The sequence below is a fragment of the Aotus nancymaae genome, unplaced genomic scaffold, assembly GCF_030222135.1.
Source record: "Aotus nancymaae isolate 86718 unplaced genomic scaffold, 86718_ANA_hifiasm-v0.15.2.pri h1tg000028l, whole genome shotgun sequence".
In the NCBI taxonomy this organism is placed as follows: Eukaryota; Metazoa; Chordata; class Mammalia; order Primates; family Aotidae; genus Aotus; species Aotus nancymaae.
In genome coordinates this window covers 30,150,254-30,271,912 of record NW_026988441.1, presented here as the reverse complement: position 1 = coordinate 30,271,912, position 121,659 = coordinate 30,150,254, and the positions used below count along the sequence as shown (strand labels likewise).

The window sequence follows — 121,659 nt, the reverse complement described above, 5'->3', positions numbered from 1 at the left end:
AACTGTTTCTCCATTTTGTAAGTTTGTTGATTTTGTTGATGAGTTATTCAAATTATACATTGTGGTTAAGATTGTTGTGAGATATGTAATGCACAAATTCTTGCTTTCTGTGTGTCTTTCTTTCTTTTTTTTTTTTTTTTTTTTTTTTTTTAAGATGGAGTCTTGCTCTGTCGACCAGGCTGGAGTGCAACAGCACAGTCTTGGCTCACTGCAACCTCTACCTGCCGGGTTCTCCTGCCGCAGCCTCCTGAGTAGCTGAGATTACAAGTGTGCATCACCACACTCTGCTAATTTTTGTATTTTTAGTAGAGATGGAGTTTCTTAATGTTGGTCAGGCTGGTCTTGAACTCCTGACCTCAGGTGATCCACCCACCTCAGCCTCCCAAAGTGCTGGGATTACACATGTGAGCCACCCTGTCACTCCCAGGAATTTTGTTTTTCTTTCCTTTTTTTTTTTTTTCCTTTGAGATAGAATCTTGCTCTGTCAGCCAGGCTGGAGTGCCGTGGTCATATATAGGCTCATGGCAATCTCTGCCTCCTGTGTTCAAGCAATTATTCTGCCTCAGCCTCCCAAGTAGCTGGGAATACAGATGCGTGCCACTATGCCCAGGTAATGTTTGTATTTTTAGTAGAGACGGGGGTTTGCCATGTTGGCCAAGCTGGTCTTGAACTCCTAACCTCAGGTGATTCTTCTACCTCGGCGTCCCAAAGTGTTGGGATTACAGGCATTAGCCACCAAGCCCAGCCTTTCTTTTTTGAGACAGGGTGTTGTGCTCTCGCCCCGGCTGGAGTGCAGTGGTGCCATCTCGGCTTACTGCAACCTCCACATTCTGGGCTCAGGCAGTTCTCCTGTCTCAGCCCCTCCAAAGTAGCTGGGACTACAGGTGCGTGCCACCATGCCTGGCTAATTTTTGTATTTCTAGTAGAGACGGGGTTCTGCTGTGTCGTTGTGGGTGGTCTTGAACTCCTGGACTGAACTCAAGTGATCCACCTGTCTCGGCCTCCCCATGTGCTGGGATTACAGGCATTAGCTAGTGTGCCTGGCCTATTTTTAGCTTTTTGAGGAAATACCAAACTATGTTAAAAGTAGGATGCACTGTTTTATATTCCACGTAAATTATTTAAAGGTTGTAATTTCTCTCCGACCTTGCCAACACTTGCCTTTTACATTTCTTGGATCATAGCCTTTCTAGTGTGTGTGAAGGAGTATGTCACTGTGGTTTCAGTTTAGATGGCCATAATGATAATGGTATTGATCATCTGTTTATGTGCTTTCCATTTGCATCTTATTGAAGGAGTGTGTGTTCAACTGTTTCTCCATTTTGTAATTTGGTGGTTTTTGTTGTTGAGTTATACAAATTTCACGTTGTGGTTAACAGACTGGTGTTAGATATGTAATGCACAAATACTTTCTTTCTGTGGATTGTTTCTTCACTTTGTTTTCTTTTTTTGAGATGGAGTCTTGCTCAGTTGCCCAGGCTGGAGTGCAGTTGCGCAATCTCGGCTCCCTGCAACCTCCACCTCCCAAGTTCAATCCTCCCACTCAGCCTCCTCAGTAGCTAGGATTACAGGCAGGTGCCACCACACCTGGCTCATTTTTTTTTTTTGTACTTTTAGTAAAAGGGGTTCACCATGTTGGCCAGGCTGATCTCGAACTTCTAACCTCAAGTGATCCACTCACCTCGGCCTCCTAAAGTGCTGAGATTACAGCCATGAGCCACCGCACCTGGCTGCACCTACTTTAGTATTTATTCTTCATAGCGCTTTCCACCTGATGTGCTGTCTGTGTTGCTGGTTTATGGATCGCCTGTCTCTCTCCCCCTCATTAGAATGACGGATCCATTCAGAGAGCAGAAACTTTGTTTTGTTCATTGCTGTTTCCCCAAAGCCTAGAATCCTGCTGGGGATATGATAACCAGGCAGTAGCTATTAGTGGAATGAACGAATGTAAGAACGAATGAATGGCCAGGTGCGGTGGCTCATGCCTGTAGTCCCAGCACTTTGCGAGGCTGAGGCGGGCAGACTGCTTGAAGTCAGGAGTTCCACAACAGCCTGGCCAACATGGTGAAACTCCATCTCTACTAAAAATACAAAAATTAGCCAGTCATGGTGGCGCACCTGTACTCCCAGCTACATGGGAGGCTGAGGCAGGAGAATCGATTGAACCCGGGAGGTGGAGGTTGGACTGAGTGGAGATCATGCCACTGCACTCCAGCATGGATGAAAGAGCGAGACTCTGTCTCAAAAATAAAGAATGCGTGAAAGACAAGAAGGCCTAGGTAGAAAGAATGAGTGTTAGTAATCAATAGTACACAAGGGAAATCATAGTGAATGAGAATTTATTTGTAAATTTCAGGATAGCTAGAAGAGAAGGATTGTCGTGTTCCCAATACAGAAAATAACTATTTGAGGTGATGACTATTTCAGTTACCCTGAAATGATCATTACATACTGTCTACATCAGGGGTCCCCACACCCCTTGGCCACGAATCATAACAGTCTGAGGCCTGTTAGGAACTGGACAGGCAGCACAGCAGGTGAGCAGCGGGCAGGCATATGAGGCTTCACCTGTTTACAGCCCCTCTTTATTGTTCGCATCACCACTTAAGCGCCACCTCTAGATCAGTGGCAGCATCAGATTCTCATAGGAGCACAAACTCTGCCATAAACAGCACATGCAGGGGAACTAGGCTGCATGCTGCTTTTTTTTTTTTTTTTTTTTTGTTTTTTGAGATGCAGTCTCGCTCTGTTGCCAGGCTGGAGTACAGTGGCGCGCTCTTGGCTCACCGCAACCTCCGCTTTTTGGATTCAAGCGATTCTCCTGCCTCAGCTTCCTGAGTAGCTGGGATTACAGGCACATATCACCATGCACAGCTAATTTTTGTATTTTTTTTTTAGCAGAGACGGAGTTTCACTATGTTGGCCAGGCTGGTCTCTAAACTCCTGACCTCATGATCCACCTGCTTTGGCCTCCCAAAGTGCTAGGATTGCAGGCATGACCCACCACGCCCTGCAGCTGCATGCTTTTTATGAAAGTCTAATACCTGATGATCTATCACAGTCTCCCATCACCCCCAGAGGGACCATCTAGTTTCAGCAAAACTAGCTCAGGCTCTCACTGATTCTGCATTATGGCGAGTTGTGTAAGCATTTCACTATATTTTACAATGTAATAATAATAGAAGCAGGCCAGGCACAATGGTTTATGCCTATCATCCCAGCACTTTGGGTGGGTGAGGTGGGAGGATAACCTGAGGTCAAGAGTTCGAGACCAGCCTGGCCAACATAAAACCCCAATCTCTACTAAAAATACAAAAAATCGGCCGGGCGCGGTGGCTCAAGCCTGTAATCCCAGCACTTTGGGAGGCCGAGGCGGGTGGATCACGAGGTCAAGAGATCGAGACCATCTTGGTCAACATGGTGAAACCCCGTCTCTACTAATACAAAAAAATTAGCTGGGCATGGTGGCGCGTGCCTGTAATCCCAGCTACTCAGGAGGCTGAGGCAGGAGAATTGCCTGAACCCAGGAGGCGGAGATTGCGGTGAGCCGAGATCGCGCCATTGCACTCCAGCCTGGGTATCAAGAGCGAAACTCCGTCTCAAAAAAAAAAAAAAACAAAAACAAAAAATCAGCCAGGTGTGGTGGCAGGCACCTGTAATCCCAGCTACTTGGGAGGCTGAGGCAGGAGAATTGCTTGAACCCCGCAGGCAGAGGTTGCAATGAGCCACGATCATGCCATTCCACTCCAGCCTGGGTGACAAGAGCAAAACTCCATCTAAATAAGTAATGATAGAAGTAAAGGGCACAATAAATGTAATGTGCTTGAATCATTCTGAAACCACCCCTGTGCCCCCAGGTCCATGGAAAAGTTGTCTTCTACAAAACCGATCCCTGGTGTCAAAAAGGTTGGGGACCACTGCTCTACAGGTCTCAAAATATCACCTGTGCCCCTCAAATGGGTACAACTATTACATTTCAATAAAAACTAAAATCAATTAAAATTCAAAATTTTAAAAAAGTAGGACTGAAAAGGTACCACTGGATCACAGAATAGGGAAACGAATGATGTCCTCGTTAAAGGTGGTCTCAGTGGAGAAAGGGAACAGAAGTTGGACTCAAATGGATACAGAGAGTGAGTAGGAGACAGAGTAGCTTGGGAAGCGCAGGTAACTCCAGGAAGTGTGCTGCGAAGGGGAGGATGGAGGGGATGCTGGCTTGGCAGTGACTGCCTTTGAAGTTGAGCATGTCCCCAGGGGACAGGCATGGGGAGCTACACCTCACCCTGATGGGCAGATGTGCCCCAACCTGCTCCTGCCTGGGCTCCCCAGTTTCACCCTGTAGATGCAGACATAGGACACTGTTTCTTTTGTGGCCACAGGGCATGAATCTCTCAGGGGCAAGAAGCAGTAGCAGAGCCTCACCCGGTCTATGTACAGAAAGGCAGCTGTGTACCTGCTGGATGACCCCTGGTGGCTCTAGATGCTCACGTCGGCCAGCACATCTTCAGCCAGGTCATCAGGCCTGGTGGACTACTCCAGGGAACAGTAAGTTTGGGAACATGTGTCAGAGGGCACAGGGCAAAGGCAGAGGATGCCCTTAGCATCCAGTCATAACCCAACTTTCTCTCATGGCCCCCTTCCACTTGAGTCCAGTTTTCCTCTTTGTATTGGTCAGTTTTTGCTGTGATGATGCTACATAACAAACAACCCCTCAGATTCCATCAGCTTACAACAGCAGCTGTTTCTTGCTTATGTGTCTGTGGTTTAACTACTACATCTCTGCCTTGGATGATTGGCCCGGGTGAGGTGGACTCCTTGTCCTCTTGAGACAGGCTGAAGCGGTCCCCTCTGTTTCTCTATTTGGAAATGCTATTTTCAAGAAAGATGGCAGGAGCACAAGAAGGGAAGCTCTCCCCACTCTCCAGGGACAATACGCCCACCCCAGCCCCCTGCTCCAGGAGGCTGGCCAAGCACATGTAACTTTTCTCATTTTCTTTCCCCTTCCCTTCCTTCCTCTTTCCCTTTCTCTCCCTCCCTCCCTTCCCGTCCCTCCCTCTTTGTCTCCCTTCTTTCCTTCTTTTGACGGAGTCTTGCTCTATCACCTAGGATGGAATGCAGTGGTGCGATTTCAGCTCAGTGCAACCTCTGCCTCCCAGGTTCAAGTGATTCTCGTGCGTCAGTTTCCCAAGTAGCTGTGACTACAGGTGTGTGCCATCATACCTAGCTCATTTTAGTATTTGTAGTAGAGACAGGGCTTAGCCATATTGACCTGGCTGGTCTTGAACTCCTGGCCTCAAGTGATCCACCTGCCTTGGCCTCCCAAAGTGCTCGGATTACAGGCGTGAGCCATGGAACGTGGCCATATGTGTGTTAACTGCTAACCCTTCCCTGCCCAGACACAGATTCTCATGACCCACACACTCCACATCCTGACCCAGGCTGACTGGACTGTGGTGCTGGCAGATGGGGCCATTGTAGAGATGGGTTCCTACCAGGAGCTTCTGCACAAGAAGCGGGCCGTCATGAGTCTTCTGGATCAAGCCAGACAGCCAGGAGATAGAGGAGAAGGAGGTACTAGGTGGGCTTTGCTGATTCTCCGTGCCTGGCTCTTGCTACCCTTGGGGAAAAAGGCCCAAAGGGTCCTACTGGCAAGAGTGGAGTGCTTTGGTCACATCCTCCCTGCAGGCCCATGCCCAGAAGCAGACGGCTCTCCAATAGGTCACCTGTCTCCAAGAAGAGCCAGTAATACCATCTATGAGCCAGGGGCTGTGCTAAGTGCTTCTGTAAAAACACTATTTCATTGGATTCTCAGAGTGCCCTCAGAGGCATGTGAAGTTACTGCTGTCGTTTTACAGATGAGCGGAGAGAGTTAAATCAGTTGCCCAAGGTCACCAGGTTAGAACCTGAGTGGGTCCAACTCCAGAGTCTATGCTTGCAGTTGCTATGGAGACAGCACAAGAAGGTTTTGGTGCCTAGAAAGCTACAACATGCCAGCTAGTTTCTAATAATCCAAAGAACACAAAGTCCGCTGGATACATGACAAGGTTCTGGAAGTAGAGCTGCCAAGCCAAGCTCACCCACAATGAAAAGTAGCAACTCGCAGCACATCACATGTATTAGCTCACTGAATCAACAGGATGCCCCTGTGAGGCTGGGACTAGAATCATTTCCATCTCATAGATGAGGAAATTGAGGCCCAAAAGTTAAGCAACTAGTCCCAGGTTACATGGCTTATAAGTGGCAGCACTGGGATTTGCACCCAAGCAACTTGATTCCAGAGAATGTGTTTTTTAATCACTAGGCTTTTTCTCATCCCTGCATGACAGAGCAAGGATTCACCCAGGTCTCCCTCAAGCTCAGACTTTGTCTCTTCTGAGAACATCTGCTTAGGATTGGCCAAGCCTGGCTAAAAACCGTAAGTGTTGATTCACAATGTCCCAGTCCTGAAGCTTGAACTTGCCTGTTTGTATTGGTCAGCTTTTGCTGCAATGATGCTGTGTAACAAATAGCCCCCCAGCCCTCAGTAGCCAATGCTAGCAGTTATTTCTTGCTTATAGGTCTATGGTTAAACTTCTACAGCTCTACCTTCAGTTACTGGCCACACCTGGGGGGATAGTGGTGGGGAGGTGTCCTTCCTGGGAGGGATGGTACCTGAGGGTAGGTGGGAGTTAGCCAGAAAAGAGCGTTCCCGACACAAGGAACTGCTTGAGCAAGGCTGTCAGGAGAAACAGAGATAACTTTATACAGTGTTCACTGCTGTTTTTCCAACCTCAAGTTCACAGCAGGTGCTCATGGAAAAACTGAATGAATGAGTGAATGCCTGAATGATGTTCCTGGAAGAACTCAGAGTGGGGCGTTGAGGTTGCTGGAGAGGTGGCAGGAGCCAGAACAGGGAAAATGGATGGTCAGCGCAGTTAAGGCCACATGGTCAGTGGGTGTCAAAGTGAGTATCTGGACCATGTTGTGTGACAGGACTCTCCTGACCTTGCAGAAACAGAACCTGGGACGAGCACCAAGGACCCTAGAACTCCTCTGCAGGCAGGAGGCCAAGCTTAGACCTGAGAGGTGAGTCCACCATGGTGCCACACTCAGAAAGGCACGGGCTGAAGCTGATGTAGCTGAAGGGACCACCTGTGTCTTGGGCACTTAGGGGGCAACCAGCACCATTATGGATGGAGCACCTGCTGAAGTCCCCCCATGGCGCCCTGCTGAGGGATAATTCACCAGAATCGGTCCAGTTGGCCAAGATGATTAGGTCCCCATAGGGCCAGTTCATGGGATGAACAGATGCCTTCCAGCGTGATGGATGTCTTCAAGGGGGCCAAGCCAGCTTGCTGGAGTTGTAGCAATGCTGCAGTAGGGCAGGGCTGGTGCCAAAGAAAGATCCTCCCCTTAGTTGTTAGCCACCATGTCAGGCCCAGTCATTTATGCTTTGACAGGTGGGTTATGTTCAGGGCTTGGGTCTATACACACAGCATCGCTTGCTGTTGGCCAGAACACATGGACAAGAGGCCAGGAGGAGGCCTGCGGTCCCCATTTCACTCAGCTCCCTCCAGCCGGGACACAGCTGAGCTCACTGAAGCAGAGGGACCTGCTGCCTCCTACTGTCCCCTCTTAGTGAGCGGGATCTTAGGAAGCAGAACCACAGGCCACTGGTACCAGGTGCTTCGAGCTTAAGTGCCTTCTATATAGGGGTGCAGGGTAGCAAGGATCCTGAGGGGCCTCAGTCCCTGGGGATCACTGGGGCTGACCCCCATCCCAGCTAGCCACCCTGAGGACACTTCTCACACACTGACCAATCCCACCGTGTTCACAGCGCACAAGAATCCGAAGTAAGATCAGATGGATAGGTAGTCATGTTTAGAGAAAACCTTTAGATACATTACGGCTGGGTGTGGTGGCTCACGCCTGTAATCCCAGCACTGGGAGACAGAGGCAGGTGGATCACCTGAGGTCAGGAGTTCGAGACAAGCCTGGCCAACATGGCCAAACACTGTCTCTACTAAAAATACAAAAATTATCCAGGCCTGGTGGTGCACACCTGTAGCCCTAGCCACTCGGGAGGCTGAGGCACAGGAATTGCTTGAACCCGCGAGGTGGAGGTTGCAGTGAGCAGAGATTGTGCCACTGCACTCTGGCCTGGGCGACAGAACAATACTTCATCTCAAAAATAGTAATAATAACGTCTGTCAAACTTAATGTGTCTAAAGTTTTGTTTCGTTGTGTTTTGTTTCTGAGACAGAATCTCTCTCTGTCCCTTAGGCGGGAGTGCAGTGGCACGATATCGGCTCACTGCAACCTCTGCCTTCTGGGTTCAAGAGATTCTCGTGCCTTAGCCTTCCAAGTAGCTGGGACTATAGGCGTGCACAACCAGGCCCAGCTAATTTTTGTATTTTTAGTAGAGACAGGGTTTTGCCACGTTGGCTGGGCTGGTCTTGAACTCCTGAACTCAGGGGATCTGCCTGCCTCGGCCTCCCAAAAGGCTGGGATTACAGGCATGAGTCAAGGCACCTGGCTGACAGAGGTTAATTGAGTAAAGAATGATCCGCACATCATGCAGCCGCTGAACCAGAATATGGACAAAAAAAGGAAGGTGAAGGACAGAAAACAGAAGTGAGGTCAGAAACAGCCAGATTGGTTACAGCTCGGCGTTTGCTTTATTTGAACATGGTTTAAACAGTTGGCTGCCTTTGACTGGCTGAAATTGACACATGAGTAGGTTGCAGTCTGTTTGTGTAGGAGTCCAGTTAATTTACAGTTCACTATGTACGGGAAAACCTTTAGGCCAAACCTAAAATATGTTAGGAGGCAGCTTTAGGCTAAACCTAATAGCAGGTAGGTAGACAAGTATATGTAGATACACAGATATGTAGAGGAATGGATAAATGGGTGGGTGGATAGATATTACCCCATCTTGACAGCTGAGGAAACAGAGGCACAGAGGTTAAGTCAGCTCACTCATCCACAGATAAGACTTTCAAAAAGTCTTCAACATCTGAACTGTGCATAATTTATATCCACTTCCCTGGGTCTCTAGTGAGACCCAATAGTTGCTTCCAATTCCATGTCATCTCTGCCCTGCAGAGGACATGCTTATCCCCAGGGCAGGGGACCAAAGCTCAGTGAGACAGACAGCCAAGATGCCTCCCTCCTGTGTGCTACAGGTGAAGGCTGCAGTGTACCTGGCCTACCTGTGGCCCATGGAAACCCATCCTCTGCCTCTATGCACTCTTCCTCTTACTCTACCAACAAGTGGCCTACTTCTGCCAGGGCTACTGGCTGAGTCTGTGAGCAGACAACCCTGCGGTGGGCGGGCAGCAGACATAGGCAATTTCTCAAAGCATGGCCCAGGATCAGCAGCAGTCTCACCTGGGGACTAGTTAGCAGTGTACACTCTCAGGCCCCAGCCCAGGCCTACTGACTCAGACACTATGTGGGTCAGCCCATGAATCTAGGTTTTAACCCTCCAGATAATTCTGATGCACACAAATATTTAGGAACCACTGGCTTACCTCTGTTTGGTCTCATTTTGCACATGCTCTTTTTCCAGGGCAGGTCTGATGGCCACTAGCCAACATATCATCTCACCTTAGGAATTCAACATGTAAAATGTTTCTCCAGCTCATTAGTCAAATATTAATCCCAGAGAAGGTTCTGATTGGCCCTTTGTGGATGCTATATGCATCTCTGAACTCATCACAGTAACTGAATGAATAGTAGACTCTGATAGGCTAGGCTGTGTCATGTGACCACCCCTCTGATCAGGTCCCATGATTGACAGTACCCCAGCCCCTTCCCACAGGAAACCAGAATAGAAGAAGAAAAGACGAGATAGATAGATAAAAACCCTGGCTAGGGCCCAGCATTGTGGCTCACACCTGTAATCTCAGCACTTTTGGAGGCCGAGGCAGGCAGACCATGAGGTCAGCAGTTTAAGACCAGCCTGACCAACATGGTGAAACCCTGTGTCTGGTAAAAGTACAAAAATCAGTTGGGCATGGTAGTGCGTGCCTCTACTCCCAGCTATTCAGGAGGCTGAGGCAGGAGAATTATTTGAATCCAGGAGGCGGAGGTTGCAGTGAGCCAAGACTGCACCACTGCACTCCAGCCTGGGTGATGGAGCAAGACTCCATCTCCAAAAACAAAAAAAATAAAACAAAAAAGAAATACCTGCTACCATCCATGATGAAGAGGATCCACCCACTGGGTCTGTCACTAGGAATAGGGACAGTGTTGAATGAATGACTTAGTGAGCCAGTGAGTAAGGCAAACTCCCAAAGGCCAGAGGCCATCGTGCCAGGGGCATCACCTTGTGTAGCCCATGAAGATGTTGAGCCGGTGGGCAATGGTGAGGACACTGCAGCCTTTGAACTGCATCCGGATAGTGGACTGAATGAGGTCGCCCATTTCCACGTCCACGGCCACTGTGGCCTCATCCAACACAAGAATCATCTTGCTCAGCAGGGCCCGAGCCAGGCACACAAGCTGGTGCTGCCTGACACTTGACCAGAAGAAAAAGACCAGGAGACAGTGTTGGGTCAAACCACCCCGACCCTGAACCTAGGCACAGGCTGGGAGAAGTGAGACGAGACACTCTGTGTTCCTTGATCAGGAGAGCCCGTCCACTCCCAACATCTGTGCCTGCAGCAGACATCACTGATCAATCTGAACACATCTCCTGTTCAGTAAGATGCAGGTTCATAATCATTCTCAAAACAGTGGCTCACACCTATAACCCAGCACTCTGGGAGGCCAAGATGGGTGGATCACTTGAGGCCAGGAGTTCAAGACCAGCCTGGCCAATGTGGTGATTCTCCATCTCTATTAAAAATGCAAAAATTAGCTGGGCATGGTGGTGGGCATGTGTCATCCTAGCTACTTACGAGGCAGAGGCAGGACAATTGCTTGAGCCTGGGGGTGGAGGTTACAGCTGAGATTGTGCCACTACACTCCAGCCCGGGTGACAGAGACCCTGCCTCAAAAACAAAAAAAGGCCTCATACCCATGCATCCCTATCCAACTGTGGGGCCATGACAGTTGCTTCTGCACTCAGACATGTACCTTGTTTTGGCCAATGGGACGTGAGCAAACATAAGGCCAGCCAGGAGACTACTGCGAGATGCACGTGACACTGTCTACACTCTTGTGCCCATCATCGCCATGACAACATGCCCAAGCTGGTCTGCTGGAGAATGAGGAATGCACATGTACCCTTCTTGCCCCACCTGAGGCCAAGTAGATCAGCCGACAGCCAGCTGATCCCGAGACATGCTGTGAGCCCAGCCAACTGCCTGACTGCCCTCACCAGGGAGCAGAGACCGCTGCTTTATGGTTGAGCATGACTGAGACTTTGTGGTTGGTTGTCGTGGAGGCGGATAACCAAACCAGAAGCAGGCACTGGCGAAGAACACCAGAGTAGGACCCCAGAGGTTCGCTGTGCCAGGCATTAATGCTCGAGTTACTGGGTCATGGACACATCCCCAGTATCCTGGGAGAAGGACCAAGACAGCTGGGGACTTGGGGGGCTCAGAGCAGTGCTAGTGACCAACTGGTACAGAAGCCTTTCTATAGCTTAACAACTGATGGCCACTGTCAACTGAATGGAGCTGGTGTGTATAAAAGGAAATGCATTGTCCATCCTGGTTATTATACCTCATGGTACAAAGGCCTGAATTAAGACCCATTTTATAGATACAGAAACTGAGGCTCCAAGAGCTGAAGGGACAAATGAGACATCTGCAGCACAACTGGGACTCAAATCCAGGTCTGACATACATCTGGACAGAATATTCAAACACCCCTACTGAGGTGGCATCTAGCAGACCTTATCTGGTGTTCCTCAGTCTACCCCCGCCTACCTGAGGTTCTCTCCGCCTTCTGCGCACTCGTGGTCCAGCCTGTCGGGAAGGGCAGACACCAAGTCCTTCAGGTGGGCCAGCTCCAGGGACATCCAGACTTCATCTGAGTACTGGCTGAATGGGTCCAGGTTCATGCAGAAGGAACCTGAAAACAAAACAGGGTCCTGTTCAGAGAGAAGAGAGTGGTGGCATGTGATGCCTACGTCACGCTGACATGGACGGAGAAGAGGTGAGACATAAGGACTTCTGGCCAGGACTGGTGAAGGTGGGGTTTTAGAGCTCCTTGGAATCACTATTTCTGGTGATGTTAATAATGGAGAAAAAGGCCAGGTGCAGTGGCTCATGCCTGTAATCCCAGCACTTTGGGAGGCCGAGGTGGGTACTTCACTTGAGGTCAGGAGTTCGAGACCAGCCTGGCCAACGTGGCGAAACCCGGTATCTACTAAAAATACAAAAATTAGCCGGGTGTGGTGGCATACACCTCTAGTCCCAGCTACTCAGGAGGCTGAGGCAGGAGAATCACTTGAACCCAGGAGGCGGAGGTTGCAGTGAGCCGAGATCAGGCCACTGCACTCCACTCTGGGTAACAGAGCAAGACTGTCCCCCACCCCCCAAAATAAATTCGTTAATAATGGAAAAAAAGTCTGGAAAATCTGAGTGTGGCAGAATAAGACAGATTTCCTTCCTTGAGCCTTCAATATGCACATGGGTTCAGAACCTTCCAGAAGTGAGAGGTAAATACTAATGGTAAAGTCCTGTGGATTTCTGTCCTGCACCTTCAAAAGAGAATCTTCTAAGAAACTTTAGAGAAGATTACACTAGAAGGCAACATATTAAGGAATCCACCTGCAGGGATTGATCTAGAAAATCCTTATTTTGGTCAGGCATCTTGGCTCACCCCTGTAATCCCAGCACTGTGTGTGGGAGGCTGAGGCAAGCAGATCACCTGAGGTCAGCAGTTTGAGAACCAGTCTGTGTAATATGGTGAAACCCCGTCTCTACTACAAATACAAAAGTAGCCAGGCATGGTGGCGTGTACCTGTAATCCCAGCTACTTGGGAGGCTGAGGCAGGAACATCACTTGAACCCAGGAGGTGGAGCTTGCAGTGAGCCGAGATCGCACCACTTCACTCCATCCTGGGAGACATAGTGAGACTTTGTCTCAATTTAAAAAAAAAAAATACTTTTTCTTACCAAATACTGCATGTTCTCACTTTTACGTGGTAGCTGAACTCTGGGTACTTGTGGATGTAAAGATGGGAACAACAGAACTGGAGCCTCCAAAAGTAAGAAGAGATGGAGGAGGGTAATGGCTGAGAAACTCTCTCTCGGGTACTCTGTTCAGTATTAGGGTGATGAGATCCATAGAAGCCCAAGGGTCAACAGTACACAATATACCCACGTAACAAGCCTGCATGTGTGCCCCGTGATCTAAAATTCAAAAGAAAACATTCTTATTTCTTGTCTAGTTCTTAGAAGGGTTAGAGATTCTCAGTCTGACTCTGACAACAGAGAGAGAAGACAGTGTCTTTCTCGATTTTTCTAGATGCTCAAAAAACTACCACTTGCGAGGACAGGAAGTCGGGAGTGATACTCAGTGCTTTTCCACATTGTTAATCATATGCTAAAAGGAAATTCAGGGAAGCAGCAGCACAGCCTCATCAATAAAAATAACGAAGGCCAGGTGCGGTGGCTCACGCTTGTAATCCCAGCACTTTGGGAGGCCAAGGTGGGCAGATCGTTTGAGCTCAGGAGTTTAAGAGCAGCCTGGACAACATGGTGAAACCCCATCTCCACAAAAAATACAAAAAATTAACTGGGTGTGGCGGCATGTGCCTGTAGTCCTGGCTACTCAGGAGGCTGGGGTGGGAGAATCGCTTGAGCCTGGGAGGCGGAGCTTGCAGTGAGCCGAGATCGCATGGAGACGGACTTCAGAAAAAAAAAAAGACCCTGTTTCAGGAAGAAAAAAAAAATGAAGCAGGGCCACATGTATGTTTGTCCCAAAACTAAATATACATCACTGTTAGTGCAATCATAGGGCATGCCACCCCTGGCTCACCCCCTGGGTGGCACCCAGACCCCACCTGGGGGATGAAGTGATCTTGAAGCAGAGGTTGTGCAGGCCGATCTTGGCGATTTGATGTCATCAATGATGATCACTCCTTTGGCAGACTTGTTGATCCAAAAGAAGCCCAGGTTCAGGAATGACTTCCCTGCTCCAGTCCGCCCCATGATGCCAACCTGCAGGATAGAAGGGACCAGGTGTGGTGGGAATGCTGGCATCTGGACTTAGCCCTGCCCCACAGTGCCCTTATCTCTGCTCTACCTCGGGCATCGGTTATCTCGTCAACGCAACTCCACACCCCCTCCCTCACCCACTGCCCAGAGGCACTCCTTTAAGGGTGTTGTGGCCAAGGGTCAAGAAGGACTCTCTTCCCTTTGCCAGGCTCCCAAAAGGAATTCCTCAGCTTTTTATAGGTTACTAGAGACCTCAAAAGAGACACACAAGAGGCAGAAGGAATTTCCAACAAAGCCCTATTTGTTTCGACTCAGTAACTATTTACTAGTAATTAGGTATTTCCTCATTTCTCCACAGTTTTTCACACCTCTGATGGTGAGTTTCCCCTCATGAGCTGTTGAAATACCTGAAAGATTCAAGCAGATCTTCTTGCCCTTTGCCATGACCTGGTCTCTACACGTCCTCCTTTGAAGGAACTAGTTTCTCCAGTTAATGGCCAATAATGACATTCTTCATCTCCAGTTCTCCCTGGGCTCTTGAGAGATGGGCTTCCTCTACCCTCCTACAGGGGTGTCACAGAGCAGCATGCGTGCAGAAATTCTCATGACATAACATGAGCCATGAAGACTTAGCAAGGGCCAGGCGCAGTGGCTCATGCCTATAATCCCAGCACTTTAAGAGGCCAAGGCGGGTGGATCGCCTGAATCAGGAGTTTGAAACCAGCCTGGCCAACATGGTGAAACTCTGTCTCTACTAAAAATACAAAAAGTAGCCAAGCGTGGTGGCATGTACCTGTAGTCGCAGATACTCAGGAGACTGAAGCAGGAGAATCACTTGAACCTGGGGGATAGAGGTTGCAGTGAGCCGAGATGATGCCACTGCACTCTGGCCTGGGCAACAGAGTAAGACTCTATCTCAGAAAACTACCCCCTCCCCCAAAAAAAACTTCCAGGGGCCAGGCATGGTGGCTGACTCCTGTAATCCCAGCACTTTGGGAGTCTGAGGTGGGCACATCACTTGAACTCAAGAGTTCCAGACCAGCCTGGGCAACATACTGAGACCCCATCTCTATGAAAAATACAAAAATGAGCTGGGCATAGTGGCACATGCCTGTAGTCCCAATCACTTGCAGTCCCCCGGCTTGGGAAGTTGTGGTTGTAGTGGGCTGAGATCACACCACTGCACTCTAGCCTGGGCGACAGAGTGAGACCCTGTCTCAAAAAAAAAAAAAAATATTCCAAAACGTATCTGTGGGGCTCATTTGGTCTCTGGGCTATCAGTTCACCTAAAGCTTTCACTTCTACAAGTTGGATGCGCTCTAACGACTTTTACTGCCACAATCCACTCCCAACCCCTGCAACAGCCATTCAAGTGGAAGTGTGGAGCTGTGAGTGACACAGCAGATGCCGCAGCTAGGTTCATCCACCTGGTGGCGCCCTGTGCCCGACTGGTAATGGTGGTGAGGTGTACCCACCTTTTCCTATTGATGTGCCTGAGAACAAAATCCAGGTCTTCTCGGTAGCACCGGCGGTAGTTCCAGAATTCCACTGGGCCCAGCTGGAGCCAGCTGCTGGGCGGAGCTGTTTCCTGGATTTGCCAGGGTGCCTTTGATCACAGCAGAGGGAGAGAGTAAGGAATTCCCAGTCCATCCCAGAAAGCTGTGACTCCCCCAACCTCCCCTCCCTCTGACTCACTCTGCTGCCCAAGGTGGCCTCCCAGGCCTTAGCACTGGGGGTTTGCTCTTCCCCATGTGACCCCCCTGCATCTTGTGGATCTCTGATCGACGTGGAGAGTGCTCAGGCCCACATCCCTCTGTCCCCTCCCATGCTGCCTTCTCCTTCAGAGCACTGCCCGCCTCCAGCCCTCTCAGGGCTCATATACTCGAGTGCATTCTGTCTCCCACGCTCACTGCACCATCCACTCAGTGAGGACAGGCTCTAATTGTTCACCGCTGTATCCCAGGGCTCAGAGCACATAGTAGGTGCTCAATAAATATTTATGGACATAACAAGAGTGACACAGTTGCTAATATAGAGGGTGAACCAGTGGTAGAAGGCACAGAAACTGAGGGAACATCATCATCTCTCAGTAGGTCTGCGAAACCCTTTGTAAAGCTGTCATCTCTCTGTAATAGATAATGGCTGACTAGACCATAGTTCACTTTTGTCGCCAGAATTAATCTGCTGTTCATGTTCACCTTTCTCTTAAAATAGCTGTACAACTGACTTGTATCGAAATGGTTTTTATTTTTGTGAAGTGGAGTCTCGCTCTGTTACCCAGGCTGGAGTGCAGTGGCGTGATCTCAGCTCACTGCAACCTCCGCCTCCCGGGTTCAGGTGATTCTCCTGCCTCAGCCTCCCAAGTAGCTGGGATTACAGGTGCCTGTAACCACGCCCAGCTAATTTTTGTATTTTTAGTAGAGACGGGGTTTCACCATGTTGGCCAGGCTGGTCTTGGACTCCTGACTAAATGATCCACCCCTTAGTCTCCCAAAGTGCGGGGATTGCAGGCGTGAGCCATGGCGCCCGGCCACAGATACTGTTCTTAATATGAACATAGTAGGTAATCTTTTTTAAATGTTTTCTAACAAAATATAAATGTTGCCCCAGATTTTTTTAACCTCAAGGAAATGAGTAACAGCTTGTCAGAGACTTCCTATAGAAGAAACAGTTTTTTAGATAACTATCATTAGGGTGGATAAGGCAATAATTTCAGAATAGCAACTAGCAGTACATCTTACCCATATCTTTAGGCTGATGCCAAGTTTTAAGGGTACAGACAACAGTGCGATGTTTTTATGCACAGACTGGCTCTAGGTATTTGAGGAACACAATACAGAGATTTAAAAATGTGATTCTGTAAAATCTACGCTGTGTTCTCTGTTTCTCTAAAGTGTGTGTGATTTGTTCCTCACACTGCAGTGAGTGAAAAAGAAACAAGAAAACAGTAACATAAATCTTGAAGTATGTTTCAATGTTGGGTGAATTTTTCTTTTTAGACACCAATAGAACTTACTTGTTTGATAAAAAGAAAAAATTTTAATAAATATTTATGGACGGAGTCAATGAAATGAGTGGTCTTCTCTGGAAAGGCACAAGAATAAAAGTGAGTTACCCTGGCTGCCCGCCCCGGCAGGAAGGCAAGGATAAAAGCAGGGACTGTATCACAGTGCCTCGTCATCCTCACAGCACTCCCATGTGGAGGGTCCTTCAGTTATCCCCAGTTTACACACAAGGGGACTGAGACACAGGGAGGGGAGGTAGCTTGCCAAGAGAAACGCAACTCTGCTTCTGAAAAGCAGTCCAGTTCAGCATTTCCTGAGACCCACAGCTGGATGTGGCGTGGGCCAGGTTCAGTGGTTTTAGCCTCAGAGAATGCACATCCCTCCAGGGCACACACAGGTGCGGAACCAGGCTGGTGAGCACATGGGCAAGCTCAGGAGCACGGCAGAGGGCATGTAACAAGAAAACATCGGGCACCTTTTAGGCAAGACATTCAGCCCTTTTGTGGATGTGCTATAAAATAACAGTGTAGCTGGGCATGGTGGCTTATGCCTGTAACCCCAGCAGTTTGGGAGGTGGAGGGGGAACGATCACTTGAGGTCAGGGGTTCAAGACCAGCCTGACCAACATGGTGAAACCCTGTCTCTACTAAAAACACAAAAATTAGCTGGGCATGGTGGTGGGAGCCTGTAATCCCAGCTATTTGGTAGGCTGAGGCAGGAGGATCACTAGAACCCAAGAGGCAGAAGTTGCAGTGAGCCAAGAACATGCCACTGCACTCCAGCCTGGATGACGGAGTCAGAGTCTGTCTCAACACACACACACACACACACACACACACACACACACACACACACAGTGTTATTTTTTATTTTGTAGGGACGAGGTCTCACCATGTTGCCCAGGATGGTCTCGAACTCCTGAGCTCAAGCGATCCACCTGCCTCGGTCTCCCAAAAGTGCTGGCATTACAGACATGAGTCACCGCACCCGTCCAAAAAAAAGTGCTATTACTGAGCACTTACAGTGCAACTAATGCAAGTTGCTCTGCTCAGCACTTGAGACCCATGATCTCATCTGAGTCTCACAGCAGCCCTTAGAGGCAGTGACTATCATTATACACGGAGGCAAAGGCGCCTCAGGGTTAAGGAAAAGGTGAGGCCTCACAGAATAACATGTAGACCCCACTTATGTTAAAAGAAAAAGAAACAAGGAAACAAATGTGTGGGGGTCTGTGGGAATCCCACAGAACAGGAAAGTTCTGGAGGAAATACACCTAAATGCTAATGGGGCCTCTAGGTGGGAAGAAGAGGAATGGGGTGAACAGGAACCAACTTTCATTCTCCCCCATAAAGTTCTTGTGCTAATTTTTTTTTTTTTTTTTTTGAGATGGAGTCTCGCTCTGTTGCCCAGGCTGGAGTACAGTGATGTGATCTCAGCTCACTGTAACTTCCGCCTTCCAGGTTCCATCGATCCGCCCACCTCAGCCTCGTGGGTAGCTGGGATTATTGGTGTACACACCACACCCGGCTAATTTTTGTATTTTAGTAGAGATGGGGTTCACCATGTTGGCCAGGCTGGTCTCGAACTCCTGGCCTCAAGTGACCTACTCACCTTGGCCTCTCAAAGTGATGGGATTACAGGCGTGGGCCACCGTGCCCAACTGTGTATTGATTTTGTTTAAAACAAGCATATCTCTATTTTGTAATTTATGTACATAATTGAAGGGGAGATGCTATGAGAGCACAGTGAGGGGAATGGAGAGAAGCAGGTGGAACTTTCTATCTACATATAAAAACACATGTATATACAGACAGAACAGTGGTAGTAAGGGCAATTACCTTCTCTTGTGATTGTCAAATACACTCCTTCTAAAAATACAAAAGTAAGTCAAAAGTAAAATGCTTTTAAAAGCTGAATTTGTGCCAGGCGTGGTGGCTCACGCCTGTGATTCCAGCACTGCGAGAGGCCAAGGTGGGCAGATCACAAGGTCAGGAGTTCAAGATGAGCCTGGCCAACACTGTGAAACCCCATCTCTACTAAAAATAGAAAAATGAGCTGGGTGAGGTGGCGCACACCTGTAGTCCCAACTATTCAGGAGGCTGAGAATTGCTTGAACCCAGGAGGTGGAGACTGCAGTGAGCTAAGATTGCGCCACTGCACTCCTGCCTGGTGACAGAGCAAGACTCGGTCTCAAAAAAAAGAAAACAATTCAATCAAACTGCACGGTTTAACTGGGTGAACTGCATGGCATGTGAAATTCAAACGTTAATAAGGCTATAATAAATTAGCTGCGCGGGCTGGTGAGTACCTGTAATTCCAGCCTTCAGCCTGGGTAAAAAAACAACAAAATTCCGTCTCAAAACAAAATCAAAAAACTAATGAAATACCTGTAAATGAATTCAATGTCAAGTTGGAAGCTGCCGGTGTAATGCACCCTTGCTTCCTCAGGGGGGCACTCATTCCATTCTTACAATGCTCACCAGTACCACGGGACCTGGTTCACCCAGAATGTTAAAGGAGTGGGCAGAGGTCACCTCTGTGAATTCCTGGGGAGGACAGAACTTACCGGAGGCCTTGGTCTCACTCCCAAGAGGCATTTCCTCAGGAGGCAGCGTAGGATGACTCCTATGACACTGGAGAGGGTCTCCGAGGAGGCGCAGGCTCAAAGCCTAGGTCTGCCATTTACCAGCCATGTGATCTTGGACAAGTAACTTCACTTTTCTGTCCGTTTCCTCACCTGTAAAATGGTGGTAATAACAGCATGGAAATTATCAGGCTGGGCCGAGCACAATGGCTCCTGCTTGTAATCCCAGCACTTTGGGAGGACAAGGCAGGAAGATCACTTGAGCTCAGGAGATTGAGACCAGCCTGGGCAACATGGCAAAACCCCATCTCTACTAAAAATACAAAAACCAGCTGGCTGTGGTGACGTGTGCCTGTGGTCCCAGACACTCAGGAGGCAGAGGTAGGAGAATCACTTGAACCTGGGAGGCTGTGAGTGAGATCACACTACACTCCAGCCTGGGCAAGACTGAGACCGTGTCTCAAAAATCAGTCATAGGGTGAGGTAAGAACTGACTGCATTATTCTGTGTTAAGCATTTAGGTCTGGGCCTGACATACTACAAGGCACAGTGTGTCCCTGTTATCATTACTTGTGTGGGGGGGGGGGGGCGGTGTCACCAGGCATCACTGTGACTGTTACCACTGTTGTTTCTACTCGTGCTGCTGTTCAGGGCCTGAGAAGGCAGTTATTAAGGACAGCGTGACATCAAAGTCTGGAGACACGGGTCTCAGATGTTCTACCACACCATGTGGGACCTTGAAGCCACCGTCCCTCCCCAGGCTCCCTTTTTCTCCATCTATAAAAAGAAGACTGGGGTTAAATGACTCCGGGGTTTCCCAGACTTGGTTCGGTTTCCGACTGCATCATTTGTGTAGCATGCAGGCACTGATTCTCTTGTTTTAATACACTTAACTCACTTATACCTCATTTCTCAGCTTACTTCAGAGGTAAACTTATTACAATCACAAATAGAAAAGTAGGAGTATTTTCCTCAACAGGAGTCTCCCATACAAATACATAACAGACAGGCCGGGCACGGTGGCTAACACCTGTAACCCCAGCACTTTGGGAGGCTGAGGTGGGTGGATCACCTGAGGTAAGGAGTTCAAAACCAGCCTGGCCAACCTGGTGAAACCCCATCTCTACCAAAAATACAAAACTTAGCCAGGCATGATAGCCGGTGCCTGTAATCCCAGCTAATCAGGAGGCTGAGGCAGGAGAATTACTTGAATCTGGGAAGTGGAGGTTGCAGTGAGCTAAGATCGTGCCACTGCACTCCAGCCTGGATGACAGTGACATACCATTTCTGTTTTTTTTTTTTTTTTTTTTTTTGACATGAACTCTTGCTCTGTCGCCCAAGCTAGATTGCAGTGGCATGATCTCGGCTCACTGCAACCTCTGCCTCCTGGGTCAAGTGATTCTCCTGCCTCAGCCTCCTGAGTAGCTGGGTTTAGAGCGCCCGCCAGCATGCCAGGCTAATTTTTGTATTTTTAGTAGAGAAGGGGCTTCACCATCTTAGTCAGGCTTGTCTTGAACTCCTGACCTCATGATCCACCCACCTTGGCCTCCCAAAGTGTTGGGATTACAGGCGTGAGCCACCGCGCCCAGCCAAGACTCCATCTTTAAAAAAAAAAAAAAAAAAAAAACCAAATACATAACAAGTAACAGAAGGTTATTTCTGATAGAAGATAGAGGCTGTCCTGTTGAAGGCTCCAAGCATGAAGGCTGCTATTTATCCATCTGTCAAAGGGAGAGCATCTCAATTGCTAAGGTGTTAAAGACCTGCTAGCACCAAATTCAGACTTTCTCTGTGATACAGTCAAAAGGTATGAAAGAGAATTAGAGCGGGAAACATCTTCACAATGTGAATACCTTCTGAATGCTCTGCCAGCATCCCACAGTCTCGTATGCGGATACCCCAGATCTTGGGGAAAGCTGGTCAACTATTTTCACCCTAGAACCAGGCTCTAAGTAAGTGCTGCCAAAAGACTGGACGAGCGTAAGATGCACTTCTACCTGACGGGGTATCCAGCTCACTCTCCTGCTCAGAGGCAGAGGGTACACAGGACAGGGCTCAGAGATGTCCTTGGGATAAAGCTACACCAAAGACCCACAGGCCAGGCCAGGGGCCCTCGCCTACCTCCTCCTCAGTTTCTGAATACTCCTTGAGTCTCTCCATGGCCACAATGTTGGTTTCCATCTCAGATGACATCCGAACCAGCCAGTTCAAGTGCACGGTGACCTGCAAGTGGAAGAACCACATGGCATTTCTAGAGTGAGCAGGCGTACTCTATTTTCCCATTTTTGTTTTCTTTTTTTAATAAGATAACAGGAAACAAATTATTTTCAACAAGAATGAATTATGGGAGGCCAAGGCAGGCGATCGCCTGAGGTCAGGAGTTTGAGACCAGCCTGGCCAACATGACAGAACCCATCTCTACTAAAAATACAAAAATTAGCTGGGCGTCGTGATGCACGCTTGTAATCTCAACTATTTGGGAGGCTGAGGCAAGAGAATCGCTTGAACCCAGGAGGTAGATGTTGCAGTGAGCTGAGATTGTGCTCCTGCACTCCAGCCTGGGTAACGGATTGACACTCTGTCTCCCTCCCCCCCAAAAAAAGTGATGAATTATGAAACATTCAGGTAAGAATGGTATAGAAACGAGCAACCCAGGTGTAGCCATCACCCAGGCCTGCCACACTGCCATCTCCAAGGCATATACCACATCTCCACGATAACCTATGGGCCACGTAAGTCATCAGAAAGGAAACTGGAAAATATTGTGAACCAGGTGATAATATAAAAACACAATGTATCACCATTTGTGAGATGCAGCTAAAGCAGTGCTTACAGGGAAATTCATAGTTTTAAAAGCATTCCCCTTGTACGGAAGTATCCTCTTGGGCCATCAAGGAATGTCTGATGGGGAAAATCCTGGCAACATGTCAAATTCCTCTCCGTTCTGGTTGGTCACCAGGCATTGTATCCACTCCTCAAACTCCATGCCTCTCCCTTTCCTCTCCCCCATTCCTGTTGCAGTTGGAATCCAAAGCAAAGCAGAACTGGCTCCCCCATTAACAGATGTTAATGATCCAGCCGCGAGCATCCCCTCTTCCCTGCAATGAGTAAGACGCTGAGAGGCCCAGCAAGCCAGCGCTGAGACTGTGCCTGGAGATCACTGCAAACAGGGCAGCAAACAGGACAATGCAGTTGCCCACACACTCCAGACGCACGGCCAGCCACCTGCACAAGACACGCCAGCAGACAGACAGGCGTGGGGTCAGCTTTTCAGAGACGTGACTTCCAGCGCTTGGGGACAACAGGGAACTCTTTGCTAACTCAAGTAACTCCACAATAGTTCCAGAGAGAGGCCATCTTGGCACTGCTTTTTCAAAACATGCACAATGGCACAGGAGGGCAGAAAGGGAATGATGCCAGTAAATCTTATTAATCTAGCAAACCCATGGATTAAACCAGAGTTCTCCAGAGGCAATCTTCCCTGGAATCTGAAGCTGGCCTTTTTGAGAACCAAGTTTTCCTCACTGAAGCCTTTAAAATATACACATATAGGCCAGGTGCAGTGGCTCACATCTGTAATCCCAGCACTTTGGGAGGCTGAGGCAGGTGCATCACCTGAGGTCAGGAGTTCGAGACCAGTCTGGCCAACATGGCAAAACCCCGTTCCTACTAAAAATACAAAACTTAGCTGGGCATGGTGGCATGTGCCTGTAATCTCAGCTACTTGGGAGGCTCAAGTGGGAGAACTGCTTGAATCTGGGAGGGTGAAGTTGCAGTGAGCCCAGACCATGGCACTGCACTCCAGACTGGGCGACAGAGTGAGACCCTGTCTCAAAATAAAACAAAACTATATATATATATATATCTGCACAATGTGCATTAACACACACACAAAAAAAGACGTCCTGGAAATTCCCAAATACTAAGACAAAAACATCAACTATAAGAGGCACCAGTGATTTAAAATAACCATCAATGTGTCTTAACTTTTGGCTAAGAACAAGTATAAAGTAACCGTCTCTCGTTACAGACAGATCTGAGCGGGGAACGGAAACACGATACTGTGATTAATCATCATTGTAACACTCCAAAGCCAGACTCTCCTTCATTTCACCCTTTAAAATAGAAACAGAAATCTTTTCTGTCGTTTCGTTTTTTGAGATGGGGTCTTGCTCTGTCATCCAGGCTGGAGTGTGGATGACATGATCACGGCTCACTGTGGCCTCAACCTTCCAGATTCAAGTGATCCTCCTGCCTCAGCCTCCTGAGTAGCTGGAACTACAGAGGCACATGCCACCATGCCTGGCTAATTTTTTTTTTTTTTTTTTTTACTTTTTTTTGTTTTAGACAAGAGTCTCCCTACAGTGCCCAGGCTGGTCTCGAACTCCTGGGCTCAAGTGATGCTCTTGCCCCGCAAAGTGCTGGGATTACAGGTGTGAGCCACCATGCCTGCCCATCTTATTTGTTTAAAGCGAGGCTTTGTATGATATAACACTAGAACTATTATTTTAATGTTCTAAAATATAAACCATTCTAGGAAGATGAGGTGTTGATCTTTTATCAATTGCAGCCCTCATGAACCATGTGACTGATACACTACTCTGGCAGACACAGCCAGATTGTCACAAACTCCTCCCTAAAAATTCTGCAAGGGAAGTCAAAGTCTCTCGTTATTCACAGTTGGCCCACCCACCTGACACTATGGGGTTAGAGTGTGTAAGATGGGCTAGTGGTTAGGGTCACCTCTGGGTGCTGGTATTTTTTCAGAAAAGTTTATCGGGATGCAAATGGGTGAGAGGGGTGCTGTTTTAGGGATAAGTCAGACACATCTCTAAATTCAGCAAATAATCAGCAAACTTCTGCCTCTTTTGGATTGATGCTATTATCTGTGTCCACAAGATGTCAATCTCCCACCCCATCTCCTTTTTCTTTTTTTTTCTTCCAGAGACAGGGTCTCACTCTGTCACCCAGGCTGGAGTGCAGTGGTGCAATCATAGCTCACTGCAGCTTCAAATTCCTGGGCTCAAATGATCCTCCAGCCTCAGCCTCTGGAGAAGCTAGGACTACAGACACACAGCACTATCACAGGCTACTTTTTTTTAAGAGGGAGATGGGGGTCTTGCTATGTTGCCCAGGCTGGCCTTGAATACCTGGCCTCAAGGGATGCTCCTGCCTCAGCCCCCTAAAGTACTGGATTACAGGCATGAGCCAGGATATGTGGCCCACAAGATGACAATCTCATATGATTCAGCTTAGTGATATTAGTAAATTGCTTCTGACACCCTTCACCCAGGGGTGCATGATCACCCCCAGACGGAAACAGCGTTGTGAAGATAGGTACTCAATAGCACAGTCTGCCACTGACAATCTTCAAGGCTCTCCATCCTTTCTGCAAAGGCCCGGTTTGCCTTTACACCCACCACAAGGTATGAAGAAGAGATCAAGGCAAAGGGACAAAGTGCTCATGCGCCTCCTCTGACCCCTCCTGCGGGCCCGCTATTCCCACCTGTTGGCCACAATGCTGGGGTAACAGGCCTTCTGGTTCTCATCCACCTTCAGGTCACTCTGGTGGATAAAGTGCTCCTGCTCCTCAAAGGCCCAAATGACACTGACCCCCAGCAAGGTCTCATTGAAATGGGAATAGACAAGGGAGCGGCTGACCGACTCGAGGTGCTTCAGCTGCCGGGAGGTGGCCACGTAGAACCTCTGGAGTTGAGAATGGACGTGGAAAGCTGAGGCAGGCTCTATCATCCCTCATCCTCCCAGGGCTGTGCTGGAGAAAGTCTAGACAGAACCGATACCTCCAGGAGGCACAATGTTAGAGCCGGGCTGCTCCCACAGGGGAGTCCACTCACCTGGTGAGCCACAGGCACAGCACCGCCAACCACGAGGACAGTGACAAGAGCTCACGCCTGTGCAAAGCCTAGTGCCCCAGGCATTGTTCTAAGCATTTTTATAAACGTCAGTGCATTCAATCCTCACAACAAACCTATGAGGTGCTCATTCCTACATATGATGGGTAAACTAAGGCTCAAAGCAGCTAATCTCCTCCCCAAGGTCATTTGGCTAGCAAGGGGCAGAGCTGGGGTTTGAAACCAGGCCATCTGGCCTGCAAAGTGCTCATCTCTACCCTGCACGGCCTCTCTGAAGTCTTTAATCTCTAGTGTTTTCTGGATCCAGCAGGGTGGTTTTAGGCACAGGCTTTGAGGTCAATCAGACCTCAGTTCGAATCCTGACTCGACTAGAAATTGGCAATATAAACATGGGTAACTATTATTTCTCTAAGCCTCAGGTTCCTTATCTGTAAAATGGGAACAACAATGCTTGCTCGGCCAGGCGTGGTGGCTCACACTCGTAATACCCACACTTCGGGAGGGTGAGGCGGGAGATCACTTGAGGCTGGGAGTTTGAGACCAGCCCAGGCACATGGCAAGACATCATCTCTACAGGAATAGAAAATTATTTAAAAAAACAAAAAACAAGGCTTGCTTCACAGGGTAATCGTGAGGATGACAGGTAGCAATCAGACAGTCATACGTCTGATGTAAATTTGCACATACACATTATTTCACAAATGACACAGACATACACGATGTCACTAAGCATAGTGCCTGGTAATACCAGAAACGGCTGTTTCTGTAGATAAGAAATGAGTATTAGCAATTTCATATAGTTTGACCGAACAGAAAGCACTCAGTTCAATGGTGACTACTGTTATCATTAAGTGACAGAATTCTGCCTGTTGATCACATCCCCTCAGGAGGGACTGTTTATTCCACGGCCAGTTCCGGCACTCTCAGACCAGGTGAGATGCCCACGAGGACGAGGCAAACCTTGTCACCTGCCTCTCCTTCGATGGCTTCCCAGGGCTCTTAGAGGTGCCCACCATGCTTCCCCCGACTCACCTCGTCCTGTAACTCTCCCCTTCCTTTCCTGCATGCAGGCCACCTGCCTCCACCACTGTCCCTGTCCCATACGGGCCATTCCTCATCACCCAGCAGATGACAGCACAAATGTCACTTCCTGGTGGAGCCCCTCCCATCCTCCAACGTGGGCACCATCTCCGGGCTTCAGTGTCCCAGCTCCTGGGCTACAATGACACATTTCACAAGCAGCTCCACTCACCCTCGTGGACAGACACCTCATCTGCTCTGCCTGCCCCAACCCGGGCATTCAGCCAGTGCCAGGCACCGAGAGCCGCCGATAAGTCTTGTTAGATTCATAACAAAAGCCAACCACCTTCTGGAAGCTTTGAGGAGCTGTGGAACAGATGCTGGGCCGGCTGTTTGAGGACACTTGTGCTCTCCTGGTCTAGGTTTCCTCATCTATGCACAAGAAACTGGTGAGTCCGGGGTTCCTGATTCCAAAAAGTGCCTACAACTGCTTATCAACAGCAGAGCTGGGAAAACTAATGACAGGTTGCTAGAAACTCGGCCTCCCTGCGTCCAGCCCTGGGCCGGATGTACTGGGCCACTTTGGGGCAGAGTCCAGCAGAGAGCATCGACAGCAGCAGGTGGCTTTTACAAGGCCTCTGTGGTTGGCGGCTTCTTTCTGGGTGGCAGCACGGGCATTAGTTGGAACCCACAGATGGAGAGTCTTCTGGGGCCCAGAAACCCTGTAAGTGAACCCACGTACCGCACAACCACAGACCGTCTCAGAAGAGCTGTTCTGTCAGTTCCCATATTGTGGATCAGATATCATTTCTTATCCTGTTCCCACCGCCTCCCATGAAATCCCAAGCCCTCCGCACGACTGAAGGCCCAGGTGATCTGCCCCCATCTTACCCTGGACCACCCTCCTTACTCTCACCAGCTTTCTTTTTGAACAGTCCAGATGCCAATTGCTCTGAAGTGTGTAAGTGTGTTACCTGTTCAATTTCCTCCACTTGCTACTGCCTCTGAACCTTAAAGTCTGAGAAAATATTTGTTCAGGAATGATCTGTTTTGTTTTGTTTTGAGACAGAATCTTGCTCTGTCACTCAGGCTGGAGTGCAGTGGCACAATCTCGGCTCACTGCAACCTCTGCCTCCCAGATTCAAGCAATTCTCCTGCCTCAGCCTCTCTAGTAGCTGGGATTGCAGGCACCCGCCACCACACCCAGCTAATTTTTGTATTTTTATTAGACACGGGGTTTCACCATGTTGGCCAGGCTGGTCTCAAAACTCCTGACCTCAGATGATCCACCTGCCCTACCAATCTGATATTTTCTTTGAGACAGAATCTTGCTCTGTCACCCAGGCTGAAGAGCAGTGGCATAATAGCTCACTGCAGCCTCCACCTCCCCGGCCCAAGTGATCCTCCTGCCTCAGCCTCCCAAAGTGCTGGAATTACAAATGTGAGCCACTGCGCCCAGCGGAACTTCATATAAACGAAATCTCACAGTACATATTCTTTTGTGTCTGGCTTTTTCATCACTATAATATCTGTGAGATAAACCCAAATTGTCATGTGTATTAGCATTTCGTTCCTTTTCGGTACTCAGTCATAAACTGTATAATTATTTCACGATTTATTTCTCCACAGTCCTGTTATGGACATTCGAGTTGTTTCCAGTTTGGGACAATTATGAATCAAGATGCTGAGAACATCTTGAAAAGCTCTGCCTTTTCTATTTCTCTCTTTTTTTCATATACACTTAGGAATGAGACTGCCTGGTGAGAGGATAAATGTACATTTAGCCAAAAGCCATTAAAAACTTAATTATCCTACAGTCTCAACCCGTAAAAAGATGATGTTTTCATGCATCTGCCTCCCTCCCAGTCCTGCCCACACGCATCATGCATTTCCTCTCAGTGATAATGACGGTGCACACACAACTTGGCCCTTTGCTGAAAGCATTTCCTTTGTTGTTGAAAAATAAAATCTTTGATGTGGCCACAACAGCTTCTTCTAACGCTCCCTGCTCAAAGCCACATGGCTCCATGGCGTTCCCAGGGTCCTGCTGTTGGCAGATATTTAAGTTGCCTTCAACACTGCATTTGGCCTGTTTTGTTCTTTCTGAGTCTTTAAGGATATTTTCCAGCTGGCATATGAACACGGAATTACATTTTTGGTAAATGTAAAAAAAACCACTGGCACCAATTTCAAGGAGATATAATGAGACTCTGGGAACGGGACCTACCCCCTCTGATTCCATCACTGTTTGTTCTCATCAATCACCGGGCCACAGTGTGGTGGGCCACAGGGGCCGGACGACTGAACCAAGGCCTCCTGGACGCCACCTGAATGGCTGTGCACATGGTTTGAGATATGGCGAACCTCATGGTTTCTTACTTGTTATGCATTGCAGCTGGAATGCTCTCATCTAAACAACCCATCCCTACTGGCAAATGTGCTGCAGTGCATCCTTTAGGGGTAAGTAACAGCACAGTTTTGGAACTGGACAGACAGAGGTTGCACTCTCAGCTCTCCCACTTAGCAAGACACTCCACCTGTCAATTGAAAACATCTATCCTGCGGTACCCTAAGAAACCACGTGTTCAAAGAACATATAACAGTTTCTGCAGAAGAGATGTAGCAGAGACTGATTACCTACACAATTTCTCTTTCTTTTCCAACAGAAACGTCTTTATTTTATTTTTCAGATAGAGTCTCACTCTATCGCCCAGGCTGGAGTGCAGTGGCGTAATCTCGGCTCACTGCAACCTCCACCTCCCGGGTTTAAGCCATTCTCCTGTGTCAGCCTTCCAAGTAGCTGGGACTACAGGCACATGTCACCATACCCAGCTAATTTTTGTATTCTTAATAGAGATGGGGTTTCACCATATTAGTTAGGCTGGTCTCAAACTCCTGACCTCAGGTGATCCACCCACCTCGGCATCCCAAAGGGCTAGGATTATAGACATGAGCCACCATGCCTAGCCCCAACAGAAACTTCTTGTTGGGAAGTACAAGGTGCCCAGCTGAAACACGGCACTTCCCAGGGTCCCTTGTGAATAGAAGTGGTTCCATGCCTAAAGTCTGGGCAATTAGATGTACAGGTGTCCCTCTCACCCAAAGTCTCACTTTCCACAGTTATATGGTTTGGCTGTGTCCCCATCCAAATCTCATCTTACACTACAGTTCCCTTAATCCCCATGTTGTCATGGGAGGGACCAGGTGGAGATAACCGAATCACAGAGGCAGTTCCCCCAACCTTTTCTCATGACAGTCAGTTAGTTCTCACGAGATCTGATGCTTTCATAAGGGGCTCCCCGGCTTCCCTGGGCTCTCGTTCTTCCTCCTGCCACCATGTAAAGAAGGAGACGTTTGCTTCTCCTTCTGCCATGGCCTCCTCAGCCATGCGGAACTGTGAGTCAATTAAACCTCTTTCCTTAATAAATTACCCAGTATCAGGTATTTCTTCATAGTAGTATAGGATCAAACTAATACACACAGTTTCAGTTATCCATGGTCAACTCTGGTCCAAAAATAGTAAAAGAAAAATTTCAGAAATAAATAATGTGTAAGTTTTAAATGGTGCACCCTTCTGAGCATTAAGGGACCCAGGTTGTGCACTCATTATGAGAATATAACTAACGCCTGATGATCTAAGGTGGAACAGTTTCATCCCAAAACCATGCCCCACCCTTTCCATGAAAGAGGTCCCTAGTGCCATAAAGGCCGGGGATCGCTGCTTTAGAACAGTGCTAAGATAATTTTCTGCAATGATGGAAATGTCTTATGCCTTCTGAGTGGCAGGGATTACAGGAGTTGCCACCATGCTTAGTGAATGTTTGTATTTGTGTTTTGTTTTTTTCGAGACAGAGTCTCGCTGTATCACCAGGCTGGACTGCAATGGCATGATCCCGGCTCACTGCAATTTCCATGTTCCAGTTTCAAGTAATTCTCCTGCCTCAGCCTCCTGAGTAGCTAGGACTACAGGCATGCACCGCGATGCCCGGCTAATTTTTTTGTATTTCTTAGTGGAGATGGGGTTTCATCATCTTGGTCAGGGTGGTCTCGATCTCTTGACCCCATGATACCCCTGCCTCGGCCTCCCAAAGTGCTAGGATTACAGGCATGAACCACCACGCCCGGTGAATGTTTGTATTTTTGGCAGAGAAAGGGTTTTGCCATGTTGCCCCGGCTGGTCTCGAACCCCTGGACTAAGCAATCCACCTGCCTTGGCCTCCCAAAGTGCTAGGATTATAGGCGTGAGCTACTGCACCCAGCCTGTATTTAATTTTCATAGTTGAAACTGAAATAGCTACCTATGTCTCGTGACTACCACACCAGACAGCAGAGCTCTAGACAGACACTGTTGCTGTGTGAGTTCAGGTAATACCACACCCTCTCTGTTCTCTACCTTTCTTCAGTTATAGTTTGTATGCCACAGTCCTTTGCCCTAATGGCAAGAAAAGGGGAAGTTAGGGATTGAGAGACTCAAGGAATCCATGTCTGCTCTGCTACAGGAGATCCTGAGACATCGGTGCTTCTCTCAACCCACAGGAGGGCAGTGTGCGTTCCAGAGCAGCAACTTCCTAGGAACAGAGAGGCTTCCATCTCAGCCTCTTTAATCAGGAAGACACCCATGAAGCAGGGGCTCCAATGACAGGCTCTGGAGCCAATGCTGCCAAAACCCATCTCCGCCACTTACCAGCTCTGGGACCTCCTACAGGTCACCGAATCTCTCAGTTTTCTCATCTGTACAGTGTAAATGATGTTGACCTCAGAGCACTGTGGCATGTAAAGTTCCCACCTTGCAATGTGCCTGGCACACAAGAAGTACTGGAATGTGTCAAGCCTATCCATTTACTGCGTATATATCATATGGAATGTACATGTGTATTTACAAACTTGGCTCACACACTGCATAGCACAGTGGTTAGCAGCGTGAGCTCCTGAGTCAGACTGCCTTGTTCAATGCCAACGCCACCAGGTATTAGCTGTGTGACTTTGGGCAACTCACTCAGCCTCTCTGGGCCTCAATTTCTGTCTCTCTAAAATTGGAGAAATATTAAGTCCTACCTCACAGGACTGCTGCAAGGATATAGTAAGTTAAAGCAGTTGGAAGTGCTTAGAGCACAGCCAAGTACCAAGTAAATGCTCCACCAACACCAGCTGTTCTGATCGACCCTGCTGCATTTGAGGACTCCCACAGGACCACACAGAATGGTACAGAGCAGGGATTCTTTTTTTTGGTTTTTTTTTTTGGTTTTTTTTTGAGACAGGGTCTTGCTCTGTCACCCAGACTTGAACGCAGTGGTGCAATCATAGGTCAAACTATGGGCTCAAGCAATTCTCTGACCTCAGCCACCCAAGTAGCTGAGACCACAGGCGCATACCACCACGTGCACCTGAAGTCTATTTTATTTATCTATTTTTTTTAACTTGTCTATTTTTTCTAGAGACAGGGTCTCACTATGTCGTCTAGGCTGGTCTTGAACATCTGGCCTCAAGTGATCCTCTGACCTCAGCCTCCCAAAGTGTGGGATTACAGGTGTGAGCCACCATGCCTGGCCAACAGTAGGGTTTCTCAATCCTGTGACAACCAAAATCATCTCCAGATATTGTCAAACATTCCCTGGGGGACAACACTGCCCATAATTGGGAATTACTAGTCTGAATCAATTTCCACCCTCGCCCAGCAGACAAAAGTCCACAAATGAGACCTCACAAAAGCGCCGCCATCCTGACAGAGCAAACACAGTCGGGGGTTCTCCCAACTCTCAGTACTTCCAGTGGTCTCTGTTCCCAACTGTCCTCATCTGTAAAATGGGCACACTGGAGCACTCCTCCCATTTACCACCAAAAGCCTCATGAACAAAGCACTCAAACATTCACTCTACAAATATCTGAGTGTCTACTAGCTGACAGCTAGCTTTCCTCTTGGTTTGGGGACCCGCAAAACTCTGAGGACTCTAAGGATCCAATTCTGTAATTAGACAAAGCCACCACAGGGTTCCACATCGGGCAGGGTGGGAGACAGAGGCACCCACCTTGCAAAATGCCCAGGGATCCACAGACGCTCAGCAGGACTTTCGTGTGCTCCTGGGTCCCGTGACAATGGGGTCATCAGTCCAGAGGCTGAGCCAGTAGTTGGCAGCCAGCGCAGCCACATGGTTACATGTGAAAAGGAAGAAGCCGAGAAAGGAGAAGAAGAGGCCGATGGCCTTCATGTAGTCCCAGTACATGGAAAGCTTGACCTGGAGACCATGAGAAATAAGGTAGCTTAGCACATGCACACACCCAGCCCAGCTGCACAAGGTCAGGGCTTCACCAGCACTGCACCACCCAGCTGCCTGCCTTTGCTCCTACCTAGAACACCCTCGCCTTTAGCTATTCCACAAAGTCAGCAGTAACAAAGTCGAGGGCCAGCACCGTGGCTCACGCATGTAATCCCTTGGCACTCTGGGAGGCCGCGGCAGGTGGATCAACTGATGTCAGGAGTTTGAGACCAGCATGGCCAATATGGCAAAACCCCATCTCTACTAAAAATAGAAAAAATTAGCCAGGTTTGGTGGCGAGCGCCTGTAATCCCAGCTAATTGGGAGGCTGAGGCCCGAGAATCACTTGAACCCAGGAGGCAGACGTTGCAGCAGTGAGCCAAGACTGCCCCACTGCACTCCAGCCTGGGTGACAGAGTGAGACTCCATCTCAAAAACAAGAACAGCAAAAGCCAAACTCGAGGTCTCTGCCCTGATGCACGGAGCTTCCAGCCATGTGGTGAAACGGGCTCCCATCAAATCATCCCAGATAAATGCATCATCACAGAGAAGGGCTGTAAACGGCACACGATTCCATGTGAGTCAAAAATTGGGCATCCCGACCTAACAGCGTAGAGAGGTATCGGGGGAGGTTTTTGTTGAGGAAGTGACATTAAAGAGTTAAACCAAATCTGGGTGTGATGGCTCACACCTGTAATGCCAACACTTTGGGAGGTCGAGTCGGGTGGATCACCTGAGGACAGGAGTTTGATACCAGCCTGACCAATATGGTGAAACCCCATCTCTATTAAATTATAAAAATTAGCTGGGTGTGGTGGCAGGCGCCCGTAATCCCAGCTACTTGGGACACTGAGGCAGGAGAATTGCTTGAACCCGGAAGGCGGAGGTTGCAGTGAACTGAGACAGTGCCATTGCACTCCAGCCTGGACAACAAAGTAAGACTCAGTCTAAAAAAAAAAAAACATAAAAAAAAAAAAAGAATACTGGTTGGCCGTCGTGCCGCATGCCTATAATCCCAGCACTTTGGGAGGCAGAGCCAGATGGATCACCTGAAATCAGGAGTCCAAGACCAGCCTGGCCAACATGGTGAAACCTCATCTCTACAAACATACAAAAATTAGTCAGGTGTGGGGGCACGTGCCTGTAGTCCCAGCTACTCAGGAGAAGGCTAAGTCACAAGAGTCACTTGAACCCAGGAAGTGCAAGTTGCAGTGAGCCAAAATTGCACTCCTGCTCTCCAGCCTGGGTGACAGTGGGAGACTCTGCCTCCAGGGAAAAAAAAAAGAAGAAGAAGAAAAAAGAGTTAAGCCAGCTGAAAATGGAAAAAGGCTGGCAGAACCAGCACGTGCAGAAGCCTGGAGGCAGGAGGGAACACAGCACATCTGGGGAACTGAGCGAAGGCATGGGTGGCTGGAGCTAGGAGATCACAGGGCAGCGAGGAGCAAGGCTGGAGAAACCGATTGCAGCCAGACCACACATGACATGGGAGACTTGGGTCAGGATTCCAACTTTCATGCCAAGACTAGAAGAAAAAAGAAGCCACCAGTTAGCTTCAAGCAATGTGTGACATGTTGCCCAGCAACCAAGGTCAAGTGTCACCTCCAAGCCACAACTGGACCAGCCTCCCCAGCTCCTTTCACTGTGAGCACAGAATACCAACTCACCCATGTCCCCAGTGCCCAGCTCCCTCCAGGAGGCAAAGGTTGGAGTTTCTTTCCTTGGTGTATTCCCTGGGGAGCCCAGCATGGCGCTAAACAAATCAGTCAAGTCACCTGACATGCAAGACAGCAATCTGCTTTAGGCCAGCCCCTGCGTAAACCACCTGGCTTGCTTTCAAGAAACTCCAGGTGTCTTTACCCATGTCTACATTCATTGTCATTTCAAGCTTTTCATGCTGAATTTTGAGTCATCAAAATCATCTGGACTGGGCGCAGTGGCTCACCCCTATAATTCCAGCACTTTGGGAGGCCAAGGCAGGAGAATCACTTGAGCCCAGGAGTTTGAGACCAGCATGGAAAACACAGTAAGACCCTATATCTCTACAAAAAATTTTAAAATTAGCAAGGCATGGTGGTCCACACCTACAGTCCCAGCTACTCAGGAGGCTGAGCTAGGATCACTTGAACCCAGAAGCTTGAGGCTGCAGTGAGCTATGGTCACACCACTGCACTCCAGCCTGAGCAACACAGCAAGGCCCTGCCCCCTAACAAAAAAAAGCAAAAATCATCTGACCCTACAGTCTAGCTGAAAGGTAACAGGTCTGATGTGTAACTGATTGTTTCTTTTTGAGTTTTCAAGTCTCCATTCTGGGAAATGAAATAGGTGGGAGAGGAGACAGGTCATAATCGAGAATGTGTTTATTTCACCAGTTGGCTTCATCATGCAGCCAAGCTGCCTGCTGTCCCTGAAATTAGCCTGCAGGGTTTGGGAACCCCTTTCTCATGAGCAGTGGCGTGTGGTGGGCTCGGGGGTCAGAAGTGACAAGTATGTGGCCCAGCATGGTGGCTCATGCCTGTAATCCCAGTACTTTGGGAGGCCAAGGCAGGCAGATTACTCGAGCCCAGGAGTTCAAGAACAGCCTGGGCAAGAGTGAAACCCCATCTCTACAAAAAATTAAAAAACGATTAGTCAAGCACACTTGTACTTCCAGCTACTTGGAAGGCTGAGGTGGGAGAATCACTTGAATTTGGGAGGTGGAGGCTGCAGTGAGCCATGACTGTGCCACTACACTCCATCCTAAATGACAGAGTCAGATCCTGCCTCAGGTAAAGGAAAAAAAGAAAGAAAGAAAGAAAAGAAAAGAGAAAGAAACGATGAGCATGTTGTGCCTGGCTCCACTCTTGGTCCAACTTTGATAAGTTATAAGCCCTCTGGCTTTGCTGTTCCTTGAATGTAAAATTGAAGTTAAATGAGGATTAAATGGACCCGGCATCTCTGCCCCTTCCTTCCCGTGTCCTGTGATTTGGGGTAATTTCTCTGGCTTCCTGGAAGGTCAGTAAGGGTAAAGCGAGAGAGGACACCACAGTCACCTCTGCCCTGGCCACAGTCCTGACTGTGATGACAAGTTAAGGAAGAAACCAGGAACAGACACAGTCCTGGGAAGCTCTGGACACATCCGGGCAGATCTAAGAGAAAGCGTCCCAGCCTCACTCCCCCACTACCACTTTTCATGGGGTTTTCTGTTTATCTGTATGCTTATTTTTTACCTACGTTAAAAATTCCATTCCCTATTTTTTAAAAAAAGATCACATTTTTTAAAACAAACTTTGGAACACTACCATAAATTGAGAATTATTAACACTTACGCAAAACAGATGATCTACAGAGGAAGAATATGAAATAAATCTTGGACATGCTGAATTCAGAATACTTTTTAGACATCCAGGTAGAGATATCCAGTAGACAATTAGGTATTAGCAGATGGAGTTCTCAAGAGCAAAGACTGGGATAGAGAGGAAAATGTTGGATTTGCCCACGAGTGAGGCCATAGACATGGCTGTGACTGTTTAGGGAAAGAAGAATGACAGAAGGGTCTAGGGCTGATTGGTGGAACATCAACATTTAATGGCCAAATACAGGAGAATAAGCCAGAAAAAAGAAAAAAAAAATTGAAAGTGGTAGGAGGAAAATGAAGAACATGTCATGAACCATTAAGCAAGAGGAAAGAGCGTCTCAGGAGTAAGAAGTCACTCTCTGCAGGCTGATGCATAGTTGCCGGGGGGGGGGGTGACATGGATTATGTGTGATTCTCAGCAAGTCAGTTTTTACTCTACCTCTTTCTGACTGACTTGACACAAGCAACAACCCAACAGAAAACCAATTCTTCTGAGAATGGCTGCAAGTTTTTATGTGCTATCTTTTGAGGTGAGAAACCAAGCCTGAGCTCTTCTTTCTCCTGATTCTCAGGAAGGAGGAAGGCAGATGTGAGAACACTGTCTGGGTCTGTGTGTCACTGGGCAGCATCACTGTTAAAAGGTTAGCACACAGATGTGAGCTCACTTTTCTCCTTCTTCCATGTGACTGAAGTGGTTGAGAAGGTTGTCACTCCCCCACTGTCAGAGATAGCCAGGGCCAAACCTACTGCTTGGGCAGAAGAGGCCAGGGTAGGCGTCCAAGGCCAGATCAGCAGTCAGCCAGGGCAAATGGGCTTGCTCTGGTTCCATGACCCAGGGCAACTGACAGAAAGGAGTGAAACGCAGAGAAAATCTCGGTGTGTTTGGGAACTGAGGAGATGAAAAGGGTTCATCTCATGGCCTGCTTTAGTTTGAAACAATTTAAGCTTAACTAGATTCCAAAAAACCAGCATTTCCACATGAACCAGCTGGGCTCATTCCAGTCTTCTACCCTGCAGTTTGCTGCCCAAGTCCAAGTTAAGAATAAAATGCACAGTCCTTTTGTTTTCCATTCATCAGTGCAAATATTTAATACAAATCTTTCTCCCAGGGACCCTGTAGACTTGAAAACAGTGGCTATAGATTGGAGACAACTCTGATATTCCAGGGATCCCCGACCAGAATAATAGGAAATTACCGTAATTTCTCAATTTCTAGCACCACACACATAAACTGCATCACACACACACAGAGGTAAGCTTACCTAACTCTCAGAAAATCGCACAGATTCAACAAGAATAAATATTAATTAATGTGTTCCTTAATGGCTGGTGAATAATAATGTTAACTAAAAGAAAAACAAGTTTTATTTTTAAACCCACTATTGCCCCCCACCAAATATTTAAATCACCGAGTCTAAACTGACAGAACAGCAAATTAATATGGTCCTTTGGAAGGGAAATCTGGTGGTACATATTAGAAACCAACCCTGTTATTTGTCGCTTTTTTTTTTAAATGACAAAACATTAAGTTTGATAAATCATAGTACATTCTTATAATGAATACTATGTAAACACTTTAAAAATGACATGCTTGTGTGAGAGCTAGCTTTGAAGGAGACACAAAGTTTTTACAAATTATTCTACTGAATGATAGCTAGTATTTGTGGAACACCTATGTACCAGGGCTGTGCTGACTGACTGTACACTTGCTGTTTAATTTTATATAACCTCACAAGGCAGGTAGCATACTAACCTCATTTAACAAATAAAATGGAAGCAGAGGCTTAAGTTTATTATATAGTATCACTGAGGGAGGACATAGCAGAATCAGGATTTAAAACCACGAAACCTTGATTTCAGAACCTACACTTCCACTCACTGTGCCAGTGTGTCATAAAGTATACATACTTTTGAATAAATTATTTAATATGCATCAATGTTACATATTTCTTAATATACAGCAATGTACATAAAACATCAACGTTATGTATTTAATATACATCAATGTATGAGTTCACAGCTCTTCTCACTAAGGATTTTTGGGTTTCTTTAGTAAATTTTAAGAAAACTGTTACAAATAAACAGTACAGATGATACAAATAAATGGCAAAAGTAACAAGGAGGCACTTCAGTGACTGAAAGTTTGGAGAACAAAACTCTCACCTTCTCAAAAGGCACTTTCTTCTTTATAAGCTGCAATATTGTATGAAATTTTCACAACGATTACATATTACCTCAAAGAGTTTTTTCAAAAAAATAAAACCACCCCTCCTGAAACATTTTTCAAATAAAACAAAAGTAAAAGCACTACCTTAATGTGTACTCTCAGAAACTGGAAACATCCTTCATATCTAACATAAGAGTTAAATGCAGTTATCAACTTGATTAGTCCTTAATCATTACATTAATGACAGTAAGAAAAACAGATCATACTATACTGCCAATTGTTACAAGAGCCTGAGTATACATATACTATATATCATGATAAAGTCTCTTCAGACCCAAAATTAAAGGTGAAAAGAGAAATGAAAATAGGGAGAGATGATATAAGGCTTTTCCCTCAACTAATTTGCTCTAATCCTAACTTTGTAATACATGTGTTTAGAACAAAACAATGCTACAATGAGCATCTAGGTTAAAACTGGTATCAGAGAGGCAACTCCAGAATAGACATATACAATATGCTCCTTGATGGAAAGATCTGCTAGTGAGAACTGACTCCTTCCCATATTCATCGATAAATTTAGCACAATTCTAATCAAAATCTCAATGGGATTTGTCTTAAAACTCAAAAGATAATTCTAAAATTCACCGGAAACAGTAAATTCATGAGAATAGCTAAGAAAAATTTGAAAACGAGCATACTTTCCCTATCAGATATCAAACTTCTATAAAAAACCACAGGGGAGGGCAGGTAATGGAATAAACACAGACAGACCTGTCACTGGAACAGAACTGAGAATCCAGAAAGAGGCCTTATGTATGCAGGAAGACCTTGTGGCATTTGAAATATGAACAAGTCAGTGAACTGAGAGATGCAAAAGCCTATCCATTTGGGAAAAAGTTAGATTCCTACCCTCACACTAGACACAAAAGGAAATTCCATACAAACTACATGAGCTCAGTTAATATATGAAAATTTTTAAAAGTTAATCTTGGGATGGTAAAGATTTTGCTGAACAATAAAAAAGAACCCAAAAGCTTTAAAGAAGTGAACGATTTTCAAGTTGAATAATGAATTTTTTTAAGTGAAATATCTGACCACATAAGTTAAAACTTCTGTATAAAGACATCATAAACAAAATTAAAAGACAAGTAACAAATGAGAAAATACATGTACAACATATAACGAAAGATTAACCATTGTGATATCTAAAGAACTCCTATAAAGCAGTAAGAAGAAAAGATAAACAACCCAGAAGGGGAAAACTGGGCAAAGGTATGAACAGGCAATATCCAGAAGACTAACATAACACCTAGTAAACTACAATCTAGGGGATTAAAAAAAAGTCATGTTTTTTGAAACAAATTACACATATTTACATGATATCAGAATGGGAAAGACCCTTTAAACTTGAATCAACAGACAAAAATTACCAAGAAAAATTACTAAAATTTTCATAGACTTAAAAAGACCTCTGTACTAGCATATGTCTAAATCAATGTGAAAAATTCTAAGATTTATCTAGGCAGGAGAAGAAACACAGTTAATAAAAACTCAAAAACCTCATTATCAAACAACGTGATTATAAATTAAAAAATACTTTTTTTAAAAGTGAAAACCGGGGCCCGGGTCAGCGTGCCCTGCCAGCCGGCCGCGTGACTGCTGCTCCTCCTGCTGTGGGACCCCTGAGCGCGCAGCTGCTTCGCTCTCCCAGATCCAACAGAAAGATCTCAGAGTAAAGAACTTAAAGAAATTCAGATATGTGAAGTTGATTTCCATGGAAACCTCATCATCCTCTGATGAGTTGTGACAGCTTTGCTTCTGATAATTTTGCAAACACGAGGCTGCAGTCAGTTCGGGAATGCTGTAGGACTCGCAGCCAGTGCAGGTCCTCTGGACCTCTCAGGGTGGCGATGAAGTTTCCAGCTAGAAGTACCAGAGGAGCAACCAACAAAAAAGCAGAGCTCCCACAGTCCTCCGAGAATTCTGTGACTGATTCCGACTCCGATTCAGAAGATCAAAGTGGGATGAATTTTTTAGAGAAAAGGGCTTTAAATATAAATCAAAACAAAGCAATGCTTGCAAAACTCATGTCTGAATTAGAAAGCTTCCCTGGCGGCCGGGCACGGTGGCTCAAGCCTGTAATCCCAGCACTTTGGGAGGCCGAGGCGGGTGGATCACGAGGTCAAGAGATCAAGACCATCCTGGTCAACATGGTGAAACCCCGTCTCTACTAAAAATACAAAAATTAGCTGGGCACGGTGGCACGTGCCTGTAATCCCAGCTACTCAAGAGGTTGAGGCAGGAGAATTGCCTGAACCCAGGAGGCGGAGGTTGCGGTGAGCCGAGATCACGCCATTGCACTCCAGCCTGGGTAACAAGAGCGAAACTCCGTCTCAAAAAAAAAAAAAAAAGAAAGAAAGCTTCCCTGGCTCGTTCCCTGGAAGACATTCCCTCCCAGGCTCCAACTCACAATCGAGGAGACCTCGAAGGCGTACATTCCCAGGTGTTGCGTCCAGGAGAAACCCTGAACGGAGAGCTCGTCCTCTTACCAGGTCAAGGTCCCAGATCCTCGGGTCCGTTGACACCCTACCCATGGAGGAGGAAGAGGATACATACATGTTGGTGAAAAAGGAGAATACCATGGACAGCTACATGAACGAAGATGACATGCCCAGAAGTCGTCGCTCCAGGTCATCCCTGACCCTTCCACATATAATTCGCCCAGTGGAAGAAATTACAGAGGAAGATTTGGAGAACATCTGCAACAACTCTCGAGAGAAGATATATAACCATTCACTGGGCTCTTCTTGTCATCAATGCCGTCAGAAGACTATTGATACCAAAACAAACTGCAGAAACCCAGACTGCTGTGGCATTCAAGGACAGTTCTGTGGCCCCTGCCTTCGAAACCGTTATGGTGAAGAGGTCAGGGATGCTCTGCTGGATCTGAACTGGCATTGCCCACCTTGTCAAAGAATCTGCAACTACAGTTTCTGCCGGCAGTGAGATGGATGGTGTGCAACTGGGGTCCTTGTGTATTTAGCCAAATATCATGGCTTTGGGAATGTGCATACCTACTTGAAAAGTCTGAAACAGGAATTTGAAATGCAAGCATAATATCTGGAAAATTCACGGCCTGCCTTCTGCTTCTCAAATCTTTCTTGTTAAAGTTTCCAATTTTTTCACTGAAACCTGAGTCAAGGATCTTGATGATCAGCCTGTTTTATAAGAAACTTCAATTAAGGTAATCTCAGTAGATGTGTTTCTGGAGCATCACAGAAGGTAAATGCCTTCCTGCAGTTTCTTCTCTGCTCCCAAGCCCCACCTCATAGCATCCCCCTCTATTTCCAGTGGTCCTCTCTAGCTGCTTAGTTTTGTAATTTCTTTTAAAGTATAGTTTTATGAAAGCGTATTTTATTTACTTGGTGTTGAAATAGCCCTCATTAAAGCTAAGCACTTAGAAACACAGTAATAGTATTAACTAACTAGAGAATTTCAGAGAACAGCCTTCTAACTTGTTTACATAAAAACAAGTATGATTTAGCATTCATACTAGTTGAAATTTTTAATAGAATCAAGGCACAAAAGTCTTAAAACCATGTGGATAAATTAGGTGATTACTGCAGATTGGAGTTTTTACTTCAGATGCCTCTCAAACCCATGTATTGTGCTTATGTTACAAGTTGTTGTCACAGTTGAGACTTAATTTCTGCTAATTTCTTGTGCCCGAAGGGTAAGTGGTGCATCTAGCTTACACAATCATGATTCAAAGGTTGGTGGGCAAGTAATACTTAAAATTGTGATAGAAAAGCTATCTGGAAATTACGAGTAGGCCGATTTGAATTTTCAATATAAAACTTTAAGTATGATTGTAGTTTGCCAAGTTTATTTCAGTTCACTTGTAAGGTACTGCAAATAAATTCTTGGACAATTTTGCTTGGAAACTTGATATTAAAAACTAGTCTGTGGTTCTTTATAGTTTCTTGAAAATTTATAAACCCAGGCACAGGGTTCAAGTTTAGATTTTAAGCACTTTTCTAAGAATGAGAAGTGCCTTTTTGGAGATGTAACTTTCAGCAGTTTGTTAACCTGACATCTCTGCCAGTCTAGTTTCTGGGCAGGTTTCCTGTGTCGGTATTCCCCCGCCTCTTTGCATTAATCAAGTTATTTGGTAGAGGAGGAATCTAAGTGTTTGTGTGTCCGATTTACTTGCATGTGTAAACCATTGCTGACTCATTCAGTGTTTGATGCATGATTGGACCTTGAATCGATACATGTAAATACAGCTGTTGATCTGTAATGCTTTTATATAAAAGTGTCTATTTTGATAATAAAATGTTTGTCCTAACTTGTCTGCTTTTTAAAAAATAATCTTACTGTACTTAATTCTAATTTTTTTCTCATATTTAAATAAAAGGCTATTTCCAACTTTTCTAAAAAAAAAAAAAAGTGAAAACCATTAAAACTTGACGATGCCTGGGGAAAATGCAAATCAAAACAATGACATGACAGTTTTCATATATCATATTGGCAAATATCTAAAAAGTGAGAATGCCCAACATTGGCAAGGGTACAGGGCACCCAACATTCCCTTACATTACTGGTGGAATTTTTAACAACATGAGAAAACAGTTGTGATGTTTTCCTTTTTTTTCTTTCTTTTTTTTTTTTTTTTGAGACAGAGTCTCACTCTGTCACCTATGCTGGAGTACAATGGCACAATCTTGGCTCACTGCAACCTCCACCTCCCCATTTCAAGCAATTCTCCTGCCTCAGTCTCCCAAGGCGCTGGGATTAATTTTTGTATTTTTAGTAGAGACGGGGTTTCACTATGTTGGCCAGGGTGGTCTCAAACTCCTGACCTCAGGTGATTCACCTGCCTCAGCCTCCCAAAGTGCTGGGATTACAGTTGTGAGCCACCATGCCTGGACAACTTCTTATTTTAAAAGTACTATAATTACAAACCACAGGAATTTGCAAAAAAGTACACAGGGAAGTCCAAAGTACGCTCGCCCAAATTTCTCCAATGTTGTAACTTATGTGACTCTAGTACACTGTCACCATCAGGAAACTGACCTTGGTACAATCCCAAGTTTATTCAGGTTTCACCAGTTTTGTATGCAAAATGGGACTTGAGGATGCTAGGATTTGTATGCAGTATGCATTTGTGTGGTTGCATGAAATTTTATCACATTTGCAGCTTTGTATAAGCACACCTGAGATACAGAACTGTTCCATCCCTACACAGCTCCCTCATGCTACCACTTTAAACCGCACCACCCCTCACCTCCCACTCCTAACTCCAGACCACTAAATCTGTTCTCCATCTCTGCAGTTTGTTATTTCAATAATGTTACATAAATGCAATCATACAGTATGTAACCTTTAACTCTCTCTCTTTTTTTTTTTTTTCGAGACAAAGTCTTGCTCTGTCACCCAGGCTGGTATGCAGTGGTGCAATCTTGGCTCACTGCAATCTCCGCCTCCCAGGTTCAAGTGATTCTCCCGCCTCAGCCTCTCGAGTAGCTGGGATTACAGGCGTGCGTCACCACGCCTGGCTAATTTTTGTATTTGTTGTAGAGACATGGTTTCGCCATGTTGGTCAGGCTGGTCTTGAACTCCTGACCTCAGGTGATCCACCTGCCTTTGCCTCACAAAGTGCTGGGATTACAGGCAGGAGCCACCACGCCCAGCCTTCACTCAGTATAACTCTCTTGAGATAACCCAGCAGTACAAATCAGTTGTCCTAATATATTAAAATTTAGCATGATATGCACTTGAGTGTATATAAACATTTATAATAAAGTTTAAAACATTAAAATGTGAATCAAAGGTGTATGAAATCCCTGTTTCACTGACACAGAACAAGGATTCTGAGATACAAACTTTGAAAACTGGTAAACTAATACAAGTCGAGTACAATCCATTACAGGTTCAGTATTCCTTATCTGAATGCTTTGGAGCAGAACTACTTTGGATTTGAAATTTTTTCAGATTCAGGAATATGTGCATTATATACCGGTTGAGCATCCCAAATCTGAAAGTGCAAAATCCAAAATTCCAAAATCCCAAAACTGTGAGTGCCATTAGGACACTCAAAGGAAATGCTCACCGGGGCATTTCACAGTTTGGATTTTTGGATTAGGGATCCTCAGCCTGTACAAGCACTTTATAGAAGAAAGGCCCAGGGCTCAGTGCTATGACTTATCAGTGTTTACAAGAGTACGTGGTTTACAAGAACGCCTGGTTTTGCACTTTTTATGGCCAAGTTCTAGATTCTGGTTCTTTCCCAACCCAGTTGAATATGTTATATTCAAATATGACCACTTGCTCTTCTTCTCAAATGACCACAGGTTTGCTACCCTTTCAAGTTCTTCCTAATGATTGAGGAAACGAACTCCTCTTAAATTTCCAGATCTGTGTAGTGCTTTAGCTAGCACCACACCTCAGGTCCAATTCTCCCGTCTCTGTGTACAGCAGGTCCACATGACAAGACCTCCCTCAGAAAGGGCTACCCCAACCTAGGACAGATTCAAACAAACTCTTCTCCCTCTCCCTCCCTCCAGGTGCCTAGATCCCCTATCTCCTTCCTCCCTAGGCTAACTGGCTGTCTTCCAGAGAGCTCAACCCCACTGCCTATCTGTTAGCTAACTGGGTGTGACAAACCAAGTTCTCACACCTTCAGGTTTAGAAGGCAAACACTCCAGGAACTTACTTCTCGATACCAATACCTTCACAGTAATTTCCCTGCCTTTCCAAAGAGTACTCTAAACAGGTAAAAGCTATAATACAAACTCTATATATTTTTGTTATACAGATACCAAAAATGGCAGCATTTTTGTTTCAATTTTAAAAATCTGGTTGATATGGTTATCGCTCTAACAATATTAGATCTAAATGGAATTTGAAGTAGTGGTAAAAGGCTGGTTGTGGTGGCTCACATCTGTAATCCCAGCACTTTGGGAGGCCAAGGTGGGAGGATTGCTTGAGGCCAGGAGTTTGAGACCAGCCCAGGCAACAAAGTGAGATCCTGTCACTATGAAAAATAGAAAAAATGAGCCAGGCGTGGTGGGGTGTGCACCTGTAGACCCAGCTACTTGGGAAGCTGAGGTGGGGGGATTACTTGATGTGGGGAGGTTGAGGCTGCAGTGAGCCATGACTGTACCACTGCACTCAGCCTGGGGAGACAGAGTGAGACAATGTCTCAAAAAATAAAGAAAGGAAAGGAAGAAAAGGAATGGAAAGAAGGGAAGGAAGGGAAGGCAGGAAAAAGCAGAGGAGAGGAGGGGAGGGGAGGGAAGGAAATGAAAGGGAAGAAGAGGGAAGGACGGAGAGAGGGAGGGAAAGGAAGAAAAAAGAAAGAAGGGAAGACAGGAAGACAGAAAGAAAGAGCAGTGGTAAACAGCTTGGACTCTTGAGCCAGACTGCCTGAGTTAGAATCAGGCCTCTGCCACTGTACTACCCGGATCAAGTGTTAGTCAGTTTGTGTGGCTCAGTTTACTCATCTGTAAAATGGCAATAAAAGCTACCTGCCTCATGGGACTGTCGTGAGACTTCAGTAATACATGTAAAGCATTTAGGCCACTGCCTAGCACACAGTAAGTATTATCTGTAAGTATTAACATTTATCTCTACTACAGTCCAGATTCACTTCTTTGTGATATTTCTCTATTCCTCTTGGACTCTTTGCAGTTCAACCTGCTTCTAAAACTTCCTTACCAAGAAACAATGACAATGTCAAGAATTTTATTTCTTAAATTCATCTTGGTTAGTCAAAACTACTAGAACAAATTCTCTTTTACGTCTAGCAGTTATTAACATTTCACTAAATATAAATACAAGCATTTAAAGTACGGGAGTAACGGAACAAATGCCAAGCCAAAAGCAGGCTATCTATGAGAACATATACATGGCACTTCCATTTTTTTTTTAAAAAAGGGAGGAATAATATGGTCATATGGATGTTTGTCTATGCATCAAATGGCTCTGAAAAGTTTCACAGCGGCCTACTGACAGGGAGAACTGGCTGTTTGTGGGAAGGGATAAGAAGACTTTTCACTGTACATGCCTTGTTATCTTTCAAATCTGAAGCAGCAAACGCATTACCTAGACAAGATTTAATTTTTAAAATGGGGGTGCAGAGGTGACTCTAAATAAGTACTCTGGAAGCCAGGTGCCAAATCTCAATTTGCTATGACCTGTGTTATCTTGGGCAAGTCGCTTAACTTCTGAGTCTCAGACAAAGCAAGGAGCAATAAATACTTCTAGGGTCTTTTTTTTTTTTTTTGGAGACGGAGTTTTGCTCGTTGCCTAGGCTGGAGTGCAATGGCGTGAACTCGGCTCCCTGAAACCTCCACCTCCAGGGTACAAGCGATTCTCCTGCCTCAGCCTCAGGAGTAGCTGGGATTACAGGCACACAACACCACACCCAAGTAATTTTTTATATTTTTAGTAGAGACGGGGGTTTAAGCATGTTGGCCAGGCTGGTCTCAAACTCCTGGCCTCAGGTGATCTGCCCACCTCAGCCTCCCAAAGTGCTGGGATTACAGATATGAACCATCACACCTGGCCCTAGGTTCTATTCTAAAAGTTGTATTATCTCAATGGGGTAGTAAACAGATGGTACTTTCTTTTAAGATATGAGAGAGGTAATAATCCAACATTTTGTAAAACAAGGCAACTTTTTTTGTGGACTTGATTTGCAAATACAGTGGACCCTTGAACAACACGGGTTTGAGCTGCATGGGCCCATTTATATGTGGATCTTTTTCAACCAAAGGCAGACCTGCATATACGGAGGCCCAACTTTTCACACACCCAGGATCTGCAGGGCCCACAGTGGGGACTTGAGTATGCCAGGATTTTGGTAGAAATAGGGGTCCTGGAACCAACCTCCTATGGTATATGTCCTATGCATATACCATAGGACAACCGGACTACTTTCACAGTGTTAAGAAACATAAATCTGTCAAGCCTATTAACCTTTCCAGATCATTTGTACTATTCTTACATAGAAACCCTTCTTAGAGGGGGTCTAATATATAGGAAACACCTACATACAATATTCTGCATATTAGGGCCAGGCGCAGTGGCTGATGCCAGTAATCTCAGCATTTTGGGAGGCTGAGGCGGGCAGATCACCTGAGGTCAGGAGTTCAAGACCAGCCTGGCCAACAAGGCGAGACCCCGTCTCTACTAAAATTACAAAAATTAGCTGCGCATGGTGGTGGGTGCCTATAATCCCAGCTACTTGGGAGGCTGAAGCAGGAGAATCGCTTGAACCCGGGAGGCAGAGGTTCCAGTGAGCTGAGATTGCACCACTGCACTCCAGCCTGGGTGACAGAGCAAGACGCCATCTCAAAAAAAAAAAAAAGAATATTCTCCATATTAGTTTCTCTTGCACAACTTTAAAAGTGTTTTAAATGAACACATCTATATGCTATGCCATGAAGTCAGCAATAAAATACATTAAAACAATTAATGTTTAAACATATAAACAACTATATACAAGAACTTATTATATTTAAAGGCATTTATTATCAAACACTGAAAAAAAAAGTAACATCTCGAATCGGTAACAGCTATAACTGAGGACAGACTTTATTTCAGGAACATATATGTAATCACTTTTCATCCTAACATTCATCTGGCAAAGTAGGTTTGTTTGTTTATTTGTTTTTTTGAGACAGGATCTCTCTCTACCACCCAGGTTGGAGTACAGTGGCACCATCATGGCTCACTCCACAGTGACCTCAGCCTCCCGGGCTCCAGTGATCCTCACACTTCGGCCTCCCAAGAAGCTGGAACTAAAGGCATGTGCCACCATGCCCGGTTACTTTTTGTATTTTTTGTAGAGACAGGGTTTTGCCCTGTTGCCCAGGCTGGTCTGAAACTCCTGAGCTCAAGAGATCTGCCAGGTGTCAGTCTCCCAAAGTGCTGGGATTACAGGTGTAAGCCAGGCCCTAAGTAGGTGTAAAAATCCCTATTTAACATAAGAAATTGAGGCACCATGAAGATAAGGCCACAAGTCTAAGAGCTGGGAGAGCTGGAAGCGCCCCCACCCCCCCACCCCATCCCTTAGATTTGAGCTCAGTATACCAAACCAAGGGGGCAGGGAGGGCTAACTTAATGTTAGCTGGCAGGCTGGTATCAGCTTGCAGCAGAATTTTCATTGATTTATTGGAAAATGGGGAAAAGTAAGGACACAAAAGTAAACTTTTTTTTTTTTTTTTGAGATGGAGTTTCACTCCCATAGCCCAGCTGGAGTGCAATGGCGCCATCTCCGCTTACTTCAACCTTTGCCTCCCGGGTTCAAGTGATTATCCTGCCTCAGCCTTCGGAGTAGCTGGAATTATAGGTGCACGCCACCACACCCAGCTAATTTTATAATTTTAATAGAGACAGGGTTTCACCATGTTAGCCAGGCTGCTCTAAAAGTAAACTTTTGAATATAACTAAATGATTCCATTTAAAGATCTTTTATTCTGGCCGGGTGCAGTGGCTCATGCCTGTAATCCCAGCACTTTGGGAGGCCGAGGAGGGCAGATCATGAGGTCAAGAGATCAAGACCATCCTGGCCAACCCCGTCCCTACTACAAATACAAAAATTAGCTGGGCATGATGGTGCCTGCCTGTAGTCCCAGCTACTCAGGAGGCTGAGGCAGGACAATCACTTGAACCAAGGAGGCAGAGGTTGCAGTGAGCCAAGATCGTGCCACTGCACTCCAGCCTGGCGACAGAGCAAGACTCCGTCTCAAAAAAATAATAAGTAAAATTTATTGTGAGAGATTCTGTTCTTTCGAATTGTTTGAGTGAAAATATCCTTTTGTTAAAAGAAATGATGGTGACATGAGATAGTGGTGTGGTATTTGTTTGTAGTGGCTGTACCTGGTAGAAATAAAAAATCAGGCTACGCACGGTGGCTCACGAGGTCAGGAGACCAAAACCATCATGGCCAACATGGTGACACCCTGTCTGTACTAAAAATACAAAAATTAGCTGGGCATGGTGGCACGTACCTGTAATCCCAGCTATTCAGGAAGCTGACGCAGGAGAATCACTTGAACCCAGGAGGCAGAGCCTGCAGTGAGCTGAGATCACGCCATTGCACTCCATCCTGGTGACAGAGCGAGACTCCATCTTAAAAAAAAAAAAAAAAAATCAGCATTTCTATTGTAGCCTCCTAATTTTGGGAACATATTTCTTTAGAAATCTAAAGTCTGGCCCTGTACATCATTATGGCCCCAAAATAATATGGGACTTTACACACAGATAACACATGCCCCCTCAAGACTCTCTCTTTAACCTCTACCTTATTCTGTTTGGATTAGGACATTTGGGGATGTGAACTGAGAATAAAGTTGAGTATAAGCAATCCAAAACCATGTGCTGACACTGGACCCTGGAAGAGGACTCTCTTCAGAATCTTTTTCATCTGTTAACTTTTCTCTGGGCCCAAACTTTTTTTCTTTTTTTTTTTGAGACAGAGTTTCACTCTTGTTGCCCAGGCTGAAGTGCAATGGTGCAATCTCAGCTCACCACAACCTCTACCTCCCGGGTTCAAGTGATTCTTCTGCCTCAGCTTCCTGAGTAGCTCAGATTACAGGTATGCACCACCACAGCCAGCTAATTTTGTATTTTTAGTAGAGACAGGATTTCTCCATGTTAGTCAGGCTGGTCTCAAACTCCTGACCTCAGATGATCCACCCATCTCGGCCTCCTAAAGTGCTGGGATTACAGGCGTGAGCCAGGTAGCTTCAAACTTTCTTATTTATTTATTTGAGATGGAATTTCGCTCTTGTTGTCCAGACTAGAGTGCAATGGTGTGATCTCAGCTCACCGCAACCTCTGTCTCCCGGGTTCAAATAATTCTCCTGCCTCAGCCTCCCGAGTGGCTGGGATGACAGGTGTGCACCACCACACCCACCCACCTAATTTTGTATTTTTAGTAGGGACGGGGTTTCTCCATGTTGGGCAAGCTGGTCTCAAACTCCCGACCTCAGGTGATCCTCCTGCCTTGGCCTCCCAAAGTGCTGGTATTACAGGCGTGAACCACCACACCCGGCCTGGGCTCAAACTATCTTTTCCTAAGAGTCCCATCTTTGAGTAGTACTGCTACATGGCAATCACTACTCAAAAGAAGCTAACTTGAGGTGTCCAATAATCACCTTTCATTTAAAGTCTCTTTCAGCTTGACAAAATAAAAACTTTCAATCTTTTGTCAAACTTCCAAATGAAAATTAGTCTATATATGTATATATATGTGATTATATATGTATATATACATATGTGGTTTTATCAGCCTGTTTATAAACTATTTCCAAAATAAATTGACCTGTAAATTCATTTATTAAATGAGTAGTTTATAAACTACTTGATTTTTGCAAGTAGTTTATACACAGGCTGATCAAACTGAAGAAATTTCTTAAAATAATTACACTGTATAGGTAGCAAGTAAGTTATTTACTGTTCTCATTAGCATATCTTATTTTTACCTATCCTTTAAAAAGCATCTACATTAAACTGTTTTATGTCCACAGCTACACACTGAAACAACACTGTCAGTCACAACATATTAAATTCAAATTTAAACTATGAAGAGATCCAGTTACCTTTAGTCTTACATGTACTTATATATACTTTTAATATACTTCTTGATGTTTTATGATGCACAAACATGCAGCTCTTGCAGGATATATAGCTATGAGAATCTTTAGAGTGTATGCTTATTACATGGTTCAAAATTCTTTTTTTAAAAAAAGTCAATTTCAAGAACTTAAGCAAACAGTAAAGTACTCCTTCCATGCCCCAATGTTAAAAGGCCCATTTATTTTAGACTACCTGTTTCAAAAAAAATCTAAAATTGGGATACAAGATGGTTGATTAGGAGCAGCTCAGGATTGCTGTTCCCAGCGAAAACACAAAGGGTGAGTGAATGCCGCATTTCCAGACAGATTTTTATTGCCCACAGACCAGGAGATTCACAGGCAGAGGAGCCCCACGGGTCACCAGCATGGCTGTTTTGGCCAGCGCAGCTGTTTCGGCCAGCACGGCTGTTTTGCCAGGCGCCCCAGCGCAGCAGTTCTCCATACAAAATACACGGTCCGGGCATCGTTTTAGCTGGCAATTGGAGCTCAGGGAAGACAGAATCGTCCATTCAACTGATAGAAAAGGGGACTGAAACAGAGAGCCAGGCCAGGAGATTCCCGGGCAAAAAAAAGCCAAGAATCTCAGCGCGGCTGTTGCAGCCAGCGCAGTGGGTCACTGCATGGGAAATCACACAGATCCCGGCACCTTTTCAACAGGTGACTGGAACACCTGGAAGACAAAAAAAAAAAAAGGCTCTGAGGCAGGGAGGCAGGTGATCAGGCTCGGCTGGTCCCACCCCAACAAAAAAAAACAGCACTCTGAAATGCTCTGGACTGAGAGTTTCACAGCAAGCACAGCTGAACCCAGGACAGTCCAGCCCTGTGGGGGAAGGGCATCCGCCATTACCGAGGCACTGCACCACTATGGAGGCAGTCCACCATTGCTGAGGCAACCCGCCATTACAGAGAGAGTCTGCCATTATAGAGGTGAGCCGCTATTGCTGAGGCAGTTCTAACTACACTCATATAAACAGGACTGCAGGGAAGTTCACACAGCAGCTGGGCGGAGCCCACAGCAGCTCAGCAAAGCCTCTGCAGGCAGTGACTAGGCTGCCTCCTCGCTGGTCAGGGCAGCCCTGAAAAAAGTCAGCAGCACAACAGAAACTCATAAATAAAGCCCTAAATCCCCGGGACAGAGCACCTGGGGAAAAAAAGGGGGGTTTATGAGTTCAGCTGCAGCAGACTTAAATGTACCTGCCCAGCAACTCTGAATGAACAACAGAGCTCACAGCTCAGCACTTGAGCTCCTATAAAGGACAGACTGTCTCCTCAAGCAGCTCCCTGACTCCCGTATATCCAAACAGTCACCTCATAAAGGAGAGCTGAGACTGACATCAGGCGGATATCCTTCAGGGACAAAGACAGCAGAAGAAACTGGCAGCAACCCTTACTGTTCTGCAGCCGCTGCAGGTGATCCCCAGGCAAGCAGGGCCTGGAGTGGACTTCAGCAGTCCTAGAGCAGAGGGGCCTGACTGGCAGAAGGAAAACTAAGAAACAGGAAGAAATAACTTCATCATCAACAAACTGGACGTCCACTCAGAGACCCAATCTGAAAGTCAACAACTACAAACACAGGTGGATAAATACAAAAAGATGGGAAGAAACCAGTGCAAAAAGGATGCAAACACCCGAAATCAGAACACCTCTCCTCCTACAAGGGATCACAACTCCTCACCAGCAAGGGAACAAGGCTGGATGGAAAAAGAGTGTGATGAATTGATAGAATCAGGCTTCAGAAGGTGGGTAATAAGAAACTTCTGTAAGTTAAAAGAACATATTCTAACCCAATGCAAAGAAACTAAGAACCTTGAAAAAAGATTTGAACAAAATGCTAACGAGAATAAACAACTTAGAGAGGAATATAAGTGAATTGATGGAGCTGAAAAACACAATATGAGAACTTCGCAAAGCATACACAAGTTTCAACAGCCGAATTGACCAAGCAGAAGAAAGGATATCAGAGGTTGAAGATCAACTCAATGAAATAAAATGAGAAGGCAAGATTAGAGAAAAAAGGTAAAAAGGAATGAACAAAGTCTCCAAGAAATATGGGACTATGTGAAAACACCTAATTTACATTTGATAGGTGTACCTGAATGTGATGGAGAGAATGAATCCAAGCTGGAAAATACTCTTCAGGATATTATCCAGGAAAACTTCCCCAACCTAGCAAGGCAGGCCAATATTCAACTCCAGGAAATACAGAGAACACCACAAAGATATTCCTCAAGAAGAGCAACCCCAAGGCACATAATCGTCAGATTCACCAGGGTTGAAATGAAGGAGAAAATGCTAAGGGCAGCCTGAGAGAAAGGTCGGGTTACCCACAAAGGAAAGCCCATCAGACTCACAGCAGATCTCTCAGCAGAAACCCTAAAAGCCAGAAGAGAGTGGGGGCCAATATTCAACATCCTTAAAAAAAAGAACTTTCAACCCAGAATTTCATATCCAGCCAAACTAAGCTTCATAAATTAAGGAAAAATAAAATCCTTTGCAAACAAACAAGTACTCAGAGATTTCATCACCACCAGGCCTCCTTTACAAGAGCTCCTGAAAGAGGCACTAAACAGAGAAAGGAACAACCAGTACCAGCCACTCCAAAAACATACCAAATGGTAAACAGCATCAACACAATGAAGACACTACATCAATTAACAGACAAAACAGCTAGCATCAAAATGGCAGGATCAAATTCACACATAACAATATTAACCCCAAATGTAAATGGGCTAAATGCCCCAATCAAAAGACACAGACTGGAAAATTGGATAAAAAGCCAAAACCCTTCGGTGTGCTGTATCCAGGAAACCCGTCTAACATGCAAGGATACACAAAGGCTCAAAATAAAGGGATGGAGGAAGATTTACCAAGCAAATGGAGAGCAAAAAAAAAGCAGGAGTTGCAATTCTCATCTCAGATAAAATAGACTTTAAACCAACAAAGATCAAAAGAGACAAAGAAGGACATTACATAATGGTAAAAGGATCAATGCAACAAGAAGAGCTAACGATCCTAAATATATATGCACCCAATACAGGAGCACCCAGACACACAAAGCAAGTTCTTAATGACTTACAAAGAGACTTAGACTCCCACACAATAATAGTGGGAGACTTTAACACCCCATTGTCAATATTACACAGATCAACGAGACAGAAAATTAACAAGGATATCCAGGACTTGAACTCAGACCTGGACCAAGCAAACCGAATAGACATTTACAGAACTCTCCACCCCAAATCCACAGAATATATATTCTTCTCAGCACCACATCACACCTACTCTAAAACTGACCACATAATTGGAAGTAAATCACTCCTCAGCAAATGCAAAAGAACAGAAATCATAACAAACAGTCTCTCAGATCACAGTGCAAACAAGTTAGAACTCAGAATTCAGAAACTAACTCAGAACCGCACAGCTTCATGGAAACTGAACAACTGGCTCTTGAATGTTGACTGGATAAACAATTAAATGAAGGCAGAAATAAAGATGCTCTTCGAAACCAACCAGAACGACGACACAACATACCAGAATCTCTGGGACACATTTAAAGCAGTGTCTACAGGAAAATATATAGCAATAAATGCCCACATGATAAGCAAGGGAAGATCTAAAATTGACACCCTATCATCAAAATTAAAAGAGCTAGAGGAGCAAGACCAAAAAAACTCAAAACCTAGCAGAAGACAAGAAATAACTAAGATCAGAGCAGAACTGAAGGAGACAGAGACACAAAAAACGCTTCAAAAAATCAGTAAAACCAGGAGCTGGTTTTTTGAAAAGATCAACAAAATAAACAGACCACTAGTCAGATAACAAAAAAGAAAAGAGAGAATAATCAAATAGATGCAATAAAAAATGATAAAGGGGATATCACCACAGATTTCACAGAAATACAAACCATCATTAGAGATTATTACAAACATCTCTATGCACATAAACTAGTAAATGTGGAAGAAATGGATAAATTCCTGGACACTTGCATCCTCCCAAGCCTAAATCACGTAGAAGCTGAAACCAATAACAAGGTCTGAAGTTGAGGCAGCAATTAAGAGCCTACCACCCAAAAAAAGCCCAGATCCAGATGGGTTCACAGCCAAATTCTACCAGACATACCAAGAGGAGCTGGTACCATTCCTTCTGAAACTATTCCAAATAATCCAAAAAGAGGGAATCCTTCCCAAATCATTTTATGAGACCAACATCATCCTGATACCAAAACCCGGCAGAGACTCAGCAAGAAAAGAAAACTTCAGGCCAATATCCATCATGAACATAGATGCAAAAATCTTCAATAAAATACTGGCAAACCGACTGCAACAGCACATCAAAAAGCTTATCCACCATGATCAAGTAGGATTCATCCCAGGGATGCAAGGCTGGTTCAACATATGCAAGTCTATAAACGTGATTCACCACATAAACAGAACCAAAGACAAAAACCACATGATTATCTCAATTGATGCAGAGAAGGCCTTTGACAAAATTCAACAGCCCTTTATGTTAAAAACCCTCAATAAACTAGGTATTGACGGAACGTATCTCAAAATAATAAAAGCTATTTACGAAAAATCAGCAGCCAATATCATACTGAATGAGAAAAAAATGGAAGCATTCCCTTGGAAATCTGGCACTAGACAAGGATGCCCTCTCTCACCTCTCCTATTCAACATAGTATTGGAATTTCTAGCCAGAGCAATCAGGCAAGCAAAAGAAATAAAGGGTATTCAAATAGGAAAGGAGGAAGTCAAATTGTCTCTATTTGCAGATGACATGATTGTATATCTAGAAGACCCCATCGTCTCAGCCCAAAATCTCCTGAAACTGATAAGCAAATTCAGCAAAGTCTCAGGATAAAAAAATCAATGTGCAAAAATCACAAGCATTCCTATACACCAATAACAGACTTAAACAGAGCCAAATCAAGAATCAACTGCCATTCACAATTGCTACAAAGAGAATAAAATACCTGGGAATACAACTAACAAAGGATGTAAAGGACCTCTTCAAGGAGAACTACAAAACACTGCTCAACGAAATAAGAGAGGACACAAACAGATGGAGAAACATTCCATGTTCATGGCTAGGAAGAATCAATATCGTGAAAATGGCCATACTGCCCAAAGTAATTTACAGATTCAACACTATCCCCATCAAGCTACCAATGACCTTCTTCACAGAACTGGAAAAAACTACCATAAACTTCATACGGAACCAAATGAGAGCCCGCATAGCCAAGTCAATTCTAAGCAAAAAAAAACAAAGCGTGAGGCATCACACTACCAGACTTCAAACCATACTACAAGGCTACAGTAATCAAAACAGCATGGTACCGGTACCAAAACAGAGATATAGACCAATGGAACAGAACAGAGGCCTCGGAGGCAATACCACACATCTACAACCATCCAATCTTTGACAAACCTGACAAAAACAAGCAATGGGGAAAGGGCTCCCTGTTTAATAAATGGTGTTGGGAAAACTGGCTAGCCATGTGCAGAAAGCAGAAACTTCCTGACACCTTACACTAAAATTAACTCCAGATGGATTAAAGACTTAAACATAAGACCTAACACCATAAAAACCCTAGAAGAAAACCTAGGCAAAACCATTCAGGACATAGGCGTAGGCAAGGACTTCATGACCAAAACACCAAAACCATTGGCAACAAAAGCCAAAATAGACAAATGGGACCTAATCAAACTCCACAGCTTCTACATGGCAAAACAAACAGTGATTATAGTGAATCGGCAACCAACAGAATGGGAAAAAATTTTTGCAGTCTACCCATCTGACGAAGGGCTGATATCCAGAATCTACAAAGAACTAAAACAGATTTACAAGATAAAAACAAGCCCATTCAAAAGTGGGAGAAGGACACGAACAGACACTTTACAAAAGAACATACATGAGGCCAACAAACATGAAAAAATGCTCATCATCACTGGTCATTAGAGAAATGCAAATCAAAACTACATTGAGATACCATCTCATGCCATTTATAATGGCAATCATTAAAAAATCTGGAGACAACAGATGCTGGAGAAGATGTGGAGAAATAGGAACACTTTTACACTGTTGGTGGGAGTGTAAATTAGTCCAACCATTGTGGAAGACAGTGTGGCGATTCCTCAAGGACCTAGACAATCCCATTACTGGGTATATATCCAAAGGATTAGAAATCGTTCTACTACTATAAGGACACATGCACACGAATGTTCACTGCAACACAGTTTACAATAGCAAAGACCTGGAACCAACCCAAATGCCCATCGATGATAGCCTGAACAGGGAAAATGTGGCATATATACACCATGAAATACTATGCAGACATCAAAAACGATGAGTTCGTGCCCTTTGTAGGGACATGGATGAACCTGGAAACCATCATTCTCAGCAAACTGACACAAGAACAGAACATCAAACACTGCATGTTCTCACTCATAGGTGGGTGTTGAACAATGAGAACACATGGACACAGGGAGAGGAGCATCACACACTGGGGTCTGCAGGGGGTAAAGAGGGGAGGGACAGTGGGGGGTGGGGAGTTGGGGAGAGATAGCATGGGGAGAAATGCCAGATATAGGTGATGGGGAGGAAGGCAGCACATCACACTGCCATGTGTGTATCTATGCAACACTCTTGCATGTTCTTCACATGTACCCCCAAACCTAAAATGCAATAAAAAAAAATCTAAAATTTGGTAATAATAATTCTGCTTAAATTCCCTATTAACCTAGGATCAAAAGTTATTTTTAGTTCTTCTAGTTTCTTAAATACTTGAAATGTGCTGCTGCATGTTTTCCTTATTTATTCAATTTATTCCTAATTTATTCAATTAACTAACTTCAGGTGGAAGTTACTTAGGAGATTAAAGTCCTTTCCCAAAGTGAAAATAACATAAAAATTTTGCATAAAAGACACTCAATGTTTCTCAAAGGGTATCTGAGAGTCTAATCAGCCTATTACCTTGGTTCGGAATAACCACCACCAACAAATGTGAGCTTTTTGTCACATCTATGTATTTTCCTCTGTAAACTAATAACTACATTTTAAATGCATTTTCAGAATTTTCATTTGGCCACGTGATAATTATTCCCCCTGTAAAAAGCTACAGGATTTTGGTTTAAGAGCAAATGAGATAGAGTATCTCGTCCATGAGAAGGCTAAGTGGAAACATCCGCACCCTGCAGCTTGTAACCAATAACAAGACAAACTCCAATGCTAACTTGTTCATGTAATCAACAATATGTGAGTCGAAATAAACTAGTGAGCTATACATTTCTGTCCACATACCAATTTACCAGTCAACAGGAGGGGAAGAAATTGCTCAAATGTGACTACTGTTAACAAACATGTTAATAAACATCTAAATATTAGACATAGTCTCTATTAAAATCGTAATCTATCAATTCTGAATTCATTCCTTCAACTTGTTATGTTTTTAATCCCCCCAAAAAAGAAAAACAAAAACAAAAAACAGCAGCCACCTTTAAAATGTAAGTTCCTCCCTTTTTCAAAATAACTTGCTTAGGAAAATTTAATGCGTTAAAATAAAATGTAACGGACAAACCAATTACAACATAAAAAAAAAAAAAAACTAAAATGACCAGTAACACAAACCAATCGCTCAAGTTTAGCAAAGCGTGTGTTTTTAATCTGTTGTGGGTATCCTATTATACTAATAACAAGGTTTAAAAGTCATCCCAATGCCTAAACCACCACCATACACATAACATACTGGTCCTTTACTCCAATGAAGCTTAAACGCAGACCCAAACTCAGACCATTTCCCCCTTCTGGCACGCTGAAATATACGAGGAGAAATCCAAGAAATCAGATACGTTAAGTGCCGGTATCTTCTTCCAGAATAGAGTCAAACTCGTGTTTGCCCGCAAATGTCACCGTCCCATTAAGTCTGCAAATTCTCACTAGCGCTGGAGTACAAAGAGGCCTGACCACGGAAACACCTGTCCTAGCACCAGGAAGACACTGGGAAACGCAAGCCCCCTGAGTCCGCGCCGGCCCCAAAGCTTCGGCGGCAGCGATGAGGGGACAAGAGGTGGCCGCTGGCCTCGCGGGTGCGGCGGACAGGGTCCCACACCCCCGGCCCGCCTCCCGAGAACCGGGAAACCTGTCAGGCCGGCCGGGACCCGCCCTCCTCAGACCCTCCGCTCCAGCCCAGCGCAGCCCCCCGCCCGCCCCGGCCTCCCGGCTGCACTCTATCACCTCATCCCGCCCTGGCGGCCTCGCGGCCCCGCCACCTCCGCCGCGCGGCATGAATTCGGGCCGCCCCTGGGGCAGGAGCGCCAAGCCGCCGCCCCCCGCCTGGCCCCGGTCCCTACCCGTCCGTTCCCCCGCGGCCCGGTCCCCGAAGGCACAGGCCCGAGCTCCCGCCGCGCGCTCCCCAACCCCAGCCTCCGCCCTCGCCCCAACGGCTACCTGGAGGCAAGAGCGGCGAAGCACTTCACCCAGGGCCCCAGGTCGCAGAAAGTCCGGTGCTCGGGGTCCCGCTCCTTCTCCCGCTCCACGTGGTAGGCGCAGATGGAGAGCAGGATCCCGGAGGCGCACACGGGTCTCGGGCCACCGGCTCCCACCGCGGCACCTACACTCTTAGGAGAACAGGCGCCGCCATCCTGCCCCTCCGCCGCCACCGCCTCCTCCCACCTGCTTCCGCCTCCACCTTAGCAGCCACCGCGCCCCATTGGCTCGGTCGCTTGCGTGAAGGGCGGGGCCCGGGGCGAGGGGCGGGGACGGAGACGGGGTGAGGGGCGGGCCCGAGCGGGAGGGAGTTAGGGAAACCGTTGCCAGGAACACGTAGCATGGATCTCACTGTGGATGGCTGGGTGAGCCCTCGGCCCCTCCCTCTGGGATGGCAACCAGTTGCCATCCTTTTTCCCTTTTCCGTCATTATCACTTGATATTTCTGACACAATCCAAATCACCCCTGGCCAGTGCTTGGGGCACCTGAGCCATCCTCCTATGACCTGATCTTCCCACCACCACCTCCAGGTACTTTGTGTTCAACCTATGCAAAACTGTTCTTTTAATGTGCAAAACTATGTTTTAAATTTAAAAACTATATATTTTTTTTTTTTTTTTTTTTTTTTGAGACGGAGTTTCGCTCTTGTTACCCAGGCTGGAGTGCAATGGCGCGATCTCGGCTCACCGCAACCTCCGCCTCCTGGGTTCAGGCAATTCTCCTGCCTCAGCCTCCTGAGTAGCTGGGATTACAGGCACGCGCCACCATGCCCAGCTAATTTTTTGTATTAGTAGAGACGGGGTTTCACCATGTTGACCAGGATGGTCTCGATCTCTTGACCTCGTGATCCACCCGCCTCGGCCTCCCAAAGTGCTGGGATTACAGGCTTGAGCCACCGCGCCCGGCCTTAAAAAACTATTTTTAAAAAATGATTTATGGGCCGGGCGCAGTGGCTCGCGCCTGCAATCCCAACAGTTTGGGAGGCTGAGGAAGACAGATCACTTGCGGTCAGGAGTTTGAGACCAGGCTGGCCAACAGTCCGGTGAAACCCCGTCTCTACTGAAAATACAAAGATTAGCTGGGCATGGTGGTGGGCGCCTGTAATCCCAGCTACTCAGAAGGCTGAGGTGGGAGAATCACTTGAACCTGAGAGGTGGAGGTTGCAGTGAACCAAGATTGCACCACTGCACTACAGCCTTGGTGACGGAGTGAGACTCAAACTCAAACTCAAAAAGAAAAAAAAAAAAAAAGAAGGCAGGGTGCGGTGGCTCATGCCTGTAATTCCAGCACTTTGGGAGGCCAAGGCAGGTGGATCACGAGGTCAGGAAATTAAGACCATCCTGGCTAACACAGTGAAACTCCGTCTCTACTAAAAATTCAAAAAATTAGCTGGGTGTGGTGGTGAACACCTGTAGTCCCAGCTACTCGGGAGGCTGAGGCAGGAGAATCGCTTGAACCTGGGAGGGGGAGGTTGCAGTGAGCAGAGATTGCGCCACTGCACTCCTGCGTGGTCGACAGAGCGAGATTCCATCTCAAAAAAAAAAAAAAATTAATCAGGCGTGGTGGTGCATGCCTGTAATCCCAGCTATTCGGGTGGCTGAAGCACAAGAATCACTTGAACCCAGGAGACGGAGGCTGCAGTAAGCTGAGATTGTGCCACTGTACTCTAGCCTGGGTGGCAGAGTGAGACTGTCTCAAAAAAAAAAACATGTAAATGCTTGTAATTGAATATTTTTCCCTTGCGCATGTTGACAGCACAGAGTTTAGCTTCAAAATGCCTCACAAAGAGGTAAGAGTGGCCATTGTTAGTGAGGCAATGGAGTATGAGAGAGTGAAAATAAATCTAAATTCAAAGGCAAGATTAGGCACTTGCAAGCCGAGTGCCCCTGATAGCTCTCAGTCCCAGTCTGCTCACTGTAAATTGTAGCTAACACAATCTCCCAGTCGGAGTTATGGTGAGACCTATGCATTAAGAAACTGGCTCCTGGCCAGGCATGGTGGCTCACTCCTGTAATCCCAGCACTTTGGGAGGCTGAAGCGGGCGGATCATAAGGTCGGGAGTTCAAGACCAGCCTGGCCAACATGGTGAAACCCCATCTCTACTAAAAATACAAAAATTAGCCAGGCATGGTGGCGCATGCCTGTCATCCCAGCTACTCAAGAGGCTGAGGCAGGAGAATCGCTTGAACCTGGGAGGCAGAGGTTGCAATGAACAGAGATCATGCCACCGCACTTCGGCCTGGGTGCCAGAGTGAGACTCCATCTCAAAAAAAAAAAAAAAAAATGAAAGAACGAAAGAAAGAAGCTGGCTCCTCATCAGGATAACGCAGCATGTGGGACTGAGTATCTAGGTGCTGGGTTGATAGGTGAGGCAAACCACCACAGCACACATAACTATGTAACAAACCTGCACATCCTGTACATGTATCCCAGAACTTAAAATAAAATTATAAAAATTAAAAAAGATAAAAATCATGCTGAGCAGCCAATAGCTGGGGGAAAAAAGAAAGAAACTGTCTCCTAAGAAGGCTTAACCCATTACGGATATCTGTAATGGATATTACAGATGTACGGATAACCCATTGCTGAGGACAAAATAAAAACACCTGTGCCAGCTACGAGGACGGCTGAGGTGGGAGAAGCACCTGAGCCCAGGAGGTACAGGCTGCAGTGAGCCGTGATTGTGCCACTGCACTGCAGCCTGGGTGACAGAGTGAGACCCTGTATCAAAATTAATTAAATAGAATAAAATAGACTTTGTATTAGATGGTTTTGCCTAACTATAGGCTAATGTAAGTGTTCTGAGCACATTTACGGTGGGCTAGGCTAAGCTGTAATGTTTGGTAGGTATGTTCAACGCATTTTTGACTTATGATAATTTATATTTTTGAGACAGTGTTTCGCTCTTGTTGCCCAGGCTGCAGGGCAGTGGCACAATCTCGGCTCAGTGCAACCTCTGCCTCCCAGGTTCAAGTGATTCTCCTGCCTCAGCCTCATAAGTAGCTGGGATTACAGGCATTAGCCACAACACCTGGCAAATTTTGTATTTCAGTACAGACTGGGTTTCACCATGTTGGCCAGGCTGGTCTCAAACTCCTGACCTCAGGTGATCCACCCGCCTCAGCCTCCCGAAGCACTGAGATTACAGGTGTGAGCTACTGTGCCCAATCTAACTTACGATATTGTCAATGTACAACCTCGTTATCAGTTTCAGAACATCTGTGCCTATAATTTATTGGTGATGAGAACACATGACATTCACTCTCAGAGTTTCTCAAGTATACAACGCATTAACTATAGTCACTATGCTGAACAAGTAGATCTCTTGAATGTATGCCTCCAATCTAATTGAAATTTTGTATTATTTGCCCAATTTCTCCCTCACACCCACCTCCCTCCCCAACCCTCTGGTAACCACCATTCTACTCTCTGCTTCTATGAGATTGACCATTTTAAATTCCACATATAAGTGAGAACATGTGGTATCTGTCCTTCTGTACCTGGCTATTTCACGTTACATAATGTCTTCCAGCTTCATCTATATGGTCGCGAATGATAGAATTTCCTCTTTTCTCGATGGCTGAATAAATAGTACTCCATTGTGTATTCCTAACACATTTTCTTTATCCACTCATCTGTTTTTAACACAAAACTGATGTTTAAATTACATATTGTTGGTGAAAGGATGAAAGGGAAAGAGGGTGGCGGGAGGAAAGAAAAGAGGAAGCTGGCCGGGCATCGTGGCTCACACCAGTAATCCCAGCACTATGGGAGGCTAAGGTGAGTGTATCACTTGAGGTCAGGAGTTCAAGACCAGCCTGGCCAACATGGTGAAACCCCATCTCTATGAAAAATACAAAAATTAGCCAGGCGTGGTGGTGCGTGCCTATAATCTCTGCTACTCGGGAGGCTGAGGTACAAGAATCACTTCAACCCGGGAGGCAGAGGTTGCAGTGAGCTGAGATAGCACCACTGCACTCCAGCCTGGTGAGAGAGCAAGACTCTGTCTCAAAAACAGAAAAAGAAAAAAGAAGAGGGAAAGATAACAGGAAAGGAAGAGAAGGAAAAACAGAAGATGGTAAGGTTTCCTTTACTTTATAGGGTTTTGGTTGGGTTTGATTCTGCTTGATTTTCATTTGTTTGTTTGTTTGAGATGGAGTCTTGCTCTGTCACCCAGGCTAGAGTGCAGTGGTGTAATCTCAGCTCACTGCAACCTCTTCCTCCCAAGTTCAAGTGATTCACCTGCCTCAGCCTCCTGGGTAGCTGGGATTACTGGTGCCTGCCACCACATCCTGCTAATTTTTTTGTATTTTTCGTAGAGACGAGGTTCCACCATGTCAGCCAGGCTGGTCTCGAACTCCTGACCTCAGGTGATCTGCCCGCCTCGGCCTCCCCAAATGCTGGGATTACAGGCATGAGCCACTTGGTTTTGTTTTCTATGAAGCTTTGCTCCACTGAAGGAAGCAAAAGTGTTTATAGAGAACATCCAAGTTTGACTATGAGCAGCTCCGTTAGGTCCTTGAGACCCTGACTGCCTCAGGCATGAATGACTTGGCTTGACAGGCAACAGAAGCCCCCTGAAAATGGCTTGAGGATAACCAAACACAAAGGAACTTGATGGATATGATGGAATTTTCACAGAACAGTATAGGTTTCCGTGGGAAGCTGGGACCAGAATGGCATCTCTGACCCCTGGACCTATATGGCTTCTCTCCCTTTTTGTTCCCACGAGACACAGACCATACATGGAACCAGAAAACCAAACCAAAATCTCAGAATTCTTCCTCCAGGGACTCTCAGAAAAGCCAGAGCATCAGACCCTCCTCTTCACAATGTTCCTCTCCACATACCTGGTCACCATCATCGGAAATGTCCTCATTATCCTGGCCATCCTCACGGACTTTCGCCTCCACATGCCCATGTGCTTCTTCCTGTCCAACCTGTCACTCGTTAACATCCTATGATCCTCCACCACCTTCCCCAAGATGCTAGTGAACATCCATCGGGACTCAAGAGCAGAGCCATCCCCTTAGCGGACTGCCTCACCCAGATGTACGCCTTCCACCTGTTCAGGACCATGGACAGCTTTCTCCTGGCAGTAATGGCCATTAACTGCTTCATGGCATTGTCCACCCACTCTATTACTTGGTCCTCATGTGCCCCCGTGTCTGTGGGCTGCTGCTGGGGGCACCATGGGTGATCACCAACATCCAGTCTCTCATACACACCTGCCTCATGGCTCAACTGACCTTCTGTGCTGGCTCCGAAGTCTCCACTTCTTCTGTGACCTCATGCCCCTGCTGAAGCTCTCTTGCTCAGACACGCACACCAATGAGCTGGTGATCTTGGCTTCTGGCTTCGTCATGAGCATCGCCCACTCTCCTGCATCCTTCTCTCCTACATCCGCATTTTCTGCACAGTCTTTAAGATCCCTTCTGCTCGGGGCAACTGGAAAGCCTTATCCACCTGTGGCTCACACCTCACTGTGGTGTCCCTGTTCTATGGGACCATCTTTGCTGTGTACTTACAGCCTGCATCCCCCAGCTCCTCCCAGAAGGACAAGGCAGCCGCCCTCATGTGTGGGGTGATCATACCCATGCTGAACCCTTTATCTACAGCCTACAGAACAAGGACATGAAGACGCCCTGGGGAAGCTCATTGGCAAAGTGGCCGTCCCCCTGTCCTAGGGAAGAACGGTTATTGGATGCTTATCATGTTCCAGGATCACTGTTGGGTGCTAGGGACACAGAGAGCATCCCATCCCCTCACTGGGAATACAGACACGGAATAAATCCTTCCAGTATAATGTGGTAAATGTGTCTTAAAGAGATGAACAAAGTGGATGGGCCCCCAAAGGGAAGGCGTGCATTTTCCCCATGATTTATCTTCCCCATGAAGATCAGAATAGCAAAGATCAAAGTGGCCTGAAATCAGCCCCTCTGGGGGATCGGGCGTTTAGGGTTGCTAAGTGGATAAGAGTAGTTGGAAACAAGACATGTGGCTACACTCATTTTAGTATTGACAAAGGATGGGTACGTGGCTCAAGCCTGCAATTCCAGCATTTTGGGAGGCCAAGGTGGAACGATCGCTTGAGGCCAGGAGTTTGAGACCAGCCTGGGCAACATTCAGAGACCCTATCTCCACAAAGAAAATCATTTTAGCAAGACATGGTGGTGCACACCTGTAGTGTCAGCTATTCAGGAGGCTGAGGCAGGTAGATCATTTGGGCCCAGGAGTTCAAGATTGCAGTGAGCTATGATTGCACCACCACACTTCAGCAGCTTGGGAATCAGAGCAAGATTTGTCATTCATTCATAGATAGATAGAGCGATAGATTGATAGATAGGATGGATGGATAGACAGACAGACAGATAGATAAGATAGGTAGGTAGGTAGATCAGTTGATCAATCGATAGATAACAGAAGACAGATTGATAGATCAATAGACAGATGATAGAGAGAGAGAGCATGATAGATAGATGATAGAGCACCTGTCATCTTAGCTACTCAGGAGACTGAGGCAGGAGGCTTTCTTGAGTCAAGGAGATCGAGACTGCAGTGAACTATTATTGCACCACCGGATGCCAGCCTGGGCAACAGAGTGAGACCATGTCTGTAAAAGTAATAATAATAAAAAAATAAAAAAGGATGTGTTGAAGTCCTAACCCCAAGGACTTCAGAATGTGGCCATATTTGAAGATAGGGTGATTACAGATGTCATTAGATTACAGTAAGGTCATTAGGGTGGTCCCTAATCTGATATGACTGGCGTCCTTATGAAAGGGGAAGATTTGGACACAGGCACCCACACACAGGGAGAACGCCATGTGAAGAGGGAGGCAGAGGTTGGAGTGATGCTGCTATAAGCCAAGGAATGCCAGGAACTGACTGCAAACCACCAGAAGCCAGGAGAGAGCCATGGAACAGGTTCTCCTTCTCAGTCCTCAAAGGAACCAAGGAACCAATACCACTGACACCTGATCTTTTTCTTTTTTTTTTTGAGATGGAGTCTTGCTCTGTCACCCCTACTGGATGCAGTGGCACGATCTCGGCTCGCTGCAACCTCCACCTCCTGGGTTCAAGCAAATCTCCTGCCTCAGTCTCCCAAGTAGCTGGAATTACAGGCACCCGCCACCACACCCAGCTAATTTTGTGTATTTAGTAGAGATTTTATTTCTCCTTCACTTATGAAGCTTATTTTGGCTGGATATGAAATTCTGGGTTGAAAGTTCTTTTCTTTAAGGATGTTGACTATTGGCCCCCACTGTCTTCTGGCTTGTAGGGTTTCTGCCGAGAGATCTGCTATGAGTCTGATGGGCTACCCTTTGTGGGAAACCCGACCTTTCTCTCTGGCTGCCCTTAGCATTTTTTCCTTCATTTCAACCCTGGTGAATCTGACGATTATGTGCCTTGGGGTTGCTCTTCTTGAGGAATATCTCTGTGGTGTTTAGGGTTTCACCATATTGGCCAAACTGGTCTCAAATTCCGCCTTGGCCTCCCAAAGTGCTGGGATTACAGGCATGAGCCACCGCACCAGCCTGACACCTTCATGTTGGACTCCTAACCTCCAGAACTGTAAGACATTTCTATTGTGTAAGTCACCTAGTTTATGGACTTTTTAATTTTTTTTTTTTTTTTTTTTTTTTTTTGAGAGAGAGAGACAGGATCTCACTCTGCCACCCAGGCTGGAGTACAGTGGTGCAATCAGCTCAGGTGCAACCTCATCTCAAACTCCTGGGCTCAAGCAATCCTCCTGCCTCAGCCTCCTGAGTAGTTGGGACTACAGGCCCATGCCACTACAACCAGCGATATATATTTATAAAGACAGGGTCTCACTATGTTGCCCAGGCTGGTCTCAAATTCCTGGACTCAAGCGATCTGCCCTCCTCGGCCTCCCAAAGTGCTGGGATTGCAAGTGTGAGCCACCACACTCAGCCTGATTTCTGGTACTTTGTTACAACGTCCCTAGAAAACAAATACAGTTAGTTTAGCAAATGTCAGCAACCTACAAAGACTCTGTCCCACAGCCGGGTGCGGTGGCTCATGATTGTAATTCCAGGACTTTAGGAGGACCAGGCAGGTGGATCACAAGGTCAGGAGTTCGAGACCAGCCTGGCCAATATGGTGAAACTCCATCTCTACTAAAAATACAAAAAAAATCAGCCAGGTGTGGTGGTGGGTACCTGTAGTCCCAGCTACTCAGGAGGCTGAGGCAGGAGAATCGCTTGCACCCGGGAGGTGGAGGTTGAAGTGAGCCAAGATTGCACCACTGTCCCTCAGCCTGGGTGACCTGGGTGACAGAGTGAGACTCTATCTCAAAAAAAAAAAAAAAAAAAGACTGTGTCCCAATATCCCAATACATCCTCTAAGTCTATGACTGACCACGTGTTCTGGTCAAGGGACCATGGGCTGGAACTGGAGAAAAGGATGAAGGATCTAAGTTGCACGGATTTGCTTACTGGGTATCAGCGTGATGCCAGTAATGCTGACAACAACCGAGATTTATTATCTGAACAACGCTAACTCCCTTATATGCACAGTCTCAATAAAGTTTAAACAACAGCTCTAGGTGTGGAAGTAATTTCCAGTTTGCCATTGAAAGTAACGGCAAACAGCAATGACTTCTGCACCAACCTAATAGTTTAACACCTTTTTTTTCCACAGAGGAGAAAGTTAAAGCTTCAAAAGTAAAGCTGGCAAGATGTGGTAGCCACGGTTCAAACAGTGAACCCATCCCAGAGCGCCGGACCTTGACGAGAACAAGATGTAGTTTAGCATTCACAGTCTAGAGAAGAAACCTGCAGATTATAGCCCAAGGCCAAATCCTGCCTGTGATCTGTTCTTACACGGCCTGCAGAGCTTAACAATTTTAACATTTTTAAATGGTTGGAAAAAAAATAAAAGATGATATTGCCGGGCACAGTGGCTCACACCTGTAATTCCAGCACTTTGGGAGGCCAAGGTGGGCGGATCACCTGAGCTCAGGAGTTTGAGACCAGCCTGGCCAGCATGATGAAACCCGGTCTCTACTAAAAATACAAAATTTGCCAGGTGTGCTAGTAGGCACCAGTGATCCCAGCTACTTGGGAGGCTGAGGCAGGAGGTAGGAGAATCGCTTGAATCTGGGAGGCAGAGGCTATAGTGAGCCGAGATCGTGCCATTGCACTCCAGCCTGGGCGACAGAGTGAGACTCCATCTCAAAAAAAAAAAAAAGAAGACGAAGAAGATAAAGAAGATCTTCTGCCAGAATATGATAGATTCTGGATACTAGAAAAAGAAAAAAGAAGAAAATTAATTTTAAAAGAGAAAAAGAAGATTCTATGACCAATTAAAAGTATATAAAATTCTGGCTGGGTAGAGGCTCATGCCTATAATCCCAGCACTATGGAAGGCTGAAGGGGAGGATCACTTGAGGCCAGAAATTTGAGATCAGCCTGGGCAACATAGTGAAATCCCATCCCCACAAAAATTTAAAAATTAGCCAGGCATGGTGACATGCACCTGTGGTCCCAGCTACCCACGAGGTTGAGGCTAGAGGATCGCACACCCAGGAGTTTAAGGCTGCAGTGAGCTGTGATTGCACCACTGCACTTTATCCTGAGCAATAGAGCGAAATCCTGTCTCAAAAAAAAAAAATTAGTTTGTCCTTTTACCAAGCAAGTTTAATGACTTCTTTTCTTCAGAAAAACCAGAGCCTGCTACCCAAAGTGATACATGAATCAGAAGAATCATCATGCTTGTTAGAATGAAGGCTCCCACTCTATCCCACACCTGCTAATCATAATTCCCCGAGGCATTCATATGATCCTTAAAGTTTGAACATCATTGCAGGCCGCAGTGAGGCGCACCTGTAGCCCCAGCTATTCAAGAGGCGCACCTGTAGCCCCAGCTATTCAAGAGGCTGAGGCACGAGGATCACTTAGGCCTGGGAGTTCGAGTCCAGCCTGGGCAGAGTAATGAGACCCCTGTCTCTAAAAACAAACAAAAAAAGCCCAGCACTTTGGGAGGCTGAAGCAGGCGGATCACCTAAGGTCAGGAGTTTGAGACCAGTCTGACCAGCATGGGGAAATCCCGTCTCTACTAAAAATACAAAATCAGTGGTGCATGCCTGTAGTCCCTGGTACTCTAGAGGCTAAGGAAGGAGAATGGCTTCAACCCAGGAGGTGGAGGTTACAGTGAGCCGAGATCACACCACTGAACTCCAGCTTGGGCAACAAAAGCGAAACTGTCTCCAAAAAAAAAAAAAAAAAAGCTTATAATTTAAAAGTTTGAGCATCACTGGGCTAGATGGGGGTCCTGCAGATAAATGGGACCCAAACAGGCTTTAGGTTCAGAGATACAGAAGAACTGAGATGCTGCTCTAGCTCCTACCATGGACGAGTCCAGGAGGAAACCTTCCCAACCGCTCGAAAAGCTCTGAAAACTGCAGTTGCAGAAGTGGCCACTAGGCGGCAATCATGCCATTTCACCAATTGAATTTAAAACCTTTTTTTTTTCCAGCCCCCCAAGAAACTCGTATTCTAGCGGTACGCTGGCCCAGTTCCATGGGCCTTCGGTGTACTCTCCCCCTGGAAGGGAACAAGAAGTGCAAAGTTTCCATGATGACAGGGAGCCTCTGTTGTTCAAAGAAATCATGGAGACTGGTGTGGCCTGAGCCCAGAGTGACAGGGGGGCTGGTTTGCAGAGGGCCTGTGGAGGGCACTGGGAGTCACACGGCCTGTGGGCCACAGGGATTGTGACCATGACAAGGTTTAAGGAGGATGGGGAGGACTGTACTTCAAAACGAACCCACTGGTGAGCCACACCATAGATTTGGAGTCAGCACATTTTTTCTGTCAAAGTCCAGGTCGTCAATATTGTCAGCTTTAGGGACCTTACCGTCTCTGCTGCAATGACTGAACTCTGCTGCTGTCTGGTGAAAGCAGCCATAGATGAGACAAGGAATGGCTTGGCTGTGTCCCAATAAAACTATTTATAAACACAGAAGCTTCCATTTCCTATCATAGGACATGTCATACAATGTAGCCTTTGGGTTTGTTTTCAACCACTTTTAAAATGTTACAACTATTCTAGGCCAGGTGCATTACCTCATGCCTGTAATCCCAGCACTTTGAGAGGCTGAGGGAGGAGGATTGCTTGAAGCCAAGAGTTCGAGACCAGACTGGGCAACATGGTGAGACCCCATCTCAACAAACATTTTTAAATTAGCTGGGCATGGTGGTGCATGCCTGTAGTCTCAGCTACTCAGGAGGCTGAGGAAGGAGGGTCACTTAAGTCCAGGAGGTCAAGGTTGCAGGGAGCTATGATTGTACCACTGCACTCCAGCCTGGGGGACAGCGTAAGACCACTGTGTCTAAAAAACTAAAAAATAATAAGGCCAGGCGTGGTGGCTCATGTCTGTAATCCCAGCACTTTGGGAGACTGGGGCAGGTGAATCACAAGGTCCAGAGTTCAAGACCAGCCTGACCAATATGGTGAAACCTCGTCTCTACTAAAAATACAAAGAATTAGCCGGGTGTGGTGGCATGCGCCTGTAGTCCCAGCTACTCGGTAGGCTGAGGCAGAAGAATTGCTTCAACCCGGAAGGCAAAGGTTGCAGTCAGCCGAGATCAACCACTGCCCTCCGGCTTGGGCAACAGAGCAAAACTCCATCTCAAAAATAAATAAATAAATAAATAAATAAAATGCAAAACTGGTATTAGCTCGAGGGCTGAATTTAGCCTATGGGCCACAGGTTGCCAACCCTGGTATAGATGGATGGGAATGTCAAGAGTTAAGGGGACCAAGAAAGACCAAAAAATGAGGGGTGAAGTGGGCTGAAAACCATCAGAAGAAAAGGAGCTGGTGCCACAGGACCTTTGCAAATGCTCTTCCCTCCCGAGTAAATTCCTGCTTGGCACTGACATTACAGCACAAACTCCACTTCCTGAGGGAAGCCTCCCCAACCCCTATCCCTTGCCCAGCTACATCAGTTGCCCTAATGTTACACTCACTATCCCCTCATTCACCTCTTCATCACTGCAGTGGTTTTTTGGGGTATGTTTTGTTTTGAGGCAGTCTTGCTCTGTCTCCCAGGCTGGAGTGCAGTGGGGCGATCTCGGCTCGTTGCAACCCCCACCTCCTGGGTGCAAATGATTCTCCTGCCTCAGCCTCCCGAGTAGCTGGGATTACAGGCGTGTACCACCATGCTTGGCTAATTTTTTGCATTTTTAGTAGAAATGGGGTCCACCATGTTGGCCAGGCTGGTCTCAAACTCCTGGCCTCAAGTGATCTGCCTGCCTCAGCCTCCCAAAGTGCTGAGATCACAGGCATGAGTCACTGCACCCGGCCTCATCACTGCAGTGGTTTTATATTAGTTTGTGTCATTCTTGGATTAATGTCTGTTTCACTCATCTGACTCAGCTGGGAACTGGGGACTGAAATTGTGTTATCCAGTTTATCATGTGAAACTCTGTGCCCCTGTGATTAGTACGGTAGCCACTCAAAGTGTATTTTCTGGATGGGCGCGGTGCCTCACGCCTGTAATCCCAGCACTTTGGGAGGCCAAGGCAGGTGATCACCTGATGTCAAGGAGTTTAAGATCAGTCTGGCCAACCATGGCCAACATGATGAAACCATGTCTCTACTGAAAACACAAAAATTAGCCAGGCATGGTGGCGGGTGCCTGTAATCCCAGCTACTCGAGAGGCTGAGGCAGAAGAATTGCTTGAACCCAGGAGGCGGAGGTTGCAGTGAGCCGAGATGGTGCCGCTACATACACTGTAGCCTGGGCGACAGAGACTCTGTCATAGAAAAATATATATTTTTTATTTTTTTAATTTATTTTTTATTTTTATTTTTTTGAAACAAGAGTCTCACTCTGTCACCCAGGGTGGAGAGCAGTGGTGTGATCTCGGCTCACTGCAACCTCCACCTCCCAGGTTCAAGCGATTCTCCTGCCTCAGCCTCCCAAGTAGCTGGGACTATAGGTGTTTGCCACCACACCCAGCTAAATTGTTTGCATTTTTAGTAGAGATGGGATTTCACCATGTTGGTCAGGCTGGTCTCAAACTCCTGACTTCAGGTGATTTGCTCACCTCGGCCTCCCAAAGAGCTGGGATTACAGATGTAAGCCACTGCACCCGGCCACAATTCGTACGTTTTAAACTGTGTGCCAGCCGGGCGCAGTGGCTCATGCCTGTAATCCTAGCGCTTTGGGAGGCTGAGGTGGGTGGATCACCTGAGGTCAGGAGTTCAAGACCAGCCTGGCCATCATGGTGAAACCCCATCTTAAAAAAATAATAATAATAAAAAAATTTAAAAAATTTAAAAAAAACTGTGTGCCATTCTGAGTAGTGTGATGAAATCTCGCACCATGACCATCCATCCCCCCCGGGATGTCAATCATCCCTCTGTATGGCACTTCTACGCTGTAAACACCCAACCCGTTAGTCTCTTACTAGCCATCGCAGTTGTCAGATCAACAAAACATGGTATAGCTGGGGTTCAGTACCACCCACAGTTTCAGGAATCTACCAGGGGTCTTGGAACATGTTCCCTGCAGACAGCGGATGATTATTAGTGTCCTGGGGTTACCATAACAAAATACCACAGCCTGGTAGGCTTAAACAACAGAAATTAATTTTCTCACAGTTCTGGAGGCTGGAAGTTCAAGATCAAGTTCAAGATCATAGGCAGGGTTGTTCTGTGGCTTCTCTCCACCTTCCTCTGGAAGATGTCAGATAGAAGCAAGCCTCAGGGGACTCCATGTTTGGGTCCCCTTCCACGAATACTCCCTTCATGGAAGCTATCTTTCTCTCTCCTGGATTTCCCCTCTGGAGTCCCCTTCCACACTCTCTTGTGGAAGCCTGTCTTCCCCTCCTAAACTCCATCTCTCTCTCTATTCCCTTCCACTCAGTGTGGAAGCTGCTTTCCTCTCCTGAATTCCATCTTTCTGGATTCTCTCACTCATTGTGAGAGTTAGCTGTTTCTTTCTCTCTCCTTCTCCTGTTTCTCTCTCTTTAAATAAATCACTTTCTACAAAAAAAAAAAAAAAAAAGAAAGAAAGAAAAGAAGAAGAAGCAAGCCTCAGGTGTGGAAACAAATGGCAATGACCACAAAGGACAGAGGAAGCTTGGGGCCTGCTCCCCAAAACCTTCTCTATCTTCCATCCCCTAGGAACTGAGCACCCCAGGGAGCTGGTAGAATGGGGATGTGGAAACATGTCCCATGCCCATAGCCTGACACCTGAAGCTAGGTCAAAAGAGATGCAACTTCTTCCTTGTTCACTTTTAGAGGTCTGGGTGGCTGTCTAAGAAGTCTGACTACCCCAAGGCCACAATGCTGGAAGGAAGCCCAAGCCACACGGAGAGGCCTGTGCGGTTGCCCTAGTCCACAGCCCCAGCAACAGCTGATGTCAATTGCAAGACCTCTGAGTAAAGACACCTCCAAATGATTCAGGACCCCCCACCCCATTTTTTGAGTCACCCCTAGCCTTAGAGTCTTCCCAGCTGAGGTGTAGGGATAGGCACTGTCAACTCTGCCCTGTCCAAACTGAACCATAACATCTGTGAGCATCATGTAAACCAAAAGGTATCTGAGACAGGTCTCAATCAATTTAGAAAGTTTATTTTGCCAAGGTTAAGGAAGTGCCAGTGACACAGCCTCAGAAGGTCCTGAAAACATATGCCCAATGTAGTCAGGGCCACTACCTTGATTCACTCCTATAATCTTAGCTACTTAGGGGGCCACGGTGGGCAGATCACTTGAGCCCAGGAGTTTGAGACAAGTCTGGATAACATGATGGGACTCCAGCTCTACAAAAATAGAAAAAAATAGTCAGGCATGGTGACACATGCCCAAAGTTCCATTTGCTTGAGAGGCTGAGACAGGACCATCACTTGAGCCCAAGAGGTTGAGACTGCAGTGAGCTGTGGTGGCACCACTGCACTCCAGCTTGGTCCAGTTATATATATACATATGTGTGTGTGTGTGTGTGTGTGTGTGTGTATGTATATATGTGTGTGTATATATATGTGATATGTGTCTGTGTGTATATATATATATATATTTTTTTCTTTTTTTTTTTCTGAGACGGAGTCTCACTCTGTTGACCAGGCTGGAGTGCAGCTGCACGATCTCAGCTTACTGCAACCTCCATCTCCTGGGTTCAAGGGATTCTCCTGCCTCAGCCTCCTGAGTAGCTGGGACTACAGGCACGGACCACCATGCCCAGCTAATTTTTGTATTTTTACTAGAAACGGGTTCACCATGTTGGCCAGGATGGTCTCCATCTCTTGACCTTGTGATCTGCCTGCCTCAGCCTCCCAAAGTGCTGGGATTACAGGCGTTAACCACCATGCCCAGCCTGGTTTTATATATTTTAGGGAGACATGAGAGCAATCAATATATGTAAGATGTACATTGGTTTGGTCTGGGAAGGCGGGACAACTCAAAGTGGGGAGAGGGCTTCCAGGTTATAGGTAGACAAGAGACAAACAGCTGCATTCTTCTGAGTTTCTGACTAGCCTTTCTGAATATGCAATTTACAGAGATAGTCACTTATGCCTTAGTCTGGCTTAGTGAAACAAACAGGTGAGGAAGCGATCAGATATGTGTTGTCTCATGCAAGCAGAGGGACAGTTTTGAGTTCTGCCTGTCCTTTGCCCATAAGGAATTTCCTTGTGGGCAAACCGTGAGGGAGATATGTAGCTTTTTTTGTGTGTGTGTGAGATAGAGTCTCGCTTTGTTGACCAGGCTGGAGTGCAGTGGCACAATCTCAACTCACTGCAACCTCCACCTCCTGTGTTCAAGCAATTCTCCTGCCTCAGCTTCCCAAGTAGCTGGGATTACAGGCACCCCTGCCCCCCGCCCCCTGCCCATGTCAGGACTTTTTTTTTTTTTTTTTTTGTATTTTTAGTAGAGACAGAGTTTTCACCATGTTGGGCAGCCTGGTTTTGAACTCCTGACCTCAAGTGATCCACCGCCTTGGCCTCCCAAAGCACTAGGATTACAGGAGTGAGCCACTGTGCCCGGCTAGCTTTTTTATCCTTATAGCTATCTTACTCAGGAATAGAATGGGAGGCAAGTTTGCCCTACACAGTTCCCAGTTTGACTTTTTCCCTTTTGCTCAGTGATTTGGGGGTCTCAAGATTTATTTTCCTTTCACAATCACGACATGGTTGTTTTACATCACTACGTTTGGGGATGGTCTGTCAAACAGCAGTAGTAGTTGGAATTTGGAGGTGAGACTTGAGTGGGGAAAGAGTGGCATGGGGAGTGCCAGGAAGAGGCTTGGGGTGGGGTAGGTAGTGGGGACCGTCATTGAAATGAATGACACTACTGCTTGCACCAGGTTGAAGCAGTACTTGGGAGGGAGAGAGGGGATATGCTCAGGTTGTGATTTGGAGACAGACCCAAGAGAACTTCCCGGATGCCATCATCCAGGGAGACTCCATCCAGGGCGGGTAGGTGACAGGGAAGACCAGGGCTCCGGCCTGCGCCACGATCGTCACGTCCCATCGAAGATGGAGCGGATCCGGGCAACCCGGAGCCCCTATCCCATCCCCTCCCGGCCCCAGGCAACTACATCTCCCAGCATCGCCCGCTCGGGCCGCGGGAAAGGGAAAAAAAAAAAAAAAAGTTTGGGCAAAGCATTCCCGGAATGTGCTTCCTGCTGGCGCGGGGCGGGGGGCGGGCGGGGAGAGGCCCGGGCGGGGCGGGGAGGGCGCGGGGCGGCGCGGCCGGAGCCCGGGACGCGCACTCCGCTCGGCCCGGCCCGGGCCGCAGCATGGCCGAGCCGCTACTCAGGAAAACCTTCTCCCGCCTGCGGGGCCGGGAGAAACTTCCCCGGAAAAAGTCGGACGCCAAGGAGCGCGGTGAGCGGGGATCGGTGAGGGAAGAGGGGTCGCCGAGCCCCGCCCGGCCTAGGAGCGGGGTCCCAGGGCCCCGAGGACGGTCGGCGGGGAGATCAGGGGGAGTCCTCCCTCGCACCCCGCTGCAGACGGGGGTGCCTCGAGCCAGGGGAGGGGAGGGGTCCTGGAATGAAGGGGCTGGGAGGGAGGGGGCCGGACCGTTATGTGCAGCTGGCCAGGGATGCCAGCGCTGCGGGCTCCTTGGGAGGCCCGGGAGGGGGCCTCGCCCACGACAGGAAATGGGGCCGAGACTGAGTGCCTGGAGGGTGGAGGGGAGGAGGGGAGGAGGGGTGGGAGGCCGGGACACTGGGGCCCAGTCAAGCTGGGCAAGGGGCATCGGGAGCCCTGGAGGCGCAGGATGGGAGATGGGGGGCGTACTCCTGCAAAGGAGAGAGGGGGCGGCCCGTCAATCAGAGTAGCTGCCCTCCTCTGCCTCCCACCTACTAACCAGTGACTGCAGCTGCGCCTGTCTTAGCCCCAGGAAACTGTCCCCTTTATACAGATGGGGAAACTGAGATACGGAACAATTGGGTAATATGCACAGGTCCAGTGACTTTAACAGCTCTTTGGACTATGCTACCAACAGAGACTCTAGTGGGTGGACATCAGAGGTGACCAGAGGAGGAGTTCAGCAGGGTGGCAAGTAAAGAGCTTAGAGAAACAGCTGCTTGGGATAGGGGAACCCAGGAAGGAAGGAGTTAAAAGAGAAGGCCAGACCCTGCCTCTCCCCACCAGGCCTTCCCAAAGATTCCCAAGGTTCCCAGGGCAGGGAGAAGGGCCAGGGATGCCCAAACACAAACACACACAGGAAACAGCCCAGGACATGAGAGGAGGGGGGAAGGGGAAGTTCGAAGGCACTGACCGTGGGGGGTCTGCCCTGGGCTGAAGGACAAGGGCCCATCCCAGGGAATAGAGAACCCAGCTTCTGACTCCTGAGCAAGTAGTGTCTGCTGTAGGCTGTGAACTTTTCCAAAAGCCTCCTGGAAGCCTGCCTGGACATGGAAATCGCATTTCCCCATTTCACAGGACACTGAGCCTCAGAGAGGGAAGCGACTTGCCCAAGGCCACCCAGGTGCAGAGCTCCATGCCAGGGTTATTGAGAGGGGAAAGGAACTGGAGACAGGAATGCAGTACCTACGGGCCCCAGGAAACCTGACTTAGACTCCTGAGGCTGCAGGGACAGAGTCCCCTTTTGAGATGCCAGGGACTGAGTAGGGGGTGCTCTAAGCTGGCAACCGAAATCAATATCCTGTGGCTGCCTATTCCAAACAAAACAGCAGGACCCAAGGAGCAGTAACTTACCAGGGGCGGGTCAGGGCCGCACACAGCACCTCACCCACTGATCAATTGCATAGGGCTGCTCTGCAGGCAGTGAGGGGCTGGGTCTCACTCCCCTTGCTCTCTGCTAGGCCGCCCAGTCCAGCGCCCAGAGCCCAGCCCTCCAGAGCCAGAGCCCCAGGCTCCCGAAGGGTCCCAGGCCGGAGCAGAGGGGTCCCCCAGCCCCGAGGCATCAAGGAGCCCTGCACGGGGAGCCTACTTGCAAAGCCTGGAACCCAGCAGCCGCAGATGGGTGCTAGGTGGGGCCAAGCCAACTGAGGACACCTCTTTAGGGCCTGGGGCACCTGGCAGTGGGGAGCCCGCTGGTGAGATCTGGTACAACCCTATCCCTGAGGAAGACCCCAAACCTCCAGCATCTGAGCCCCCTGGGCCACAGCCAGATTCAGCTGAGCCAGAGGGCCCAGTCTCCCAAGGTAAGAATAAGCTTCACACCCCTCAGGGGAGCACCAGCCTCACACCCCTTCCCCCAGGAGAGCACCAGCCTCACACATCTCCCCCCAGGGGAGTACCAGCCTCACATCCCCTACCCACCACGGGAACACTAGCCTCACACCCCCTCTCCCCAGGGAAGCACCAGCCTCACATCCCTCCCTTCAGGGGAGCTCCAGCCTCACATCCCCTCCCCCGAAGGGAGCACCAGTCTTGCACTCCCTCCCCGCCAGGGAAGCATCAGCCTCACATCCCTTCCCTTCAGGGAAGCACCAGCCTCATAACCCCTCCCACCCAGGGAAGCACCAGCCTCACATCCCTCCCTTCAGGGGAGCACCAGCCTCACACTCCTTCCCTTCAGAGAAGCACCAGCCTCACACTCCCTCCCCTGAGCAGAGCACCAGCCTCACATCCCCTCCCTCCAGGGACCACAAGCTTCACACCCTCTTCCCCTAGGGAAGCACCAGCCTCACCCTCCTCCCCTAAGCCCAGGTTCCTGGACCCTGAGGTCTGGTCTCCGCACAGGTGCAGCCCCAGCCAGCCCCCCAACCAAAGCGTCTCGCACCAAGTCCCCGGGCCCCGCCAGGCGCCTCTCCATCAAGATGAAGAAACTGCCGGAGCTGCGGCGCCGCCTGAGCCTGCGAGGCCCCCGGGCTGGCAGGGAGCGTGAGAGGGCTGCCCCTGCGGGCTCTGTCATCAGCCGCTACCACCTGGACAGCAGCGTGGGGGGCCCTGGGCGGGCAGCAGGGTCCGGGGGCACCCAGAGCCCAAGGACCGGTTACCTCAGCGACGGGGACTCACCAGAGCGTCCAGCTGGGCTCCCGTCGCCCACCTCCTTCCAGCCTTACGAGGTGGGTCCCACAGCCCGGGCGCCCCCAGCCGCACTCTGGGGCCGCCTCAGCCTACACCTGTACGGTCTTGGGGGGCTGCGGCCAGCACCAGGGGCCACCCCCAGAGACCTCTGCTGCCTACTGCAAGTGGATGGGGAGGCCCGGGCCCGAACGGGGCCATTGCGAGGGGGGCCAGACTTCCTGAGGTTGGACCACACCTTCCACCTGGAGCTGGAGGCCGCTCAGCTCCTGCGGGCCCTGGTGCTTGCATGGGACCCTGGCGTGAGAAGGCACCGGCCCTGCGCCCAGGGTACCGTGCTGCTGCCCACGGTCTTCCGAGGTAGGTCATGTGGCTGCAGGGGAGGGGGGACACGGATCCCCAAATCCCATCGCCACCCCCGCAGAGTGCCTAGGGGGCTGGGCTGGCAGGGTTCCGGGTGAAAGGTGTGATCTGGAGTGGGGAGGCCAGGGTACAAGAACCTTCAGAGCACACCCAGCTCAGGCCTCCTTGTGTCCTCAGGGTGCCAGGCCCAACAGCTGGCCGTGCGCCTGGAGCCCCAGGGACTGCTGTATGCCAAGCTGACCCTGTCGGAGCAGCAGGAAGCCCCTGCCACAGCTGAGCCCCGTGTCTTCGGGTTGCCCCTGCCACTTCTGGTGGAGCGGGAGCGGCCACCTGGCCAGGTGCCCCTCATCATCCAGAAGTGTGTTGGACAAATCGAGCGCCGAGGGCTGCGGGTGAGCACCCACCCCACCCCACTCACCCCTGCCGGCCCCCGGACCTCAGCCCCACTCCAGGACACCCAGTGTACAGAGGCCAGACCCCTACCCCCAGACCTGAGCCGCTCCTAGCACCAATCCCAGCCTAGACAAAGGCAGAAGGGCCTCCCTTGACTGTAGTACCTTGGGCAGAACCCGTGGGTCATCCATCTATTTAACAACAGGACCCAAGCCCTCCTGGAGCTCAGGGTCTGATGGGGAAAAACTATGACGCTAGTAATTCCCAAATGTAAAACTGTAACTGGGACTAGAGTTGGGGGCGTGGGTACCTGGAGTCTGGGATTGTTTAAAACAAAACCTGGGGTAGTCATGGAAAGCTTCCTGGAGGAAATGTCAGAGTTTCCTAAGTCAGAGGAGGTGGGAACCAAGACAAGTAGTCCGAGCAGAAGGTATATAAGGCCAGATTGTCCAGGTAGTTCCAACCTCCCAGCCAATAGTGCCCATTGCTGCCTTGGCCCAGAATTCCAATGCTCACCCTGCTGCTCCCTGATTAGTCTGTGGCCCCAGCAAGAAGACATCCTCTCTCTCTTCCCACGCCCAGGTAGTGGGACTGTACCGTCTCTGCGGCTCAGCAGCAGTGAAGAAAGAGCTTCGGGATGCCTTTGAGCGGGACAGTGCAGCAGTCTGCCTATCTGAGGACCTGTACCCCGATATCAATGTCATCACTGGTCAGCATGCCCCCCTCGCCCCTGCCTGCTCACCCCATTCAATGTCTCACTTCAAGGCCTTGGGCTCCTCTGGGACCTCATTCCTCCTATCTGACCTTCCTTTCACCCACCTCTTCTTCCCCCTCATCTGTGCCCCTCCTTGGCCTCAGGAGCCAGCGGTGCCCTGACCAGAGGGGCCCTGTGTTCACAGGCATCCTCAAGGATTATCTTCGAGAGTTGCCCACCCCACTCATCACCCAGCCCCTGTATCAGGTGGTACTGGAAGCCATGGCCCATGACCCCCCAAACAGAGGTCCCCCCACCACTGACAGCACCCGAGGTCTCCTCAGCTGCCTGCCAGATGTGGAAAGGGTGAGTTGGGCCTGGTGGCAGTGGTGGAACTTGAGAGTGGGCTGATACCAATAGAATGTTTCAATGTCTGGGTCTGCGATGGGCATGAGCTTTCAGCAGCATCATATCCCCAGGAAATAGGTGCTATTAGCATCCCACTTCATAGATTTGGAAACTGAGGCCCAAAGTAGTTGAGTGCGTTGCCCAAGGTCACACAGCCAGGATGTGTCAAAAATGCATGCTGAACCAGGTGGGGTGGCTCACGCCTGTAATCCCAGCACTTTGGGAGGCTGAGGTGGGCAGATCACCTGAGGTCAGGAGTTCAAGACCAGCCTGACCAACATGGAGAGATGGAGAAACCCCATCTCTACTAAAAATACCAACTTACCCAGTCATGGTGGCGCATGCCTGTAATCACAGCTACTTGGGAGGCTGAGGCAGGAGAATCGCTTGCAGTGAGCCTAGATTGTGCCATTGCACTCCAGCCTGGGCAACAAGAGCAAAACTCCATCTCAAAAAATAAACAAAAATAAAAAATTAAAATGTAGGCTGAATACTGGTCTTTCCACCTACAAGGGAGGTTCCTGGCTGTGGAAACTAGACCATTCCCATCCCTCTCTGTGCTTCAATACTTTCCTCTGTAGAATGGGATTCATGGCAGCTCTGCCTAACACACAGGAGTGGGTTTGAGTCCCAGCCCTGCCTTTTCAATGTTTAGTTGCCTTTGGCTTCAGTATCCTCTCCAACAAAATAGGATTATAATACCAATACCTGATGATTAACAGTCTTAACCCAACCACATCCTAGCTATGAGACCGTGAACCTCAGTTTCCCTACTCTAGCCACCTTAGTCTCCTGCAGGTAGGTGCCACAGGGTGCTGACTCTGTCTGCTTTACATCTTCTCAACCCTCTCCCAGGCCACGCTGACGCTTCTCCTGGACCACCTGCGCCTCGTCTCTTCCTTCCACGCCTACAACCGCATGACCCCGCAGAACCTGGCCGTGTGCTTCGGGCCTGTGCTGCTGCCGGCACGCCAGGCGCCCACACGGTCTCGTGCCCGCAGCTCTGGCCCAGGCCTCACCAGTGCAGTGGATTTCAAGCGCCACATCGAGGTGCTGCACTACCTGCTGCAGTCTTGGCCAGGTGAGCTCATGTCCAGGGCCTGCACCACCAATCTGAGCCAGGCTGCTGCAGTGATGCCACTGTAGGGGACCAACCAGTGTCTTGGGCTTGAAGCAGCCTACGCCCCCTCATGGGGTAAACTGGTACCTGGTTGCCTCAGCAACCAGTTCAGATCCAACCAATCTGTTTTGTCTTTTTTTTTTTTTTTGGTAAAGACAGGGTTTCCCTATGTGGCCCAAGCTGGTCTCAAACTCATGATCTCAAGCCATCCTCCTGCCTCAGCCTCCCAAAGTACTGGGATTATAAACTAAATCACCTTGCCCCATGGAGCCGATCCATCTTTTTTTCTTTTCTTTTTTTGAAATGAAGTCTCGCTCTGTAGCCCAGGCTGGGGTGCAGTGGCGTGATCTAAGCTCACTGCAACCTCCACCTCCAGGTTCAAGGGATTCTCCTGCCTTAGCCTCCCAAGTAGCTGGGATTACAGGCACACACCACTAGTCCCATCTAATTTTTGTTTTTTTTTTTTTTTTTTGAGACGGAGTTTCGCTCTTGATACCCAGGCTGGAGTGCAATGGCGCGATCTCGGCTCACCGCAACCTCTGCCTCCTGGGTTCAGGCAATTCTCCTGCGTCAGCCTCCTGAGTAGCTGGGATTACAGGCACGCGCCACCGTGCCCAGCTAATTTTTTGTATTAGTAGAGACGGGGTTTCACCATGTTGACCAGGATGGTCTCGATCTCTTGACCTCGTGATCCACCCGCCTCGGCCTCCCAAAGTGCTGGGATTACAGGCTTGAGCCACCGCGCCCGGCCTAATTTTTGTATTTTTTAGTAGAGACGGGTTTTCACCATGTTGGCCACACTGGTCTTGAACTCCTGACCTCAGGTGATCCACCCACTTCAGCCCTCCCAAAGTGCTGGGATTATAGGCATGATCCAGGGCACCTGCCCCCATCCATCTTTGATGCAGTCAGAGACCCTGCCTCTTGGCATGCCAATCAGAGGCCTAGTTGCCGAAGCAACCAACCAGGTCGGTTATCGCCTCTGTGTATGATCCACCCTGTCTCTCTCCAGATCCCCACCTGCCCCCAGAAGCTCCAGATGTCGCACCGTACTTACGGCCCAAACGACAGCCAGCTCTGCACTTGCCGCTGGCAGACCCCGAAGTGGTGTCTCGGCCCCGGGGCCGAGGAGGCCCCGAGAGCCCCCCAAGCAACCGCTACGCCGGCGACTGGAGCGTTTGCGGGCGGGACTTCCTGCCATGTGGGCGGGACTTCCTGTCCGGGCCGGACTACGACCACGTGACGGGCAGTGACAGCGAGGATGAGGACGAGGAGGCCGGCGAGCCGAGGATCACTGCTGACTTCGAAGACGACTTCGATGCGCCCTTCAACCCGCACCTGAATCTCAAAGACTTCGACGCCCTCATCCTGGATCTGGAGAGGGAGCTCTCCAAGCAGATCAATGTGTGCCTCTGAGCCAGAGGACGGGGTTGGGCCCTGGTTACTAAGGACCAGGTGCCCAGTTGCTAAGGCGGTGCCCTGGTGACCGAGGAGAGCCAGACCTATTGCTCAGGCGGAGCTCCTGGTTGCCAGGGAAGTTACAGCGGGACCAGTCGCGTGCATGGCCGAGAGTCATTCCTGGTTTCCAGGGCCCAGTATTTGGACACTAGTTGAGAAGTCCAGGGACTGGGGATTTTAAGGACCAGCGGTTATGACCATCTTTCCTAAGCACCAAGGAAAACCTTTTTTGTTGCCAAAAAAGGCAGTTCTCGCGCTTGCTAGGCTGGCCTCTCTTGCCTCCCCTTGGCTGGGGAAACATCAGTTACAGTGAGCATCACCCTGGCATGGTGAGCCACCTTTAGTGGGTCCTCTTGCTGCTGCCAACCAAATCAGTATTAGCTTTGAGCACTGCACTCTGTTTCTCCCTCCCTTGGACGACCCAAGGACTAGCATGAGGCACTGTTTGTGGGGGGCAGCCCCTATCCTGGGTTCCAGCAGGGATACAGTGGCAGCCTGGGACTTAAGAGAAACAGCTGGTTTCCCCCACCCTTTTTCCAAAAAGACCCCACGATTGGCCTCTAGTCAGCAAATGGAGATAACAGAGTCTGGCCTTTCCCATCCCCATCCCCCTGTCCCCACCCCTGAAAAACATTGAGCACTTAAGCCCCTCCCATTTGGAGGGGGCCCCCCTGAAGCGTCAGGCTGGGGGCAGTCTGGTACGGAACATATTTATTGCCTCCGTGCATATGCGTGTGTGTCTGTGAGGACTGGTGTGCGTGGACACGTCTGGAATAGGCGTGTGGGGCTCTTTCAGGGACCACGGAGGAGGGAGCAGTTTGCAGTGCCCAGCCACCCTGAAATCCCCAGTAATGGTGCCTCAGTGGGCCCGAGTTCCACTGGGAGGGTATGGTTCCCTCCTGTCTCCCTCTTCTTTTCCGCACCTCCATCTTTGTGGATAATAAATCAATATGCACAGGTCCTGAGACTGAGTACTTCCTCCCACGTGGGCCAGAGTGGTTTATTCTGTCTCCGTAAGAGAGGACAAAGGGCACAGCTGGGTCTGCGGAGAGGAAGGCCCAAGAGCTCACCAGGGAGCCTCTCTGAGCTTTGACCCCTCCATCCACTCCTCAGGGAGGCTGAGGAGTCATCCAGCCTCATGGGATAGTCCCAGGGCTAACAATGACGAGACTCCAAACCAGCTGGACACAGTCCAGGGGCAGGAAGGCTGCCAAGCGTCCTGACCCACAAGGCCCTATACAGCAATGGAGCCATCACGGAAGTCCGTCCTCCCGATGAGGATGTTTACCACGACTGGGTGGCCATCTCGGCACTGCTGCTGGGCGTTGTGCAGCACCTCGACCACCTGATCCTCATTGTCCCGTGAGAGCAGCAAGCCCCGGGCCCCCAGACCCACGGCTGCCTTATGATAATCTAAAAGAGGAGATTAAGTCAGACGGTGGCAGGGACTCAGCCCACCACATGTGCAGCCAGCCCAGGAGAGGAACACAAGCCCAACCAGAACTCAAACAGCCTCCTGTCCTTCCCCCACTTGCTGAGGCCCCCTCACCAGTGTAGGCCAGACCACAGGCCACGTTGCTGCCTAGGCAGGGCACCTGCTCCCGGGAAATCTGCGTCCAGCCAGCATCATTCCCTACCAAGGCCATCACTGGGATCTACAGGAAGAAGATGGGACCAGACCACAGCCTTCAGCCCCATGGCTTGGCCAGCCAGAGGACAGAGACCTCTACCAGACAGGGCTTCTGCCAGACAGGAGGCTCCCTCCCCACCTCAGCCCACCCCTGGTGACATCTCCCAGAACCCCAGGTCCTAAGCGTCCCTCAGGGTGGCCCAGTCACCTTGTGTCTGACAAACGTGTCAAATTCGATGAGGCTGTAGCCAAAAGCTCCATCCCCAAATAGGCACCAGACCTGGTGGGGAGGGGACCCAGGATGGTTAGGATGGATCAGAACCCAGAGAGCAGCCAGTCTCCCAAATCCAGGGCCTCACCTCGGCATCTGGTCGGCACAGCTTGGCCCCAAGTGCAAATCCTGCGCCAACTCCCAGAGTCCCAAAGGCCCCTGAGAGGACCAAGAACAGGTGGGTGTGAAGGTGTCCGGATGATGGGTTACCCATTGCCCCAGGCAGGGGCCCTTCCTTACCAGGATCGAGCCAGCACAGGGGGCCACGGGGCTGTACCAGATGGGCGGCAGTGCCCACGAAGTCCCCGCCATCTACCACCAGAATCGAGTTGTCAGGTAGCGTTTCCTCCACCAGCTGCAGCACCCGCACTGGGTTGAGGTGCTGAGCCACAGGCCCTGCTGCCTTCTCCCTGCGACAGGACAGCGAAGGTCACCAGGGTTGGCAGCAGGGTCTTCCGGGAATGCCCGTCCTACCTCTACTCCACTCAGCCCCCACCGAAATGTCTGCTCCTTCTGCCGATCAGCTTCCTGCAGCTCCTCCACCCAGTCTGGGGCCCACGTCTGGCCCTGAAGGCCTTCCACCAGCTTCAGCACGAAGGAACCCACATCTCCTGGGGAAGGAAGAGAGCACAGCTGTGGGGAGCTGGCTTCCTCCCGTTCTTCCAGCACCAGAGGCCTCAAAACAGCAGGAAGCCAGCAGCAGCATCCGAGCAGACAGATGGGAAGCAGGCCAGGGGTGCTCCTAGGAAAAAACAGCTGAAACACCCCAGAACCTGCCAGAACCACGGAAGGGCAGCCCAGGTGAAAAGGGAGGAAAAGGTCCAAAAAACACAGCTTAGGAAGCACAAGGCAGGTGACAAGCCAAGCTGGCCTGGTCCCCTCCCTCTACCCCCCACCCCAGATCACTAAGTCACGTCACTTCTACCTGGGAAACACTCAGTGAAGAGCTACTTCCACCAAGCACATCCCTCAAATCGAGGCACGTGGAAGCGCATGACGAACATTACTGAAGTGAACTAACAAGCAGCCCTATGATGTACTTTTCACCACCCCATTTTTGTTTTTGTGTTTTGAGATGGAGTCTTGCTCTATTGCCAGGCTGGAGTGCAGTGGTATGATCTCGGCTCACCGCAACCTGGGTTCAAGTGATTCTCCTGCCTCAGCCTCCCGAGTAGCTGGGATTACAGGCACGCACCACCACGCCCAGCTAATTTTTGTATTTTTAGTAGAGATGGGGTTTCACCACGTTGGCCAGATGGTCTCGATCTTGTGATCCACCCACCTCAGCCTCCCAAAGTGCTGGCATTACAGGTGTGAGTAACCGTGCCCAGCCTACCATCCCATTTTTGAAATGATCACGGAGGCTCTGAGGTGAGGCGCTCTCGCTGTTCATCTCCACTCCAGGCCTCCTCGTTTCTGTCCTGGCCTATTTCTTTTGAGATGGAGTTTCACTCTTGTCACCCAGGCTGGAGTGCAATGGCACAATCTCAGCTCACTGCAGCCTCCGTCTTCCGGGTTCAAGCGATTCTTCTGCCTCAGCCTCCCAAGTAGCTGGGACTACAGGCGCCCACCACTATGCCCAGCTAATTTTTGTATTTTTAGTAGAGATGGGGTTTCATCATGTTGGCCAGGATGTTCTTGAACTCCTAACCTCAGGTAATCCTCCCGCCTCGGCCTCCCAAAGTTCTGGGATTACGGGCATGAGACATCGCACCCAGCCTGTCCTGGCCATTTTTAACAGCCCCCGGCCTCCACCCCGCCCCCTTCTGGCCTGCCGTCCACGGCTGCTGAGTGGACCTTCCCAACACAGATGCAATGGTGCCACTTCTCTGCTTAACACAAGAGTGTCCTGTGGCCTAAGCTGCAGGGGAGGCAACATCCTCAGAACGATGAACCAAGTTCAAGTCCAGGGGACTGAAATAAGGGAAAGGCAGAGATACGGTGGGAAGACAGAGGGGCTAAGGGGCCAAGGAGTGTGCTCTCTGTCCTGAGGGCAGTGTGTAGGGTGGGAGAGAATATAATCACGTGCACGTTACCAAGCCTCCCTCTGTGTCCACCCCACCATTTGTCCTACAGAAGCATCTGTCAGGTTGGCCACAGTAGCTCTGGTCTGTAATTCCAGCACTTTGAGAGGCCAAGGCAGAAGGACACTTGAGGCCAGGAGTTCACCACCAGCCTGGGAAACATAGTGAGATACCGATTCCACAAAAAAAAATTTTAAAATTAGCCTGGCATGGTGGCGCACGCCTGTAGTCCCAGCTACTCAAGAGGCTGAGGTGGGAGGATTGCTTGAGCCTGGGAGTTGGAGGCTGCAGTGAGCTGGGATGGCACTACTGCATTCCAGCCTGGGTGACAGAGTAAGACCTCGTCTCTAAAAAATTTAAAAAAAAAAAAAAAAAAAGGCCAGGTGCAGTGGCACACGCCTGTAATCCCAGCACTTTGGAAAGCCGAGGCAGGCAGATCACAAAGTCAAGAGATCAAGACCATCCTGGCCAACACTGTGAAACCCCATCTCTACTAAAAGTACAAAAAAATTAGCTGGGCACGGTGGTGGGCACCTGTAGTCCCAGCTACTCGGGAGGTTGAGGCAGGAGAATTGCTTGAACCTGGGAGGCGGAGGTTGCAGTGAGCCATCACACCTCTGCACTTCAACCTGGCGACAGAGCAAGACTCCATCTCAAAAATAAAATAAAATAAAATAAAATAATTTTTTTTTTTTTTGAGAGGGGGTTTTTCACCATGTTGGCCAGGATGGTCTCGATGTCTTGACCTTGTGATCCACCCGCTTTGGCCTCCCAAAGTGCAGGGTTTAGTCATGAGCCACTGTGTCCAGCCATAAAATAAATTTAAAGAAAGAAGCATTCATCAGTTTGAGAGCCAACTATTTGTCTCCGGTTCACTGGCTGCCCTCTAGGACAAGGTCTGGGCCTCAATCATCATACCAGGCTCAAGCCACCTGCAGCAGAATCCAGGAGGATAGGGACCAGAAGGAGCACATATGTGTAAGGGGGGATTAGGGGGCTCACCCTGCACAGCCTCCTGGGGCTTCCAGAAGATGTCTGAGTTGAGCAACATCTCTTCCCGGTTACGATTGACGATGATGATCTTGCTGCTGCGGCTGAAGACACGCCCATAGGATAGGCGGAAGTCGCACACGGTTCCTGGGGTGGGGGATAGGGATTCAGCGGACAGAGGGCCCGTGTCCTCTTCCTTACTTGATCCAATGTGGCGGACTCAATGCAAAAGAGTCCCTGTTCCTCACGGAGTCTCCCTGCACCTGTGCCACCTGCAGTGACTTCACAGCTCCCCACACCCCTTGAATCTGGGCTGGCCTCATGACATGCTTCGGCAAACAAGACAGGGCAAAGGCGGGTTCTGTTTTCCCAGATGGCCATAACATCTCCCACCCTGCCTCCACTTGTACTAGGTCCCCTTGACATGCCGCCCATGGAGAGAGGTACGGCCTGCGTCCCTTTTCCTTGAGTCTGGTGGCAGAAGTGACACAGTATGACACCCGAGGCTAGGTCAGAAGAGATGCAGTTTCTTCCTTGTTCACTTTTAGAGGCCTGGGTGGCTGTCTAAGAAGTCTGACTACCCCAAGGCCGCCATGTTGGAAGGAAACCCAAGCCACATGGAGAGGCCTGCATAGTTGTCCTAGTCCACAGCTCCAGCAACAGCTGGCGTCAATTGCAAGACCTCTGAGTGAAGACACCTCCAGATGATTCAGCACCCCCTGCCCCATTCCTGCAGACTCAACTTCAAGAAGCCACACAGCCTCCACTCTCTCTCTCTCTTCAATAACTGCACTCTCCTAGCCCTAGAGTTTTCTCATCCTTCACCAAGTGGGCCGGCCCAGGCCGGCCTGTTGGAGGATGAGAAACATGAGGAGCATGGAGACAGGGGTGAAGAACTCTGTGACCCCAGCTGAGGCCATCCAGACTAGCTGTAGGCCAATCCCCAAACAGGTGAGTGAGCCCAGCCTAGATCAGCACAGCTGCCTTTCTGCCTACCCAAGTGCAGACTCATGGATAAGCCCAGCCAAAACCACAGCTACCACCTACCTTACAGGTGGGTCTTGAGAAATCAGAAATGCATTTTCAGCCATTGAGTTTGGGGATGGTTGTTACAGGGCAGTAGCTAACTGATACACCTATAATGCATCTGGTGGGGTTCAAAGCGCTTTATGTAAAAATGTGTATCAAGTACTGTAGGTGCCCACTAGACATTCATCCTCCTTTGTGTGAAGCTGGGTGATAGGGTGAGGGGGTTCCTGGGGGAAGGAGGGAAAGGAAGAGGCTCAGGCCCACCTGCTAGAACAATGACATCCGCCTTCTTCAGAGCCGCGCTGCGGTTCTGCCGAATGTGGAGGGGGTGGTTTCGGCCTAACAGCCCCCGTGCCATCCCCCCGAGGAAGCAGGGAACACCCAGGGTCTCCAAAGCAGCCCTGGGAGTCCAGGCAGAGCAGAGGTCAGTGTGGCCAGGGCCCCCGCCCCTCCCCAGGAGCACCCGAGGACCCCAGATCGGGAACGTGAAAACAAGGGCAGGGCTGGGGCTTCTCACTGAAGCTTGTCAGCGGGCGTCGGAGTGAGCAGGGCCTGACTCCCTAGAACCATCAGGGGCCTCTTGGCCCGGCTCAGGATCTCCACGCAACGCTGAACCTAGGGCGAGAGGCAGGGCTCAAAGGACTGTCTTTTTATTTATTTTTTGAGACTTAGTTTCACTCTGTTTCCCAGGCTGGAGTGCAGTGGTGTGATCTCAGCTCACTGAAGCCTCCACCTCTGGAGTTCAAGCAATCCTCCAGCCTCAGCCTCTGAAGTAGCTGCAATTGCAGGCACACGTGACCATGCCCAGCTAATTTTTGTATTTTCAGTAGAGATGGTTTCACCATGTTGGCCAAGCTGGTCTTGAACTCCTGGCCTCAAGTGATCCACCTGCCTCAGCCTCCTTAAGTGTTGGGATTACCACCATGAGCTACCCGCCTGGCTGGAGGGCTGTCCTTCAATCTCCATGAGCACCCAAGATCAAGGCCCCAATACTGACTCAGGGAGATGGTCAGGGGGCCGTGCCAAGTGAGGTCCTCAGACAGAAAAGAGGGGCAATTCACCTGCTGGGGGGCAGCCTGGGGGATGTCCAGGGGTAGCGGTCCCTCAGGCTGAGGCTCCCAGGCCCCCGCAAAGAGGTTGGCCAGGTAATTCTCTAAATACCTGCAAGTGGGAGGGGAAAGAACCAGGTTACCAGGATTAATTACAAGGATTCCAGGATCTGAGGGAGGAGAGGGGTCAGGAAAGGGGCCAGGGAAAAAGCCAGGGCTTTTTAAGTGGCATGGGGACAAGGGTGGATGAGTGACAGCTCAGGGACGGGTGAACCCTGGTGGCCAGCTGCCTGTTTCCCCTCGGTAGCCTCTGGTACCCACCCCAACTCCTGGAAGCAAGGAACGCAGGCTCAGCATGCCAGGAGTAAGCCTGTGGGTCCAACAGATAATGCGCTAAGGTCCTGGCTCTGTCACTTCCCAGCTGTGCAACTTAGGGCAAGTGACTTCACCCTTCTGAGCTTCCGCCTCTGTAAATGGAAATATGAACCTCCCTCCTGAGCTTCAAGGATCTATCCATTTAGGTCGTGAGGCGCTTTGCATAACACTCAATCCATGGGAGTTATGAACACTGTCCTCTCTCGCTTCAAACAGGGCCTTCTCGGTCTCCTTACCCATTGGGCCCCAGGACCCCAACTTTCCTGAAGGGCCTGTGCAGGGTCCTGGAGACACAAAGATAGATCCTGCCCAGCCCTGCTCTTAGGGAGCACTCTGTCCAGCCAAAGACAGACACATGGGCATTGGCAAGAAGCAGTCAGAGCCCTGAGCCAGAAGCCTCTGCTTTGGCTGTTAAGAACAGGCCAAGGCTGGGCGCGGTGGCTCACACCTGTAATCCCAGCACTTTGGGAGGCTGAGGCGGGTGGATCACAAGGTCAAGCAGTTGGAGACTATACCGGCCAACATGGTGAAACCGCATCTCTACTAAAACACAAAAATTAGCCGGGTGTGGTGGCGTATGCCTGTAATCCCAGCTACTCAGGAGGCTGAAGCAGGAGAATTGCTTGAACCTGGGAGGCAGAGGTTGCAGTGAGCCAAGATCGCACCACTGCACTCCGGCCTGGCGACAGAGTGAGATTCCATCTCAAAAAAAAAAAAAAGGACAGGCCAAGATAGCACAGGAGAAACAGCCAAGGATGGAACCGTGGAAAACCCCGCGTATAAAGAAAAGGCAAGGGAAACTGAGGCAGGAGGATTGACTGAGGCCAGGAGTTCAAGGCTGTGGTAAGCTATGATCGCACCACTGCACTCTAGCCTGGGTAACAGAGTGAGACCCTATCTCAAAAAAAAAAATGGGCAATATAAGAGAGAGCCTTGTGAGACACAGGTCAAGAGAGAAGGACAAGGAGGAGAACAAGGGAAGGGAGTGACCTGGAAGCCAGGGGGAAAAGTGCATTAAGAATGAGGCTATATGGCCAAAATGGCAAAACCCCATCTCTACTAAAAATACAAAAATTAGCCAGGCATGGTGGCACGCACCTGTAATCCCAGCTACTTGGGAGGCTGAGGCAGGAGAATCACTTGTACCTGGGAGGTGGAGGTTGCAGTGAGCCAAGATCGTGCTACTGCACTCCAGCCTGGGCGACAGAGCAAGACTCCGTCTCAAAAAAAAATAAAATGAGGCCATAGAACAAAATCAATACTGCCTGAGCTGACCCTCAGGTGCTTCACACGCACCCAGAATGCAGGAACCTGACTGCCTTGTCCACTGATGATGCCGCACGCCTGTCCTGAGACCTGGCACATCGCTGCCACTCGCTAAATGTGCAGAAAGGAAGGGCCAAGGACACGCAAAGGGAAGGAACTGAGGGGAAGGGAGACAAGGAGGAAGAAGAGGAGGAGGAAGCAAAGGAGGAAGAGAATAGGCTGGGCGTGATAGCTCACGTCCATAATCCCAACAATTTGGGAGGCCAAGGAAGGTGGATCACTTGAGGTCAAGAGTTCAAGACCAGCCTGGCCAACATGGTGAAACCCAGTCTCTACTAAAATACAAAAATTAGCCACATGTGGTATGCCTGTAGTCCCAACTACTAGGGAGGCTGAGGCAGGAGAATTGCTTGAACCTTGGAGGTGGAGGTTGCAGTGAACCGAGATAGCACCACTGCACTCTAGCCTGAGTGAAGAAGACTGTCTCAAAAAAAAAAAAAAAAAGAGAGGGGGATAAAGATGTGAAAGAAGGAGAGAAGGAGGAAGGAGAGGGCTCGAGTCTGGGCTCTGCCACTTCTTAGCTGTGTGACTTTGGGCAAGAGACTTCACCGTTTTGAGCTTCCTCCACTATAAATATAAAAGTGAACCTCCCTTCCGAGGTTCAAGGATCATCCTTTAGGGAGAGGAAAATGGAGAGGATGAGGGGAAAGAGAGAGGAGGAAAGGGAGGAGAAGAGGAAGGAAGAGGGAGGAGGAAAAGGAAGAAGAAGAGATGATGGAGGAGGAGAAGAAAAGGAAGAGGAGGAGGAGGAGGGCTGTTCTGAGCCTCTCCCCTCTGCTGCCCCCACGAGGGCCACCTTGCTTTCCCCATCCACTCAATTCATTCCTGCCTCAGGACCTTTGCACATGCTGTTCCTTCTACCTGGAATGCTCTCCACACAGCAGTTTCCTCCCAGTCCACATGTGAATCAAAGGAAGATGGGCACGAGCTGGAAGCTGCAGGAGAGGGCAGGGGATGGAGGAGGGATGGCAGGGTGGGGCTATTCACCAGGAGACCACTCGGCCCACAAGGCCCTTGGGTGGTTTGGCTGGCACCATCTCCTTCTGGACCATGAAGTAGGGGTACAGCACGTCAATGGGCAGCTCCACAAACACCGGACCTGCGGGGACAGGGATGACACTGAGTCTGCAACACGCATCCCCAGCCCCTCAGCCCCAGTGCTGCTCAGCACCACCACCCTCCACCTACCTGGAGTGCCTGACTGGGCAGCAGCCATCGCGGCCCTCAGGGTGGGCACGATGTCCCGAACCCTCCGCACGGACGCACAGAACTTACAGAGCGGCCGAAACAGGGACAGCTGATCCACAGCCTGGAGCGCACCCCGGTTCTGGCAAAGACAGAGGTGCAGCAGGGTTACCACGTGAGCCCTTTACGACCCCCTGGGCCCCCACCGGCCGCCATGGACTGGGTACCTGCAGCAGAGTGCTGGCGGCCCCACCCAGAAGCAAGACTGGGGAATGGGCCATCTGAGCATTCTTCACCGCAGTCACTGTGTTGGTGAGGCCAGGGCCCGCCGTCACTGCTGCCACACCCACTGTTCCTGGAACACAGAGTCCATCACGGCCACGCCCACTCTCCTGGCCATTCTCCCACCTCTACTCTATCCACCAGTCCCCAGCCCTCTCTGCAATGCCCTCACCAGACAGGCGGGCCGTAGCATCGGCAGCAAAGACGGCCGTGACCTCATGGCGTGTGTCCACCACGCGGATGCCCAGTTTCTCACAGGCCACCAGCAGTGGGGAAATGTGCCCACCAACCAGCGTGAAGACGAACCGCACGCCATGGGCCCTCAGCACAGCGGCCACATTCTCTCCGCCATGCCGGACGCTTGCCTTGTCCACCTGGGCCCAAGGAGTGGGTAGAGCAATAGAGTCAAAGGCCACACCAGAGGACAGCTGGGAGAGGAGGCAATCCCCCTGCCCCAGGTAAGGGGGCAGGAGCAGGGTGCGAGGTCAAGGGAAGCTTGGTCTCGGTTAGGCATATATTACACTGCACACCAGGCTCAAAGCAAGGCACAGCGTCTTATCAGAACTCCTTGTCATCACATCTCTTATAGCTGAGGACATCAACACTTGCCCAAGCAAGATTGAAAGTCCAATAGAACTCACACTCTTAAGTGCCCACTGTTACACTTCCTGCCTCCGGGATGGCAAGGCAATCAGGGAGAGAGGAGAGGGTTATATAATCCAGGAGATTTAGCCAGGGGCACAAGGCAGAGAGCCATTTGCTATGACTCCTGCCTGCCCTCTAGTATCACTGCAGGGCCTGGCAGCTGGACTGCTGATCCCAGCCTCCCTGATGCCCTCCTGATGGATGCCAAACAGCCTCAGGCTTAGTTGTCAGGCTACCAGCCACCATGTGCCTGGCACGGAAGTTAGCTCCTGGCACACACTGTACCGAGGCCTCCCAACCCCAGTGGCCTCACAGTTCCGCACATCCAAGGTTTGCTTTAAATCTCCGCAAGTCCCGAAGGTCAGTGGCATCCCTCCTGGCTAGCAGAAGGACTAGAGAAGGGTTTGGGGAGGGAGAGGTCAAACTTGGTCCCTGCTAGGAGAGAAAGGGTTGAGGAGGGGGTCTGCGGAAGGGGTAAATTTCAAACAGGTGTGCCAGTAGTTCGGGGGTGAGGCATGTGGGGTCACCTAGGGAAAACTACCACACAACCTCTCTGAGACTTAGCTTCCTCCTGCAGAAAATGAGGTCAGAAAGAACAGCACCTACTTTCAAGGAAAAGGTAAGGGGTAGGTAAGAAAGTCTAAAGTGCTGAACTCAGCAAAGGGCAACTGTCACGAAACTCACTGCCACCCCCTCGCTGGTGCCTGCCCTCGGCCCCATCTATCCCATCCAGTTTAGGGAGCACAATCAGAATGCTGTCTGTGAAAAGAGCCACTGGGGAAGGAGGTAGGCGGGGTTCGAATGCCCAGGCAGAGACCGCTTCCGTGTTCTCTATCACTATTGGCAAAGTTCAGGCCCCCACAGGCAGGCAGCGTGGCAACGGAGACAGGGTCCTGGACAGAACCTCTTACCAGTCCCTCTGGGCTAGTTGGGACTCGCTTTCCCACGCTGCACAATGAGGAGTGAACTGGAAGCGGCACCACGAGGCCCCTCCCTCTTTGGCTGCCCCCAGCCCGCCTCCCATTCCTTGCCCCGCACCTTGTGCAGCAGCTGATAGAAGAGCCCCAGGCGGTGCGCGGCGCCCAGCAAGGTTGCCACCAGCGTCCCGCAGGCCAGGAGCAGAAAGAAGGGGAAGAAACTCCCGACAGGGGCGGCGGCCTTGAGAATCTCCATGAGGTGGCACCTGATAAGAGAAAGAGCACTGCCCAGACTGGGGCGCGACAGGGACCTTATCCGGAAGAAATCGCGCCCCCTCCCCCAGCCCGAATCCAGGGCCACGCCCCTTGCCGCCAGTTTCTGTGCGGACACGCCCCCAACCCAGCCAGGCCACGGCCCTTGTGCGTCTAGGCACTGGATGAGACCGCCTCTCTGAGACAAAGTCACGCCCCACGCGGCGCTAACCCCAGTGCTTTACGTCACCACCACTCCCACCCAAACTAGTCACCACAAGTCACGGCGGTGACAACAGCACTGCACAGAGTTATCTTCCACTTACCTTCTTGTCAATGGACAAGCGGAAGCCCCGCCTCTCTTTCCACAACGGGACCCCAAATCTCAGCCCCATTAGTGAGCCCGCCCCACGTTACGTCACTAAGAGGCACAAGGTCACGCCCCCTGAGTTAGCAGGCGCGACCCTCTGCGCAAGCCACGCCTCTCCCTTGGAGAGCGCACTGGCCCAAGCCCGACCCCCGACCTCGGGCCACGGGTCGCGCTCATATCGCATCGGGATGCGGTTCTCCGTCACCAGCTCGACCCCCGAGGTTATTCACCTTCACCTCCAGGATAGGGCGCTGCCTCCAGCAGAATTCGGACCCCTCCGTGTCACGTGACCCGGGAGCGCGGCCGTGCCCCTTTCGCCCACTTGGCTCAGCGGCGTCCCGTAGTCCGGCCGGTGCGCATGCGCACAGTCGGAACCACGCTTTGGGGCCACCCGAAAGAGCCTTCCCTCTACTGGCCGCCTCGCATGCAGGCGCCGCCTACCCTCGCCTTTCATTGGCTCGCACTGCAGGCCTCGAAGCTTTTTTTTTTTTTTTTTTTTTTTTTTTTTTAAACCAGGAGGCCACGCCCCTCACCGGCTTCGGGAGCGAAGACTTTTGGGGACCCACCTTCCACAGCCTGCCTGCCATTGGCCCCACGTTTGCAAGCCCTAGGTTCAAGTCATCCGAACACAGCTCGCTTTCCACATCAGTGGGGCCAGACCACTGCGCTCTAGCCTGGGCGACAGAGCAAGAATGTGTCTCAAAAAAATATAATAATAATGTTTAAAATGGTAGATTTTATGTTATGTGTATTTCCACACTATTAATATTTATGCATGTGTGCGTATGTGTGTATATTGTTTATAAAGAAATAGTAGCCAGCAAAGGAAACCCAAATTGAGGCACATTCTACAAAATGCCTGAACAGACCTCCAAAACTGTCAAGGTCGTGAAAAACAAACAAAGACCGAGGAACTGGCACAGGCCAGAGGTGGGAAAGGAGACGTAAGAACTAAGTTTAATATAGTATCTTGGGCTGAATCCAGGTATCAAAAAAAGGACAAATTTGTGGATAAAGCTGGTGAAATGCAAATAAAGTCTGGAGTTGAGTTAATAGTAATGAACCAGCGTTCATCTTTTTGTGTCAGTAAATGTATCATGGTTATATAAGGTGTTAACATTCAGGGAAGCGTAAGAGTAGACAAAAATTATCTTGCTATCTTTGCAGCTTTTCTGTAAAGCTGAAAAAGAAAAAAAAAAAAAGTCTTAGTAGCAAGGATACAATTTTCCAGAGAGAAAGATGTTGTAATAGATGTAGATTCTTGGGAGAGAAAGCTTTAACATATTCCAAGACTAATAGAAAGGTTGATGTCTTATCTCTCTCCAGATGAAGAAAGATTGTCACTAGGCAAATGTCCAAAAAGCTTCTCAGCCCGAAGCCGGACTATTCAACAGTGAAACAAATATACACAGAGGACAAGTTATTAAAAAAAAAAAAAAAGTTGGCGGGGGGAACAAGCCTGGCATGGTGGTCCATGCTTGTAATCCCAGCACTTTGGGAAGCCAAGACAGGAGGATTGCTTGAGGCCACAAATTTGATACTAGCCTGGGCAACAAACTGAGACCCTGTCTCTCAAAAAAATAAATAAATAAAACTGAGGCAGGAGAGGCCGGGCGCGGTGGCTCACGCCTGTAATCCCAGCACTTTGGGAGGCCGAGGCGGGCGGATCACGAGGTCAAGAGATCGAGACCATCCTGCCCAACATGGTGAAACCCCATCTCTACTAAAAATACAAAAAAAAATTAGCTGGGCGTGGTGGTGCGCACCTGTAATCCCAGCTACTTGGGAGGCTGAGGCAGGAGAATTCCTTGAACCCAGGAGGCGGAGGTTGCAGTGAGCCGAGTTTGCGCCACTGCACTCCAGCATGGTGCCTGGTGACGGAGTGAGACTCTGTCTCAAAAAAAAAAAAAAAAAAAAAAAAAAAAAAAAAAAAACCTGAGGCAGGAGAATCGCTTGAACCAGGGAGGCAGAGGTTATGGTGAGCCGAGATCACACCATTGCACTCCAGCCTGGGCGACAGAGCAAGACTCTGTCTGGAAAAAAAAAAAAAAAGGCAAAAAAATTAGCTGTTTGGGAGGCTGAGGAGGGAGGATCGCTTGAACCCAAGAGGTCAAAGTTATAGTGAGCTGTGATCATGCCACTGCACTCCAGCTTGGACAACAGAGCAAGACCCTGTTTCTTTAAAAAAAAAAAAAGGGGGGGTGGGGGAGGAGGAAACAAATACCAAGTATCTAAATTGATTGATATTTAAAGAGAAGTGCAACAAATTAAAGAGTTAGAGGGATATAGTAAGGGCCTTTCTTAGCTAGGATGAGCAGGAGGACTCTCTAAGGAGGTGACAGTTGAGCAGAGAGACCAGGAGAAAGTGAGGGCATGGACTCCACAAGGATCTGGGGAAAGAGTAATCCAGGTAGAGGAGACGGCACATGCAAAGGCCCTGAGGTGGTTTGTTAATTTCCTTTAGCAGCTGTAACACATTACCACAAACTTAGTGGCTTGAAACAACAGGAATTAATTCTCTTACACTTCTGGAGGCTGGAAGTTCAGCCTCAAGGCATCAGCTGGGCCACACAACTCTTAAAGATCTCTAGGGGAGGATCCTTACCTCCTCCAACTACAAGAGGCTCCAGGCATCCTTTGGCATGTGGCTGCATTACTCCAATTTCTGCGTACATCTTCAGACAGCCTTTGTCCTTGTGCCTGCACCTCCTCCTCTGTCTCTTACAAGGACACTTGTCATTGCATTTAGGGACCACCCTAATCCAGGAGAGTCTCATCTTGAGACCCTCGCTTAACTACTTCTTCAAAGGCACATTTTCCAAGTAAGGTCATATTTTCAGGTTCTGAATGGACTTAGTGGCTTGAAACAACAGGAATTAATTCTCTTACACTTCTGGAGGCTGGAAGTTCAGCCTCAAGGCATCAGCTGGGCCACACAACTCTTAAAGATCTCTAGGGGAGGATCCTTACCTCCTCCAACTACAAGAGGCTCCAGGCATCCTTTGGCATGTGGCTGCATTACTCCAATTTCTGCGTACATCTTCAGACAGCCTGAATGGACATTTTAGGGTCCGTCATTCAACTCATTACAAATGGCATGGGCTTTGCATGTGCAGAGAAAGTCAGGAAAGCCAGGATAGCTGGAAGAAAGAGAGCAAAGAGGAGGCAAGGAGGAGATCCCATCAAAGGGTAGACAAAGGACAGGCAGGTGTGATTTTACAGACTGCATGAGGACTGCGAATTTTATTCTAAGTGAACTAGAAAGCCAGAGAGGATTTTGAACAGTATTCAACCACACGCAACCTGCAAGTGATTATTCATAGGAGCTTTACTTGCAATAGCCAAAAACTGGAAAAAAATGAAATAGCCCTTAAGAGAGGAATGGTTAAACAAACTGTGAGACACTCGCATCATGAAACACTGCTCAGCAATAAAGAGGGCAAACTACTGAAACACGACAGGCCAGGTGCAGTGGCTCACACTTGTAATCCCAGCACTTTGGAAGGCCAAGGTGAAAGGATTGCTTGAGTCCAGGAGTTTGAGACCAGCCTGGGCAACAGAGTGAGACCCCCATCTCTACAAAAAATATATATTTTTAATAAAAAAATAATTAGGCCAGGTGTGGTGGCTCACACCTGTAATCCCAGCACTTTGGGAGGCCAAGGTGGGTAGATCACCTGAGGTCAGGAGTTTGAGACCAGCCTGGCCAACATGGTGAAACCTCATCTCTACTAAAAATATAAAAATTAGCTGGACATGGTGGCGGGCGCCTGTAATCCCAGCTACTCGGGAGGCTGAGGCAGGAGAATCACCTGAACCCGGGAGGCGGAGTTTGCAGTGAACCAAGATCATGCCATTGCACTCCAGCCTAGGTGACAGAGCTAGACTCCATGTCAAAATATATATATATAAAACTAGCCACGCATGGTGGCATGCAACTGTAGTCCCAGATACTGGAGGCTGAGGTGGGAAGATCCCTTGAGCCTAGGAGTTCGAGGTGGCAGTGAGCCATGATTATGCAACTGCAATCCAGCCTGGGTGACAGAGCAAGACCCTCTGTCTTGCTTAAAACATAAAGTACAACAAAATAGGCTGGGCATGGTGGCTCACGCCTGTAATCCCAGCACTTTGGAAGGCTGAGATGGGCAAATTGCCTGAGGTCGAGAGTTTGAGACCAGCCCGACCAACATGGTAAAACCCCGGCTCTACTAAAAATATAAAAAATTAGCTGGGTGTGGTAGTGGGTTCCTATAATCCCAGCTACTCAGGAGGTTGAGGCAGGAGAATCACTTGAACCCAGGAGACAGAGGTTGCAGTGAGCTTGAGCAACAAGAGTGAAACTCCATCTCAAAAAAAAAAAAAAAGCCAATCTCAAAGGTTACATCATATGATCCATTTATATGCTATTCTCCAAGTGACAAAACCGTACTGTGGGAGGAGAGATCAGTGTTGCCAGGGGTTAGGGAGGGGTGTTGGAATAAAGGGGGCAGCACAGGGAAGTTTGTGGGGTGATAGAACTGTTCTGTATTATGGTGGTTGCACGTGTTAAAATTCTAATTATGATAGTGATTACCTATATTAAAGTTCATTGAACGGGGCCCGGCACAGTGGCTCATGCCTGTAATCCCAGCACTTTGAGAGACCAACGTGGGCAGATCAAGAGGTCAAGAGATAGAGACCATCCTGGCCAACAGGGTGAAACCCCGTCTCTACTAAAAATACAAAAATTAGCTGAGCGTGGTGGTACGTGTCTGTAGTCCCAGCTACTTGGGAGGCTGAGGTGAGAGAATTGCTTGAACCCGGGAGGCAGAGGTTGCAGTGAGCTGAGATCATGCCACTGCACTCCAGCCTAGAACAGAGCAAGATTTCATCTCAAAAAAAAAAAGAAAAATTCATTGAACTGAACTCTAAAAAAGTTCAATTTTACTGCATGATCCTTTAAAAACTAAAATTACATATATATAATTTTATAAATTTATGTGTAGATAAATAGATCATTATATGCACACACACAACATCCGTAAGTAGAATTGTTTAAAGACACACTGGCACCAAACCAAAGTGGTCCCTTAAAGTCACCAGAGGTTTGAAAGAGAACTGGAAAAGGAACTCAATTTCTGCCTGTGCAATTCAAAGGTGTCTTTGATGTTATACGCAGGAAACGCTCCTGTTAAGTGTTTCCAGTCTGAGGAAACAGTGCACTTACCACACCCTCATATCCTCATCAATCCTTACATTTATGAGTTTCGAAGTAAGTATAGAGTCTGGAAATGTCAAAGAGGGAAGCGATCATCAATGCCAATTCCTCTCTTTGATGACTTGTGAGACACAGAGGAGGGTGATCTCTCCAAGTCTCAGCAAGTGGTTCAGAACTAAACTGGCTCCCAGATCTCCTGACTTCTCCTGGTGAGCATGAAATGCCTGTTTCTAAACGCTCCTACAGCCTTTGAGAAGGATCCCAAGGCACTCAGAGCTCCTTCGAAATTGATGCGGGCCCCTAATCCTGACTTTCATCTCCTGGAGCCAAAGACAGCATCATGTAGGCTTCCAACTATCCTCATGAGGGTGAGCCATTCCTGACTCCACACCTGCATGAGGCAATGGAGCTGGTATTTCCATCCACTCAAGCAAATAAATGAAAACCAACAAGCTCTTGCCACTGGGGAAAATTAAAAATCCACAGAAACCACAAAAACATTACTAAAGGAGTTGATAGTAACTTATACATGAACAGGTTCCCAAAATTTAAAAGAAAAATGGAGCCATCCTACAAAACTTTTAATGTGTTTAACATCCTGCTTAAAACTGAAAATGAGGCTGGGTGCTCATGTCTGTAATCCCAACACTTTGGGAGGCCAAGGCAGGAGGATCACTTAAGAGTTTGAGAGGCCAAGCAAAGTGGTTCACACCTGTAATCCCAGCACTTTGGGAGGCCAAGGCGGGTGGATCACCTGAGGTCAGGAGTTCAAGCCCAGCTGGTCAACGTGGTGAAACCCCATCTCCACTAAAAATAAAAAATAAAAATTAGCCGGACATGGTAGTGCAAGCCTGTAGTCTCAGCTACTTGGGAGGCTGAGACCAGAGAATCGCTTGAACCTGGGAAGCAGAGGTTGCAGTGAGCCAAGATCGCGCCACTGCACTCCAGCCTGGGCAACAGAGCAAGACTCTGTCTCAAAAAAAAAAAAAAAAAAAAAATCTCTACATTATCACTTCATTCCTCCTGCTTTTTAACTTTTTGTTGTTTCTCTTTATGCTTTATTGTACTTTCTATGTCTGGGCAATCTCTTAAACTCTCTGAGCCTCAATGTCTTTCATCAGCAAAATGGAAGCAGTAACCTTGCTTCATAGGATGAAACAAGCAAACTGTTGCTAGTTGTTCACCAGAATTCATTCTTCTCTTCTTCCTTTAATGATATAACTCCCAAAATGTGGCCAGGTATATGATAATCCACCTAACTAAAAGCTGTTAAAGGCTGTTAAGCAGACCCCTCTGAGGCCAGCTGTATCATGCATCGTAGTTCTAGCCAGTGGGATGTAAATGGGTGTGGTGAACACCACATCGTGGCCTTTTTTTTTTTTTTTTTTGAGATGGAGTCTTGCTCTGTAGCCCAGACTGGAGTGCAGTGGCGTGATCTCAGCTCACTGCCACCTCCACCTCCCCGGGTTCAAGCAATTCCCCTGCCTCAGCCTCCCGAGTAGCTGGGATTACAGGTGCACGCCACCGCACCCACCTAATTATTTGGTATTTTTAGTAGAGATGGGGTTTCATCAAGCTGGCCAGACTGGTTTTCAACTCCTGACCTCAGGCAGTCTGCCCGCCTCGCCCTCCCAAAGTGCTGGGATTACAAACATGAGCCACAGCGCCCGGCCCATCACGCCCTTTAAAGGAAGGAGTATATGTTCCTTTGAGCCTTTAAGTTTCTCCTAGCCTGGGATAAAAATGTATGGTTGGGCCGAGTGCAGTGGCTCACACCTGTAATCCCAGCATTTTGGGAGGCTAGGGTGGGTCAGGAGGTCACGAGGTCACGAGGTCAGGAGTTTGAGACCAGTCTGACCAACGTGCTGACACCCCGTCTCTACTAAAAATAAATTAGCAGGGCATAGTGGTGTGTGCCTGTAATCCCAGCTACTCAGGAGGCCGAGGCGAGAATCACTTGAACTCAAGAGGCAGAGGTTGCAGTGAGCTGAGATCGCGCCACTGCACTCCAGCCTGGTCCACAGAGCGAGACCCCATCTAAAAAAATAATAATAATAAATTTAAAAATAAAGAGAGAGATGTACTGTAGCAAATAGAGATGGAAAGGAATATAGTTACATTAAGGGAGGCTCTTTCTCCATGCATGCTACATGAACTGGGCGTGGTGATTCAGGGCCTCACAGGGTTTCAAAGCAAAACACCTCCTGCACCCACAAAATGAAGCACCCATACAAGGTGGCTCTGATGAGGCAGCAGGTTCTTAGCAGCTTCCCACACCCAGCCTACTCCTTGTTTTCTTATTGGCTTATCTCACTTAGCATACTATCCTCCAAGCTCACCTAGGTTGTGTCAGAATTTCCTTCTTTTTAAGAATGAATAAGGCAGGCGCAGTGGCTCAGGCCTGTAATTCCAGCACTTTGGGAGGCAGAGGTGGGCACTTTGGGCAGCACTTTGGGAGGCCGAGGCGGGCGCCACCGTGCCCAGCCGAGCTGTCATTCTTATTGTTCATTTATTATCAGATATCTGCGAGTTGTAGATGTCCATGTCTTGTGCCTCTTGTCTGAGGTTGGGAGTTCAAGACCAGCCTGACCAACATGGAGAAATCTCTTTTTTAAAAAAAAGAAAAGAAAAAAGAATGAATAATATTCTGCTGTATGGCAGTATGTGCTATACCGTGTTTTGTTTATTCATTCATCCACTGCAGGGCATTTGGGTTGCTTCCAACTTTTGGCTATTGTGAGTAATGTTGCTCTGAATGTGTGTGTACAAACAACTCTTCAAGATCTTGCTTTCAGGTTTTTTGGACGTATACCCAGAAGTAAAATTGCTAGATCACATGCTAATCTATTTTTAACTTTTTGAGAGACCACCTGCATTAGTCCATTCTCATGCTGCTGATAAAGACATACATGAGACTGGGAAGAAAAAGAGGTTTAATTGGACTTACAGTTCCAATGGCTGGGGAGGCCTCAGAATCATCATGGGAAGCAAAAGGCACTCCTTATATGGTGGTGGCAAGAGAAAATGAGGAAGACAGAAAAGCAGAAGTCCCTGATCAAACCCCATCTTTACTAAAAATACAAAAGTTAGCTGGATGTGGTGGCACACACCTGTAATCCCAGCTACTCAGGAGACTGAGGCAGGAGAACCACTCGAAGCAGGAGGTGGTGGTTGCAGTGAGCCGAGATTGTGTCACTGAACTCTAGCATGGGTGACAGAGTGAGACTCCATCTCAAAAAAAAAAAAAAAAACAAAGCCCACACAGGTTTATCATCCCAAAGTGTCTACAGATCAGGAACCTTAGTTGGGGCGCAGCTACTCACAGGTTGCAATCAAAAGGTTGGACAGTGCTGGGGTCTTATCTGAAGGCTCAAGTGGGTAAGGACCCTTGTCCTAGTTTACTTATATAGTTTTAGCATGAATTCAGTTCTTTGAAAACTGTTGGACTAAGGGCCACAGTTCTTCACTGGATGTTGGCTATAGGCTACGCTTGATTTCTTGCCTCTCTGAATAGGCTGTTGGCTTCATCAAAGCCATCAAGAGAGAGATTTTGCTGTCAAGAGAGATGCCAGGATCTTTGTCACTCAATCATAGAAACAATATCCACTCAACATTTTGATATTCTATAGGTCAGAAGCAAGTTACTCAAGGAGAGGGAATTATATGAGGTCATCAGTACCAGGAGGTGGGATCATTGGGGCACATTTTAGAGGTTTCCTGCCATACTGTCTCCTCTTCTGTATTTTAGGGCTCCAGTGCCTGACCACTTGCTTCCCCAAGTTCTAGCTTCACCTTCTCTCCTTCTAGTACTAGAAAGGCATCTCCTCCCACCTTACCCTTATAGTAAGCTTTGTCCTCTCTTTCCATGTGACTATGATGACAGAATCATTTCAAGGAAACATGATTTATGGGTAAGTGGCAATGATTTCAACAAACACATCTGTTTAAGCTGGGTGCAGTGGCACACCCCTGTAATCCCAGTGCTTTGGGAGGCCACAGCAGAAGAATTACTTGAGCCCAAGAGTTCCAGATCAGCCTGGGCAATTTGGTGAGATCCTATCTCTTTTTTAAAAAAAATTAGCCAGGTGTTGTGTGCCTGTAGTCCCAACTACCCAGGAAGCTGAAGCAGGAGGAGCCCTTCAGCCTAGGAGTTTGAAGCTGCAGTAAGCTATGAATGCATCACTGCACTGTAGCCTGGGTGACAGAGTGAGATTCTCTCTCAAAAAAAAAAAACAAAAAAACTAGATATCTGGAAGATGGCCGATTAGGAGCAGCTCAGGATTGCAGCTCCCAGTGAAAGCACAGAGGGTGAGTGGACGCTGCATTTCCAGACAGACTTTTATTGCCCACAGACCAGGAGACTCCCAGGCAGAGGAGCCCCATGGGTCACCAGCATGGCTGTTTTGCTGGCGCCCCAGCGTGGCAGTTCTCTGTACAAAATACACGGGTCTGGGCACCATTTTAGCTGGTGATTGGAGCTCTGGGAAGGCAGAGTCACCCATTCATCTGATTAAAAATGGGACTGAAACAGGAAGCCAGGCCAGGAGATTCCCAGGCAAAAAAGCGCCACGAATCTCAGCACCACTGTTTCAGCCAGCGCAGTGGGTCACTGCACAGGAAATCACACAGATCCCAGTGCCTTTCAACAGGTGACTGGAACGCCAGGGAGAGAGTCAACCGTTCCACTAAAAAAAGAGCTGTGAGGCGGAAAGCCAGGTGATCAGGCTCAGCTGGTTCAACCCTCACAAAAAAACAGCAATTGGAAACGCTCTGGGTTGAGAGTTTCGCAGCAAGCACAGCTGAACCCGGGAAGGTCCAGCTCTGTGGGGGAGGGACGTCCGCCATTACCGAGGCAGTCCACCACTACGGAGGTAGTCTGCCATTGCTGAGGCAGCCCGCCATTGCCCAGGCAGCCTGCCATTACAGAGGGAGTCTGCCATTACAGAGGTGGGCCACCATTGCTGAGGCAGTTCTAACTACACTGTATAAACAGGACTTCAGGGAAGTTCACACGGCAGCTGGGCGGAGCCCACAGCAGCTCAGCAAAGCCTCTGCAGGCAGACAGTGACTAGGCTGCCTCCTCGCTGGTCAGGGCAGCCCTGAAAAAAAGGCAGCAGCACAATGGAAACTCATAAATAAAGCCCTAACTCCCGGAGACAGAACACATGGGGAAAAAAAGGGGTTTATGAGTTCAGCTGCAGCAGACTTAAATGTACCTGCCCAGCAGCTCTGAATGAACAATGGCGCTCACAGCTCAGCACTTGAGCTCCTATAAAGGACAGACTGTCTCCTCAAGCAGCTCCCTGACTCCCATATATCCAAACAGTCACCACATAAAGGAGAGCTCAGACTGACATTTAGTGGGTATCCTTCTGGGACAAAGACAGCAGAAGAAGAAACTGTCAGCAACCCTTACTGTTCTGCAGCTGCTACAGGTGATCCCCAGGCAAGCAGGGCCTGGAGTGGACCTCAGCAGTCCTAGAGCAGAGGGGTCAGACTGTTAGAAGGAAAACTAAGAAACAGAAAGAAATAACTTCATCATCAACAAACTGGACATCCACTCAGAGACCCAATCTGAAAGTCAACAACTACAAACACAGGTGGATAAATACAAAAAGATGGGAAGAAACCAGCGCAGAAAGGATGAAAACACTCGAACATAACACCTCTCCTCCTACAAGGGATCACAACTCCTCACCAGCAAGGGAACAAGGCTGGATGGAGAATGAGTGTGATGAATTGACAGAATCAGGCTTTAGAAGATGAGTAATAAGAAACTTCTGTGAGCTAAAAGAACATGTTCTAACCCAATGCAAAGAAACTAAGAACCTTGAAAAAAGATTTGACAAAATGCTAAAGAGAATAGACAACTTAGAGAGGAATATAAGTGAATTGATGGAGCTGAAAACCACAACACGAGAACTTTGCAAAACATACACAAGTTTCAACAGCTGAATTGACCAAGCAGAAGAAAGGATATCAGAAGTCGAAGATCAACTCAATGAAATAAAATGAGAAGGCAAGATTAGAGTAAAAAGGAATGAACAAAGTCTTCAAGAAATATAGGACTATGTGAAAAGACCTAATCTATATTTAATAGGTGTACCTGAATGTGATGGAGAGAATGAATCCAAGCTGGAAAATACTCTTCAGGATATTATCCAGGAAAACTTCCCCAACCTAGCAAGGCAGGCCAATATTCAACTCCAGGAAATACAGAGAACACCACAAAGATATTCCTCAAGAAGAGCAACCCCAAGGCACATAATAGTCAGATTCACCTATGGTTGAAATGAAGGAGAAAATGCTAAGGGCAGCGAGAGAGAAAGGTCGGGTTACCCACAAAGGGAAGCCCATCAGACTCACAGCAGATCTCTCAGCAGAAACCCTACAAGCGAGAAGAGAGTGGGGGCTAATATTCAACATCCTTAAAGAAAAGAACTTTCAACCCAGAATTTCATATCCAGCCCAACTAAGCTTCATAAGTGAAGGAAAAATAAAATCCTTTGTGAACAAGCAAGTACTCAGAGATTTCATCACCACCAGGCCTGCTTTATAAGAGCTCCTGAAAGAGGCACTAAACATAGAAAGGAGCAACCAGTACCAGCCACTCCAAAAACATACCAAATAGTAAAGAGCATCAACCCAATGAAGAAACTACATCAACTAACGGGCAAAACAGCCAGTTAGTATCAAAATGGCAGGATCAAATTCACACATAACAATATTAACCCTAAATGTAAATGGGCTAAATGCCCCAATCAAAAGACACAGACTGGAAAATTGGATAAAAAGCCAAAACCCATTGGTGTGCTGTATCCAGGAAACCCATCTCACATGCAAGGATACACAAAGGCTCAAAATAAAGTGATGGAGGAAGATTTACCAAGCAAATGGAGAGCAAAAAAAAAAAAAAAAAAAAAAGCAGGAGTTGCAATTCTCATCTCAGATAAAATAGACTTTAAACCAACAAAGATCAAAAGAGACAAAGAAGGACATTACATAATGGTAAAAGGATCAATGCGACAAGAAGGGCTAACGATCCTAAATATATATGCACCCAATACAGGAGCACCCAGATACATAAGGCAAGTTCTTAATGACTTACAAAGAGACTTAGACTCTCACACAATAATAGTGGGAGACTTTAACACCCCATTGTCAATATTACACAGATCAACGAGACAGAAAATTAACAAGGATATCCAGGACTTGAACTCAGACCTGGACCAAGCAAACTGAATAGACATTTACAGAACTCTCCACCCCAAATCCACAGAATATACATTCTTCTCAGCACATCACACCTACTCTGAAATCGACAACATAATTGGAAGTAAATCACTCATCAGCAAATGCAAAAGAACGGAAATCATAACAAACAGTCTCTCAGACCACAGTGCAATCAAGTTAGAACTCAGAATTCAGAAACTAACTCAGAACCGCACAGCTTCATGGAAACTGAACAACTGGCTCTTGAATGTTGACTGGATAAACAATTAAATGAAGGCAGAAATAAAGATGTTCTTCGAAACCAATGAGAACGAAGACACAACATACCAGAATCTCTGGGACACATTTAAAGCAGTGTCTAGAGGAAAATATATAGCAATAAATGCTCACATGAGAAGCAAGGAGAGATCTAAAATTGACACCCTATCATCAAAATTGAAAGAGCTAGAGGAGCAAGATCAAAAAAAACTCAAAACGTAGCAGAAGACAAGAAATAAGTAAGATCATAGCAGAAATGAAGGAGATAGAGACACAAAAAACCCTTCAAAAAAATCAATAAATCCAGGAGCTGGTTTTTTGAAAAGATCAACAAAATAGACAGATCACTAGCCAGATTAATAAAAAAGAAAAGAGAGAATAATCAAATAGATGCAATAAAAAACAATAAAGGGGATATCACCACAGATTCCAAAGAAATTCAAACCATCATCAGAGATTATTACAAACAACTCTATGCACATAAACTAGTAAACCTGGAAGAAATGGATAAATTCCTGGACGCTTGCATCCTCCCAAGCCTAAATCAGGAAGAAGCTGAAACCCTGAATAGACCAATAACAAGGTCTGAAGTTGAGGCAGCATTTAAGAGCCTACCACCCAAAAAAAACCCAGGTCCAGACTGGTTCACAGTTGAATTCTACCAGACATACCAAGAGGAGCTGGTACCATTCCTTCTGAAACTATTCCAAATAATCCAAAAAGAAGGAATCCTTCCCAAATCATTTTATGAGACCAACACCATTCTGATACCAAAACCCGGCAGAGACTCAGCAAGAAAAGAAAACTTCAGGCCAATATCCATGATGAACATAGATGCAAAAATCTTCAATAAAATACTGGCAAACCAATTACCACAGCACATCAAAAATCTTATCCACCATGATCAAGTAGGATTCATCCCGGGGATGCAAGGCTGGTTCAACGTACACAAGTCTATAAACGTAATTCACCACATAAACAGAACCAAAGACAAAAACCTCATGATTATCTCAATTGATGCAGAGAAGGCCTCGACAAAATTCAACAGCCCTTTATGCTAAAAACCCTCAATAAACTAGGTATTGATGGAACATATCTCAAAATAATAAAAGCTATTTACGAAAAACTAACAGCCAATATCATACTGAATGGGAAAAAACTGGAAGCATTGCCTTGGAAATCTGGCACCAGACAAGGATGCCCTCTCTCACCTCTCCTATTCAATATAGTACTGGAAGTTCTAGCCAGAGCAATCAGGCAAGAAAAAGAAAGAAAGGGTATTCAAATAGGAAAGGAGGAAGTCAAATAGTCTCTATTTGCAGATGACATGATTGTATATTTAAAAGACCCCATCGTCTCAGCCCAAAATCTCCTGAAACTGATAAGCAAATTCAGCAAAGTCTCAGGATAAAAAATCAATGTGCAAAAATCACAGGCATTCCTATACACCAATAACAGACTTAAAGAGAGCCAAATCAAGAATCAACTGCCATTCACAATTGCTACAAAGAGAATAAAATACCTGGGAATACAACTAACAAGGAACGTAAAGGACCTCTTCAAGGAGAACTACAAAACACTGATCAATGAAATAAGAGAGGACACAAACAGATGGAGAAACATTCCATGTTCATGGTTAGGAAGAATCAATATCGTGAAAATGGCCATACTGCCCAACGTAATTTACAGACTCAATGCTATCCCCATCAAGCTACCAATGACCTTCTTCACAGAACTGGAAAAAACCACCTTAAACTTCATATGGAACCAAAAGAGAGCCCGCATAGCCAAGTCAATTCTAAGCAAAAAGAACAAAGTGGGAGGCATCACACTACCAGACTTTAAACTATACTACAAGGCTACAGTAATCAAAACAGCATGGTACCGGTACCAAAACAGAGATATAGACCAATGGAACAGAACAGAGGCCTCGGAGGCAACACAACATATCTACAACCATCTGATCTTTGACAAACCTGACAAAAACAAGCAATGGGGAAAGGACTCCTTCTTTAATAAATGGTGTTGGGAAAACTGGCTAGCCATGTGCAGAAAGCAGAAACTAGACCCCTTCCTGACACCTTACACTAAAATTAACTCCAGATGGATTAAAGATTTAAACATAAGACCTAACACCATAAAAACCCTAGAAGAAAATCTAGGCAAAACCATTCAGGACATAGGCGTAGGCAAGGACTTCTTGACCAAAACACCAAAACCATTGGCAACAAAAGCCAAAATAGACAAATGGGACCTAATCAAACTCCACAGCTTCTACATGGCAAAACAAACAGTGATTATAGTGAATCGGCAACCAACAGAATGGGAAAAAATTTTTGCAGTCTACCCACCTGACAAAGGGCTGATATCCAGAATTTACAAAGAACTAAAACAGATTTACAAGAAAAAACAAAGAAGTCCATTCAAAAGTGGGTGAAGGATATAAACAGACACTTTACAAAAGAAGATATACATGAGGCCAACAAACATATGAAAAAATGCTCATCATCACTGGTCATTAGAGAAATGCAAATCAAAACTACATTGAGATACCATCTCATGCCATTTATAACGGCAATCATTAGAAAATCTGGAGACAACAGATGCTGGAGAGGATGTGGAGAAATAGGGACACTTTTACACTGTTGGTGGGAGTGTAAATTAGTTCAACCATTATGTAAGACAGTGTGGCGATTCCTCAGGGACCTAGACATAGAAATTCCATTTGACCCAGCAATCCCATTACTGGGTATGTATCCAAAGGATTACAAATCGTTCTACTATAAGGACACATGCACACGAATGTTCATTGCAGGACAGTTTACAATAGGAAAGACCTGGAACCAACCCAAATGCCCATCGATGATAGACTGGACAGGGAAAATGTGGCACATATACACCATGGAATGTGATGCAGCCATCAAAAATAATGAGTTCGTGTCCTTTGTAGGGACATGGATGAACCTGGAAACCATCATTTTCAGCAAACTGACACAAGAACAGAAAATCAAGCACCACATGTTCTCACTTATAGGTGGGTGTTGAACAATGAGAACACATGGACACAGGGAGGGGAGCATCACACACTGGGGTCTGTTGGAGGGAAATAGGGGAGGGACAGCAGGGTGTGGGGAGTTGGGGAGAGATAGCATGGGGAGAAATGTCAGATATAGGTGGAGGGGAGGAAGGCAGCAAATCACACTGCCATGTGTGTACCTATGCAACACTCTTGCATGTTCTTCACATTTACCCCCAAACCTAAAATGCAATTAAAAAGAAAAAACTGTTTAGAATTTTCAAAATTGTATTCTTGTGAGAGTCATATAATCATGTTTAAATACACAGAATGAGCAGCAGAAATAGAGAACAGAGATGCAAGGAGAAGCACTGTAAAGACAAGGCACAGATGTCTACATGAAAAGTTAGAGTTATATGAGATGGTGACTCAAGTTCCCCAGCATGATCAGAAGAGTATAGATGGGGAGAGTTTCCCTTATGCATGGCCTATTTTCTTCTTAGGCAATTCTACCTGTAAGTGTATCAACTGCATTCAACAGGAAATGGAAGACACATTCCTGCTGGGTAATTTAGGGGAAGTTTTTCAAAGGGGCTATTTGTAGCAATGTGGGCAAAGTTAAGGGCTGGTGCAGCGCCCCAGAGCTAGCAACACTGGGAAGCTGTTAGCACTTGTTAATGGCTGATGGTGCAAGGAAGAGAATGCTTACAGATAACCCAGAGAAAGTGGCTGTGTGGAAGGGCCTATGGCCCCTAGTGAAGAGAGCAGCCAACTACAGCAACCAGGTACCTGGTATCTCTATAGTCTCCCTGACCTTTCTTTCCTTCTGACCTCCATCTCCTGACAGTGCCTCCCACTGGCCAAACCGAACCAGAAACCAGAGGGTGCCAAGCCCATCAGTGTGGTCCATATAGGTCAATCTCCCGAGACAGCAAGCAAAGTAGACCTTTTGGAACAAAGAGAAAATACAGCACATAAAGCATAGCCCATATCATATTTTCCTGGAGAATTTCATGGCATCAGCTTCATCACCAGTGTTCAGCAAGCTTTTCTTTTCCAATTCCACAAAGCATAAAGGTAGGTTATTGATTTGAGATCTTTCTTCTTTTTCAAAGTAAGCATTCACAGCTATGAATTGCCCTCTGAGCCTGCTTTTGCTGCATCCCCTAAGTTTTGGTATGTTTTGTTTTCATTTTCATTCATCACAAAGTACTTTTCAATCTAACATAATTTCCTCTTTGACATACTGGTTAAGAGCATGTTGTTTAATTTCTGCATATTTCTGAAGTTTTTCTTCTATTACTGATTTTTTATTTTATTCCACTGTAGTGAAAGATACTTTGGATTATTTCAATCCAATACCACCGTCTAATTAAACAAAAGTGAACAACTAAAGCACAATGAGACATAACTTTACATCTATTAGGATTGATACAATTTTTTTTTTTTTGAGACGGAGTTTCGCTCTTGTTACCCAGGCTGGAGTGCAATGGCGTGATCTCGGCTCACTGTAACCTCTGCCTTCTAGGTTCAGGCAATTCTCCTGCCTCAGTCTCCTGAGTAGCTGGGATTACAGGCACGCGCCACCATGCCCAGCTAACTTTTTGTATTTTTAGTAGAGACGGGGTTTCACCATGTTGACCAGCATAGTCTCGATCTCTTGACCTCGTGATCCACCCGCCTCGGCCTCCCAAAGTGCTGGTACAATTTTTAAAAATATAAAATAATAAGGCCGGGCGCGGTGGCTCACGCCTGTAATCCCAGCACTTTGGGAGGCCGAGGCGGGTGGATCACGAGGTCAAGGGATCGAGACCATCCTGGTCAACAAGGTGAAACCCCGTCTCTACTAAAAATACAAAAAAATTAGCTGGGCGTGGTGGTGCGCGCCTGTAATCCCAGCTACTCGGGAGGCTGAGGCAGGAGAATTGCTTGAACCCAGGAGGCGGAGGTTGCGGTGAGCCGAGATCGCGCCATTGCACTCCAGCCTGGGTAACAACAGCAAAACTCCGCCTCAAAAAAAAAAAAAAAAATATATATATATATATATATATAAAATAATAATCACTGACAAGGATATAGAGAAACTGAAACACTCATACACTGCTGATGGGAATGTACAACAGTGTAGTCACTGTGGAAAACTAGTTGGCAATATCTCAAAGAGTTAAATATAGAATTATTACCTTATTCCAGCAATTCCACTCCTAGGTACACACTCAAAGGGATTGAAAACAGAGACTAAAAGATATATTTGAATACCCACATTCATAGGAGTGCTGTCTACAATTGACAAAAGGTGCAAACAAGCAAAATGTGTACTGACAGATGAATGGATAAACAAAATGTAGTCTCTCCATGCAATAGAACATTATCCAGCCATTTAAAAAATGTAGCTCTGGACTGGTCACAGTGTCTCACGCCTGTAATCCCAGCACTTTGGAAAGCCAAGGCAGGCAGGTCACTTGAGATCAGGAGCTGGAGACCAGCTTAGCCAATATGGTGAAAACCTGTCTCTACTAAAATACAAAAATTAGCTGGGCATGGTGGCAGGTGCCTGTAATCCCAGCTACTCAGGAAGCTGAGGCAGGAGAATCACTCACTGCAGTGAGCTGAGCTTGTGCCACTGCACTCCAGCCTAGGTGACAGCACAAGACTCTGTCTCAAAAAAAAAAAAAATGAAGTTTTGTCATATGCTACAACATGCATGAACCTTGAAACCATTATGCTAAGTGACACAAGACAGACACAAAATGACACATCTTGTGTGACTCTCTTGAGGTGAAATATCTAGAATATGCAAATTCATAGGGACAGACAGTCGATTAGAAGTTACCAGACGGGGCCAGGCACAGTGGTTCACACCTGTAATCCCAGCACTTTGGGAGGCAGAGGCGGGTGGATCACTTGAGGTCAGGAGTTCGAGACCAGCCTGGTCAACATGGTGAAACCCCATCTCTACTAAAAATACAAAAATTAGCTGGACATGGTGGTACACATCTGTAATCTCAGCTGCTTGGGAGGCTGAGGCAGGAGAGTCGCTTGAACCCGGGAAGCAGAGGTTGCAGTGAGCCGAGACCGTGCCATTGCACTCCAGCCTGGGCAACAAGAGCAAAACTCTCTCTCAAAAATAAATAAATAAAAATAAATAGTATATATATATATGTGTGTGTGTATACACACACACACACACATATATAAGCAGTATATACATGTGTGTGTGTGTATGTATTTGTTTAATCTCAATAGATTCCAGAAGAAGAGAGTTAAGGGATAATTAATAAAACAATAGCATGCAACTCTCGCAGGAAGAATAGACAAAGGCAGTCTTGGGTTGGTGACACACAGAGCCCTCCCACACCCAAAAAAAGCAAAGTACTTCTTGGTGTGACAAAATAAAGGAATGCTGAGGACAGTGTCATTCCCGGTCAATGCTACTAGACACTACCTTCCACAGCCCACCATCAAGGGGCTGCCTCAATGGCGCCCTCCACTGGTGCATATCAGACACTACAGACCACCATGCATCCCAGCCAAGTCCAGGAAATGAAGACAAAAGGAAAAGCATTCCTGAATTTATGCCAAGTCTCAGGCACTGTTAGTTGATTAAGTGTATCTCATTTAATGCATGGAAGTGACCCCTGTTTACCAGATGGGACAACTGAGTCTGTGGAGGTACACATGCTAATAAAAACCCTAGAGTGACTGGGCTCAGTGGCTCACATCTGCAGTCCCAGCATTTAGGGAGGCCAAGACAGGAGGATCGCTTGGGACCAAGAGTTTGAGATCAGCCTGGGCAACAGAGCGAGACCCTATCTGTACAAAATTAAAATTTAAAAATTAAGTGGGCGTGGTGCCAAACACCAGTAGTCCCAGCTATGTGGGAGGTTGAGAAGGGAGGATCACTTAAGCCCAGGAGTTGGAGGCTGCAGTGAGCCATGATTGCACCTCTGCACTTCAGCCTTGGTGACAGAGCAAGACCCTGGTGGCTCATGCCTGTAATTCTAGCACTTTGGGAGGCTAAGGTGGGCAAATCACCTGAGGTCAGGAGTTCAAGACCAACCTGCCCAAAATGGAGAAACCCCGTCTCTACTAAAGATACAAAATTAGCTGGGCATGGTGGTGCATGCCTATAATCCCAGCTACTCAGGAGGCTGAGGCATGAGAATCGCTTGAACCCAAGAGGTGGAAGTTGTAGTGAGCCGAGATCACGCCATTGCACTCCAGCCTGGGCAACGAGAGAAACTCTGTCTCAAAAAACAAAACAAACAACAACAAAAAATAGAATAGCATGAAACGTAGAGCAGGGGTTTCTTTAGTTTTTTGTTTGTTTTTTGTTTTTTGTTTTTGAGGCGGATTTTTGCTCTTGTCTCCTGGACTGGAGTGCAATGGCGCAATCTCGGCTCACTCCAACATCCACCTCCCAAGTTCAAGCAATTCTCCTACCTCAGCCTCCCAAGTAGCTAGAATTACAGGCACACATCACAATGGCCGGCTAATTTTTGTATTTTTAGTAGAGACAGGGTTTCACCATGTTGGCCAGGTTGGTCTCGAACTTCTGACCTCAGGTGATCTGCCCGCCTCAGACTCCCAAAGTACTGGGATTACAGGCCTGAACCACCACGCCTGGCTGAGCAGGTCCTTATTTTAAAACCCAACGGCTCCGTGCCAGGGTCCTCCTGAGAGCCACCCTCACCTCCTTGTTCCGCAGAGTGTACACCACAGGGCTCAGCAGCGGCGTCACCACCGTGTAGAACACGGCAACCAGGCGGTCCTGGTCGGGGTTGGCCCCGGACTCTGGCCGCAAGTAAACGGTGGAGGCGCAGCCAAAATGCACCACAACCACAGTGACGTGGGCCACGCAGGTGGAGAAGGCCTTGTGCCGGCCAGCTGCAGAGGGAATCCTCAGAATGGCAGCCACGATGAAGGCATAGGAGAGGAGGATGAGGATGAAGGAGATCAGCACCACCAGGACGCTCAGGAAGAAGATGCCCAGCACCTTGCTGGCACTCTCGGCACAGCTGAGCTTCAGCACCGGGGCGATGTCGCAGAAGAAGTGCTCCACGCGGTCCCCACGGCAAAAAGGCGATGAGAAGATCATGCTGGTCTCAATCAAGGCCACCGAGAACCCAGAGCAGAAAACGAGGGCTGCCAGGCAGAGGCAAATGGCAGGTCTCATGATCACGGAGTAGCGCAGCGGGTGGCAGATGGCCACGTAGCGGTCGTAACCCATCAGGGTGAGGAGGAAGCAGTGGCTGCATCCCAGACCCAGGAAGAAGAACATCTGGGCCCGACAGCCAGGGATGGAGATGGCTTGGCTCTCCATCAGCAGGTGGGCCAGCATGTTAGGGATGATGACCAGCGTGTAGCAGGTCTCCGAGAGGGACAGCACCTCCAGGAAGCGGTACATGGGAGTATGGAGAGACCTGTCTGCATGGATGATGGTGATGATGATGACATTGCCCCCGAGGGTGGCCAGGTAGGTGAGAAGGAACAGGGTGAAGAGTGTGGTCCTCAAGTGTGGGAGGTTGGAGAATCCCACCAGCAGGAACCCTGTCACCAGCCAGGTCCCATTTTCCTGCTGCTTGTAAAGACACAGAGAGGAGACAACAGAATAGATAAAATAAGTGATTCCTAAGGGTCTGCAATGCATCAGGTAGCAGTGGGGAAAGAAAATCATTCCTGTTTTGGGCCAGGTGCAGTGGCTCATGCCTGTAATCCCAGCACTTTGGGAGGCCAAGGCAGGTGGATCATGAGGTCAAGAGTTGGAGACCAGCCTGGCCAACATGGGGAAACCCCGTCTCTACTAAAAATATAAAAATTAGTCAGGCATGGTGGCACTTGCCTTAATCCCAGCTACAATTAGGCAGAACAATCGCTTGAACCCGGGAGGTGGAGGTTGCAGTGAGCTGAGATCACACCACTGCACTCCAGTCTTGGTGACAAAGCGAGACTCCGTCTCGGGGGAAAAAAAAAACAAAACCCTGAATCGAACCTTAGAAAGACAAAAAATATATATATATGATTTCAAATGACAGGCATAGGAAGGTGGGAAAGTGAAACAAGGAAGGTAGACAGCCAATACAATGTGCATCATCAAGGAAGTTACCGCCACGGGCCACTGGGATTTAATCTTATGGGCCGGCCAGGCACGGTGACTCACACGTGTAATCCTAACACTTTAGGAGGCTGAAGCGGGCCAATCATGAGGTCAAGAGATCGAGACCATCCTGGCCAACACGGTGAAACCCTGTTTCTACTACAAATACAAAAATTAGCTGGGTGTGGTGGTGCACCCTTGTAGTCCCAGCTACTCGGGAGGCTGAGGTAGGATAAGCACTTGAACCCCGGAGGCGGAGGTTGCAGTGAGCCGAGATCACACCACTGCACTCCAGCCTGGCGACAAATTGAGACTCCTTCTTTTTTTTTTTTTTTTGAGACGGAGTTTCGCTTTTGTTACCCAGGCTGGAGTGCAATGGCGCGATCTCGGCTCACTGCAACCTCCGCCTCCTGGGTTCAGGCAATTCTCCTGCTCAGCCTCCTGAGTAGCTGGGATTACAGGCACACGCCACCATGCCCAGCTAATTTTTTGTATTTTTAGTAGAGACGGGGTTTCACCATGTTGACCAGGATGGTCTCTATCTCTTGACCTCGTGATCCACCCGCCTCGGCCTCCCAAAGTGCTGGGATTACAGGCGTGAGCCACCGCACCCGACCGAGACTCCTTCTTAAAAAAATTTTTTTAAATCTCATGTGCAGAAGACTCAGACATGTCCAGGAATATACACTTCTGTGTTTTTCTACCTGAGGTGTGAGGGAGTATGGGGATATATCCACTCAGTCCCATTAGCCATTGGTTGAAGGTTTCTCTCAGGAGGCATTAATGTGCCAGCATATGCTGCTTGCCACATGTACAGAAAATTCAAACTCCGGCTGCTCAGCAAAAAAAAAAAAAAAAAGAAAGAAAAGAGCCATGGGGATGTAGGTGAGAATTTTACAGGGTCTGCTATAGTCCCTGTGAAAAGAATATCCATCCAGGCACAGTGACTCATGCCTGTAATCCCAACATTTTGGGAAGCCAAGGCAGGTGGATCACTTGAAGCCAGGCATTCAAGACCAGACTGGCCAACATGGTAAAATCCCGTCTCTACTAAAAACACAAAAATTAGCCAGGCGTAGTGGTGCCAGCTACTCGAGAGGCTGAGGCAGGAGAATTGCTTGAACCCAGGAGGTGGAGGGTGCAGTGAGCCAGGATCGCGCCACTACACTCCAGCTTGGACGACAAAGCAAGACTCTGTCTCAAAAAAACCAAAAACCTTAGGAAGGCAAAGGCAAAGACTGAAAAATTGATACTGGAAATGAACCAAATAACACTTTCAGGAGAGTGAGGTCAGCAAGGTTGTGGAATAAAAGTTTCTGCCTTTACTCCTTTCACCTACCAGAAATCCACTAGCAACTGTTCAAAGGCAAGAATTCTATATCATTCATATCCAGACCTTGGGAGTGAGGCTGAGATGCCCCCTTGGACTGAAGAATCAAAAAAAAAAAAAAAAAAAGTCATGGCGAAGCAGTAAGAGGAATGGTTCTCTTTGACCACACTACCCCTCCCTGAGGCCAGCAGGTCACCGTAGCTGATAGTTCTCCTGGACCTGTGGTCTTCGCGGTAGAAGGATGAGTTGGAAATGAACATTCAGCTTCTCCGCCATTCCGGGATGCTTTGTGGGTAGTTTGCTCCTATCTCGTCCCACTTGAAATGTTGGGGATGCCGGCATGGTTGGACACCAGGGGTCAGTTGGGTCAAAGAACAGGGGACAAGGGACTCACAGGAACCAGTTCATGGGTTTTAGTGCTTGCTCTGCTTTCCCACCTGCAGAGGTGCCGATATCATTAGGGTATTTGTCCCCACCCAAATCTCATGTTGAATTGTAATCCCTAGTAGGAGGTGTTTGGGTCTTGGAGGCAGATCCTTCATGGTTTGGTGCTGTCTTCACAACAGTGACTGAGTTATTGCAAGATCTGGTCATTCAAAAGTGTGGATCAATTCCACCCCACTCTCTCTCTTGCTCCTGCTTTTGTTATATGAATTGTCTGCTGTCATTTTGCCTTTCACCATGAGTAAAAGCTCCCTGAGGCCTCCCCAGAAGCAAAGCAGATGACACCATGAAGCATGCTGGCACCATGCTTCCTGTACAGCCTGCAGAACTCTTAGCCAATTAAACCTCTTTTCCTCATGAATTACTCAGTCTCAGGTATTTCTTTATAGCAATGGCAAGAATGGCTTCGTACACTTGCCACACCATAGAAACTAGCAAACAGCATCATGTGGCCGGGCTTGGTGGCTCATGCCTGCAATCCCAGCACTTTGGGAAACTGAGGTGGACAGATCACGAAGTAAAGAGATTAAGACCATCCTGGCTAACATGGTGAAACCCCATCTCTACTAAAAAAATACAACAAAAAATTAGCTGGGCGTGGTGGCATGCACCTGTACTCCCAGCTACTCGGGAGGCTGAGGTAGGAGAATTGCTTGAACCCGGGAGGCGGAGGTTGCGGTGAGCCAAGATCGTGCCACTGCACTCCAGCCTGGGTGACAGAGCGAGCCTCCATCTCAAAAACAACAACAACAACAAACAGCATCATGTGCAAGAAACTGGTGCACGTGGTTGTCTCTGACATTATCACTCAGCCAGAGAAAACAGTGTCCAACCATGCCTCACCAGAGACAATTGCAGAGCCCAGCCAGCAGCCCCACATAATGGAAGAGTCCAGCCAGTAGCCTTACCAGACTGTGGAGCACAGTCAGAAATACGTCAACCTCAGAGAACAGGAAGCAACTCAGCCCAGTGAGAGAATCCCACAGCAAACTCTGCCTGTGTGGAGTTTCAGCCAGCCAGCCCATCCAGAATTCCAAACTACGCTAAATAATAAAGGTCCCTCGCAACTAAAGAACACCTTGTGCAAAGGCTGGAAAGAATGGCTATATCTCCTCAAATGTAAAAGCAAATACATAGACACGGGTTTATTTATTTTTTTTTAATTTCCAGATCACAAAGTCAGGAGTTCAAGACCAACCTGACCAAAATGGTAAAACCCTATCTCTACTAAAAATACAAAAATTAGCCAGGCATGGTGCTGCATGGTGGCTCATGCCTGTAATCCCAGCTACTTAGGAGGCTGAGGCAGGAGAATCACTTGAACTGGGGGGGCAGAGGTTGCAGCAAGCTGAGATTGCGCCATTGCCCTCCAGCATGGGTGACAGAGAGACTCCATCTTAAAAAAAAGAAAATTCATATCAGAAGAATGAAGTCCTACCTTTTGGCCCTGCCAGTGGTTTGGAGCCACCTGAGCCGGGAATCCTAGGTTCTTGTAGGGCATTATCTACAATGGGGTGCAGGCTCAAGGTAAACACATACTCTTGACTTTGTAAACTCTTCAAAGTCAAGGGTTATATGTACAGATAACGGAGAGTTACGTTTCCTCCTTTTTTTTTTTTCTTTGAGACTTAGTCTTGCTCTGTCACCAGGCAGAGCAATGTGCAGTGGGGCAATCTCGGCTCACTGCAACCTCCTCCTCCTGGGTTCGAGCGATTCTTCCGCCTCAGCCTCACGAGTAGCTGGGACCACAGGCGCGTGCCACCACACCTGGCTAATTTTTTTTGTATTTTTAATAGAGACGGGGTTTCACCATGTTGGCCAGGATGGTCTCAATCTCTTGACCTCATGATCCACCCGCCTCGGCCTCCATTAGAGGCATGAGCCACCGCGCCCGGCCGGTTCCTCCTTTAACAAAGGAAAATATTAATAAAAAAGTGCTTCATTGATCAAAAAAGGGCTAAGAGCTGCAAGCGTTGAAGAGTTTACAAACCCTTGAGTGGGGTAGGACAGAACAGGGTCAGAGCAGAGTCCTCAGACGCATCAGTGCCAGGGCAGGGGCCCTCTTGGCCAAGGCTAACAGTGGTCCTCAATACCCCAGTATAAAATCAGCAGATAACCCTGACTTCGTTAGGATATAATGTATACATGGATTGAAACATCAAACTGTACTCCATAAATATGCAGAGTAATTATGTGTATGTCTAGGTAATTTCACCTTCACATTTTTCTCATTGAAAAATAACTGCAATTAGGTGTATAGGGAAGTTCATAATTGCATTATTTAATTTTTTTCTTTTTTCTTTGAGAATTTATTTCTTTTTTTCTTTTTTACTTTTTTCTAGTATCATATATATATGATTTTTTTCTTC

The 121,659-nt window shown here is 47.8% G+C and overlaps 4 protein-coding genes, 1 long non-coding RNA gene and 1 pseudogene across 18 annotated transcripts; 4 read left to right on the top strand and 2 right to left on the bottom strand.

Moving 5' to 3' along the window:
• The first annotated feature begins 9,147 nt into the window (after window positions 1-9,147).
• On the top strand, window positions 9,148-17,157 carry LOC135276784 (uncharacterized). Its single transcript, XR_010344349.1, has 2 exons — window positions 9,148-12,087; window positions 14,455-17,157. It is a non-coding gene; the product is annotated as an uncharacterized LOC135276784 (long non-coding RNA).
• LOC135276782 (multidrug resistance-associated protein 1-like) lies at window positions 9,514-59,632 on the bottom strand. 11 transcript variants are annotated; one of them, XR_010344336.1, is made up of 7 exons: window positions 59,426-59,632; window positions 32,605-32,811; window positions 21,807-21,908; window positions 19,668-19,838; window positions 15,572-15,702; window positions 13,943-14,987; window positions 9,514-12,022 (listed from the first exon to the last, which is right to left on the bottom strand). XR_010344336.1 is itself a non-coding variant. In XM_064381744.1 (7 exons), the coding sequence occupies exons 6-7, from the start codon at window positions 14,088-14,090 to the stop codon at window positions 11,855-11,857; spliced, it is 297 nt and encodes a 98-aa protein (XP_064237814.1). In that variant the 5' UTR covers window positions 14,091-14,099; window positions 14,504-15,702; window positions 19,668-19,838; window positions 21,807-21,908; window positions 32,605-32,811; window positions 59,426-59,632; the 3' UTR covers window positions 9,514-11,854. The 11 variants fall into 11 exon arrangements, 3 of the variants coding, with proteins under 3 accessions (XP_064237814.1, XP_064237815.1, XP_064237813.1); XM_064381744.1 differs by having other exon boundaries at window positions 9,514-12,003; window positions 13,943-14,099; window positions 14,504-15,702; XM_064381745.1 differs by having other exon boundaries at window positions 9,514-12,003; window positions 13,943-14,099.
• On the top strand, window positions 33,807-42,677 carry LOC105720975 (cell division cycle-associated protein 7-like; annotated as a pseudogene).
• A 4,578-nt stretch (window positions 59,633-64,210) lies between the features above and the next one.
• On the top strand, window positions 64,211-70,119 carry LOC105720938 (olfactory receptor 1I1). Its single transcript, XM_064382137.1, is given in 7 exon segments — window positions 64,211-64,471; window positions 64,474-64,576; window positions 64,579-64,734; window positions 64,737-64,835; window positions 64,838-65,065; window positions 65,068-65,131; window positions 69,966-70,119. Coding segments are annotated over 7 exon segments (1,065 nt in total).
• A 6,081-nt stretch (window positions 70,120-76,200) lies between these two features.
• Window positions 76,201-84,330, top strand: SYDE1 (synapse defective Rho GTPase homolog 1). 2 transcript variants are annotated; one of them, XM_012457775.3, is made up of 8 exons: window positions 76,201-76,321; window positions 77,968-78,108; window positions 78,650-79,294; window positions 79,475-79,689; window positions 80,273-80,399; window positions 80,590-80,750; window positions 81,648-81,873; window positions 82,925-84,330. In XM_012457775.3, exons 1-8 carry the CDS (start codon window positions 76,234-76,236, stop codon window positions 83,326-83,328), a joined length of 2,007 nt encoding a protein of 668 aa, XP_012313198.2. In that variant the 5' UTR covers window positions 76,201-76,233; the 3' UTR covers window positions 83,329-84,330. The 2 variants fall into 2 exon arrangements, with proteins under 2 accessions (XP_012313198.2, XP_021531664.2); XM_021675989.2 differs by having other exon boundaries at window positions 76,234-76,321; window positions 77,767-78,108.
• A 2-nt stretch (window positions 84,331-84,332) lies between these two features.
• ILVBL (ilvB acetolactate synthase like) lies at window positions 84,333-96,043 on the bottom strand. 3 transcript variants are annotated; one of them, XM_064381714.1, is made up of 17 exons: window positions 95,946-96,043; window positions 95,215-95,359; window positions 93,704-93,905; window positions 93,477-93,604; window positions 93,253-93,391; window positions 93,052-93,163; window positions 90,376-90,475; window positions 89,832-89,929; window positions 89,579-89,715; window positions 88,298-88,432; window positions 85,768-85,882; window positions 85,512-85,681; window positions 85,360-85,430; window positions 85,209-85,280; window positions 84,920-85,025; window positions 84,659-84,783; window positions 84,333-84,412 (listed from the first exon to the last, which is right to left on the bottom strand). In XM_064381714.1, exons 2-17 carry the CDS (start codon window positions 95,347-95,349, stop codon window positions 84,371-84,373), a joined length of 1,887 nt encoding a protein of 628 aa, XP_064237784.1. In that variant the 5' UTR covers window positions 95,350-95,359; window positions 95,946-96,043; the 3' UTR covers window positions 84,333-84,370. The 3 variants fall into 3 exon arrangements, with proteins under 3 accessions (XP_064237784.1, XP_012313202.2, XP_064237783.1); XM_012457779.2 differs by having other exon boundaries at window positions 84,333-84,783; XM_064381713.1 differs by lacking the exon at window positions 95,946-96,043 and adding an exon at window positions 95,672-95,772 and having other exon boundaries at window positions 84,333-84,783.
• Between the last annotated feature and the right edge of the window lie 25,616 nt (window positions 96,044-121,659).

Bases quoted from the DNA above. Each gene is read 5' to 3' on its own strand.
- ILVBL (XM_012457779.2), bottom strand. From the start codon at position 95,349: ATGGAGATTCTCAAGGCCGCCGCCCCTGTCGGGAGTTTCTTCCCCTTC. The intron at 93,906-95,214 runs GTGCGGGGCAAG...CCTTGGGCCCAG, and splicing joins TCTATCAGCTGCTGCACAAG to GTGGACAAGGCAAGCGTCCG. The intron at 90,476-93,051 runs GTGAATAGCCCC...TCCCACTTGCAG, and splicing joins GTGGGCCGAGTGGTCTCCTG to GTATTTAGAGAATTACCTGG.
- LOC135276782 (XM_064381743.1), bottom strand. From the start codon at position 14,141: ATGCCAGCATTCCCACCACACCTGGTCCCTTCTATCCTGCAGGTTGGC. The intron at 12,004-13,942 runs GTGGGGTCTGGG...TTTTGTTTTCAG, and splicing joins AAGATCACTTCATCCCCCAG to GTTCCTTCTGCATGAACCTG.
- SYDE1 (XM_021675989.2), top strand. From the start codon at position 76,234: ATGGCCGAGCCGCTACTCAGGAAAACCTTCTCCCGCCTGCGGGGCCGG. The intron at 79,295-79,474 runs GTAGGTCATGTG...TTGTGTCCTCAG, and splicing joins GCTGCCCACGGTCTTCCGAG to GGTGCCAGGCCCAACAGCTG. The intron at 80,400-80,589 runs GTCAGCATGCCC...CTGTGTTCACAG, and splicing joins CGATATCAATGTCATCACTG to GCATCCTCAAGGATTATCTT.